Consider the following 135,802-nt stretch of genomic DNA (forward strand, 5'->3'; position numbering starts at 1 on the left):
ATGTCCATCTATCTCGCCTCTCCCCCTGTGTAAGTCTTTGTGTGTATAGCTTGTCTCTTTTCTCCCTCTCTCGGTATTTGTCTGTCTGTCTATGTCTGTTTGTCTCTCCTACCACCCTCTCTCTCTGTTATCCACTTTCCTTTTCAAATAGTGCATTTCTCTGTCATTCTCCCCTTCCATCATTCCCACATGCTTATTGTTGTCTCTTTCGCACCATTTTTCTCTGACTACCCCTGCAGTTGATACTCTCCCCTGAAGGCAAGCCTGTCGGCTCACTTTGAGCCCATAAAACCAATATCGTCAAACTCCTTTGTTTTCTTTACATAAATAATGTTTTATTAACAGGTGTTCATCTAAATATGTAATCAGAGCGTGTCCCGTATCACTTCCGGGAGGTAAGGGCAATCCCAATAACAAACCGACTCTTCCATTGGTTTTAAACTTTCCCCCATTCGCTTTGCAACCACCATTGAATGGTAACATAATGGAAAACACTGATTTTATTGTACAAACATTGAGTGTCACAAAAGGAAAACCTACGTCAAAAGCGCCGCCTACATTATCAAAATAACTGTCGCTCGCCAGTAGACGCACTCACAGTGTTTAATTATTTTAACGTTTTCTGCATTTTGGCGTGACCCCAAACTTTGAAAAGTCTACCCTAATATTGATCTAGAGAATGTGACCCAATACAAAGTCTCCAGGTATGTTTTCATTCCAAAGGAGAATACTACCAAAGCATGCAAAGAGTGTGCTCCGGGAATAAATTGTATGATACAATTGTCTGATGGAAACAAATGTTTATTTTGTCAGAATAAAAAGAAGTAACAATTGTCTGTAGGGTGGTCTTATTGTGCTCTACAATTCAATTACAACGACGGAACAAAAATAAACAAATTACAAAGTGGCTAGCATAAGAAAGAAACCATAGAACTTTGCAAATATTGTTTCTACCTTTTGACGTGACAGAAGTGATTTCGACTGTCGGTTTTATTCCGTCCATGGTTTGAAAGGAAAATATTGAACCAATCACTGCAAGTTACCCAATTCTTATTATCAGTTAGCAAAATATTTGCTGCAAAGGCGCCGTCTTGAAGACAAAAGAAACTTGAAGGTTGTATCAAGTCTTTGTCCTGCAGGCTTACATACACAGTTGACTTTCTTGACCCCCCCCCCCCCAGTATATTGACATTATTTGAACTTTGCACTGTCCGAATATACCCCTAGATCTGACGATAAACTTGCACTACCCCAATCCCCCCCACCCACAACAATGTCTCACTATCACTATACCCTAAGCTTGTCGATCTGACCATAAAGTGCATGACCCTAAACATAACCCTAACCCTAACTCTAGGCATCACTGTTAGGTTGCATTATCCATATACCACACATCCCTACCCCAAACAATAAAGATACTACTTTGGTACCCTTGATCTGACCACGTAGTTGCTGAGCTCCGTGATATACTTCCATTGGAGTGTGTCCATAAAGTTACACCACCCAATATAGCATACCCCAACTCCCACCACATCCTCACAAAGTCAGCAAGTATATAACGACTATGTTGTTCACTTTACAGTACGCAATAGCGAAAATTTTTTTACAAGGGTTAGATCTGCCTTGGCTTTGAAAGTTTTCAGTAAAATTTAGTCTTTGAACCAATCACTGAAAGGAGAAAAGTCTGTGGTCAGCTCCAGGGATATATTGGGGTATGCAAGATTGTGGTCAGATTATGGTCGATAATTACAGTGCTATCTGTTGTACATTTGTATTTTATTTATATTGTGTATTCGTGACGTCATTGACTGTATATTTGTCTTATGTTGTACTAATAATTTATTATTTTGCATTGTACGGGCCCCTAGGTAGATAGCTTGGTCTTAACAGAGTCACTCATTTACCTATGATTATGTTCTCTTCATTTAAGATGATAAAGGTCATTATTATCATTACTTTAAAAAAAAAAAAAAAAAAAAAAAAAAAAACTCACTGCCCACCACAAGACCAACACATTTCCACATTTCCCACCAATTCGACAGTAAAGTTCACAACTCCCACCCCTCCCGTCACCATCTCCAAATGAAAAGATGTTCTCCTGGGACGTAGCATTTGTTTCTCCCCCATAGACAAAAACCCTTCTTCGAAAGATTCACATTTTTGTTGCCCTCCCACGAAAAACTCGCTCTGAAAAATTGAACATATTGGGGTAGTGCGACCATGCAATTGGTATGGACACGGACTGAGTATGTCGAAGGAGCATTCAAACAGTTGGTGGCGCTGTTGCGATGAAACGTTAAAAAAACAAAATAAGTGTTGACATCCCAGGAACTGTTACTTAAGCTGCAAAATCGGATCAACAACCATATCAAATATGAGATTTTCTACAGTACTAGGGGCTCTTAATTCATAAAAGTATTGTTTCTGATGGGTTAATAAACGGAAAGGTTGAGGGGTCGTGTATGTCAGCTGACTTGGACTCGGAATGATAAAATTTGTTTATAAGTATTGTCTAAGATAGAGTGTTGTTATCTAGGTCAATGTACACATATCTCGACACCAGCCTATCGAGCAACATGTATCTTCGCCTTTCTCTGTTAGCGGTAATTTGCCTTGGTCTGGGTAAGATTTTTTGATATTACTATCGAACAATCTCGATTCTCGAACAAGCTCAATTCTCTACTATATTATCGACCACCCTCCTTTCTCAGCAAAAAAATATTTTTTTAAAACTAAGATATGACGTTCAACATCTGCCTATCAATATAGCAATGTCATTCTTCCCGATTTCGTCACAGCAGAACTTTTTTGACTGTCCGTTTGTGAATCTTTGTAGTCATAAAACGGTAATATTGAACACCTTATTTTTGATTGTCATCTCACGAATTTTATCCAAAAAACCAGCGCCGCAATACTAATTGTTTCGTTCAACTGTTTTGTTCTTAATACACGATATATACCTGTATTTGAACTATTGAGTTATCACGTCCTTTAGTTTATTTCGATTTTAGGGGAGAGGTGTATATTGATGCAGTTAAAAAAGATGTGTTTCAATGAATTTCATCGGTTTTGAAGATAACGGGTGATCGCTCGGTGGTCACAGGGTGTTGGCGACTACGGAGGATCTAGATAACAATCGAGATAGATAAGAACAGGTGAAAGGTCGATAACCCCAGACAACATTGTTTGACAGCAAAATTGATCGATAATCATCCAAAAAAATGTAGACGTGTACCACGTGATCAAAACGTATGTCGATGTCATGTCTTCAAAATCCAAAACCAAAACGGTCGCTCGATCGTACAAACCGGAGGTGCTGAGACATATCGAATGTTAAACTGAGTCTTGTAAAAAATACACTTTAAACCAAACCAAAAAACCTTCAAATTATCCACTTTCATAAATAAGGTACGATCCGTTTTGAATTGTAAATCTTCCTTGGTGATGAAAACAGCATAATATCTCTAGTTTTTTTTCCTTTTGTTACATGTCATCTTTATATCATGGCAGGTTTTCTAACAATGTGTTGTACATCAACACATTGTGACATACGATTGGAAGATAACTAGAGATAGTTATGAATGACAGTTAAAACAAAACCGTCTGTTCGTTTTATTCCCCCTCCCCTCCCCAATTTTTATCACGTGATACCGGATGTTAAAACCACAGACAATCGTCACCATGACGATTTCATAATGGAGGGATTTATTGATGTACTGGATGAATTCTAAACCCAAATTATTCAATCTCTTTCAGTAATTATTATCCGCCATATATCGAAATTATCTATAATTTATTCAATGATGAAACACATCACAGCTCTCGAGTGTCTGTGCGTCAAACTGTGTGTCAAAGTTGTTGTTTTTAACAACAGATGTGTGTCAAACTGTGTGCAAAAAGCCTTTGGAAAGGATCCAGAACACATTGTAATGGATTACATTTTTACAATTATACCCAAGAGATTTCTGTGTCTTTTCTTTTTGAAAGATTCGGCGATGCCTTACAAAGATTCGTAGAGTTGAACTCATCATCCATATTGTGTTCACGAAAACACCCATCTCATTTGGAGTTCACAACATGGCCGCCATTTTGAATTTAAAAAGTTGTTTTAAATTTGAGACTAAATTCGTTTTTGGTGCGAAGCCAAAAATAGGAATACCTAATCTCGATTTGATAGCTGTGTCCTTTGTATGCAAAAATGAAATTATTGAGGACATATCTATTTACCCGCAACATATTTTTAATACAAATTATATACAAAATATACAAGTAAAAACCGTTCACCGCATACAATAAATGTTTTTATTATACGTAGCAACATATTGGTATTCGTACAGTGATAGCAATATCAATATATTCAAACAACTAAGATTGCGACGTAGTGTTCCTTCATTGTCGTAAAAAATACTAGTCTCTTTTACGGCAACGTTAATCTACATTCCATCATCTACCATACTGTTGCGTCTACTTGCTCTGGCTTGCGAAAATGACGTCATTGTGTAACCAAACAGACAGTTTTACATCATGGCACTAGTCTAGTTCCTATACAGTATCGTTACTATTTTATACCTTGTGGTTAGAATTAGCCACAGTCTGGTCATCCAGACTACCATGGCACCTGATTTCTACAGGTTTATAACAAAAAGTTTATTTTCAAATAATTCCAGTATATTCTGTTTCTTTTCCAAAGCTACTTGAAAAGAAGGACATTCAACTTTTTCTCTTCATCATTCATTACTGGGATACTTAGTGCGGAATCTCGCCCCCCCCCCCTCCACCGAAATATTTTTCCGAATTTTTTAATTGAAGATAAATGAAGCTATAAAACACTGACATGCGCAGTGGCATTTAAAACTACTTGTATACACATACCTACGTCCAATATGATAGTCTTTGGCACACAACGGCTGAATCGTGCTTTGTTCGACGATTTAATACTTTCTGAGGTGATAATGATATCGGTGTGGTCCCGTCCACAGGCCAATCTCTAAATATGTAAACATGATAGGAATGAAATGTCTACTCAATAGGATCAAAACATTTCATTAGTAACTATGAACCCAGATCTCAAAGTCCATGAACATTCTTTCTCGTGTATGTAATTGTGTTCCTTTTGTGGCCTCCGAATGAACCTGTACCATGTGAAGTTTACACGGTTCTCCAATCATATGCGTCTATTAAGTTCAATTCACCATTGCACAGACTAGACATGACAGACACATCGATCAAATTAACCTCCTACTCGTGGTGACGTCCAAGGTCAACGAACTTTTTAAACTCAAATGACCTCGCGATGACCTTACCATAAATCATCAACAAGAACACAGATTTATCACGTGTGCACATTGCTCTGAACTCAGTCTAGGGGTGAGATCGATGATATTAAAAGGGGGATTTAAAGGAATTTTGACGTGTGTCAAGATCTTTCGGAAATGGACCCTGATAACCGTTTAACCCGTGTAGAGCAACCACCTGACATGTGCATCCCACGTGTTTCTCGACTTAACACCATTTTGTCCAAAATCCAAAATCGTATCTCCTCAGTTCTCAATTTGACACTATCTTGTCCAAAATCCAAGACCGTATCTCCTCAGTTCTCAATTTGACACTATCTTGTCCAAAATCCAAAATCGTATCTCCTCAGTTCTCAATTTGACACTATCTTGTCCAAAATCCAAAATCGTATCTCCTCAGTTCTCAATTTGACACTATCTTGTCCAAAATCCAAGATCGTATCATTTCATTGTTGTTTACACCGTTTATATATCTCTAAATTGTGTTAATACCCTGTTGTTTTATGAAATGTTGCCATGCCAACCATACAATTGCTAATAAACATGACGAATGGAAAACCTACATAAGGATTGAAAATAGAATTGCATCAGTAAATACGTACAAAAGTCGAAGGTTATGTAAATTAATATTTATAAATGCAATTTTGAAAAAAAAGCGCTATGGTATTCCCCATACAGGGGCGAAAAAATCAGATTTCGAAATTGAATAAATGTAATGAACAACTTGAAATAGACCACAGAAATTGAATACAGACGGGAAATATGCAGAACAGGGACAACGTGAAACGCTGCCAATCCTGATAGTTCGTTAACCCTTCCATCCAATTAGTTACAGTTAAAGTGTTATCCACTGGGTTGCGATGTTCTTTTGTTTCTTGTTTTATTAAAAAGCAACACATGGTGTACATGAAGCTTTTTTTTACTCTCATCACTGTACAGGAAGAAAATACTTGTGTATACAATGTACGTAAATATTAGCTAGTAACAAAATGGTTCACATACGTGTGTAACTGTCTTTAGACGATAAAATAATGAAGAAAAAACTATTCTGTACCATCGCCTCGCCATGAACTATCGTCACGTTTCTTCTACACACAAGCACCGTACAAGCTCAAGCTCTGTCTGTCTGTCTGCCTGCCTGCCTGCCTCTCTCTCTCTCTCTCTCTCTCTCTCTCTCTCTCTCTCTCTCTCTCTCTCTCTCTCTCTCTCTCTCTCTCTCTCTCTCTCTCTCTCTCTCCCTCTCTCTCTCCCTGCAACGTACCAGTGAATGTTCCTTGATTAACATTCATCCAACCGCCGATTTCGTCACGTAGTAATCGTTACACTTGGCCCTGGTACAACCTCTCGTCGAACCACTCTACATTTGACTTGTACCTTCTCATTTCGATTCTTGTGTTGTCTGACTGCCATGTCTGTAAATAAGTTGTAAAATACTTTGTGTTGTTCACATTTATTTGTTACCAATAAAACATGTCATATGTGAGTAACCATGCTTCAGTAAGTGGACAAGTCATAACTCTTCATTATTCCAACTTAATCATATCAAATCATGTCCAGCAATTTGTGAAACTTTCATATGAATTTTAATTTTAATTTAAATTTCACATTATGACATAAATTTAAGGGTACCATCTGTCTAAAAAACCCGAAGTCTGAGTGATCACCAATTCTCTTTTTACACATACTCGAGCACCTCAATCACGTATTACCAACTCTGATTTTGCCGCACTCAAAACAAGTATGTATGTACACAATACTTTTCGCCAAAAATTGGACCTCGCACATCATTGCGCATGCGGACTGTGGCACTTTAGATTTACAGAAATATGAATACAGTTTATCTATTTTTTCTTTTCTTTTTAATTCAAATAAATATGCTCCTCAGTAAAGAAACCTTTGTACACAACCTTGATTCAATATTGTTCTAAACTAATCTCTGTAAATAATAAATAATTTTAATCCTATTGTAGGCATAAGTGACTATCGAACATCATAAATATGACCTCGATTGAATCTAGTCACAGGACTTTGTTATTATGTAAAGAACAATTATTATTGTGACAATCACTATTTCATTTAGTCTAGAGGCTATCTGTAGCATCGAATCTCAAGAGATCTCTTCACTCCGTCTAGCTCAATGAGTAATTGTGAATCAAACAAAAAATGAGTAACTTTATACTCCCAACTGTTAGAATGAAGTGAACAAAATATTATTAGTGTCCTGATGTGACTGTGGGGATGGCTTCATTTGAATTCGAAACTTTACCTCATTGAACTAGATGTGACAAGAGGTTCGAAGCTAAGGATAGCCTCTAGACTATACAACCCACGAAAAAACACCGGTAGGTTTGCTTGGATGAAGTGAGTTAAAACAATATTTCAGGCAATGACAAAATGAGGTAAAAACAACACTACAACTGATACAAAAACAACAGCCTGTGCCTCTGATGTTGGGTCAGACGACGCTTTTATCACTTTGTGTATATCTGTGGAAGTTATAATGTAACAGTAATAGTCGTCACTAGTACTCGAGCTTTATCATATGTAGTATTCTATCAGTAAACAGAGTTATGGCGTCCTCTCACTCACACTCACTCACTCACTCACTCACTCACTCACTCACTCACTCACTCACTCACTCACTCACTCACTCACTCACTCACTCACGCACGCACGCACGCACGCACGCACGCACGCACGCACGCACTCACTCACTCACTCACTCACTCACTCACTCACTCACTCACTCACTCACTCAATCAATCAATCAATCAATCAATCAATCAATCAAGTTTGGAACTAGTCAAAATTAACAAGAATGTATATATACATTACAGTCAAATATGTGCATGGAAAAAATCGAACGTGGTAGACATATAGACACATAAAGACCATATGAAGTTGAAGGGGTGATTTGAACTTATTAATAAAATTGATATTGTTTTGTAAGTGAACAACAGAATTCAAAACCATCCCATGTGGTAGTCGTATCACAATGCACTATACTTAGCATGGTCATCGGACACGTTTCAACTTTCACCCGCAATGCATTTTGGGACACATTAACATATCGTACGTCATTGTTGATTGACATTTGGACTTGATCTTGACAAAATGATTGCCGAATAGAGAATACATACTAATTACAAGACAATATATGGCTTTCTGCCAGTCCACAGATGGAATGTGGTGTGTTTGGCCAGCGGTTATCTTGCGTACACAGAGAGCAAGAACGGTTTCTTATTGGCCAGACAATTTTGTTTGTCGATGAGTCAGAAAAGCACGAACAAGGTCCAAGGACTTCTTGTTTATTTCACCTTTAAATAAAACTTACAAAGAATAGTTGAACTAAAAGCTGTCTCACATCTTGAAGAGTTTGACCGGCTGTATTTGGTTACTGATAAATTCAAACCGGTTCGAACATAATTCGTATATGCCTTGTTTTGGTATATGTTTGTGTCTGATGTGCTACTACGAGGAAAGCATGTTCGATGCTGCATAACATGTATATAACGGATTCTGCTTTTCATACTGCGGCTACACTTTCCGTAGCTAAAACGTTTTATCGCATACCCAAAATCGCCATGGAAAGGCCGGTGAGATGAAGGGATTGTCACCAGACTTGAACAGTCGTGAATTTCACTGCTAGCAAGGACTCGATCCTGGGCAAATACCTATTGTAGGACTCCCACTGTTTTCAAAGTCTGAACATGCATAGGAGTCCATCTACGCATCGAGATGCACAACAGACTAGTTGACGATGGTTACTCCTCCGCCAGGCTCGCGATTCTGTCATTTCTAATCGACGATAGCGGTGGAAGATACTGTCCAAAGTTTGAGACATAACGACAGATCACGCTGATCAGACTGCCCATCGGTAGGCGGACGTATCATACGAAAGTTTTATACACAAAGGTACGCGCAAATGAATTCGAACACAGTCTAAATTCTATGTATATAGTTATACATGTAATCTCAGACAAGAAAATCAGCAGAACATTGGGTCGACATGTATGCGTTAATATTTATTGTACGGTCCGATAATGGCATCTAACATAGTTGTTAAATTCAAACGACGTCTCTGGGCTGGTTTATACTAAAATTTCATCGGCCTTGTTGTGTAAATTCTAGGGGTACATGTCGAGAGATGTGGCGATCAAACTGAAAACCAGCAGTTGTTGATATTTTAGAACAGTTTAGGTGGGCTGCGTATATATTAAGATAATACACCACTCCCCTAAGTTTTGGTCATTTCTATCTGTTCAACTCGTTGGTCGATGTAGTCATGTAAATCAAACTATTTGTTCTTCGTTTATTTAGCATCTGCTGGACCAGTGATTCCCGCCAAAGGTTCACCGGCATACAATAGTTTTATATGTGATACATGCCTACAGGTGACTCAACTAGTTTATGATGAGGCCACCAGTAACATGACCGAGGTAAGAGTCTCGTGTTTTCCATCGCTTGTGAACGAGGCTACATAGGTTTGGCATGGTGTTAGAACTGTGAAAGACGACTCCTGATTGGCTGAAGAAAGATAAACCTTGGGATTCTTTTGCGTATGAACGTGTTGTCTTTCAGTTCATATTTTCACGGGTTGGGTGTGACGGAAAAGTCGAAACCACCTGTTGATTCACAAATACGGAACTGCCATTTTTTCGACGGGAAGCTAACCATGTCGGGAGTGCCGTAAAAAAAAGCATTCCCTGTAATATGCAATTTTATTGCTGAAAGAGCAAGCAATGCTGAAGGTTGACAAAAATACTCCCTAACCATGTGTTTTGCTTTCTGCAGGACACTGTTCGCCAGGCTCTTGATTCAGCATGTGGCTTACTACCAGGTGCAAACCGTACAGAGAAATGCAGAGAATTCCTCGACCGATATGTCGACAAGATTTTCGCTTTTCTCAGAGAAGCTTTGGTAAGTATTGAAAACGTTACCACACTCAAGGTCGAACAAGTTTCCCTAGATCTGAAAAATTTGCACACTTACCCTGTGTGTGTGTGTGTGTGTGTGTGTGTGTGTGTGTGTGTGTGTGTGTGTGTGTGTGTGTGTGTGCATTATGATGGCCCTGACCTAAAAGTTCTTGGACACTCTTGAACAGTTATGACTTTGAGAACTAACATTTAAGTGTGTCTGGAGTCATTTGCTATTTTGGTAAAGATAGGTTACTGCAATTTTACTGATCACATTATTTAGTATTTGTCTAACTTTAACCATGTCCCAAATTGAACGAAGACTGTTTAGCCAGATCCTACTCCTGAATTTAACCATCTCATGAATGATACATTAAATTTGTCAAAAACCGATTTTTTCATTGTCGCGCTTCTATCTCTATTACATGATATATGTCCTAGAGCTTGTGAAATCTTATTTTTGTTTTTAATGAAATAGGGAATTGTTGATGCCATTCATCCCATTTCGTGGAGAATTTCTTACAAACAAGTATAGTCACAGACAAAATCACAGTAAAGTTTTCAGAGTCGATTATATATCTGATGCCCGCTAAAAATTGCTTTGTTGTAGGACCCCGAAACGTTCTGTTTCACACTCGGACTGTGCCGTGAAAAACTTGTCCGTGTGGAAGACGAGATTAAAAAACTGGACAATGAGATTTGGAAAGAGGATTACCAACCTGAGACGAAGGCTGTTGTCGATCTGAAATCTTTTTGGGCAGATATGATCACTACCATGGAAATTGTCAGCGAATTCGGCGATGATTCTAGTAAGAATTTAACATCATGTTTTATCTGTATTTAATTTTTCTTTCGTAATAATAAGTAACCAAAACTTGTGAAATATTTGAAATTTTACAAAATGGTCAAATTAAAACAGGTGAGTATTGCGTCGGTGGTATAATAGTAGGTTTCAAACACCGTCGTAAATCCAGACTGCACCACCACCACCACCACCACCACCACCACCACCACTAGTCCCGTGGACCACCAGCTTCAAAATTGACGAGATTCTAGTCAGAATTCACGATCGGTAATGAATTAGAAACTTTAAAACTACAAAGTTTTTGTGCCACTTGAATTGTAGAATTAGTGAGAGTGGATTGTCGATGATTGGTGATGGATTGTACGCTATGAATATCCTTGGCCGATATCATTGATTGATGACTTCAAAAAAGTCATCAATCAGTCTGCATGTCAATGTATAGTTGGTCTGTTTGTGTCAACGCTTTGCCTCAAGGACTAGAAACTTCACCTCGTACAGTACATACTATTTTAGTGCAACCTTAACAGTGGTATTTTCCTCTAATCGTCGTAAAAATTACCAGTCTCTTTTGCGGCAACGAGAGAACGTGTGATTCTACGAGAAGAATCGAGAATGTAACCTCTCATTGTGATTAAGCTAGTTCAAAGCCGACAAACTGAAAAACCATATTATCTCAAAACACGACTTATTTTATGTTTGGTGTACATCCGTAATATATAGTCGCGATACAGAAATATTCGGTTTAATTTTTCCAATGTGTTATTATTATACAGTAATAATTATTGTAGTTACTTTTTGTCGAGTCAAACGATGACATGTTGCAATGTCCATGGTGTTTTGTCCGGTCAGACGAACTTCTGTTTCAGGGTAACGATCATTATAGTTCACTCATCAAGTCATATCGTATAATTGTCCCCTTCTCAGCTGTCGATTGTATGATGTGTGACACTATCGTGGACGCCACCATCAAGACTAAGGGAGATGGAACCCCCATGTACGAGATTTTCACCAACGCATTGGGTGTGTGTGACATGATGAAGGGAAATCTGAGAGAAAAGTGTACTAATTTCGTCTACTTATACATGGATGCTATGATTGAAATGATCAAAGAAAAATCCGTAAGTGTGATTCTCCAAAGTCTGTGTTCAAATTATGAAAATATTAAACAAATGGATATTTCTCTGTCCTCTGATGTGGTAGTGCTACTGTACGTGAACGTATCTTACATCATGTTGACAACCGCATTTACAGCGCGTTGCGGGTTACCGTTCACTGGCTGTGTTTGATACAACCAATAAAGAAACTGCTCAATCTACAAAATCTTACTACATCTAGTCTGAATGAAATAAACCATTTGAAGTACTGCAACTAGATGCAGACACGTGAGCGCCAATATTTTGATGCTTGCATCTGATGTCAGCATGGATATACATTCCCATAGTTCACATACTTACCGCACTGTCGTGTCGGTTTTGCATTTGCGAAAGTGTTAATATACTTCTGTACTTATGTACTTAACGATAGCGTCGTAAATTGCATGCTTACCAGTATCTAATTTCTATGATTTTGTCGTGTCGCATATTGTATATTTATGTCATATGTGTATACTTACGACAATGTCGTAAATTGTATACTTACGACAGTGTCGTAAATTGTATACTTACGACAGTGTCGTAAATTGTATACTTACGACAATATCGTAAATTGTATACTTACGACTGTCGTAAATTGTATACTTACGACAATGTCGCAACTTGTATGCTTACGACAGTGTCGTAAATTGTATGCGTATGACAGTGTCGCAACTTGTATACTTACGACAGTGTCGTAAAATTTATATTTTTGGGCTTACGATAGTGTCATTATAACATGTGACGTAATTTCTATGTTTGCGACATTCGATAAGCTGCAATGATCTGTATTCTTCTATTTATGACGGCCTCTTTTACTGTTCACAGGATCTCTCCACTTTCTGCCCCGCCATGGGAATCTGCTATGATGACGAAACGATGTTCCAATATGATCCATTTTTCATGAAAGAAACTCTCCCATCATCAAGGAGATCCGACGACGCTGTCGAGTCCGCACCAAGGCTGCTTGTTCAGGATGTCATTGAAAATCTACAAGACTCGGTGCGTTCACGAATGTTTGAAGGCCGTATAAAAGTAAACTTTGTTCTAACGAATCTGTACTTGTGTTGGGGAAGCGTGCGATACATTGAACCGCAAGGCTATTGAAATCACCCTTTTAAATTTAAAATATGTTTATTTGCGAATGTATAAACGACGTGACGAATTACTCACTCGATATGATATCTCAGATTATAGATTTTAATAGAGTGATTCCTTACGTTATAAGTCCGTTGCAGTGGTTAATAGCTAAATACTCTCCAATGCTCAAATGGTATTGACACCGTGCAAACACCGTTTGAACGATTCCGGGACCTTGATTAGTGTACGTGACTGGTATATAACCGGTCTGACTGACCCCCGGGTTTGACCATAATGCTAAATGTTTCATGTAAGCTTACGCGTAGACCACTATTTTCTATCGAGATGTAAGTCAAGCTTACATGATAAGACTCTGAGATTTATCAATTTCGTTCTTACTTTTTTTTCTAAAGTCTGACACCCCCTGTTACATCTGTGAGTGGCTCGTGAACGAGGTTGAACGATGGGCCACAGAGAAAAAGACCGAGGATGAGATCAAACAATATCTTACAGAGACTTGTACATATCTACCTGAAGGATCGTACAGAGATAAGGTAAGGAGGGTGAAGTCTGCCTCCACTACTTCAGGTTTATGAGTTGAACGATTTTACCCATGGGGATACGTATTATTGCTTGGATTTTTATTTTCCGAAGGACAATATCATACGAATCCTGGTACTACAAATGTATCAATATACGCTCTATACTATAAGACAACTTTTCTGTTCTTTCCATAAAGGTAGGGGAAATGTATTCAAGTGAAAACGTTGTAATATTACGCGCCCCTATGATTTTACCTTTGATCTTATAGTGAGGGTCATAGTTCATCTTTGTTTGTTGTTTGGGGCCATTGAGTGATAAATGTGCTCATATGAAAAAAAAAACTCAGGTCATGTTTCACTATAAAAAATACGATATTTTCACATCAGTTCTTTTAGTTGATGAGTGATATGTTGCCATGACAACAAAGCGGAGTACGTAGACTTTGACAACAGCATTTTAGCTACGGCAGCATGTCAGATGTTTCAGTTGTTGGCAGGGTATGTTTCGCCGTAAATGTAGACTTTGACAATTTCGGCAAAATGTACTCTTGCAAACAACTGGGACACAATCTTCTGTCATTTCAAAGTGTTCTTTGTTTTTACGTCGTCGTAAAATCCATACCCTCTTTAGGGTAACGTTCGAGATGCACCGCAAAAAGGATTTCATTATGTCAGCGGAAAAAAATATGCGCTGGTTTGCGAGAATGTGTGTTTTTTTGTTGAATAATATTTTGTTTCATTGTTGTTTTGGTTTTCTATAATAACGATTTTCCGGTTCCAAGATGCATTGCGCCAGAGCACGTCGTTTATGTTGTTACATTTAGTCTTGTTTTGTCTATATTACGTTTGAAATAACATTTTCAAAAGGAAATGATGGAAAGACAGGTTGACCTCTTTGATTACAAGTGATTTTATAGAACAAAGACTAAACGCCATCAATGACAGAGAGGGTTTTACGTGTGAACACAGGGTACGGTGAGGTGACAACCACCCCAGCGCGTACACAATACATGGTATATTGTATGAAGAGACGCGCAGTGCATCTTGGTACCGGCAACGGGTCTATCAAGTTTATTCAGGGAGCGCCTTGACCACTCCCATTATATACTAGGCGCATGCGGAGAACTAAAAAAGTAGAATTTTATGAAATATATTATCGTACGTACTGAATTCATTTCATTACTAGATAATGTTATGTCAACCGACACCTACGTCTTAATTCTGACTGTACTGACGTTGAATGTGCAAAATTGCAAAACGACAAATTTCTGTTGTCAGTCATTTTGTTGGGAACTTTGTTACGGGATATATCTATACTTCGTCATCAAAACTTGGGGATCTCCTTCTACCTTAATTCTATTTCTAAAGTATGATCACTTAACCTAAATTTTGATAATTTCTGATATATCGTTGAAGTTAGCACATCGTTCTCTATAGTCCATGACAGCACAACCTGATGTTAACACGCTATCGTCAAATCAATCAGGATATGTAGACTTCTTTATTTGTGACAGCTTCGAATATTCCCACGAGTGAATTAATAGGAACTAGCAAACCCACCATGTTGAATGTTGCATCATGGGAAATGTGATTATAAATACTAATCAATTAGTTTTGTAAACAATCGTGATACATTGTTTGTAACCACAAATAATCAATTCATAGTTACCCTGACAAATGTGGGAGGTTAATTTTATCAGTAGCTCCAGATTAGGTATTACGATAACCACAGATAATCCCATAGTCCTTTGCGTCTGAGCATGCTCAGTCTGGATTGCAAGTTCCCTATTGTTTCATATCCCATGTCCTTTTCATAATAAACACTTGTTATGTATACATTTTATATCTTTATTTCATACATTGTCAGTGTGAAGCCCTGGTGAATGAATATGCTGATACTGTTATCGACCTGATTATCAACGAGGGTATGAAACCAGATGCTGTGTGCCAGAAAATTGGATATTGCAAGAGTGCTTGGTTCAAAAGTAAGACATCAAAATGATTTGAATTTTATAGATAAAAATCAACATGTACCACCTACTTTCTGTCTGTCTGCCACACACACACACACACACACACACACACACACACACACACACACACACACACACACACACACACACACACATCATAAACAATATGGCAACAACATTCCTCACAGGTTGATTAACTTTTAACTTTTTCTTTTCAGTTGCAGATGCCCTTCCCGTGAAGAAAGAGATGAAAGATGAACTGAAATACAAAATTGCACTCAAGGACAACATGGTATAGTGATTCTAGTCCTTGTTATTTAACTCTATTAAATCTGATAAATCAATGTAGTTCACAGTGACATATGTATTCAAAATGATGGCATATTAAGAAAGCTCTCTATCTGTCTGTCTGTCTGTCCCCATGATGCTCTGCTCCAGCAGCTACTTCTGTCACAGGTGAGTTGGAACATGGTTTTCCCAGACTCTCGTTTGGGGAGGTCTTGTAGGCAGAGCCCCCAGTGGTGAGAGTCTGGGTAACCGACACTATTTCCTGTGTGCAATCTGGAATGACCTATTGCCAATATTATGATTATTCATTTCAATCTCTATTCTTTTATTCCAGGGAGATGATGGTATCTTCTGTGAAATGTGTAAAGAGATGGCAGTGGAATTAAAGGAACTCTTTGATGCCAATAAGGTATGATGAAATGTCTAAATTATTCACCTGAGTCACAATTTTTAGTAAATGGATGACATCATATGCAAACATTTCACTGCGATCTTGCTATCTTAGTAGTGAAGAGTATTCTGAAGAGTTTCTTATTGGTTTCTGCATGGTTGTATGAAAAAGATCCGGTTAACAGTAACTTGAAATGGGCTGTTGATACTCTCTGAGGTAAAAGGCGACCTGTGTATATATTAAAATGGGGTGGGGGTGGGGTTGTTGTCATGTTACAGTTATTTACTAGTAACCCATTTACACTATTTTCATCAAACAGGACAAAATCCAGAAAATGCTTGAAGGTTTGTGTGATAGGATACCGGCTCCTTACGGAGAACAGGTAAGAACACTTAGTCGAAAAGTCTGGTACATGGGGAGTTGAGGGAGTAAGTAGGGCAGATTTTATGTTATCGGTTCATACAAGGGGTAAAATCCACTATCCTTAAAGGAGATGTCTGCCCAAACATATTTGTGTCTTTCAATCGTTTCATTTGATTTTTACTGTTGGTAAACATATGTGACAAAAAGATTTTTCACTGATTTCTTCAAAGATTGTTTTGACAGAGAATATCTTATGGACAGTGGTAAACTGAAACAGTTTCTTGCACTTTTTACAACCAGCGACAGACAAGCATTTACAAACAGAACTTGTTACAAAAGTAAATGAATGAATGAATTGGATTAAAAAACACTTGGCAGAGCATATTGGAACTATAGACTTGGATATATTTCATGGTTTGCTAATAAGTTTTATAGCTCACATTTACAAGCTAATTTCAAGTTCCTATGGAATTTCAGGTACATGTAAAAAGGCCATAAAACTGTTCATATGAAACACGGAAACGTAATGCAAGTCCCTGTAATTCCAAATTGCTGTGCCAAGTGTTATGAAAACGACTCCCTTTAACTTCAGTCATTTACAATGGTTTGTATCTACATAATTCATTCTCAGTGCCACAAAGAACTCGATGAGAATTTCCCAATGATAGTGATGCTGATTGATAATATGATATTGAATCCGGACACAATGTGTGATGCTATTGGTGCTTGCACTGCTACTGAAGACATCATTGTGGAAACCATCTTAGAAAAGGAACAATCCGGGGAAACCATCTTAGAAAAGGACCAACCCGTGGAAACCGTCACAGAAAAGGATCAACACATGGAAACCTTCATAGAAAGCGACTTGATGCTCGATATACTTTGCGCCATAGGGTTTTATTGCCATCACAAATAGAGACTGTGCATGTTGTTACTGTTTAGGCTTTAGCTCACTGAGAGGGTGCCCTCTATCATTAACTAACATTAAAAATCACGAAATAAAACCATTATAATCACTAAAAATGTTGTTATTGCCATGTTTTATGCAAGAAAGTTGATCCTCCATTCACTTCGGGTTAAAAAATCACCCAGGCATCAAACACCTTTGTATCTTATGCAAGCTTTCATATTTCTTTCCCTAAAATATTGGAGAATAACATAATTATACCAGTGTCAGTAATATCACAGACAAATTGGTGAAAGTAATGGCAATTTTGAACATTTTAACTCATATTTCAAACACAGCAGAACCAGTGACATAAGTATGTGTTGTCATGACAAAGATGTGCATTGTCATGATGTAAAACAACCACAATATAAATTCCATATTTTTTGTTTAACTTAGCTTGTGCATAGTATAGTATTGGTGATTTTAAATATATACTTATTCTGAAATAATTTCTGAATAAATGTGTTTCAGTGAAAATTAAATCAAGTTGTTATTTTGTGTGTCAATTTATCGATATAAAAAGCTACAAATCGTTTGTGTAAAGAAAGTAAATTTAGCTATGCTATGATGCTTGAAAACACAGATTTGATCGACTTGAGGTGTACAACTCCTGTGCTGCACAATAATTTGTCAAAAAGAATATCATAGTGGATTTACAATGTACAGTAGTCTGGGTGCCAACGTGGTTTCTAATTAAACCTCGTCTGGTCAAATCAGCACAAAAAGTTGTTCATCCAATCGGTGAACCACAACTGTTATAGTGACATAAACAGTGTATAAGTAGCATCCTGACCTGACAAATATACCATATTTGGACATTACATAATCAACATTCATTTTATGAGGGACTGTGTTATTGCACAGTCAAGTAAGAAGATTCTTACTTGTCTGTGGTTATTGGTTAGAATTTGTGATTGATTAACAATGACTTGATGTTAATGACTGTGTGGGTGGCTGTGGATGAATTTTAAATTGCATCTCATGCATCTCAGGACTTCTAGAGTAATGACTTTGACTATACTGTGAGTGGAGGTGTAAATGGTAACAATACTGTATAGGAACTAGACTAGATGTACAGGTACCAACTAATTTCAATAACTTGGGAGAACAGTTTACACGTTTTTTACTGATGGCACATTCTTTATTTACTAACTTGTGTACTCTATATTAACATGTTCTATGTACACACCCAGTTGTACATGCACACCTAAAGATCTGGCCAAATAAACAAGAAAACTAATACATGAGATCTTCGAACATCACAATTAAATAGAATACTTCAGAATAAACACTGCATAAACTCATGGAATACACATGGCTAGCTAGACACTGGACATGGTGCGATACCAACACTGACATCTAACTAGCATTACAGTTCCTGTACATTTTACACGAGATTGACTTGCAATTGTATACCGATTCATTGTCTATTTAAAGTAACACAACAGACAGGATTTTACTAACAGTGGATTTACAGTCCTAACGCGAGTTCCTTATGTTATGATGCAATATATGTGATGAGTTGGTATGATTCAGTATGGCACCGACATGTTCCCATGGATACAGATCGGTATTTCGTATTTATAAACACTCTACTGGCTAATTATCAAGCAAAATGATTTCTATGTTATAAAAAACAAGTTATACTACCTCGTGGGCCTTTTAGTTGGCACTCTAAATGAAATGTTGGCGACGACTTCCTTACTCCGTGTTCGTTACACAAATGGTGCTGCTTATTTACATGCACTATAGTACTTGTATTACTACACGACCTACACAGGCATTACACACTAAGTAATCACCATCTCAAACTCACCCTAACGAAGTGAAGAATGTCACTAGAAGTTAAAATCAAAGAGTACTTTACAATAATATAAACCATGCCATTCAATACATATTGTGAGGTACGGTTTCCAACAGCACTGATTCACATAATTCGTGGGACCAAAACAGACCAGCTGAGTGTCAATATCTAAATATGATGTTGGAATACTTTCCTCTATGACTACAAACTCTCTGTATTTTCAATGAACACAGTTTCTGATATCAACAACTGGTCAAATACCAACTTTTTGTAGAAATTATTACCACACGAAGAATGTCTAAGTCGTTGATTGAGGGCGCTGTTGACGAAAGTACTTCAAATGCCATGTGGACTGTATGTAGGATTCGTCTGACTCCAAAGAGCTGGTGACCAAGAGAACAAATGAGAGTGAATTTGGGTAAAATATTGTGTAAGCTTACCTGTTAATGTGACATTGGAGATTTGCAGGAATTCATGCGATTTTGGAATTGTCGAGCACACTTTTGGCGGCTCGAACTTCGACACACACGACAGGACCAACTCAACACCTTTGTTTTTATGCAAATAATATTACGAAACAAATCTACCAATCATGTAACTCCTCTCTAGTTTCCATCGAAAGCTTCCGGGTTATTTTGAATATGGCCGCCACGTTGAAATCACGGGTCGTCCGTACTAATCCTGGCACACATGTTGCGTGAATATATTTGTTAGTAAAGATTTGCCATGCACCAGCTGCAGTAAAGCAGAAATCTAGTCATAGTGAAGGAGGAGATAACGACCCTGTGTGCTTTGTCGACCTATCGCTGCTGTTCTGCCACGAATCGTCGTCCACGTAAAATAGTAAATCTATTCAACTTCCGGATTCCGAGCGTCACCAAGTCAGTCGTTAGATTGAAGACTTTCTTGCGAAGTCTACGTTAACTACTCAGCAAAAATGAGTGTGTCTGCAGCGTTGTTTTACGGTGTGTGTTCAGGGTCCATGGCCTTTATCAACAAACTAGTCGTTACCACGTACGACTTTCACTACCCCAATTTTATTATGCTCTCTCAAATGATATTCACAGCAGCGTTATTGGAGGTACTACGACGACGTGGCATGGTTAATGTTCCAGGGTATACGCTAGCACTCGGTAAAGACCTTCTTATCCCATCGGTGTGTTATGCTTTTCATTCAGTGTTCGCGTTGACTGCACTAAGTGACATAAATATCCCAATGTACAACGTCATCAAACGATGTGTTCCCTTGGTCAATCTCTTCATAGCGCCATTTATCCTCAAGAAAGGTCCTCCATCTGTTGCCATAGTTTCCTCGGTGTCTCTAATAACTATAGGATGTGTAATTGCAGGTTTGTATTTTAAACTCTTTTTTTTTTTTAAATTATTATAAATTATTTTCAACGAAAGATAGATATTACTGTTATGCAATATCTCATGGGATAATCTGTTATTATCATTTTATAAAAATATTAATTTCTGCCTATCATACTGTAGTAAGCGATCTGTCTTTCATCTTGTAGTAGACAAACTAGAGAATATTGTAAAAACCATATATCCCAAATCATCATATTCCAATATGTTACCATTTTCCTGGGTATGATTAATGTTTAATTATCTGAGTTCATATGCATGATATCTAATTTACATACAGGGCGAGGTCAGTAGTTCAGTGTAGGATAAAAAACTACTTTTTTTACTGGAGGGGGGGGGGGGTGGTTGTTGAGTCATTTTAGTTCTCATTCTACAAAACAATTTTACTTTAAATGAATCCCTAACTACAAATATTTCTAAAAGTCATCAAATTGAGAAATGGAAGAATTTTTGCTATAGTAAATGCATGGCACTAAAATAAGTAATGTGTCAACGAAAAAAACAATTTTTTCCCTCACTACATACTGGCTTTGTATTCATAGTACTACATACTACTACATACTGGCTTTGTATTCATAGCACTACATATTACTACATACTGACGCTGCATTCATAGCACTACATACTACTACATACTGATTTGAAATTGATTGTGCTGTCTGAAACATTTTCAATTTTGGCCAATTTAGTTAGAAGTGGGGGGGGGGGGGGTCTGAGGCCTAACTAAAAGAATTTAGTTTTTTATCGTACATTGAAACTATTGGTCTCGAACCTAACACGATTAAGGTATGTACATTTGTACGTAGGGATTGTATGTCTGTTTTATATTTTCAACTATGGAATGTGTTTCAATAATTTCATGTTTAGCAATGGCTGATTGACAATAGTGCATGCTATTTACAAAGTAACATCGTTAACTTTACATTACATAAGCTGAGTTAATAAGCTTTTTCACTTTCTAGTTCTTTACAACAAATCTGTATATAAAGCAATGATAAGACTGATGTTATATAATGTTACATGTCTATGCATGTCTTTGATGGCATTTAAAAATGATCTCAGTACGTTGCTATCACAGTTGGTAATACAGGGGAGGATTCTTAGTGTATTCTGTTTAGTGTATGTATACGAATTACATACAAAATACAATTTTGTATATATACGTATTACATACAAAATTCACTTTTTCATGTTTTGGCGCCACTTTATTTTGGCGAACAAATTTTGACTACTCATTGTTATGCTGATTATTTTGATGCAAAAAAAATTGTTTTCAGGTAAATATGATAAAATATGTTAAGAACCAAAATACAAATATTCGACAAAAGTGTACATGAGTCAGTAAGGATTAGGTTAAAGATCAAGGATCTGGTTAGACCCCCTAGGATAAACTTGGGTTTTTTTTGTACATAATTAACAGGATTCAATTTTTATTTCTTGACAGGAATGGGAGACATTGAATTCAACGTGTATGCCTACATCTATGGCGGTATTAGTGTATTATCACAAGCTTTGTATCTACTCTACATTCAGAAGACGGGAATAGATAAACAGATATCCGCCTTGGGAGTCCTTTTCATCAATAGTATTAACTGTATCCCATTACTCCTAGCCCATACATTAGTCACCTTTGAACTTCCAAAAGCCATCGCTTTCCTGCAGATAACAGATCCCATGTTTATCGCTGTGTTCCTTGTTGTTATCAGCATGGGATGTGTTCTCAATTATTCATTATTTTTGTGCACAACTTTAAATTCTGCGCTCACTACAAGTTTGGTCGGTGTTATTAAGGGTGTAATAACAACAGTCATTGGCATGGTAACATTTGGTGGGGTTCAACCTACTGTTATGATAATTACTGGAATTGTTATTAATACGATAGGTGGTGTTTGGTATACCTGGATTAAATATCAGGAGAGATTAGATAACGCAGGGCCTGTTGGAGTAACAAAATCTGAAGCGTAATTTCGACCATAAAATACATTAAAGGGACATGGACCAACTTGAAACACTAACCATGTCTAAATTTAAATGCCACGTAAAACTCTCTTTTATGTTAATTTTTGCCTTTAAAAGAGCACAAGATGTCTCTATAACATTGACAGTTTATGCATGTTTTCTCGAGGATCATGAGGTCAGTGATATTTTTGGGGTATGCCCAAAAAATATGATATTGAATAATTTATTCTGTTTGACTAACTGTTATCCTACAGATACCATGGTTATTTGTAATGAATAGACCTCTTTCAATAAGTACAATAACATGTATAAATTTTCAAATGAAATAAACATATCGCAGAAAAAAAATTTCAGATCTAGGCCATGCCCCTTTAAGTGTTTACGAAAAGAATATCTTGAATAGATACAATGTGTTATTCGAAACTAATGTAATTTATCAAGTATGATTATTTTAAATTTTTAGAAATTTTATGTATATTTAAGGACAGTGGTTACAAAGTAAGGACATGAAGGAAGGGGTTCGTTGTATTTATGTATAAATTTAGATAATAATATTATTGAAGGATTTATAGTTTTCACAGTTACAAGGTGAACAACTTATTGGTAACGTGGTGGAGTGTGATTTATTTTGAAAATTTTTGATAGGTTATCATGGTTATGGATAGTCTATAAAGTAAACTGTGAAAGGGCGCCCTCACATATCGATCAACCCCTTTCAGGATAAAGCAGTCCAGTGAGGGCAAAATGTCATGACGTATCGTACAATTCAGGTTGTGAATGGGCCAATGTGAAGCCCTCAGAAGAGTCTTGAATCTTATTTGTAATTCAGGCAACAGGTGATATTTTTTCCCCATTTTTTTCCTAACCCAAGAAAACGAATCATAGACAAATGTGAATGTCAGAATGAACCTTGTGTAGTGTTTGAAGATGTATCATAATTTGAATTCTCGTTTTAAGAAACAGTGCCATCTAGTGGCAAACCTTGCAATAACTGAAATGTGAATCTTATGTATGGTACTTTTTGTGTTGGCGACATTAAAATACTGGTAAGAATCCTGAAATCTGTCATTTATCTTCATTTTGTCGATCACGTTTCTCGAACAGACGTATCTCAGAAAGTGAACAATACACATGGCAATGTCTAAGCCATGAGCCTACATCAGAATTCAAGATGACTCGTAGAAGTGTTAATTTATTACAAGAAACACATGCGTGTACATCTGAATTCAAGGTGACCGATAAAAGTGTTCATTTGTTCCAAGGAACAGATAGAAAGTCCGAGACTGCATACTGTACAATATTTTACCCACAGCTCTCCATGTACATGTATTCATTAAATCTTGCTATCTTAAAGTGTAAAATGTGTAGTTTCTTATTGGTTTCTGTGTGGTTGTATGAAACAGAGCCGGTGAACAGTATCATAAAATGAGCTGTAATACCAGCAACAAATTAGATACCATCACGTACAAAGATTTACTCTAGCTGATGATTTATTCACCGATTCCAATTTTTACAATTTCAGTAAATTACACGACAAGATGTTCACACATACAGTAAAATTCATTGAAATGTAAATTTATGTAATTATCTAGTCCGAATACAACCTGCATGTTAGTCTGTCTGTAGGTATATTGGGGGACTTAGGGAGAAAACATTCATGTAGTCTGACTCCCTAGGTAGTAGAAGAGTTTGATGCACAACATGGTTTGACTCTCTAGGCAGAACAAGTCTGAAACAGAACATAGTTTGACTCTCTAGGCAGAACAAGTCTGAAACAGAACATGGTTTGACTCCCTAGGCAAAACATAGTCTGATGCAGAACATGTATTGTTTAACTCCCTAAGTAGTATGTAGTCCAAGGCTGAACATGAGTTTGACTCTCCAGGTAGAACATGGTCTCACTCCCTAGGCAGTGGGACATAGTCTGAAGCAGAATATGGTTTGCTTCTCTATGCAGAATGATATGGCGTCTGATGAAAGCCATGAACTGACTTTCTCGACAGAACGGAGTCTGATACAAGCCTTGGACTGATTCTCTCGGCAGAATGGCATCTGATGAAAGCCATGGACTGACTCCTTAGGCAGAACAGAGCATAGTCTAACTACATGTACATGGGCAGAACATGGTCAGACTTCTGAGTAATAGAACATAGCCTGATGCAGAACATGGTCTGACTTCCTAGGTGGAACATGGTGAGATCGACTCTGTCTGCAGTCTGAGACACAATGTTACAGAACATAGTCCAACATAGTCTGGCACAGACCATGATGTGACTGCAGAAAATAGTCTGACACTCTCAGCAGAACATGCTCTGATTCCCAAGGCAGAACAATAGTTTGACTCGGGGAATGAAATTACAGACAGGATAATACATGATCATAGTTAAAGTAAATACTATGAAACTGACTTCACAAAATATTCGGCCAACAAGTACTATAGGTAAAATTTATGTAAATAACTGAACACCTCTCTCCATTCTGACTCAAATGACAAATATATAACATTACCTGAAATTCAGGTGTCTTTACACCCGATGTAAGAATTTTAAATTTTAAAATTTCATGATTTCTTGATGAGTTAAAGTGGCCACATGGATGGCAAATCAGTATTTATTTTGGATTATTTTTCACAAAACCACTTTACTATATTTTCCTACTTAAAAGAAGAATGTGAAATAACATATACCAAGTCCATGTTTGTAACTCGATAAATTGCAAAAACTAGAAAGTGTCTGATAAGTTTGTTATTGTATGTACAATAACAAACATTTTGAACATTTTGATTTTTTTGGCAATTTATTGAGTTACAAGTATATGTTATGTTGTTTCACATTCTTTTGTCAAGTAGGAAAACAGTAGAGTTGCTTTATGAATAAAAAATCTAAAATAAATATCGATTCATCGTCCATGTGGCCACTTTAATTACCTACGCTTTTCCTATCATCAAGTGCATCTGACTACTTTTATTAACGGTTTTGTGATCATAAACACTTCATATTATACATTATTACATATGTACAAGAGATTACTTGCACTGGTGCATGCACATACTAGTGGTATTTGCACTGCAGTGCAATACCAAAACATTCTTGCATACCTGCATGCAAAATTACGCATGCAAATTGAAGCAAATGATATCGGACACGATCACTCTCTACATGTGATCACGCTGTATGATTTTTATGAAAATTTGCTGTCAGATAAACATGTAATAATAACAGAACCCCATGCCACATGAGTTTCAGTGTGGGTATTGGAGGGGGGGGGGTATTTGCATGAGTGCTTGCATTGTTTTCTGCTGCACTTTCACTCGCATAGGTGCAGAGAACACTGCAAGCATTTGTGTAAATACCCAGAGTACATTGTACACCACACTTGCACTCACATATCATGGCGTTCTATCATATTACTCTATTTAACAATAAAATACATTCATACCATAAAAATGTCATGAAAAAACTTAAAATGAATTTTTAGTACTGCATTAACTGATGTCATCAGTCACTCTAATATACCCAAAGTGTTTAAAACACAGAACGAGAGTAGATCTGAAGTGATTACTGTGACTTTGACATCTGTGGGTAAATAGTATAAATAAACGTATGGAACCATTACAGTTCTTTCAATCAATACTAACTATTGATAGAAATCTAAATATGAGCTCTTTAAAGCACAGGGGAGACTTGTATTGTACAGAAATGTTTCAAACATGCAGAAATACTCAAATATCAAACTATGTAATTATTGTATTTGTCATTTTATGCCAAAAACCCTAATGACACATACAGAATAATATTGAATGAGCTTAGATTTCCATTCATCTTACTCAGACATGACACATGATAGTAATAAAGTGTATTTATAATACACCCATTATCTTGAGAGCCCCATACACTAACAATTGTTACCCCTGGTATGGATCTATAATGGCACAACAGCCCTATACTTCCTCAACTCCCTGGGAAGCATACAATCCATTGCAGCCTCTGTAAGCATATACGATTAAAACATTCACATTGCAACCTCTATCCTACCAGGTCCCCAATTATACAGCTGGGTTGACTGGGACACAGTCATGGTTCAAACCTTGCCCAAGGACTTTAGCCATTCAGAAACAAAGCGACATGGCCCAAACATGCAACCTGCAGATTCCAAGCCATTCCACAATTGTGATAATACAGGGTCAGTGTCTCACTTTCACATCTCCATATCATGTCTGATTTGGCAATGCTAGCAAAATATTGAAAATTAGTGAGTACACATAAAAGGTTTCTCAACAGTTTTCATCGAAGTTGTTTTTGCTGACCCCTCAGCAAATCAAGGGGGAGAGGTGTTTGTGAACAACACTGATGAAAACGTACCAATAATTTATCTCTTTACTTAAATGTGACAATGAGACAGGACATATGATGCATTTTCTGAAATAATTAAATTCTGGTTAGGAGGTATCTGGGTTAGGAAACTATCTATTGTACAAAAAACAGATCCATTGTAAAAAAAATCCTTTTCTTCTTGAACTTCTCTAAATTTTTTTAGCCTACCATTTTCTTGAACAATTTGTTCTAGACATAGCTGAAGACAAAAAATTCACATCAAAGAAGATTTTAGTAACCACTGCAATAATAAAGGGCCTTTCCAATACAAGTGTGTGACAAATAGGTAGAATAAAAGATTGTTGAATACTTTCCTCCAGTACTAGAACAAATGAACCCCTTGGAAAGAAACAGATAGAAATAAGTTTGTGGTTACTTTACTCCACCTAATGTTATACATGTGACAAATAAACCAATTTGATAGAACAAGTTTGTGGTTACTTTACTCCAACTAATGTTATACATGTGATAAATAAACCACTTTGGTAGAAATAAGTTTGTGGTTACTTTACTCCATCTAACATTTTACAAAATGTGATAAACCACCCTGATAGAAATAAATTTGTGGTTACTTTACTGCATCTAACGTTTTATGTGTAATAAACCACCCTGATAGAAATAAGCTTGTTGTTACTTTACTCCACCTGGCGTTATGCGATTGAAAAATAAACCACTCTGTCAGAAATAAGTTTGCTGTTGCTTTACTTCACCTAATGTTATGTGATTGACATATAAACCACTTCAATAGAAACAAGTTTGTGGTTACATTACTCCACCTATAGATGTGATAAATAAACCACTTTGATAGAAACAAGATTGTCGTTACTTTACTTCACCAATACTAGATCACAAAAAGCTAGTTCAATAGACAAATGTTTGTGGTTAATTTACTCCACTAATACGTGTCACAAATAGACCACTTAATAAGAAATAGACAGAAGTGACGCTGAAAACAATGATGTAACCCAGACCAATTTCACAGTTGACATATTCAAATGAATCCAATAGGATACCACCTATGGGAGTAGCTAGGAGCTGAGGTAGTACTAATGCCTGGAAAGAGAGGAAAAAAAACTCATGATAATTTCTACATATTTATGTATTGTAATTTACAATATTGTAACATTGATCAGATGTATCACCCTAGTATTTAAGGTACACCATGATGGGGCGCCCTCACACATCAGTCAACACAACCCCTCTCGCTAGTTTGTAAGGTAAACCATGGAAAGTAATTACAATTTTGTATGTTTTAATATGACTCATATTTTGAACAGCAGAGTCAGTTACATAGACATGCGTTGACGTGACATAGATACACGTTATCGTGATGTAGAACGACCGGGGTATACATTGTATATTACATATTATATTTTATTCAACTTGGCTCATGCATGGTATAATTATCGAATATCAAATTTATATTATTCAAACTGACACAAAAATCATACAATTCTAAAAAACTTACTGTGGACCAGATTGCAATATCTTTGGCACTATCTTTCTGGTCTGGTAGAATGTCCAGAACAAGGGCGAAATCAACAGCTACAAATGACCCATAACCAATACCTGCAGTTAATGATTAACATATATTGAAATTGACAAGACATAAAACTGTGAAGGATAGACATATTGCTTTATATGCTAGTATTTTACGATCATAACATACTGTAAACCAACTTGAACAGTGATGAATGACAGTACCAACTACCAGAGATCGACAATCATCAGTTGCAGGCAACTAAACCATGTCATCTGCAACAGCGCCACCTAGTGGTAGGAAGTGGCCAAGGCATGATGTTCTACTTGAAAGCATTCGGTAATACTTTCATGTCTATAATAGTTGTGCCAAATTGGTGAAAACAGTTTTCAGAATGTATTTCAAACTTTAGAAATTAACTCTCAAGTCAGCATCTTGCCTAGTTTACCACAAAATATGTTGACATTTTAGAAGTTAAATGTGAAGTCTACAGTTACTTATAGAATTTTAATTTTCAAATCTACCGGTTGTCTAATTTATCAATGAAATCATATATAAAAGTTTTAGAATTCAAATCTTTTAAAAGTCTACTATGGGTAACACTAACAGCTAATGACGTTTTGAGTTCATCCAGTCTTTCCCATCAGTATGACTTACCAAATAGTAGAGATGTTGCTATGACTACATAGAAGGCGTACTCTCCTCGGATAACCGCAAACACTATACTTACAGAGGACATCAGCAAAGCTGTAATAACAAAAGTTGATACAGAACTATATATTTCAGCTTTTATATTGTATGCTGGATATATACTAAAACTTTAATCATACCTTAAAACTTACCAAGCGACAGTAGTTTCTATTACATACATGTGTATATAAATTACGAAATTACTACAAGGTGTTTTATTTGTAAATTGACTGGAAAGATCTGAATTAAACAAAACATTACATTGCTGGAACCTGGATGAAGTTACAGTTGGAGCCAATAAATAACTCATATGTAAATGAAGTTACAGTTGGAGCCAATAAATAACTCGTATGTAAATGAAGTCACAGTTGGAGTCAATAATTAACACATATGATGTCAATGAACTCTCATATGCATATTAAATGATAAATTCAGCAAATAAACCATTCCCATAACATCGACTGAATGGGGTAATGAGACACAAGAGACAAAATTTACTTCAATTTTATTAAAATTGAAGTTGTTAAAAACTTTTTGTATTATCCTCAGCAAAATATTCAGTGATATATCTTTCTGTCTTCCCTGTGAATCTGATAGTTGTCGTATTGCATAGCCATTTTGTTTGTGGCTTTCCTGATATTTTTTTGCCAAATCAAATCAGAAAGCAAACAGAATGGTAAGACTCACCTGCAACACAGACAAAACACTTCCTTTTGTTCAATTTATCTGATAGCCAACCAGCACCAGCAGAGCAGAGAGTAGCAGCAAATAACAGTGTTAATAAAACAATACCAATGGCCCTATGTGGTGCCATACAGTTTGGTAAAATTATCATATCACCTATCCAATACTCTAAAAACCTGTCAAAACAAATCAGATGTAATACATGTAGTAGCTGCAATTATAATATACCTAGTGATAATGCTGTGCCATGATTCGCTAGAATCAGTCACGTGATAGGAAAATAGAATGACTATTTCCCGAGGGAAATAGTTCCATCAACTTTTACATGGTCACGTGACCACCACGCATTCACAGCAGGTCAAAATGGCAGCTTCTGCCTTTGGCCTTGGGAAATAGCATGTGATTCTGGTAACTCACAGTCCCTCGGGTGTAATAAACGGGTGCTATAGCCCTCATGGCCAGGCAATATGTGTTCACTAGAACATAGTTTGTAACAACTTTGTTAGATATAACGTACGACTTACTCGTAATAGTAATACAGCGAATTTCACAATACCGTGTAGCTTTCCTGTTTGATACAACCAGGCCAATCAAGACAGAATTCTTGATAAAGATCATGATACACTTCCCATGAGTTGTTGTCATGTACAACATCACCAAGAAAGAAATCTCATATTTTTTGTTTGAATGTGTACATCTGTGTCTAATGAATGTCGCCTGCACCAGATAATGCAAACAGTACAGTAAACCTACCCTGTAACGGTAGCAATTCCTTGTTGCATGAGAAATCTAGTAAAAAATACCCATCTGAAATCACTCTGTCGAAATGGCTCTATATACTCAAAAATTGCTTCCTTCCAGCCTGAAAGATAAAATCAACACACAAGGTTTGTACTCTTTCTACAACATGGTTTCATTATTTTACCATCAACACAGTCACTTTGTCAAAATGGCTAATATATATACTCAAAAATGGCTTCCTTCCAGCCTGAAAAATATAATCAACATATTGTATTTGTATGCTTTCTACGACATTGTTTCATTACAACTAAAACACTGAGTGATTGCCGAGCGTATCATACACATTTTATGTTCCCTCAGAACAATTTAGATAGATAAACAGGCTTAATTCCCACAGACCACTCAATACAAATATAAACACCATCATCTGATCCCTACTGATACACAGACACAGAGACACACACACACACACACAGAGACACAGACACAGACACACAGACACACAGACACACACACACACACACACACACACACACACACACACACACACACATACATCGTCCTTGGAACAAACAAGCTATTGAAAGTCATCACATTGCAGGCTCAGATTTTGACACATACAAGTGTATTGATTCAAAGTGGCTAGTGATATGTGTGTGCACATACAGTGCCTGCTTGTCGGCAGGAGTGTGGTGTTGTTTATATTTGTAATGAGTGGACTGTGGGAAACCTGTTTCTTATCTATCTAAATTGTTCTTGGGGAACATAAACTGTGTATGATACACAGTCATTTGGCAATCCCTTGATGTTTTAGCTGTATTTTACCATCAACACCGAAATGTTGACTGTTCTGTCTATCAGCTGTTTTTGTGAATTATGACAGAAGAGATAGAATGCATGCACACTACTGCATTTTCTACTTCAAGAACTTTGTCATTCATTCATTCATTCATTCATTCATTGTAATTTCATATCATATCACATCAATTACAGCTAAGAAGGCTAAGCGCCTATGAGCTGCTCAAGAGCCAAATACCCCCCAAAAAATGCATTTTGCAACTATATAGTAACAACTTCATTACAGCATTATTTTTCACTGAATTTGTGACTGATTGTAACCAAGAAGGTTGCTATGGCAACCAATCAGACTGCATTAGGTGTACTTACTGATTGGTTTGTGTACCACAGAAGGCACATCTTCACTAATTGTAAATACTGTGATAAGTACTGCTATAAGTAATACCATTGTAACAATGGAGTAAGTACCTAGGACACCAATTTTCTACAGTGAAGAGATTAAAAAGAAGATAAAAAGAAGATAGTTATTTACACTTTCTGGATGGAATGCATTTCTTACAGTTGATAACAAAACATGATTTGGCTTACCCATTATATCAACAATGCAATATGACAGCTACGTCATTTGTTTTAGTACCATAAACAAATTGTCTGAATTATGTCCAGTTGTTAGTGTGTTTCTGTAACCATGCCACTCGCTTCCCCAAGGGCATTGGGGAGCTAATTACACAAGCGGAAACAACTGCAGGATCTTTCAGGCTACACAAACAAAGTTTCAACGTAACCCCACCCACACCCTCAGTTTTCATTACCAACAAATTAATTTAACTTTAAGGATATGGCAACAATGGCAAATATGACATCAATACCCTACAGAAAATGCCAATACTCATTATTGTGAGTTCAACTTACCCCAAAGTACTCCATGAGAAAATTGGAAACTGTAACATTAAGCCAAATAACATGCTAACAATTGCGAATGTGACTTACCCCAAAAAACATGCCAACAATGGCCCCTGAGATACAACCAAGTAAAATCATGCATCCCATTGTTCCTGATGTGGCACCTATAGCAATAACAGAGACACAATGATCATGATCACAAATAAAGTTGACAATTATACCATGTAACTGCTACTAAGCTATATACAAATGACATGGTTAGAATACTTGATAATGTCAAGTGATTCCTCCAGATCAAATGCTTTAAACTCTTGAATAGATAATATATAAGGTCTCATTTTCTTGGTGAACTTAGACATAAGAAACCAACGATAAATTCACTAACATTTGGTCAATTACTTATAAAAGTCACAATGTGTAATTCAGTTAGCTGTCAATATTATCGAAAGTTTCATTTTGAATCTGTCACCATGTTAAAACTGTACTAGTTGTAACTGAAGTATCATTTTTCGATTAGGCAACCACAGTTTATTAACTGAAAACTATTAAAATACCAATAATTAGACACTGTACATGTTAATCTGTGATCAATATTACCCATAAACAGTACAGAAACAGGTTGAAATCATGATCACCGCTGAGCATGAGTGCGCTGATTTTAGGGTGTGGACCCAAAAATGAATTTGATTTGATTTATTGTGTATACAGCTACAAAAATACCTTTACTCACATGTGATGCAATTACTGTTCACAGTGTACGATATTATGAGTAAGTTATTGTGCCTAACATTTTCAAAAAAAAATGTTCCAGTTGCAGCTGGTGCAGCTTAAACTACCAGAGATCAGGACCAATGAAATCACAATTCCTTACTTAACAGGTGACTGGTCCCTGCATACAATGAATAGCAACTAGTGGTTACATAGTTCAGTTTACTGCAAACTCAACCTCCAGTTTGAAAGTAAGTCACATGTATGTGATCATGGTTTCAGAAACTAGTTTCAATCATATGACTGATAACGTAAGCCATATAGGTATATGTATCTTACCTCTTTGTTGGGGAGGTGATTTATCTGCTATAAGTCCATTACAGGGTGCATGTAAGGCAGCTAAACTTGCCATGGATATCAAATAGAAACATGCAAACAGACCTGTAGAGATCGCATTGACAAGAAATAGATACAATTAATGAATGACTTAACAACCTTAACACATGGAATCAATTTAGAAACACATCATCTTTCCACATTGTTTCCAGGAGGAAGAACTCGAATACTCACATGCTGATATCAAATATAAGGTTGCTAATAAGTTCTCAACAAATAATATTGAATCTACAATCAATACCCTAAGTTGCTGGATATTCTATTTTATACGATTCTACCTAAGTTTTCTGACATTGTAAATCTGAATATTATCCCTTAATCAGTTCTCAAAACCAATATAATACCTATTAAAGTTCCCAAATATTTAATTCAAAATGAGCCCACTCAAGTTTTTTGATATCGCTATATTTGATTCGAAATGAGCCTACCTAAGTTCCCTGATATTGTTAATGCAAACCAATATAATACTTAATATGTTCCTCTCTATTTAATTCAAAATCAGCCCACCTAAGTTTCCTGACATATTTGATTCAAAATGAGCATACCTAAGTTCCCTGATAATTTTTCATGTAAAACTTCTAGAAGAACTGACTCTGAGACATCTCCAGCTGTGCCATTCTGATTGGCTGTCCCTGACAATGGGAACTGTGTTCCATTTTGATATGGACTGCAACGCTTTGCCAACAAGTCATCTTCATCACACTGTAGAGACAGACAAGATAAATATAAGAAAAGTATTCATTTGTAATTTTGATATCTTTACATTAAAGGTAGTATATGCACCTCAGAAATTAAAGTCTAAACTTTTAATGTTACTTTTTTCAAAAACCTCCAACCACTCTGTTAAATAAAAAAAAAAAAAAAAACAAAAAAAAAAAAACGGCTCATCATGCAACTTGTTTAAATAAAGGTCAAAATACTAACTAACAAAACTAAGTCACTTTACAAGAAATGAACTTGAGCTTGATACTGTGTTAACTCTATGGGAAATAACAGATAGTACATAGACTCTCTCACAGTCCTCACAGCTTCGCATAGCTAAAAATTGGGTTTTGTATGTACCAATATCCACTACATAATTGTACTCGAATATCCCTGTACTGTGCACCCTCTTTGATCACACAAGGCTAACCTTTCATGCTCGGGCTTCGTGACAACATGGAGCATCGCATTAACACATCAACAAAAGGTTAGCCCTATGTGATGGATGAGGGTGCACAGTACAGGGATATTCAAGTACAAATATATAAATTTGCATTTAAACAAGTCTATTTCATATTGACTCCATCAATGTATTCTAGAAAAAAATGTAGTCCATTATTCAACTATTAAAATCATACCATGAAATGCCACAAAAGTGAATAAATGACACTCTGTATTTATATATAATATAAGTATTCTCCCTGAATGATTGTTGTGGGTGCTAGGGAACTATATACTACAAGAGGCTTAAATTGGCACCGCTGTTTTCTGACACGTTTTGTGATAAGCTCAAGAATGACCACTAGAGGGCAGTTTGATGGTGCTGATGTGTGGACATTCAATTAAAGTGATAAGGATGCTTACTGTTGCATTGGTATTAGGTTCACTGGTGACAGCATTGAAATGGTGATGAGAAAAATAATGAAGATTTTAGTAACATAAATATTATTAGTGTTGATGAGATAGAAATGAATTTTTGTAAATACACTCAATATAATAAACTTATGATATTGTAAACCTGGAAATGTTCACTATGACTTGTTTTTGCTTATTCTTTTTTGCAGTTCTTGTACATGCACACAATGTACCAATCTGGTTATTAGTAAAAATTTGTCTTTGAGAATTAGCTGAAGACTGTAAAATCACAAAATTTTCTCGCAGCGAAAATATCTAGGTTTACTGTAATACTATAGCACTATACTGAAAACTTTGTTTTAAAATAAGTGGTGTTTATAACAAGCACATGAATGGAATTATTTCCTTATTTCCTTCAAAATTTCAAGTTAAGACTTTAACTCTAACCTTTGACCCCAATCTACAAAGACATTATGACATGGATTCATAACCCTCTACTGGTAAAGTTCTACATACCAAAAACTGATTCAGAAAATTGTTAAACTCCCCCCCCCCCACCCCTCTCCCCCACACTAACATTTTATTTTATTTTTATTTTTATTTTATAACAGATTGAATTCACTAGTTTGAAATGTAAAAAAAATTTGATAAATTTAGTGTTTCATACTTACAAATCAACACCTTGGCCACTCAATGCCATACCAAACAATCCAAAGCTGATGAAATATCAACAATAAAAGAATTATCAATCAGTTCCTATACTAAATGGAAGTTTTGACTCTAAACTGACAAAAGTCGCAAACCTGATAAACTGGTTTTGGGGCCTCATTTGTGACGCTCTCTTCCAATTCTTTTCTGTATTTTTATAATGTACAATTGCATATTTAGATATTATTCCCCAAAATTTTTCTTCGTTCAGCCAAGGAAAATACGAGTGACCTGAGGGGCCTTTGTCACTACTCATCTAGCAACAAGTAGTGACCTCCCTTATGTCATGAGTATTTTCAGGCTGAATGAAGAAAACTATTGGAGAATAACATAATTATACCAGCGCTAGTAATATCAATGAAAAAATGGGGAAAGTAATGGCAATTTTTGGAATGTTTTGGCTCATATTTGGAACACAGCAGAACCAGTGACGTAGAGATGCGTTGTCGTGACATAGACGCATGCTGTGCCCGTTGTCATGATGTAGAACGACCAGAGTATATGTCCCATATTTTTTTGTTCAACCTGGCTCATGAATGGTATAATGTAGTGAATAAAGCCAAGTGTATTTCTTAACTGAACTACTGTACTTACCACATGAAAGCTACAGAAACTAACATCATTGGTCTTCTTTTACCAAATCGTGTCACAGTTCGATCACTGAAATCAGAATTTAAAGTAAAAAGTGAAACCAAATATACATATTAGCCACATCATAGTTACTCATTATAAGGGCGACCTATAGTTAATTCTATGTTCTATATACCAGAGTATATATTCCATATTTTGTTCTAAATGGCTCATGTGTAGTGTATTTGTTATTAAGACTTGATAAATGATTACAACATGTCTGTACAGATGACTAATCATGGGATGAAAAGAGTTAGATGTGAGAAGACTAGAAAGTAACTGATCCATCAACTGTATATCTACCCTTAGGGGCTGTAGTATCTATCATAGAAACAAGTTTAGACTGTTAATGCCAATTTCATTTTATTTAGTTATCTAGAATTAAAAAATTTCTCAGTAAACTTTTTCAGATTTTTTTTGAATAAAAGCAAAATTTCTATCATAGAGACAAGTTTAGACTTTTAAAACTGATTTAATTATTTATTTTGATTATCTAGAATTTAAAAAATTCAGTGAACTTGAATGAAAATTTTTGAATTAAAAGCAAAATCTCTATCATAGGATAAGTGTGATATTTTAAGTAAATTTTCAAATAAAAGCAAACTGGAGAGTGATATGAAATATCTCATTGTGAATTATTGTGTTTGCACTATAATAAACAACTGAACGTCTGAAGACAGATTGTAAGAGGTGACTCATAAAGCCCACAATTTATTATGATAATTCCACGCTCATCCATCTATCCAGACTTTAAGATACATTGTGTTGCTTCACTCTCACTGGTCTCCTCTCTCTGTGAGAGGGGTTGACTGATGTCTGAGGGCGCCCCATCACGGTACTGGCATCTGGGTACTGGCACGAGTATCCAGTTAGGAATATTTATATGTCTATCACACAATTCAAAACAAATACCTAAACATTCCAAAAAGAGGTGCTAAGACCAATGTAAGCATAGCTCCTGCAGCTACAATACCACCTAACCAACGACCTTTAGCTGCCTGGCCAACCATTGACTGTATCTGGGCAGGAACAACTGAAATCAAGAAATAATAACTCTAATTTTAGAGACTTTAGCTGTCTGGGCAGGAACAACTGAAATTAAGAAATAACAACTCTAATTTTAGAGACTTTAGCTATGTGATGACGCTTGACTATGAGATGACTGTGGGATTTTTTTACCATAGGTCATCTATTGAGCATCAAATCTGAACACTTTCAAGAACAAACTGTAAACACATCTGTTCAAACAAGGATTTGATGTGAATTGACCCTTTTCATTAGCATAACATTTGGTTGAACAGGGCTGCATCGTTTTGGAGACTGGTGCAAATAAATTCTTTGCAATTGATGGATTGATTGATTGATTGATTGATTGATTGATTGATTGATTGATTGATTGATTGAACTTACCAACAACACACAATGATAAGTAGACTACATTGATACCATACCAAGGGATAGTTAATAGTAAGAGTGTAGGTGCGCTGAGATATTCAAAGTCATTTGGAGATTGAGTTCGAAAAGTGTTTTCACTGAAAGGAATAGAAACATGAGTCATATTAATGTCATGAACAATTAATGCATTAAATACTGCTTTCTATATAAAACTTATTAAAGGGGCACAAGCTGAGTTTGTACATTTTGAGGCGTAATTTTTTCTGCATATTTACATGTAAAAGGTACTCGCAGTATTCTACTGATTGAAATACACTTAACTATCACTTGCAATTGACTTCAAACTCAAACCTGGTATTCAGATATATTACTTATAAACACACCGATGATGTAATTGTGTTATCAAAACTACATGTCAAACTGTGCCCTCACAGTTGGATGTCCCTACACTGTGGAAAGAAACAGCAATGACACTCATAAAATTTATTTTAGCAAGTTCTGAACATTCAGAGTTTCCCAAATTTAAAGCTATAGAAACCTCTTGTAGTTTGAGTGTGGGCACAGGTTGGTTTGTATAACTTTTATTTATAGCTATTAATGCAAAATTGATTTTATGACCTTCCTTCAAACGTCATTATTACTCTCTTTTGAAAAAGTTATCTCCCAGATATTACAAATTCATTATTTATTCATTCCATTGGCCTCCAATGACCCATGACAGAAAATCATTTCCTCCTCCTTCAACCTTGGCTGACCTCCATTTCAAGTGATCCTACAAACATCCGTCACTGAACATCTTTGTTTCACTGTATGCATAATTAATGTATTATTCCCCTGTATTTGTCTTTGTTTAGCCAAGGAAAATATGAGTGACCTAAGGGGCCCTGTTGCTACGAGTCAAAGAAAAAGAGTGACAAAACCCTTAAGGTCAGTATTCTCTGACTAAATGAAGAAAAAATGTTTGAGAATAATATGATTACACCTAGTATGTAAGCTTAATTTTTGAAAAAAAATTCAGAGAATAGTGATTTTGAACATTTTGCATCATATTTTGAGCAAAGAACAATCAATGACATACATACATATTGTCATGGTGTAGAACAGGCTAGGTATAAATTCCATATTTTTTGTTCAAATGCATTCAACTTGGCTTGCATGAAATATGTATAATTCAATGGAGATGTCTGCACCTCTATTCTTCATGTGGGTAACTTGTTTACTTTTTCAATTATAGACTTTGTTATGTTTATAATTCATATTCCTGCTAAGTCATAAAACACTTAATCTGCACATGGCAAGTTTGTGATCATAAATTGTCAAATATTGATCCGCATTTAATCCCCTTTCCCATGTTAAAAGGGTAAATTGATATTCACAATGCACAAAAGTGACATCAGGAGAGAAAGCACATTCATTAAGAGTTGATGTGTGTTAAATAATTCAACTCATTCTTGATTGTTTAACAGTTAAGTGGTCCATAGTGGCCTCTGAGCTGTACACATTATGCCTCTTCACTATTTAGTCAAAAAATTATGATAATACAAACATCACACTTGTTCCTAATAATCTAACCTACTTTACTTCGAAAATCTCATGTTGTCTTTTTTTCTTTGCATTCTATTTTTTTGGCACACATTTTCATTTTATAAATAAATACTTATCTAATACCAGGATTTTTTTCTATGAATATACATAATTTATCTTCATGTCTTTCATAGTTATTTTCATATACCCCAATGGAATTGATGAACATCTTTGAAGCATGCACTGTGAAACAACACATTAATCATTTTCAGAGTAAAATGACACATGCATGTAAAACAATGCTGTTTTTAGAATGCATGCAGGTTTGTAATATTGTATTATACTGTACTGCACTGTACTGTACTGTACTGTACTGTACTGTACTGTACTGTACTACTACTGTTACATATTATTACTCTAGTTAATACATTTACTAGTTTGTCTTAGCACCAAACACTTATTGCAGAAAATCCAATGAAGAAATGTAGTTTTCTTAATAATGGATGCAATAAAGATTCTACATCTATTCTATATAGGGCACACTGGTGTGGAGCCTTGGTATGTGCCTATATACTTTCATGATATCCATTTGACATATACAATGTACCTGCTTGTCCTTTATACTGTTGTCAACACTCTGTACAATACATCCTACACACAACTTTGTATACTATGTATTTATAGAGAGGTGACACAGTTCCTCGACCTTGGATACACAAGCTAAATTTGTAACACATACAATTTACTGGTATATCTACATGACGTGTACCATATTTGCACACAGTGTTGGCTGGGGAAAGTAATACAGGAAGTATTAATATTGAATGTCAACAATACTTCATTTATAGAACTACTTCAGCTGTTTTTTTTTTAAATGAAAATATTTTGTTTATGAGTTTAAAACCTGTTTAAAACCTGGTCACATATCAAGTTGTTTTTAGACAATTTGTGTTTTTGTTATCATGTCCACTTTGTAAAAAATGATATAGATGTAATGTATTTACATATTAAAAGTGAATTCAAAATGGTTGCTTAAACCTTTGCTAGCTGCAATGGGGACATTTTCTTTCATCAAATTACTGAAGATTATTTGGATATTTGATAATGGGTTGTTGGTGGCCGAGTGGTTAAACCACTTGCCTCTTACCATTGAGGTCGGGGTTCAAACTCATTCAGAGTTTGATTAACTTTACCATGCTGAGAGTAAGAAGAGTGTCATTCAGTTTGACTATACCGAACAATGCAGGTTTTCCCTGGGTTCTCCAGTTTCCTCCTGCATTAACACTTAACCCATGAGGGATGGCCCTCACTGGACTTCTTGGGAGACAAGTGTTTATATACGTAAAGAACTATCCAGTATAAATAAAAATTATAATTATAAGGTGTGTTCACTAAAAATTGGTCGTTTTTATAAAAAGACATTGTATCTGTTAATTAGTGGTCAATATTATCTGTAGGTATTGTAGTGGTAAGTTTAAATCTTGAGCGAAAGCTTGGTTTTGAATATGTCACCATGTTAAAATGGTACTGGTGTAACAGCTGTGTATGATTTTTCCATCTTAAAATCACAATATGTTCACTAAAAATCATTAAAATACCAATAATTAGTCAGTGGTCGATATTCCAATAAGCAGTATGCAGAAACAGGTTGAAATCATGATTATCATTGACGGAGTTGATTTTTAGGTGTGGACCCAAAAATCAAATTTGATTTGATTTATCATGTATATAGCTACAAAAATGTGTTTATATGAATTAACAGTTACAGCACTATATTCATGCATCATACTGTAGCTCTAATAACACTTAAAAATAAACAAATTAGGAAAGCTGGTAAGTTTGAATTTAGAGTTCTGATTTTCAGCTACGTCATCCATCCAGAATGACAAATGAATTTGCTTAAAGAAACACATTAAAAAGCTACTAAAACTTGGGTTTGTCCTGATTTTCAGCCAATACCAGCAACACTTTGGTGTGTCACACAGAATAGAAGCTACAACAATTGCATTAAAAATACATTGAAAGGATATAAAAATTATGGGTTATTTCACATCCCACGTACGATATCATACAATCGGCTAAAAAGCTGTTACACTGACAATTACGGTTTGATAAAGACTGACACAACTTGTAAAGCTTGATGTGAATTTAAAGGCTGTCATTTTTCACACATTAGCCTCTCCAAACGTCATACACGCTGGACACTGTAACAACTGACCTTTACTTATACAGAAATGCATTGAAAAGCCGAGCGAAAATGAGGGATTATTGACGACATTTCTTGCACACTTATGATTGTGTACGTCATACAGGCTGGTTAAGCAGTGATAATTGGATAAAGAAAGAGCTTGAATAGCTAGAAGAGAACATAAATGTTTCTTCCTGACGTCTCTATATGTCCATTGACAACATGTAGTATGTGGAAGTTGTGACATTTGAATAAAGAAATAGTTAAGGTGTCATTACTGAAGTTTATTCAACACTATAAATCTCTATGTTATAATTATCTGTTGGATTTTACTACATCTGAACTTTGATATAAAAAAAAAACGTTTGAAAGGCTAAACTCATTAAAATATGTTGGAATGAAAGATAATAAATAGCATTAGATTTGCAGCATATGTTAATTATATATAGTGAACTTAAATGGAAAGTCAGGGCTTTTAATTTTCAATGAAACTCCGCATTGCAATTTGTGCTAAATCCAACTGGCGTGTAGAGGTAAACAGTGGCCCTATAACAACCCATAAGACTTGCATCAGGAAGCTAGAGTTTAGTCACAAAGTAAATAGTATACTAGTGATAATAATCATGTTAGTTTTTATATAATAGTACTTTTCCCAGCATAGTGCTCAAAGCACTTGTTTTAATTACAAGTATTATCCATAGCACGGACCTGCAATTGCACAATGACCATTTATACGTCTTCAACTCCCTGGCTAGCATATAATCCATTATACAGCCTCTATAATTTATAAATACATACGATTAAACTTAAAGCATTCAAATTGCAACCTTTATCCTCCCAGGTCCCCAATTATACAACTGAGTTGTCTTGGGCACATGTGGTTCAAATCTTGCCTCATGACTGTAGCCATTCATAAACAAAGAGCTGTGGGAATTTGGATCAAACCTGCACATTTCAAGCCAGCCATTCTAACTAACCACTTGACTATCATGACTGCTTAGTAGAATAACTAATAGGTGTGAGTTGAGGGGAGATCAATCTGTTGTGAACTTTGATTTTCCATACATGCACAACAACTATCACCATTTGAATGAAATGTCAATACGTATTGAATTATTTATGCTTAGCTGTGTTTTTTTTCGCGACTGCAATCCATTACTTGAGGGCTATTTTATAGTCTCTGTCCAGTCTTTAGTGTTGGAAATGTCAGCATGAACATGAACATTCAGGCTATGGTTTTAAATAATTCAAGACTTTGAAACTGCTGACTTTGATCATTTATTCCTGGCAAATGGCAACATAGTGGGGTGGATGGGTGGGGATGGTACATTGATAAAGCTCTGTGTTTGTATGCTGTACATTTGTTTTTGGGATTTACAAACAAGAGTAAATCTTGGTTTGAATGTTATGTTCTCTGTCACTTATTTACTTCTTTTTCTGTTCCTACTGCTTTAACATTTCCTTATTTTGTAACTCCTCTTTCTGTATCTTTTTGCTTAGTAAACATTTCGTTATGTGGAGACCCATGATGAGCACATGTGAGATGGACAATCTGCATTTAACTAAGATATTGTATGTCTTATCAGTCAGTTTACAGTTGAGTAAACTTCAAAGTACTGCATGATAAGGAGAGTTATAATGTCCAATAGGTCATGACAGCTTAAACTTAAAGTGCCGTCACATTGATCAGTGCAGAGGTTTCAGATGCCAAACGGAAGCATGATCAATATAGACGTCAAAAGGAGGACTACTGTCAGACTGATTAAACACCTTCAAAGGACTTTGTGAAGTGATTGTGTGAATATATGAATACACATTAGCATAGTTCCATATTATTACTATACTTTTCTTTAAAATATGTGCAAATTTTTTCAAATATATTTTTAAAACTATACAGCAGAAAACAATATGCATATGTGTATATACTGTATATACTGTATATATACAGTATAGAAGGAATTAAGAAACCAGATAACACACTGAATATTTAGGACTACTTATCTAAAGGTAATAAGCACTTAATAGGAATCATGAATATTCAGTGTGCATCTAATACATATGATTGTGTGCTAAGTCCCATGATGCAATGGTGGACCAGTGTGAGAATAATAGCGGTGAAGTAGAGTTTCACTTTGGTGTTTCTTGGCAACTGAGTAAACTTCATGTGATGTGAAAGCATGAAATGACTCTCCAGATCTGTATTTCCTGAAGTGGCATTCCCTAGGGCTTTTAAAGTTTGAGAACTGAAGAAACAAAACTGAAGTTTTACATATATCATGAATTTAGTGGGAATCTATTTAAACTCAGGTAAAACTCCTGGGGATCTCAGGTAGATGTTATCTATATACCAGCTGCCTTTAATGTGTCATTATATCTCTACCTAAGTACATTCACAATCCACCACACTATTATAAACTTTTTCTTGCACACCTATTTAAAGGTCATTTTTCAGCTTATCAGCTTACACTAATCTATCATATACCTCTGAATGACACATTTCATGTCTCCTTTGTATGAAATAGAGAAGCACTGGCATTACAACACAGTCTCCAGACAAAATATGTAGACACATGGGAATATCAAGAAAATAACGTGTTGGATACTTCCTCTTTCTGTTGTACTGGAGTGGGAGTTATGCATTAGCCAAGGTTTGCAACTCAACAATCAAATGATTCAAAGAACGTATTCATTCTATGTACTTTAGTTAATAAAAACAGGTTTTTAATATAAACAAATGCTGTAAACGGTTTCAATTTCAGATGAGTCTCACACCTGAGGACAGACGTTGAAATTTTAATGCAAAATAAAAGATCTAAATATTATATATAACATAATAGGGTATATGTAAATTCTGTATACTTTCTGTTAGTAATTATTATCCCGTTTTCACATGATGGGATATTCTTTAGCTTTCAGACACTTTATCATTGTGAAGTGAAAACAGATCATATCCAGAAACACACCTAAGCAGATTATGGAAATTAAGACTTCCTGCTTACAGCAAGGAGGAAAGATGCAAAATCTGTAAAAATTAAGATGAACAAAGACAGCACAAAGTTCAAAATGTGATGCAGTTGGTATCTTCACACATTGGTCATCCAAGATAAAGAAAAGGCTGAGAAACTGAAGCAGTCACTCAAGGTTTGACCATCAAGGAGCTGAGGTAAAGTGTCATTTTGGCAGAGATGAAAATAAGAAATTAGCTCAATAAACCACAAGACAGCTGGAAGGTTTGGATGTGTCTTTTTTGTACACTGTCACTGAACAACAAACTGACTATTCACATTATTATTACATGTATTTACATACAGTCACACCTTTTTGGATTATGGTTGATTTTCCAATTCCAAGTTGCATGACACAATATTCCTGATTTTGTTACATTTAGGCTTGTTTTATATTGCCTTTATTACATTTGAAATAACAGTTTCATCATGAAGCAATGGAAAGACATTAAACATTCAACATGTCATTCATTTGACTGAACAAAGACTTAATAAATGCCAACAATGACAGAGGAGGCTTTTTACTGGTGTCAGGTTACATCAAACATCCCCCAGAGTAGTAGTATGTGCAAACACTCCTGCATGTACAGAATACATGGCATTGTGTGGGGAGACGTACAATGCTTCAGGCAACAGTCTGGTCCTAAATAGCTGAACTAGTGAGGATTTTGCAAAAATTGTATTGATATTAATGGTTTTCTTCAAACAAATATCACCTATATCTCTATCTATCTATCTATCTATCTATCTATCTATCTATCTATCTATCTATCTATCTATCTATCTATCTATATATATATATATATATATATGTACATGTATATGTATATGTATATATATATATATATAATTATATATATATATATATATATATATATATATATATATATATATATATATATATATATATATATATATATATATATATATATATATATATATATATATATATATATATATATATAATATTATATATATATATATTATACACACACATGTATAATAATCATGTATGCATCATACTAGGATAACTGTAATATTATATGTACATGATGTGCAACTGGTAAAACTACTTACGGTTACAACATGATATAACTATGGGAAAATCCATGTTACACACAATATATATAGTTATAGTCAATATTGTATCCCTCCCTCTCTAGACTGAATAATTGACAGCATGCACCGTTAAGGGTCATTTAACTGGATAGTGCAATTTTTGGGTAATTATCTGTCTCAATGCCCACAACACTTCTGACAGGAAACAGATTGCAGAGATTCATGTAACAATTCATCTCCATGGAAACCCCATCCACTTCTCATCTCATCTCATCATTTCATCTCCCTAGGAAACCAAGGGAACCTGTTCCTGCAATTTACCAGTTTATGGACAGCAGTCACAGTATGGTCGATTTCCTTTGTGAGAAGCCTTATATGTGTATTATAGCTCTATTGCTAATGATGGTACCAAACAATGATGAATTCTTAGTGACAGTCAGGTGACTAAAATATTTACAGAGTTGAATTGAAATACCCTTTGTACGTATATTGTTAGACAGTGAAATATCGTCAATTTCGAAAAGTTTTATTTTGTCTACTATTATATAAAGTGCTACGTATACCTTGATCATTCAATGATGGCCTCAGAAAAAGTCTCTGAAACTGGATGATTCATTAGTTCTACCTGGAGAATTATTTTTTTATCAAATTATTAAAATACCAAAAGTTAGACATTGTACATTTCGGATTGATTTTGGTTAATTCTGTCTTCTTTTGCAATGCGTATTATTATAAAGCGGTGTGGATAATGTTTTCGTTGACATATCGCTATATAAACAAACTAATTCTAATTCTAATTAGAAGTCAATTTGATCTATAAGCAATGCAACAAAAGGTTGAAATTGTGATTGCATTGATTCGCCAATTTTATGGTGTGGACCCAAAAATTAATTTGATTGGATTCATTGTCCCATATTATGTGTACAGCTACATAAATAAATGTATGTTTTTTTTTTATTTATTTATTGCATCCCTTTTGCATAAGGGGCTCACTAAACATGTTAGGAGCAGCACTAACAGAAAATTAAAATACATACACTACTAAGCAATTAGAGAAGATATAACTAGTATAATCACATATACAAACAAACAAACAAACAAACAAACAAACAAACAAACAAACAAACAAAACAAAGGGAGGTAAGAAGAGTGAGAAAAGAAATTTACATTTCAAATGTTAGTAGTCAGAAGATCTATAACCTCTAAACTATTCCATATTAGTTTTAACAAAATCTTTTCTGTTTTCAATTGCATTAATAAGTATTGTTTGTTTATCTATTTGTTTACTTATAGACTCATTGTAATGTTTTGTACTTTCACCTATAAATAAACATATCAGTTCTTTCCCTTGTTTACAATTGTGAATCTTGTATGTTTGCCTAAAGCTGATTCAATACTGTACGATACTATGAATAGATCATTATATCTAATGAAACAGGTTTTTTTTTTTTTTAAATGGAATAAGTTGTAACAAGTACAGCTTTATTATTGTGTGATCAATGACCGTTCACAGTAGACAGATAAAATATTCACAATCATTTGAAATTTACTATTCCAAAGTGACTATACATCACTGTCTAATTGATTCATGGAATCGTGACACAACAATATATTTTCCACCTACATTATTTTTTATAACATATATATTGTTGAATACGAGTTGTTTATTTCTTAAATTTTCATTTTTTTTATATATAATACTATAGCAACTATAATAATAATAATAATAATGTTGGTTTCTTATATAGCGCTTTCCCACTCCGTGCTCAAAGCGCTTTACAATTATTACCCCTGGCTCGGATCAGAACAGCACAACGGTCCTTTCGTCTTCCTCAACTCCCCGGGGAGCATACAATCCATTGCAGCCATTTAAGCGCATAGGATTAAAGCCTTCACATTGCAACCTACATCCTACCAGGTCCCCAGTTATACAGCTGGGTTGACTGAGGCATAGTCGTGGTTCAAATCTTGCCCAAGGACTTTAGCCACTCAGAAACAAACAGCAGGCAGCGACGGGGCTCGAACCTGCAACCTGTAGATTCCAAGCCGGTCACGCTAACCATTCACCCATCATGACTCCACAATTACTTTTATTATAATACTATAGCAACTATATATTGTATAGTCTTGCAAAATATTCTGTTGGACTTAGTTTTGCTGTTTTTTTCTGGTCAGCATATAATCTAAAAAGAGTTGGAGTAGGTATATATATATAGGATTTATATATTTTATATTTTTTGTCAAAATTTGCCAACAACATTATCATCAAATTTTTTCCAAAATTTTAAAATATAAATCAAACTGATGCATTGGTATTGGTAGATTATCAAATATTCTATTAAATCTTGTAAAGATAACACACATGAATCAATTATCAACATCTGTTGTATAAAATATCTTGATTATCGCACACTTGTAACATGTTGAGTCATGATGGGTGAATGGTTTGAGAGGCTGGCTTGGAATGTACACAGATTTGCACCCATCACTGTCATTTGTTTCTGAATGGCTAAAGTCCTTGTGCAAGATTTGAACCATGATTGTGCTTCAGTCAACCCAGCTGTATAATTGGGGACCTGATAGGATAGAGGTTGCGATGTGAATGCTTTAATCCTATGCACTTATTGAGGCTGCAATGAATTGTACACTCCCCAGGGAGTTGCGGAAGTATAAAGGGCTGTTGTGTCACCACTGATCCGTGCCAGGGGTAATAATTGTGAGTGCCTTGAGCTCCCAGGAGAAAAAGCACATTATCATTATATCATCATCAATGTAACAAGTGTACATGTAGCAAAATATCTGCAGTATATGAACAATGAAAGTTAGTGACTCACTCAGATATAGAATTTTTCTTTATATCTGTGCCCCTCAGGACAGGTGTTTCTTCGTTTAAAGCATCTTTTTCATCCATATTTTGCAGTTAACTACCTGAAATGGGACATATATATTCAAAAAATAACTGCAGAACATGTAAAAAAGAACAGCTAATATATATCCAACATCTGACCTTTCAAAGAATTAATATAATGTTGATGAATCATACTGGTAGCAGCAAGTATATACATGTAATGATTTGCATGTACTTGATTCCAATGCCATCCTCCAAGGTCTCTGAATATGTAAATGAGGACTCTCCATGGCTATAACCATAATATACAGACAATTTGTCTATATCAGGTGGAAAAATTGGTAAAATAAAACTAAATGGCAACAAAAAAAAAACGCAATTTAAAAGCTGACGTTTCATGAATCATCCTCTCATAAGAGACATACTGTTAATTTAATGTGGGATATAGTATATGTAATTAGATATTATAAGGTGTCCATAGTCCAATCACAAGTACAAATTAAAAAGCTGATACTTCAGGACTCACCCTTCAGAGCAAAAAATCCTCAACTGTTAATTTCATACAGGATAGTATTTCTAGTGAGATACTGGAAATGTTCAAGGTCCAAAAAAACTACAAATTTAAAAGCTGATGTTTCAGGAATCAACATTCTCTCAGAGCTGAAAATCCTCAACTGTTAATTTCAATGTTGAATAGTTAATGTAAACAAATTGTCTACTGGGATATGGTTTCCCTAGAACATGAAAGAATACGAGCCAGGACTAATTTGTCTTAATAGAAATGTCCTGCCAATATAGATTTGCATAATAATTTGCATAATTGTCAGCTTACAAAATGCTTGTCTTCAACACTGAACATACTCTGACATGTTTATATTTAACACCACGGATGTATTAATACATCTATGTTAATACATACATATATGGACATTGGAATCAACCATTTCTCTTCATGTGAAAGTATGTATTCTATATATTGTCATTCAAAGATTAAAAAAAGCTCAAGGATGGTGGCTTTTGAAGCACAGCAGAAACCCATAAAAGTAGCTATATATCAGTACTGTCCTTAGAACCATAAACAATATATTCTCCACAGTCCTAGTTTTCAATATCATTGTCACTTACCTGTAAATCAAGTTAAATAAAGTACTTGAAAAATGTATAGAGATCGAGACAGTATGAAAGTAAAAAGCACTTGGCTAGCAGTAGATCGGCTGTATATAACACTGTCTGCTGTTCTTCCTTGTATTTACCCACATCTGTGATAAAAAGAACAAAACAAAAAAATTCAAATTCATTTTTTCAGAAATTCTTGTTCTACTTTATTCAATATAAAAATACATTTCGTTTATTGAACACAAACCGTTATGGACATTGCACAATAATAAACATTATGTTATCATTCTCCAAATTATATTATTCCACTTTCCAATATTTTTGATAACCATCTTTGACAAAATAATATAAATATGCCAAGCGCAAAAGGTGGTTTCTATGGAAACCAATGGTATTCGTTAAATGTCAAAAGCGATACATGTTTTCAAGTATTGCTTTACCCTCGAGCAATTTAAGCGATTTCCCAATGGGATTCCTGTAATCGAAAAACACGATTTTCCTTTCTTCACAGCCGTATTAATTTCTCTAAAAAACACGACAAGAATCTGATACAAGGTTAAACATATGTAAGTCAGCAACGAATGTATTGATTAAACACTCAAGGGTACCGTTATCTTATGATATTTTAATATCATGACATTTTGATAACTATGTATAAGGTCTTTCTAGAATCATAGCTTATTGTTGTGTGATTCGATCACCACAGTGGTGTACATGATATAGTCTGTTGCTGAGGCCTATCATGCTGACTGAGGAGCAATCAGATAACACAGTGTACATCAATATCACATACTCAAACTGGCAATCAATGTCTTGGATTTCCAACTACAACTATAAGTGTTGCTTGTGGTGGAAAATTACACAATGTGAATGATCGTAAGTGCCTCTGCTATAAGAATGTAACTTGAACCACAGTGTCGTCAAGATCGTGTAAACATTTGAAGACCCCCAAAAAATATATTCTGCATGCTCATCGAAGCCATCAAAAATGTCACCCTACTGTGAATACATCAATAAACCAACGTCAATAACTTGTATTAATATGTCACAACAACTTTTATTTCGTGTCTGTCTTAGTAAACTGATACCTTGATTGTCTGACAGTTTCTTTTTTTTGTGAAACATTTATATCTGAAGCATATATCAAATGTCATGTTCTGTGAATTTTTTCAAGAGATGTCATGGTTGCTATGGCAAAGCAACTCTATAGGGAATCAAAATAATCTGACAAATACTAAATTTATCATTTCAGTAATTGTTTATTTCTTATCAATGCAACACAATGCTATGAATCATAAATAACAAAACCATATCAGATGTATGTATAACAACAGCAGCAAATTTATAAAGACAATTTTTTTTATATTTGTATGCTATTAAATTACAAATTGCAGACAGTGCGTGTCCTCCCGAGCACTGTGGTTAATTTGCATTTGAATTGTATATTGTTATGCAAATGAGTTTCTTTTGTTTTCCAATATTTCAGACATGTTGTTTGACATATGCTGGAATTGCCCTGGGGAGAACAGTGAATTATGTTATGATGTACAAATTTGACAATTTAGCAACTATTGGTTATATCAACAGATAAAAGTCCCCAATTTTGTTTGCAATTTCATTTCATTCGGTCGGGGGTGGGGGGTGCTTATAATTATTCTCAAAAAAAAAAGAATTATGTATAAACAAAATCATTGGAATATAGACTTGAGTAATACTATATCTAGTACTGCACTCTAGTGTTAAAAAATTAAGAGTAATGGCTCTGACCTAATTAGGAACATTGATTGGTTTATGCTAACGAAATCATAGAATTTAATGAACTGTAATGTAATAAACACAGGAATGCATACTTGCAAGCACACTCACTTACTTACACATGTACACAAACATATGCAAATTAACAAACGCTCACACACACATACACATATACATACACATACACACATACATATATACACACATAAACATACACACATATGCATTAACATTCACACATACACATACACACACATATATACACAAACATTCACACATACGTACACATGCACTCACATACACACATATACTGCATACACTACACACACATACATACACATACATACATATACACACACACATATACATACATACATACATACACATACACATACACATACACATACACATACACATACATACACATACACACACACATACACATACACACATACACATACAAACAAGAAGGAAATACGAATACAATCTAGAGATTAAGACTGCATGTATTTACATAATGACGTTTTAAGGCTACACTGCGACTGGAACTTTTTTTAAAACTGTTTTGTTAGATAATTATAATAACTAATAATATCATACACCCTGAACAGTGAATCACCTATGACAGAGACAGAACAACTAGCTAAAAGAAATGCCGCTGCTGCACATGTGCAAACATACTGTTTAAGTGCGTGGGGTCATTCCTGAGGTCAAATTTGTGCATATTTGAAATGTTGCATTTCAGTTCTTTACACGACGCCAATTTCAAATATCTCCATTCCTGCCTGTTTACACAGACTCCGTATTTGAATGAAAGGGTCATTTTGAAAATGATCCATCTTTGGCAACATTTTCGAATTATTGCATTTTCATGTGCGTTTTTGGTGTATCCATAGAAAACAGCAGGTGTAAATGCAACAAATAAAGTTTGCATTTTCGTTTAAAAACAGCGTCATGTAAAACAGGGCATAGGTCATAGCTTCGTAAGCTACGTTATTTCTGGCATTATATCTACATATAGTGTATGTACTATGTTAAAGTTTAATTAATATACTGTCTAATTGACTTTAATTGATTAGACTACATTTTGTATTGATTGGAGCACTAAGTGAATTAATTGATGTTAAATGTACATGTATACATCAATATACAATGTATGAAGTAAGGGTAGATATACAGTTGATGGATCAATTAGTTTGTAGTCTTCTCACATCTATGATCTAACTTTTCATCCCATGATATAGTCAACTGTACAGACATGTCATACTCATTTGTCAAGTCTTAATAACAAATACACTATGCATGAGCCATTTTGAACAAAAAATATGGAATATATACTCTGGTCGTTCTAAGTATGTCACGACAACGCACGTCTATGTCACATCTATTACCATTTCAGAATCCAATATGGCCACCGAAGTAACGCTATGGAAAAATAGAAGATTAGGTTTCCTTGAAAACAAGATGGTAAATGGCAAAATTTCTTTTTATTATTCAAAAAGGACATGAACCAACTTCCATATGGCAAAGTTTGGAAAGATTTGAAGAACTATGATTCTCAGTAAAATTTGGTTTCTGAGGTACGTGCCATCTCTTAAATACGAACTATATTTTATGTAAGGCAGTGTTGATGCATTAACTTTGTGCCAAGTTTCATCTGCATTTATTTACACAGAACTACACAAACATTATTTAAAACATTTACTTTTTGTTGAATTCATTCAATATTTTATTCGATTTATTCTATTAATCACTTAGAAGTAGCACTTATCATTTATTTTCAATATTTCTGGAAGTACACTGTTCTTACTTTTCATGTAATTCACGTTCAACAAAGACTTCCATTTTGTTTTAGTGAATATTGAATCCTGTACTTATATAATCAGCAAAATTTGTGTTTGTTTTGAGCCACATTCTATCTGTCTGTTTGGTATTTAAAGTAGAGCAGACAAGCAAACTAAATAACTTGTGAGTGGTTTATGTTTGAGTAAATCCCACCAATGTAAACAGACCTCAGCATTTGTTGTGCATGTTTAGAGCATTTCATGTCCTCAGCTGTCCATCATGGGAAAACAATCATTTCGTACCCACTGTGAATCACAGCTTGCAGTGAATCATTTCATAAAATATCATTTTCTGTCAGCTGTTTGTATCATATGTTATCTATCCAAAGACATATTTGATTACTGTCCAGGCCTGCAGGGTTACGGCACAAAGTAATCTTTAATTCATTCTTTGTATCAAAACCAATTTTACTCGGTGAGCAGTGTTATACCTAATGGGTTTATACACTAGTACATTTTTGCTGTATAATAACTTGATATCTGTGTTTTCATTGGAAGGTGTGTGTGTGTGGGGGGGGTGGGGGTGGGGGGTGGTATATGCATATGTGTACACGGGTGTAATAACTGCATATTCTTGTGTAGGTGTGTACATATGTATGTCCATCATCATGCATATATCAGTGTGCACATGTGCATGCATGACGTACATAATTGTGCATGCATATGTGTACCGGTATGAATGTGCATGTTTTTAAATACCATCGTATAAGCTCAATTCAACCTGTTGCTAAAAAACGAAATAAGTATACAGTCTGTAAATAATAAGGAAAGACACTTGTATGATGTACATCACATAAGTCTTTTAATAGAGCCCAAATTCAAGAGAATGCTTTAGATTTATTTTGAAGACTATATATACGTTCCACGGTCAGCTAAATTATCATATATTAATTTGTAACTTAGGACTCCCCACACCTAACACCCTGTATGTACATATAATGTATTATAGTCATATTTATTTATTTATTTATTTATTTTATTTATTTAAACTTTATTTAAAGAGGGTTAAAATCATATAGATAACCTGGTTAGCTAAAAGCTAGTCTTCCCCAGGGCCCTCTAAAAGACAAACAAATTTTGTCAAGTTAAAAAAAAAACATTCAAAAGCATTCTGATAATTATCATTGTATTCCGATACCTATTTACAACCTTCCTGAAAGACATTAAAGACTGTAATGTCAGTTTTTTGTGTTTAACTTAGTAAAACCACTTTGTCACACACAAAAAAACATCCAAACAGCTAATTTTGGTAAGTGTATATTAAATGCACTCAATGTACTACCACGTCTATTTCCTGACAGACAATGACCGATTACTACCTACTTTAATTTTCATATTCTAAGCGCTTACTAAATAGAGGAAATAAAGTCATTAGCAGCTCTACCCACCAAGGACACCTAATAAAGTTGTTTCGTGTCAGCCATTAATTATGCTAATGATTTGGACATGTATGAGATATATGAACATTGCCATTAATTACTATGGAAACAAGGTAGATTTACAGAATCAATTACTTAGCACTGTTTTTTTACATCAACTTTCAAAACAAGACTTACATAATATTAACAAAACTTACACTACTACTCTGGCAAGCGAGGTCTCGGTTTACTAAGATAGACACAACCTAAATTCATCATTGTAACATATGATGTTCAGTTATGTATGTATGTATGAATGTATGTATGTATGTATGTATGTATGTATGTATGTATGTATGTATGTATGTATGTGTGTGTGTGTATGTATGTATGTATGCATGTATGTACAATGTATGTATGTATGTATATATGTATGTGTGTATGTATGTATGTGTGTATGTATGTATGTACGTATGTATGTATGTATGTATGTATGTATGTATGTATGTATGTATGTATGTATGTATGAAATAATAATGTATGTATGTATGTATGTATGTACGTATGTATGTATGTATGCATATATGCATATATACGTGTGTGTCTGTGTGTGTCTGTCTATGTGTCTGTCTGTGTATCTGTCTGTCTGTCTGTCTATTTCTCTGTCTGTGTGTGTATGTGCTATCAGTTTACTCTTAAACTACTGCAATTCAATTCAATGTGTAAATTAGCTTTAATAATGTTACACCACTTTTTCATTTCAGCTTTACCAATTTTTCAAAATGACCCATAGTACCATTGTACAGCCCTCCCAAATTAGTGTGTTTAGTAAACTTAAAATAATAATCCAAGCTTTTTAGGCAATTTAAATGATATCAAAACAGACTGCAAAATATCTCATCTTGGTATCTGACGTATACACATTACAGAAATGATCATACTCATTTGTGAAACATTTTGCTGAGATAATCCAATTTAGGTACAAATTGTATGCTTATAGACATGACGTACATTTTGAGTTAATACATACACAGAATTTAGTTACATTGCTTCAGATGAATTTAGTACTCAACACAATATGTGCACATTCTCACAGTAGATAATTGATGAGTTCTTTTGTTTTGTTTATTTATTGTTCTTTAAAATCTGTTACAGAAGACTGTTACATATGTGTCCGGATTATCTTGATTGATACACTATTATATACAAGAACAGTCAGGAATATCCCCCCCCCCCCATTGGGATAATTATCGGGATAATTATCAGGATAAACATTTAGTGCAGGAATATCCCAATCAAGATAAATTTTTGTATCTTTACAGGGATAAATGACCTTTGAAGCCTCTGGCATATGTAAGTTATGAAACACACACACACACACACACACACACACACACACACACACACACACACACACACACACACACACACACACACACACACACACACACACACACACACACACACACAAACAGGTATGTATGTTTGCTACTCTCAAAGACCTACATAGTACAACAAAACTATGGGTTTTACAATATTGTCCTGGGTTATTTTTTAGTACATGAGTTTGAAGAGTATTTTACCTGAAATAATTCTATCCGCTCATCCATAGAGGAATAAACCCAATGGTACCTGTCAACAATTATGTCCAAAATCTGCTTTTGTCGACCTCAATTACAATATATTCTAATTGCAATACCACCGCCCCCTCATTTACCTGTATGAGTGTGGCTGTTAAATTAAACATGACATGGCTAACAACTATCACGCTTGCTAGAAAACTACCATACATCATTGCTTCATATATACATTTTCTCCTAAACATCACTACATTAGCAAAATCAATGTTTGGCCTTTTTCATCTAAATTCTCATAGTTATGTAACAAATACGATAGGAATATTGAGTCCCCATGGATACAACAGAAACATCACATTTCATTTAGATTGCTGGTATTGATTATATTTGATATTCAATATTGTCATGGCTTCTGAACAAAAATGGGCAGATGTTGTGTATTGATCAAACCGCATATGTCCTAATAACTTATAAACAATACATGATGCAAACATTCATTCATAATTCCACACATATATATATATGAGGTATTCTCCAGTCAAGGCTATAAATAGAAAACTTCTACACTTTATCACAACTGTGAATATAAACTACATTGACGATACAGTACTTCTGTTCATAGTGGTACCCTGATAAATATACAGTTATAACCACATCATGTAAAGTAAAAAATGCAAATTATTTCCACGGTTCTTGTAGTAATTGGCTGCCCTCAAAAAATCATTGTTGAATTGACACAAACACTTAACTTTTTTATGGCCAACACACACACACAGAATATTATATTGCCAGGTTGAGTTGCCAGGGTCGCTACAAGACAGTTGACTCTCCATTTTAATGTGTGATGTTCAAATTTGTCAATTTCTTTGGCCTTTATTGACTGTTTGTAAAACTACTGTACTAAATAAAAATTTTTGTCAAGGATGTGTTTGGTTGAAATATCCTCCATCCAAACAAGTTGACAAAAAAGTTGACAAGTGGAATTAAGTCATCATTCAAAGCCTAAGTGCTTACACTTTCACCATAACTTCATTTCTCAAATGTATACAGAGTCTTAGCGGAGATTCAGTACAGTAGTGTTGGCTTTGTAAAGTTCAGCTGACAGCATTAAAAAGACATCCATCAGGTATGTATATATATATATATGTGTGATATCACACACTCTTAGCAGTTAATACACTAAATCTATATTTTTATCACTACTTGATGTTGCAGCATCCATTTCAATTGACATATTATTAGTTTATCAAATTCATTGGTCATATATATATCCACTTCAATATTGAATTTTAAAACACAATTGATTACATCTCTACGTGCACGAGTACCAAAGCAGTGTCATCACAGATCATGTATAAGCTGCACAAGCTGCAACTGAAATGTTTTTTTTTGCCAGCAAACTGACAGTTTGAGAAATCCTGTTGACCTGAACTTGTAGGTACTAATAACCCTTGGTCATGGTACAACAATATATTATTACTATTTTTAAAACTGTTTTGTTGGACTTTTGTAAAAACTGTATGCCCTGAACAGTATAGAATCCCCTGTAGGTAAATGTATTGGTGAAGCTATGTACACATAATATGGTACAATTAATCCAATCAAATTGAATTTGTGGTTTGTACCGTAACATTAGCACCCCAATGTGATCATGATTTCAACCTGTTACTGTGCTACTTACGGATAAACTCGTATAAAATGTGTAATTATTGATATTTTAACAGTTTTCACTGAATATATTGTTGGTTGTCTCATCGGAAAAATAATGCCCGAGTTACAGCTCGTGAGAATTGTGCAAAAAAAATTTCCCATAACGTTAAATAATATGAAAGATAAATTCTCTAAATCAATAGTTTTTGTTAATACTGTAATGCAAGATTCTTGCAGACAGGATTTATTTGTATGTGCTCAAAATATGATTTTATATTTTGGTGAAAAAAAACTAAATTTAATACAAATTCACTTTACTTTATCTTCCTTTGGACTCACAACATTTTTTTAAACAGAATGTCAATTAAATTCAAATCTAGAATTTACTCTCACTATATCAAATAAATAATTTTTCCAGTAATTTTTCTCCAAATTTGATTTTGGCATTTTTGTTAGATTTTCAACATTTTCACCGCAATTAAACTTTTAGTCTATGGTTTTGAAACCTAATAGCTGAGCAGAAAATATGGTGAAATTTAGAGTGTTTCTTTTATAGTAATAAAAAAATGCCTGGATAGAACTTAGAAGCCTGGGGAAAATCAGGTAGGTACTTGCACCACTGCTCTTTACAAAAACAGTACAATCTTTTTATACTCACTATATCAACAACTGTCATTTTATTTTTTTAAGATCAAATAAACCGAACCAAATTTCACTTGCACGCATCAATCCTCGGTTTTATAATCGTTACAAATGAAGTGATACCATACATAACAATGAGTTTATCCAACACAGTAGCCTTTTTTTTTCAATGTTGAACTTCACCAAATATTATGTGACACCCTATTTCTTTACTGACACCCAAGTTTTATGTTACAAAATAAAAACAATTTTTTGGTTCAAAATTTCATTAATTTGGCTGAAAATTATATTGTTGTGCTAAAAATTTTGTTTATGAGACAAAAAATTACATTGCATTTGAAATGTATCATATATTATTCAGTGATATTTTTTGCTCATGTCATGATATATTTAATATCACCTATAAATAGGTACTATCTTCGTCATTCGTGCGATAGTAGTTTTCATAAAAACAAGCAAACAGACAAGTGACTAACTAAAAACATAGTCGTAGACAGTGTCTACTAACACAGTGCTGATAAAATTCCACACAAAAATTAAGTTAATAGAAATAATTACATTACAAGAGTACAATGGAATATATGAATTTACTTGCCTCTGATTCAGCACAGGAAAAACCATCACTAACTATTTGAGCTTTCTGTGAGCTGGTAACATCTGTGAGGTAAATACCATATACAGACAATATTTAGTGAGAGTGAATTGCATTATAACTCATTGTATAAAAAGGTGGGACATACCAATAACATTAATAGGGGTGGGACAGTCTACAAGAGGGGCAGATTCAAATCCAGAACTTGTGGTGAAAGTGTATTGTATACATACACACTGTAACAATGAAATGGGAGGGGAGGGAGAAAGTCTTCAAGGGGGGGGGGGGGGGGGGGGGGGGAACATTCAAAAACCTGAAGTTGTAACGTCAATATGGTGAAAGTGACTAGAATTCACAAGTGTAAAATAGTGGGACATACCATTAAGCACAACTAGGGGCCAAGGTTTATACATGGGGCAGATCCTAAATCTGTACACAGTCAATGTAGTCATTTAAAATGAATAGAGAGCACAGCACTGAGCTCAATTCCCATTGCAAAATGTGAGACATACCATTTCACTCAATATAGGTGTCAGGGTTTAAAAGGAGAGAAATTTATTGTCTCACCAACAGAGGGCGACATAGAGCTCAGGTACATACATTGTATGCAGGTAACTCTGAGAAGCAAAGAGCTATAAGTATAACATACTGATAAATATCTGGTGATATGTCGCCTATAATTTCTGGGGATATGTCACCTATGATTTCTGGGGATATGTCACCCACGTTCCATATATATACCCATTTCTAAAGATTTTTCTGATCAAACATTACAGAGTTACATTACAGAAAAACATGCTAGAAACAATAAAACTCAATATCACTAAAACTCCATACATAGATTTTGATTCAATAGAAATCTTAGGCAAAAAAAATCATTTCTAGTCAGCACATCACTTTAAATACCCTTGCGTTGGTCTTTTTTTTCCGTGTTTGTCCAGCCCATGCAGTCTGTAGATCCAGGGGAAACACAAAAATAATCCTCCTTACTTCAGTGAAGACAACTGCAGAGTCAATCATGAACAAGCAAATGACATCTGCCCCACATACACACTTGTTCTAAAGTACTAAATAAAAAGAACAGTAACTGTCATAAATAGTAGATTGAGGGTTTGTTGAGAATAAAAAAGAAGAAATAGTGTCATTGCACAACTTTAGACAAAATGTCCTGACCAGAGTTTTTTGGGGTTTTTGGCCTTACCAAATGCTAGCAATTTTTGCATGTCAATATTTATCATGGTTATAAACCATAGACACAAGTACCCACATACCATCATATACAAGTTATTATGCATAAAAACCATCATATACAAGTTATTATGCATAAAAACCATCATATACAAGTTATTGTGCATACAAACCATCATATACAAGTTATTGTACATACAAACCATCACATACATTGTCAAGTTATTGTGCATACAAACCATCATATACAAGTTATTGTGCATACAATCCATCATTTACATTGTCAAGTTATTGTGCATACAAACCATCATATACAAGTTATTGTGCATACAAACCATCATATACAAGTTATTTTGCATACAAACCATCATATACAAGTTATTGTGCATACAATCCATCATTTACATTGTCAAGTTATTGTGCATACAAACCATCATATACAAGTTATTGTGCATACAAACCATCACATACATTGTCAAGTTATTGTGCATACAAACCACCATATACAAGTTATTGTGCATACAAACCATCATCCATACAAAAAAATGCAAGCTCTGGAATCATGTGACATCACTGAAGTCTTGATGCTGATTCCCTGTCCACTTCTGCGTACATCCATTGTTTTGTTGCTTGAGTGACTTTATCATGACTATGAAGAAAGGAGGGGATGCATAGAGAAAAACTAAGTAAAGTAAATGTCCTTGGTAAAAATAAGGTTGAGAAATAGCTGATGTTAAACATTTCTTGATGGATGTCCATTGATTGTATAGTGGTAGAAGATACTGCAAGTCCTTAGTTTACTATTATGTTTATTTATTTATTTTTCATATACAGACTTCATTTCAGTGCAGAGCACTATTTTCCCAATGAAACATGTTGCAAGATGTACAAATCAGCAAGCATTGCACAAAAACAAACACAAACAAACACAAACAAACAAACAAACAAACAAACAAACAAACAAACAACAACAACATACAAAACAAACTAAAACAATTGGACAAGTACAAAAAAGTTACGAAGGCAAAATATTATGGTATTTCAAAAAAGAAGTCCACAAAGTACATGTAAAAAGAACGTTTACATGTAATGTGCCCAAATTATATAAACATATATATATGGTCCTTAAAAACAAAAATAGCATAACTATTTCAACTAAATCAGAATAAATACTGTCCAGTTTTTTATTAAAAGCTAGGCTGGATTGCCCCAATGCCCCCCCCCCCCCGCCAATAGAAAAACATCCTTCTGAATAGCACCCCTATTGGCCAAACAATAAAATCTTTCTTTTTTCTGCGTTCCACTGGTCATACTACTATTACTACTGTTATGTAGCACATGTGTAGTCAGGCATTTTGTTCTTTTAAGATAAATTCTGCATTTTAACATTTTTATTTTGATAATCAAAGATCTACAGTTGTATAATTTATTATTTTCCTATATAAATTCAGATGATATCATATAATTTAAAAGAAGTTAGCTATGTCCATATAAAGAAGGCTGTATATTGTGTGCAAATTAAAATTAATTTGAAATTCACACGACTGGATGAGAAATGGATATTTATTTTGGATTTTAAATGAAGAAAATAACCTTACTATATATTTCTACTTGAAAAAAGCAATGATAATAAAGAACGTCTTTCCCAATTCCGTGTTTGTAAGTTATATGTAACTCGATATTATAATAAAATTGAAAGAAAAAAAAATTAATGTGTACCAAGTTCTTGCAGTCGTCCCTTTAGTCCTTCTTGCAGACGGAGTAAGTTGATCCTTCCTTCTCCGAGTAAAACATGTGAAACGCGTGCACCATGCATCAGTGCCAGCAGGATAACTTTTACAAGTTACAGCTGTATCATTTTATAGAAAATGATTTGTAAACAAATTTGTCACCTTATTTTCTAGTTTGTTGCATTTGTTGAATAACAAACATGGAAATTAACACATGTAGTATGTTTTTAAAATACAACTTGGCTACATCGCAATAAAACTATCTAATCAGTAACTTGGTTTAGCATTTACCTTCGTAACCCCTCGACCATGCACTGAGATACAGATATCGGGAAGCAGACGACGAATGCCAAATCCGAACCATGACCGAGGAGATCGAGACTACACATGCTGCATACAGTGCCGTGCAGACTTTGTGGCTTGACTGATTCTTTCTAGCCTGCCCATCATCAAATGTTTAGACTTGTAAGCGTGTCCTGACTACAGCTACAAGGCTAGGAGTTAGTGCTACTTCTTGAGACATATGTGAGTATGACCATTCTTAGCCATTTCCCGACGTATGACTATGAGGAGAATATAAGGGGAAGGATAAATATCTCGACGACTCGCCTGCATGATTTGCATATTTCGGTATTATTCGGCATGTTTCGTAGACATTCGGTTATTTCCGGCGTTAGGGGAGAGGTAATGTTACAATGCGTGTGTTTTAGTTGATAATTTTTCAACAATTATACTGTTTTTTCGCTTTATTTTGAAATATTGCTACATTCTATAGTCAAATATTGCTGTTTTTTATACTTAGGGCTGGAATATCGTCGTTTTTGATGCAAAGTAGACCGTTATTTCGAAGCCGACAGCTCATTGCGTCGCTTTGTTTGCAGCCATTTGCCCAGCGTGGTCTACGTCTGTTGTCCTCTAGCTCGTCAAGGGTGCGGTTTGATCAAAATTTAGCGTGGGGTGCTTCTAAAGCTGACAATAATCAACATAATTTTGTTACTAGGGTGAGTAAATGTTATTATGTGTAGTTTTTCGCTGAAGGTTTTGTGTACTTACAAACTTGTAACTGATAAACCCACGGGCACGTTTTCAAATTTGATGTGTTTTGTCCTTGAAATGGGGCCACGTAGTGCAAGTTGCAACACACAGTGTCGTTCGTCCACCGCGTCCTTTACTCGTCATGTTATCGACCTGGTTACTTATATAGTTCGTATTCAATTAACATAATACATTAGAAAGTTATTGACACGCTCATAATAATTATGTTTCGTTATTTTTCATACTCAGAGGTTTTTGAGTCTCAGCAGAGGGAGTTTCACGTCAAACGATTTCCCGCCACTGCCACCGTATCAACCAAATATGAACTCTGGAGACGAGATGGATGGTAACGTGGTTAGGGCACGTGGACTGCCCTGGTCAGCGACACCAAAAGAAGTTGGCGCGTTTTTCAAAGGTAAACAACCCACATTTATTCTTGTGTGTGTGAGTTACTCTGTACTTTTAGACAGGGTTTAGACATAGGCAGTGGAGTCTATAGTTTATAGATAAATATATGCCTTTTCAGGTACCATTGTTTTGAGAACAATGAAAGAGGGTACAAAAGGAATTCTCATAAATTGTATTGTTTATTCAGTTTAAATACTTACTGTTAAAAAATATATGGGGATTTTAAGTTTTCAGACTTTTGGTTTCTGAATTATTTGATAATAAGGTCGCTGGAAAGGTGTTCACAAGGAAGTCTGGATGTCAACTTACTTGGTCTCTAATTAAACCACAAAGGTGTCAATCTAACGATACCTTATTGGAACTAGACTAAGGAAGGCAGTACATCCAGAATCCTTCATCAGATCATAATTTAGTGTTTCACATCACAGATGCACCATGTTGAAAGCAAATTCCGCTTGCAAGTGAAGAAAACAAAACCAAAGCATATTTTGTAACATACAGTATGGTCAAATACAATCTTCGGCCATCAAGACGAAATGTAAACATGTATGACGAAGGTCAATTCAAGCAAAAATACCAGGGTAAAATAACAATTAGCCAACATCTACATCAGATTGGGTCAAGTACAAAATGTACTTTCTGAAGGCTCTATGTAGTTAGCTCTGAGATTTGTCTTGTCGAGTTCAAATCAATATCATTAGAGGCGAAGCTGAACACAAAGACTTAAGATTCTGGATGGCTTTAAGAGTGTAACCAAATTTTCTATTTTGTATTTTAGGTTGTAACATTGTTGGTGGTTTAGATGGAATCAAATTCACATTTACAAAAGAAGGCAGACCTAGTGGAGAGTGTTTTATAGAGTTTGAATCACAAGAAGATGTTAGCAAAGCTGTAGAAAGACACAACGATCATATGGGACACAGATATGTTGAAGGTATGTCAATTTTAGTCTCTACACACATTCTCCTTGAACCTTTAATAGTGTACATTTTGTAGCTGCTAGACCATCTTGTTTTTATTTGATGTTAGGCAACCTAAGATACTGTCACCCTCAGAGTGCAGATGTGAAGTCTTACTACAAGACCACAAGTTATTCCTAGATATTTATGTAAAGAATGGTCACCTTAAATCCTTTTGGTCCATATCAGAAATGTAAATCTGTTGGTTTGATTGCCAAATAAAGTATTGTGTTAGAGAAATTATCAAATTCTAGGTAATCATAGGACCTACATGTATCATTTCATTGTTATTGCAAGGGCTGTAACTGGAGCAGTTAAATCTACCTGAGTTTCTGAGCTATTTACTGGGGTTCCCATACCCACATAAAGTTCCCACTATGCATGTGAATTGACAATTTTACCCCTCACTGTTTCAGGAGTTCCCCAGCCTTAGAAGGAAAAAAAGGAGAATTCTAAATACACCAAATAAAAGTGTTGATTATCTGTGCAGTATCATTTTGTCTCGTTATTAGGGACTGAATTTTTCCCAAGAAGTCAAGTGTATTTTGAATTTTCCATAATAAAAAGTAATGGTAAAACAGAATAAACCAAAGTGGATAATTAATGGAGTTTCTTTCTTCAAATTTCGTTTACAGTGTTTTCTTCTAAGAAGACAGAAATGGAATATGTTATAAGTAAAAGTGGACCAAATGCCGTACAAGACAATGATGGTTGTGTGCGACTTCGAGGTCTACCATTTGGTTGCTCTAAAGAGGAAATTGCACAGTTTTTTGGTGGTAAGTTTTGTCTACCAAGATTTACACTTATTTTAGAAAGTTGAGAGAGGAATTTAAAAACTTCAACTGCTATGTATCGTTTACTACAATCCAATTGCATTAAATAACTTTCTGATCTTATTGCACATATCTGCTGTTGTTTATCAAATATTTTGCCATGTGAAGATCATTTACATGATTTGTCGCAATCTTGATCCAAATATGTTTTGTGTTTTGCAGAGTTCTTAGTTTGCTCAATGGCAGACTGTATTGGCCAGTTAAATATTATATCATATGACACATTCTCTAGGTTGAAGAAAACCAACAGTTCAGATCAAATTGTCATCCCCCTTCTGTATGTTCCCACTCCCATTGGGTTCCATTTGTAAGGGGCAGTATAGTCAGTTTGATAGAGAAAATTAACACTATTTAGATGTAACATTGCTTTTATATTGATGAAGATGTTTTGATAATAATGTCAGATGATATGTCACATAGTTTTCTATAGCACTTCTTTTTGTCAGACAGTTACCGTATTTGCTAACGATACAGGTGTTCAGAATGAACATGGTACAAGTTTTGGTAGTGGGCTCCAATATTTTTATATCACCGTGGCAATGGTTTTGATTAATGTTACATATTTCATTTAAGCACCATATATCCTTAACAAATTTGATGTTTTCTTTGAAATATTAATACATATCGTTTTCAATATCAAGTGTTCTTTTTTCCCCTAACAGCAGTTAATGCTCTGTGTGACTTCAAATGAAATAAACAAAAACAACAACAACAACAAAGCTCACTACAATGGATCAAAACATTTTTTATTAAAAATGCATAGTTTTGTTTCAGGTTTAGATATATATATTGATGTTCTTCTATGCTCAATGAGCTTCTGGCTAAATTCTGTAACAAAATGTTTGTCGTGTCACACATTTTGTATACTCTACTAAATGAAAACGTAACCTTTTCCCCCCAAGTGTTTCCAACATGATACATCCTGTTGAGCATATATAACAGGAGTTAACTACATTTGCGAAGTGCAGGATTTTGCTGCATTTTTCAAGCATCTCTTACAAAAGAGCCGAGTTGTCTTTGATATTGGCCCACTACCATGACTATAATTTTAATGTGTTGATGCATTGTATTTTTAACTGCCGTGTCAGTTTTGTGATGTTGATTGACAATTTGCATTCTTCTGGGTTGGTTACATCAAAGGGTATGAGATAAAGCCAAACGGGATTACACTACCTACAGACTACCACGGGCGGCAAACGGGGGAGGCCTATGTCCAATTTACAACTAAGGAAATCGCAGAGAAGGCATTGGGGAAACACAAGAAAAACATAGGGCACAGGTGGGAAAGTGGTAACCTTGGTGATACTTCCTTTATACTGTATATTGACCCAACTGGGGACTGTCTTTGTCAAGTTTCTTTCAAGAGTATCAACTTTACAGAGAGTTTATTTGTCATGAAGAAAATGCTCACTTGCTGTGATGTTTCTCTAAATTAGGATTGAGAAATAACAAACATTCTAGGGACTCATTTTTATCTCGATTGACAAATTCATGTGCTTGGCTATCCATCTGTTCACTACTGACTCACTTTTAGTACTACCATTTCACATGCTCACACTGACAGCAAGCTTGGCTCTAAAATTCCATTTTCTTTCACTCATGGCAAGTATTTTTAAGTACCAACCAATGTTTTTTTCTTTATCGGACAATGTTTTCATTCATTGATGAATTGGAGTGTATTGAAATCTGCTAAATTGTCTACAAAACACTGATTACAAAAAAAGTTTTGTTTTCAAAATGTCATGAATATTATTAGCTGGTATGATCACAGACATGAGCATGTGTACAACAGTACTGTAAACTTGCAATACAAGCTGCGATGGATTCATTTGGACAATCATTGGAAAACATGAGTCCTGATGAAGTGTTACTATAGCGTTTGGCTAATTGAAAAACGACAAATATAAACATCATAGCAAATGACCATTCCTTCTTAGTCTTCCAAAATGTTTTATACAAGTCAATATCAAGCGTTTATTGTGTTGTTTTTTACTTTATTACAAGCATTCATAAATAACAAAGGACATCAAAATATTATTTTATCGTGACTAACAGAGCAGTTTTTTTCATTCGTATTATTTGGTTGGCTAAAATGTTTTGTTCTGCATGCTAAATGTCAATGTAGCTCACCATCTCTAGATCCACCAACAATCAATTAATAATGGTCCTTCAGTGTCCATATTTTATAAAATGAAAATGGAGAACTTCATATTTTTATGGTTTTCATTTATGTCACCAAACTCTTGTAAGTTAAAACCGAATACATTTTCACAAATTTTGGTAGATATATGGATTTGTTTGGTGGATGTAGTCCTACCACGAACAAGTTCTCATGGTTTTATCGTAACATTTTACAGGTACATAGAAATCTTTAAAAGTAGCAAAGAAGAAATACAGAATGTAACTGGAATCAAGCCACGTCCGCTGATGAACAGCAGTAGACCTGGTCCATACGACCGTTATGGTGGTGGTGGTCCACGTGCCTATGCCCGAGGTGGGGGCTCAGGATATGATAGAAGATACAGGACTGGCTATGGAGGTGAGTTTTCATTATTTTTGATGCTAATTTTGGCAGGGACGTATCAGAAAAAAGCTACCGCAACCTCTGGTATACAATGTTCTTTGTTCATGGACTGTTAAAAGTTTTTGAATTTCAGTCGACTTTTTGGAAAAATTATTGTGTGAAATGCTTAGGTATCACTGTTGTAGGCTCAGTTCGGATTAGGATCAACATTTATTGTGAAAACGGGATAAAGGTGTCCAGAACAAAAGAATGGATGTGTGTAATCACTGATAAGCTTGCTCTAAGTCATACCCACATTATTCAAACACTCACTAGTTCCACTGTTCCTTTTGACAAGTATATGTTCAACAGAAAAAAAAACAACTTGTCAAACTTAATCATTTTACCATGTATGAATTATATTTTTAGGCTATGGTGGTGGTTATGAAGACGACTATGATGGTTATGATGACGACTTCTACAGTGGTCCTCCCAATTCTGGTGGTGGTGGCTCTATGGGTGGTGGTGGTTATGGACAAGGCGGAGGTGGTATGGGAGGTATGAGAAGAGGACGTGGTTTTGGAGGTGGACAAAGAGGAAGGGGTAAGTAACACTTCTGTCTTCTACTAATATATTTATCATTATATTCATATTTTCGGAAAAGGTTGTTGTGGAAAAGGGTTGTCAGTGGTTAAGTGGTTAGCCTGTATGCTTCTTACCGCTGTTGTCTGGGTTTGATTAAAATGTAACCAGGTCAATGTGTGTAAGACGGTAATAAATGTAATAAATATTCAAACAATTACTGTATAATCAGTAGGGGAGGATGGTGTATTTTGAAACCAGATCATTCTGATCATTCTGACATTTAGCACACCACGTACCAGTTCACAAAATTGGTTAAGCTGGTGACATGGGGTGAGTCAAGAGTGTTATTGCGATCTTTGTTTGACATAACAACGTTGTTCTTATTCAGGGCCTGGTGGCGACCGAGCCAAAGGTGGTTATGTTGGTACTACTGGTCATGTGGTCCATATGAGAGGTCTACCCTTCAGAGCATCAGAACAGGATATCAGACAAGTAAGTTGTCATTTTAATAGTGTAGTGTAGATGGAAAGATTTGTTGTTGAGTAAAATTCTTATCACTTGCTGACTTTTGCTCTCACAGCCTAAGTATAGTACAGCCCAGACTGTTCATCGTAGGTGTTATGCCAATTCTCTAAGTTATATACACTGTCATGCATTGGCTATGAGAACACCGGACAATATTGTTTTTAGTTTGCCCATCATGTTTTCAAACAAAGGGGTTGGGGGTGCCAGGCGTTTTGTCAAACTGGATACAAGACAGGAAAATAATGTGAGAAGTGACACTTTTTCTCTTAATTTCCATATAAATTATATTAGGAGTGGTCTTACATGACTTCATCTTGCACATTTCCACTGGTGTTTGTAAAGATTGATAGATAAATCACCTTAACCATTCCCACGATGGTCAAATAAATCCGAGCTTTCTCTTCTTTCAACCCACAAGCAGGTATTCAATAATGTCAATGCATTTTGTCAGTGGCCACACCAGGTGATTGACCAATCTTAGAATGAACAAAGTTGATAAAATTGACTTTTGTAAGGTTTACTGGATTTGCTGTAACACACTGCTTTTATACTTTTCACAGTTTTTCCAGCCGATTGTCCCGTTCAAAGTGCATATCCAGTATGAGCAGAATGGAAGGGTATCAGGAGAAGCTGATGTGGAGTTTGCTACCCATGATGATGCCGTAGCTGCCATGTCCAAAGACAAAGCCAACATGGGTCATCGTTACATTGAATTGTTCTTAAATTCTGTGCAAGGAGGTGGAAGTAGTGGTAGTGGCGGCGGTGGTTTTGGTAATAACCAAGGCGGCGGAGGCATGGGAATGAGTAGTGGTAAGTCACAGTTTACTTTCATTTCAATGTTGGCAACTTCAGGTTCTCTGAAAGTCATTTCTATACTTTCAGTGAATGGGCAAAATCTTTATCTTTCAGCTAAAAAGTGCTGACCATGTAACTCCAGTGTCACCTCAATGCATACATACTAATTATAGCGTTAGTACAGTGTTTTTGCTAAGGTTTGGGAACCCCGGTAACAGAAAGGGGGAAAGAGGTAAAACTGGTAGTGCTTCCCATGCAAATTATCATAGTTTAGGTGGGGAACCCCGGTAAAATGATGTGGGAACCCCGGTAGATTTTACCAACTTACCGCCCTTAAAATAAAACACTGTAGTATTAGTTTGATTAGCATTATCAGACATTGTGCCAAGTAAAGTTTAGAATTGCCAGATATTATGCAAGATAAAGTTAGTAATTTGATATAGTGTAGAATAGCCAGATAGATAGTGTGCAAGGGAAATTTTAGAATTCAATTTGCCAGATATTGTGCCAGGTAAAGTTTAGAATTGCCAGATATTATGCAAGATAAAGTTAGTAGTTTGACATAGTTTAGAATAGCCAGATATTGTGCAAGGTGAAGTTTAGAATTGCCAAATATTGTGCAAGGTGAAGTTTAGAATTGCCAAATATTGTGCAAGCTAAAGTTAGTAGTTTGATATAGTTTAGAATAGCCAGATATTGTGCAAGGGAAATTTTAGAATTGCCAAGTATTGTGCAAGCTAAAGTTAGTAGTTTGATAGTACAGATATTCCTATCCTACTTGACTTACTGTTGCCACTCAAAACAACAGCAAGTCCAGTAGGGTAGATTGTAATTACTTCATGCTTGTGAACCTTTATGGACAGATAGCATAGATTGGTTAGAATAGTTTGACATGTGTTTGTTTATAGGTCAGTCAGGAATGATAGGTCAAGACAACAGTCTGATGAATATGTGTATGGGAGTTAACAATGATGGTAATAGTTGTAGGAACTTTGGGAGTGGATTTAGTGGACAAGTTAGTTATAAAGGTGAGCTAGGCAAAAGTGTCACAATAGGAGTATTTTTTTTAGAAAGATAATGTGTTATTTAAGTCTTCCCAAGCATAAGGTAGTAGGGGCTGATAGAATACTGAAACAGAGCTAGTGATGAAGTCTAGATTTATGTCAACGCCAGGTTTGATTTTTTTATCAAGTCATAGTTGACGACAAATAAAAGATTGTGGATTGTTTTAAGGAGCATGTAAATGGGGATTTGTCATCCTGGAAATAGATTAAATGAAAGCAAATTATATTGTGCAAAATGCCTTCTCATTTCTCCAAAGAGAAATCATGTAATTACCATGGTTAGGATCATGAGATGTGTGCCCTCAGGTGATGACAAGTTCGAGAATTTCTTTTGTCTTTGAGTTTATATTTCCGTGTGCTGTGTAGCTGCAATAACAAGTCGTTTGTTTTCATGTTTCGCAGGTAACCAAGGAGGCATGGGTGGACAGACTGGATTTTATGGTGGTGGAGGCAGCAGTGGCAATCAGATGGGCTCATCAGGCAGTGGCATGGGTGGGGGCAGTGGTATGATGAATATGGGTGGGGGTATTGGAGGTGGTAACATGGGCATGGGCGGGAACATGGGTCAGATGGCGCAGATGGGTCAGAATTCAGGGTTTGGAGGAGGTTTCTAAGAATTATCAACTAAACAACAAAGAAAGGAAATATTTCTGTATCTAGAGACAAGTTAAAGTTATTTTCCGAAAAAGACATTAAATATTCTTAAGACTGATAGAGATTTGCATTGTGCTGTCAGTTTGTTCATTTTGATAAGTTTCTGCTTAGAGAAATGAAACCAGGTTATGGTCACTTTTCTGCAGTGTTTTTATCGATTTTGGAATTCGGTGACTGTCAAGGAAGTGTTTTATGCGTTTTCAAAAGGAGACTTCAAAAGGATTAGTTTCTGCTTTCCTGCACAAGTTTGTGTATTTTCTTAGATTTTCATTTAATAAAGGTCACTATTTGTGAGCATATATTGTATGAGCCAGTGCTGTTATTCTTTCAAAGACTTTTTTTTCAATCCTGAGTCAGTGTCTTGACACTTTCCAACTTATATCAAGCCAACATTTCCACTAATACAGTCCCCAAAATGCAACTCTTTTAAAAAAAAATAGTGATGGATTTCTTTCCTGTATATTCGTAATACCGTAGTCCAACATTTGGTGATAACAAATCTGTAATACTCTAAAAAGGAGTTTCATAGGCACGCTGTGTGTGTGCATTACACCAGCAAAGTCATCTAATATAATAGGGCGTTGTCTAAATCCGTCCCTATTTACAATGTATATGCAGATTGGGCCTTTAAACAATCAACAGGGATGTAGCTGGTTTTAAAAGTAGCCAGTAAAATCAAGGAACGAGACTCTTAAAAGAATTTTTAAACAACTTCCTGCAAGGTAGTTGGCTAAACACTGCAGAGTAGATGGTTGTATAGTCTGGCTACCAGCCATTATCTACATCTCTGTTCAATGTTGTAGACTTGACTATACTATCCCAATGAAGCCCAAAATATAATGAAATAAATTAATAATGGGGTGAAAAGCATTCACCCCGTGTTTCTTTAGCCCCATGTGATCACGTTTCAATGATAACTGGGCATCTTTACACTAGAAGGGAAATTGCCTGTCAAGTTTGCAGTTTTCATCCACGCTGGTCTGTTAGCAGGCTTTCCAGAAACTTGAACTATGAGAGACGAGGACTGATGAGATTTTGGTGGTGATTTCAATCTGGATTTTAGTGAAGCCATGGTGCCATTACTGAGTATCAGTTTCAACCCTTTTATACATAGTGACTTGAGAATAAAATAAGACTTACATTGATAGATGCTTTTTCTGACCGTAATATTATTTTATTTCTCTATATTGGTAGGGACAATCCAAAAAAATTGAATCGTAACTTGTACATAATTATGACATGCTGGTATAAAGTTTAAAAACGAAACAAAATGAGAATATACAAACTATTGATAAGAATGTTGTACCAAACAATTTCCAAAATGTCAAGTTTGAATATGTCAATGAAAACTACTGAATGATCCACATTTCTGCTGTTACATCACAATACTGTGTGTCTACATCATCAGTTCTGCTGTGGTACATCACAATACTGTGTGTCTACATCATCAGTTCTGCTGTGGTACATCACAATAGTGTGCCTACATCATCAGTTCTGCTGTGTTACATCACAATACTGTGTCTACATCATGTTCTGTGTTACATCACAATAGTGTCTATATACACCATCAGTTCTGCTATGTTGTTACATCACAAAATTGAGTGTCTACATGATGTGTTCTGATGTCTCATTACACAACTACACATCTCCATAATCAATTCTGCTGTTTTACATCAAAGCACTGTCAACATTACTAGTACATGTCCAGCTACACAGTGGCTGTAAAATCTAGAAACTTGAATGTGGCTGAACTTAATTCTGTTTTCCCCAACTTTGTGTGCAAAATACTGGTAGAAAGGGAATTAATGAATGATCAAACTTGACACATTGTTAAAGTGTTCTGAAACAAGTCACTTATCTATATTGCAATATCTCCTCCATTAGAGCTGTGTCTATTTAAATAATACATGTAACATGCAGCTCACATGGTTTCTTATATAAGTAAGTACCCAGGGGTCATAAGGTCATGGTACTAAGACTGTTGCACTGCTCCCATACGTTGTGGATCTTGTGATGGGTAGTGTACTGCTGGTCTTGGTTGTTGCTGTCCTTGTTGTGGGGGTGGTGGTGGTCTGCTAGTAGGGAAACCTGGAAGTCTCGGAGGTGGTGGTGGTCGTGGAAATCCTGACAATGGGGGAGGGGGTCCTCGAAAACCTAGATGAAACAATGTAAGGATATTAACATCTCATTGTTTATGTCCAAACATGGTATTTATTCTAGCATATTCACTTTGCTATCACAAGTAGCTGAACACAAGTTGGTAAAGACTTGACAAAGTATTGCTAACTGTACAATCATGAGCCAATGTAACTCGTCCTGTACAACAACACTACCATAACCCTTGTCAGCGTTTTCTAGCGATCACTGATCACAACATCATTTTATCAGTGGCATGGTGGAAGGTACATGAAAATCTTCTCCTTCACCCTTGTCACACATGAATTCTTTACATATAAACTTAAACCACTGCAGATCTAGACAGCAGGATGCAATTCATAAGAAAATACAATTATTTCAACCATCTGTTTAATAGTATAGAGTCAAAAGTGTATGTTGTTTGCCTCCGTGTTCTGGAGTCATGTTTCTGTGAGCAAATTTATGGTAGTTTGATAGTGATAAGGAGACAACATTTCACCTTTGAAGTCAGTTTTAACTTTGCACCACTGATAAAATGATCTGATGACTGATCTTGAGAACTTTGAAAAGGGATGTACATGTAGTATTGGAGTTGTCAGTGACAGAGTCATCAACCTCAATATCTCTTGCCAAGCCCGTCTAGGGTTTGATTACAATTGCCATGATGTCAGAAGAGTGTGGTTCAATTGACTCTAGCTACACTTTACAACCCAGGCTGGTGTTCTCCCTCCTGTACTTGGCCTTACAACAAGGCTTTCCAAGCCAATCTGGTTTCCTCGTGTACTAGGCCTTACACCCATGGCTTTCTCCAGCCAATCTGGTTTCCTTGTGTACTACTAACACTGAACCCATCTTACAAAAACCATAAATGTAATTGCTCCTGTTAGTTATTCTTCTTTTAACACATAATTATACATGTAGAAAAATGTGCATGGTCAAACAATGACAGTAACAAACCTGGAGGTGGTGGAATGCTACCCAATGGTGGAGGTGGAATTGGTGGTGGCATCAGTGGTGGTGGTTGCTGACTTAGATTGAAATAATTCCTACTACTACTACTGCTATCAATACTGCTATCTCCTGGTGGTGGTGGAAGTGCTGAAATGAAACAAATATTGACTCAGTTTTCAAAACAGTACAAAAATGTTCATACAGTAATGCTATAGAGTCTAGTCTGTAAAATACGACATTCATATGTTATCAGCTACCACTCATGTCTGTACTACTAGTCTGTAATTTGTAAGATATGACATTCATGCCACACTATCAGCTACCACTCATGTCTGTACTACTAGTCTGTAAGATATGACATTCATGCCATGCTATCAGCTATCACTCACATCTGTACTTCTAGTCTGTAAGATATAACATTCATACCACACTATCAGCTACCACTCACATATGTACTACTAGTCTGTAAGATATGACATTCATACCACATTATCAGCTACCACTCACATATGTACTACTAGTCTGTAAGATATGACATTCATACCACATTATCAGCTACCACTCACATCTGTACTACTAGTCTGTAAGATATGACATTCATGCCAGTCCGCTACCACTCATGTCTGTACTATTAGTCTGGTTTTGCTGTTGAAAAAGGTGCAACCTTCTCAATGTAAACTCCCAACATACTTTTTTAGCACATGAACACAAACACAACAACATAGACACACAAGCACACACACACACACACACACACACACACACATCCACTGACATACACACATTCACAGACATACATACCTCCAGGAAGACCAGGTACAGGTTCTAATGATACAATATCCTTGCCATCGGGATCCTTCTTATCTGAAATACCTTGCTGTGCTTGTGACCTTCCCCATTTAATATTCAACCTCCTCCCTTTAATAATCAATTTATTAAATGATCTCTCTGCTGCATCTTCTGCTGATGGGCGATTTGTGAACTGTACAAATGCACACTGTTGTCGGGAAACCACATTGATGCTACGTATCTCACCAAACTGGTAGAAATGATCCCTATTTTCAAAAAGGAGAAATGTCAATAGTTTGGTATTTCCCCTCTCCAGTAATGATATGGTAATTAGAAGGCATTGAGGCAACATACTTTTGCAAGTGCTGAGCAAGTCACCACATAAGCCATTTACATCATCCACAAACTAAGCATGGAGTCTTCAAATGCTAGTGCTGATTGCAAGTTATGCCATGGCTTACCTAACATTGCACTAAAGATCAGACTCAGAACCAGCTCTTCACCTAAATCAAATCAACCTGCCCTTGTTTCATAGGCAAACTTCCCACAAAGTTTCCTCAGAATACAGTAACCCTCTTTAGAGCTATCAACTCACTAGACCCCTATTTATAACAGCAAACAAAGTCCTTCCTTTCAAGATTTTACATTTGCATAACAATGCATAATTTACTGTGCAAAATTCTCAGTCTGTCTCATTCTTTGTTCAGTTAGAACACTACAATCTACATCATACCATAGACCCTACACAAATTTCGTGTAGGCTATGATCATACATGTATTCCATTGTATTCTTATGCTGGTAACTTCAGAACACATTCATGAACCTACCTCAAGTCCTGTTCAGTTACTTTCTCACCCAGCCCTCCTACATACAATGTTGTTATTGTCTTATCTTCTGGGGTGGCTAGTACAGGCATTGTAGCAGCCCGTCTCATTAACTTGCTAGCAACAGGATCATTAACACCGTAGAATCGGTCCTTGATATTCTGGTCTGCTAAGGGATCATCTGGGTCTGTTGGCTTCTCATGTCTGGAGAAAAGCAAAGTGTAAATGATGAAGGAGACATAAACTTTACTGCAACTGAATAATTTTGAAGATAGATGCCAACAGGGATTGAATTTGTAGAAAACAAAAGTACACATCAATTTGTAGGTTGAGGGCGTCCGACATGACAAAATTCAGAATATGCATAATTACTTGTTGGGCCCTCAATCTAGGATATACAAGTACATTTGTACATGCAAACTACAAATTTTAGATCTGTAACTGGATCTTGGAAACTAATCTATGAATTGCTGGATCTGGTGTACTTCATAATATACTATGTGGATACAACAATTACTGATACATATATCTGTACTTTCCTTTCCTCCGTAAAATGAATTACAATTTGAATGTTATCGAAATGTACATTCTTAACTTACCTATATGGGCATTCTTCTCCTCTCTTACACTCCCCCTTCACCCAGAATGAACAAATGTGAGGTCTATTCCTTTTATAGTATGGTGTTGTTCTGGCGAGTTTTAATAACAGATCACTGGGGGCCTGTGCCTTGCCAACTGACCCAACAGCGTCTGTGCCATCAGAGTTTGCAATCTGTGTGAAAATACAAATTTGTATCTCTTACTTTGTGTACATATTTGACATCTGTAAACAAGCACAACTTGATCGTTCCTGAATAATGATTGAAATAATTTCAGAGCATGTAATATTTCTTTGTATATTTCACATACTACCACTTGCCCAACTGAACTAGCAGTTTAGCAACAGAACAATTATCAACAACACACCATATTTCAGTTACTCAAGTTCTGACCATTTTGCAGGTGAGCATTGCATGAGGGCACCCCAGATATATATTTTATCATGGTCTCTGATCGCATGGCAATGCATAAAATAGTGAATGAATAATTGCTGCATTACTTCCACAAACATTACAGTAGTGGTTAGGCATGTGTTAATTACTGGGAGTTGCCTTAAAAAGTATTGTGGGAACATCACAGAAAATGACCAGTAAGTTTGTGTCTGCTGTCTTTATGCTACAATACTCTACTGAATTCAAGGGCGTGTTCAGTAGACACAAAACATTATTTGGCCAGGGCCACCTGGCCCTCTTCTTGACACTTCTTCATTTGCAATGGTCAATACAGATCTAATTATGACAAAACCAAACCAAGTGATAATTGAAGAGTCAAACATGAAAGAGAGTCATTGTTGTATAAACCAAAACTTTCCAGAAATAAAGGGGACTTTTATATACAGGTAACGGACTTACCTCCCTCTCCATATTCTGTGTATAATATTCCTTATTGACGTCAGATTTTGGCATGTCATCTTTAATACTTAATGCTGTATCTCTGACTTGTAAGGGTAAGCCTGGGATGAAAACACAACAGTGTAAAAGTAAACAAACTGGCTGATAATTAAAAACTGGAAGTGGAACTGAAGACTTTAATAATAATTCTGTACATCCTTGATGTAATATACATAGTATACATAAATTCAACTGGAAAACTGACTAAATCAATGAAAGTTTTATAAGATATTTGCATTTACTTAAAGTTGCACTGACTGCAACTGGGACATTTTTAGAAACTATTTTGGTATATATAATGACTTAATCATAATATTGTACATCCTGAACAGCATTGAATCAATTGAAATCTATGGTTAAACATATTTGTGTAGCACTACACATAGTATGGTGGAATAGATTATTGGGTCCGCACCTAAAAATTCAGCATCTCAATGAATAGTAATTTCAACTTTACTTCACTACTTATAGGTGAAATAGACCGCTAACTGACATGTACAGTGTCAAATTATTAGTATTTTAAATAATTTTCAGTAAATATAATATATTTATATTGTTGGTTGCCTGAAATAATACTCAATTTACAGCTAACACACGCTTGATGGGGTTACAAAATCTTAGCAAATCCACAACTTACATTAAAAATGAAAATTCAGAATACAAAGAAGAGTTTTAAAGACTGAATAACTTACCATATTCTAAATCCAGTAAACATGTCTGACAACAATTCTTCAATTTACTACACGTCTGACAAACTTCTGTTTTTTTAAATCGCATTCTGGCTCCTGGACACCATCTGAAGATTGTAAACGGTCTAGAACAGATCTTACACTCTTTACCATACTTCTCTTTGGTCTGATAAAAAATAAGAAAAAATTGAGTGAATAATTTATCTTAACTTTCAACTGGTTTTACACCTAAGAGGCTTCCTCAAGTAGTGCTCAACCATTATACATTGCCATTGTGTAATATTATACCCATCTAATGTCTGACATAGGTTACAACACACAACCACTTATGTTGTTTTTTTAGTGTTGAGAGCTTTGTATCTGTGTTGGTCAACGATCCTCATCAGAATGACAAATTCCATAGCTACATCTGACTGACAGCTGGTGGTATGATCACCCGATTGCAGATGTTAGATAGTTCAATGCCCCTATCTCTGTTGATCTTGGGATTGGAGCGTCGGATGTTGATATCCTCCCTGATCTTTCTTGTGAAATCATGTGGGGATGTGTCCATATTGGAAATAAAGTCCCACTTGATGTTATGATTGTAGCAATAGGAGTGTTGATCATACCGCCACCTAGTAGTCAGCTGTAACTATGAAATTCATCATTCTGATGATGATCGTTGACAGGACAGATAGAAAGCTCAATGCTAAAAAAATGAACTGCGTGTGTTATAAGTCATTTGATCTACAATGTACCAAACTGATAAACATCTTTGATCATTTAAAATTGGAGTCTGAATAGATCTGTGTAGTTATTGAGTGAACAAATAGCAATCATCATTCATGGAAAATTATGAAATATTCAAGATTGACTGACAAACAAGTTACAACTTGGAGACTTGGATTCTCCAGCCATGATTCAAACAAAAGAATGTTGTACCCATGGCAAGTTGACACATTTGAAACCATACAAAATGCAAAGATTAATTGAGGTTTCTAAAGGACCAAGCATATGAGTTACTTACCATTCTGACATAAGGGTTATCTCCTAAACATGTTTGACACAGAATCGGAAATTCCTGTAAATGATAAAGAGGGAGATATACCTTGTTATTCAATTTAAATGGCGTTCTATCTTTCTGAACCCTTTCACTGTTTCAGCTAGCTGTGTCATTCAAACGTTTTGCACACGAAATAATTCAATTAAAAGAAAGCCGAACAAATTGAAACCCTAAAATGCAGTGTTGGAGATAGAATGAAAGTCTTATAGCTGTGACATTCATTTTTGAAAACATCAGCGGTGATGCTTTTAATGCATTTAATTGTTTTACCCGGATGCCAGCGATCTTCTACGTTCAACTTCAAGCAGCATGGACAAGTTAACACCGGACGAACGGGAGCTTTGTTATACATAATCATTACGTTTGAATCCAATCTAACCAAGTGGCTCTGTTCTAGAACACTCATCCTTTGCGTTTCAATGGAAACAGTATTCTGAAAACAAGTACTTACCGCGTCTTCCCAATTTTGACGATTATAAGTGTTTGTGCTTTTACTCGCCGCCATTTTCGAAGCTATCAGTTACCTCTGACCCCAGCCTCGTTTGCAAATCTTTCACCAATAATGTTTTTTAAGACTACTATTTTTCGACTGTTTATCTCTAAATATTAATTTGTAGTTAAATACCAATTTTAAGCATAAACTTTACAAATTTAAGATATTTATATCGACGATTGCGAAACTGGCACGTTTCTAAATTAAAATTGCGCCCGAGGATGCAAATAACGCGTTTTCTCGAAAATTCTCGATGTCCGCTGCATGCATCTCACGAGATCAACACCTGAGGTCACCGTCGCCGTCCTGCTGAGCTCTCAGTCCAACACTGCGTTAGCGAGTACTCGGGATCGCCTGGCCATTACAAATCAACCAATACCTATATACAAAGAGATCAGAAACTCCTTCAGTAGCTGAGACACAACGGCGGAGAAATGAGCTTCCTTTTGTAAGTATAACGTTCACTGGATATGCTCGATGATCGCCATCTTGGAAATTTTGACAACATTCTTTAGCAATGAGTTGATATACGAAAGATCCTTGGGAGGGGTTTTCTGACCCATATAACTATCAATTTCATTTAGGACCGGTTAAGTTTCCAGTATTTTCGCAAACAGTATTTTGTTTTCTTTTATTTCGATATAGAAACTTTGGTAGTTTCACTTATGAAAATGATTCGGATAGGTCTGATATGAGATACAGCCTGTTGCACAAAAAATGTGTAACAATGTCTTGGAATAGATAAATATACTCACTGACACCGATTAACAACATCTAAATCTCAAAATTAGAATAGAAAATAGATATTTCAGGACACAGGGTTGTAAAATAATAGTGATTTATTTGGAATCATATACATTTGTAATACGAGTGCATTCAGTTAATTTTGTATCAGCTGTTACTATTTAGTATTTGGCTATTTGAAATAAAATAATGGTAAAATAATCTAGTATAGTTGAATGTCATAAACACAACGTCATTAATATTCTTTGCTAAAGTGTTATTGTATTCTAATGCCTTTGTTTCCATGGTTGTAACTTGTATAGAATAAAATTCAATATACTGGTAAGCCTGCAATGAAGCTCTGAAATATGCACTCTAGGAACTGTCTTCATCTGTCTCCTCTATAATATTGTTCATTCTATGGAGAAATGGTGAAACAACATATATTTCCTGTGTATGATTTTTGAGTAAAAAATGAAGATAAGAACAAAATACAACAGAATAGCAACAACTAGTTGTTTAAATCAGTTTTGTTTTAATATTTCTTATGAACATTGAAATGGCTCTGAGAGTTGGTTTTCTTTCACTCGAAAATCGTGTACAGTCTTGTCATATCCAAAAAGGAGGAACCACAGCAGTAGTGGAGGGGAGAGGGGGGTGAAGAAGAGTTTGATTTCCTTGAGCACATATTTGTAGTTAAATTTAGCCATGACAAGCCAGCACATTCTTTGTCTCTTTGTCTATAAAGTATCCTTGAAATCAGCCATATCTATCCCCTAAATCTTGACAACAGTGTTGGTTCTTTTGTTTTGTTTACAGTCTACCATAGACACAATCTCAGGAATCGTCATTTCCTCTGGAATTTAAAACATTTTAATATTTTATGTCTGTAAATATTTACGTAGAAAATACCTGGAATTACCTACCCTTGAGACTCTGTTTTCTAAAATTCAATAATTAAGTTTTTGTATTTTGGTAATAAAGTGGGCATGTTTGAAAATGTCATCTGTTCCTAAGCAAAATCTATTTGTAGGAGTCAGTATTGTTTTGAATCTACCATAAGCCAAATTATTTTTTTTTTTTTCAATTTGATATTTCACAAATCTTTGAAATTTCAAAATAATGATGTTTCAATTTTAATCAAAATGTCATATTTCCGGTAATAGCTAATAAATAGAAATTATTATTATTAATTTTTGGTAGATAGAAAGCAAAAGAAATCAAATAACACTAAGAATCTAAAATATATATGAGATCAGAATTTGACCCCCTAACCTGAAGTCAGTTGATATAATCATACATGTATGAATTTCAGTCTACATTTATGTATTTTCATAAAATTGGTTATGTCGCACAGTATGAAGGAGATAGGGTTTCCTACACAAAAATAGGGGACTTCCCCTAAAACGACTGTACAGTATTTATTGTATGGAAACATTACATCTCTTTAAGTTGGGACTTTGACTCATAATTATCCATTTGGATTACTGTAATTTATTGAGGTAACATAAAACTGACTATTCTGGAGGGTTGACATTGGATTGAACGTAGGTCAGTGTATATCGATATCCATAATCCCAGACTGAAATCAGATAACATCAAATGCTGCCATCAGTTCTTATTCAGGATGTAATCTAGATTAATATATACAAAGAAATGGAATCAGATTTCCTGGAAATGGATACAGCGTGGGTCAATAAAGGTACGGCTATGTAATGGCAATACATCGTAATAACCTTCTAGTTGTGTTCAGTATACACTGACTCGTATCAATTGTCAAATATTGATATTGCAGGGTCAGGAACATTCAGCTATATCAGATTCGTAATTTGATATTCTAAGTTAATGATAAAATTGTGAGTGTCTTTTTAAAGAGTGTAAATGTCAGTTTTTTTTCACTAATATTGTTTAGGGCTATATAATATGATACATGTATATAAAACTATGGATCTTCTCTCATATATTCATGTACACGTGTATGCATTATTGGTGATTTTTGGTAAGGTTTGAGAACCCTAGTAATACATGTAGAAGGGGGGATCTGGTAAAATGTGTACCCCATACTGTACATTGTACCATTATTTTGGTCGGGACAAGTGTGCCCTCTAATGATAGCCAAATTTTATTGTAGTGGGTCAGAGTGATAACAACTGGCATTTTTTGTGAGTCCCCACATAGAAATATGATATAGGAAATAAGAAATAGGGGAACACTAAAGTTTGGTGTGTCACTAGAAATTGTGTGGGTCAATGGCTCAAATTGGCTTAGAGGGCAGCTCAGGGCACACACACACACACACACGCACATACGTACGTACATACATACATACATACATACATACATACATACATACATACATACATACATACATACATACTTGACACACAAATAAAGTAGATAGATAGATACACAGACAGGCAGACAGACAGACATAGATTGATTGATTGATTGATAGATAGATATATTAAGATATATATATAGTTTAACTTTATACAATGTACATGTAGGTATGATGTATATGTTGATACACAAACTAGATTGAGTGTAATTCATATACATGTACCAACATGTAAGTTTAGTGTGGATCATTATTTTGCGACATAGCCAGAGACGATATCAGTATTGATATATTGAATTGTATAATACACACTGTCTAATGCCTATGATGAATTAATGATTTCTTTGTGGTTCTTAAATTGTCACCAGTGATATTTATTCACCAAAAAAATGTGCATTTAAATACTTTGGCAATGATATCAAGGTGACATATGTTTATGTAGAGTACATTTATAATACTGAAATAAAAGATAGCAGTAATACCCTGCCATATTTGTGTAGTCATGGTGGCAGCAGTACTATTTTTGTGGCTTATGTTATATTACAGGAATGACACACATATGGTGTTTGACAGCCAGCAGGCAATGTATGTGTACATACTAGCCAAGAAATTTTGCTATCTGGCTTGAAAATGTCAGTACACTGTCAAGCCAGTACAAGTGTGTCATAAATAGCAATGTGTCTTAGGCTATGCACATGTACATATCCTGGCCTGTATGGAGGTAGCATACATACATCATAACATGTACATACGTATACGTATGTATGCATATATGTGTGTGTGTGTGTGTGTGTGTGTGTGTGTGTGTGTGTGTGTGTGTGTGTGTGTGTGTGTGTGTGTGCACATACTATACTCGAGGGTAATGGGTATTTATAAATTTACTCATTCCATCATTTCAAATATTGTTACATAGAGCTACATGTGTATGCATTGATTTTTATAGTGTACACACTGACACAGGGTCCAGATGTATGCATACGCAATAATACACTGGAAAAAACAGTATAGTGAAACATTGTGATTGATCCCTAGCTTTACCAGGTTCCCAGCATCAATAATTAAACTACTTACATGTATGTATAGTTACTAGTAACCTTAAATTACATGATTTAAGTTTCCACTCTCTGTAACAGAAACTTTATCAACCCACCATAGCAAACAAAGTGTACAAACAAAAGTAGTTAATAGTATCGAATGATTTTTAAATACATTTGAAAAAAAGACCACCATGAAAATTGGAATTTTAGTGAATTTAGACCTTGAGTAGACAGAAAACAATGCAGACATTGTGAGTAAACACCCAGTTTTTATCTTAAAGGAAAATAGTCTATAATTTGTCAGTCATAAACTGTCACATATAATTTGTGATGATTCATTGATCTTCCCTACAAGGTCTTTTGATTCTGTAGTCAATCAATTGAAATGATCAGATAACAAGCCTGGTGTCAGGTCAAAGGTTAAACCAGTCATTGTTATAGGGCACTGTTGCTTGTTTTGAAAAACAAAAGGACCTTGTGATACTTTATTGTATAGAATTTTAAAGTTTGAATGAAACAGTGAAGCAGTACAAGTACATAGGTACTTCATACATGATATAAATAGATTTAATTCAGAGAAAATGTAACTTTCATTGTTTACTTCATCACATATAGGTACATGTACAATTTGTATATAGGTAAATTCTGATACTATGCTATTTCAAACATCATGTAAATTTTACAGCAGTGTTATACTGAGGATTTGTAACCGTAGTAACAAATATAAGAACAAATGTAGTCTAGATACAATGTTAGTAGTCACTGTCCTGGACTATTACTAATTTGGTAGTCTAGATACAATGTTTAGTAGTCTCTGTGTCCTGGACTACTGCTAATTTGGTAGGCTAGATACAATGTTTAGTAGTCTCTGTGTCCTGGACTACTGCTAATTTGGTAGTCCAGATATGTTTAGTAGTCTATGTACACTGGACTACTGCTAGTTTGGTAGTCTAGATACAATGTTTAGTAGTCTATGTGTCCTGGACTACTGCTAATTTGGTAGGCTAGATACAATGTTTAGTAGTCTCTGTGTCCTGGACTACTGCTAATTTGGTAGTCTAGATACAATGTTTAGTAGTCTATGTGTCCTGGACTACTGCTAATTTGGTAGTCTAGATACAATGTTTAGTAGTCTATGTGTCCTGGACTACTGCTAATTTGGTAGTCTAGATACAATGTTTAGTAGTCTATGTATCCTGGACTACTGCTAATTTGGTAGTCTAGATACAATGTTTAGTAGTCCATGTGTCCTGTACTACTGCTAATTTTGAGCCCTGGTAAATTTTACCTACCTACATATACTGTAATCCAACTGCTACAAAGTTAACCATAACAAAATATACCGGTAGGGGATAGAGTTATTTATATTGACCTGTACATTGTATAAGAAAAACATAACAGACAAAGACTGAGTTGAAAAATTATGTTAGGAGTCGAGCGTATTCAGCGATGTTGGTCAGGTCAAATCTGAATATTTTGACTTATGTTGAATACCACAGAACCATCGACATACATTTTGTAGACATACAGTTGTTGCAATGTAGAATGACCAGGGTATAAATTCCATAGTTTCTGCTCAAATGTGTCCAACTTCACTTGCACATATTATGTCCACTGTTGGTAACAGTGATTGGTGTATTTGTATATATATATATATATAAATATATATGGTCAATGATATGAAACTATGAAAGACTAGAATTGTGAAGTAGGTGACAGTGTCAGGATTGATGTCATGTCAAGTGGTCCCATGTATACACATGTTAGTAAGTTTAATAGCTAACCATGACCTCAGCATAGTATAGCAGCTATAGTATCCAACCATCCCTGTGTTGTGAAATAACCCAATAACAATGTCTCCTGGTTCTCATTTATCAACTAGTGCACTAGGGTTATTGAAACAAATTGATGAAATTACTTTTTGCAAATCATTAATTAAATTCACATAACTTGCTAATTATTGAATAATTGTGTGAACTAAAAATACATTATATAGGGCATACATGTATCTGTGTTTCATTGAATCTGTGTTTATTTCAACTTCAAGAGAAGTCTAATTTTGTCTTTAATACAGATAGATAGATAGACAGACAGATAGGTAACATGATTTTGATGCACCACAAATGTGGCTCTGCTAAGGTTTTGGGAACCCTGATAACAGAGGAGGGAAAGCTGGTAAAACTTGCATATATGTCTATACATTGTACCATAATTTTGGTGTATGTAACAAGCACTCACAAAAGAACAAACGACAGTAAAGCTAACAGCCAAAAAGAATTTGAGATGTGTACACTACATCAGGTTTTAATTAGATTGATGTGCATCTGTACAAACGACAGTAAAGGTAACAGCCAAAGGAATTCATGATGTGTACACTACATCAGATTTTCATCAGATTGATGTCCATCTGTACTTCTCCAAACCACCTGTTCTGGTATTGTATTGTACTTTAGTCATAGTGTAAATATGACCATACAATTTAAAACTGTTCAATCTATATAGTTTGTAGAGGTGTCAAAGCAAATCAACAGTTTTCACCATTACATGACATTAGTACTACCAGTGCTGCCCACACAACCATAACTTGGTGTGAAACAAGTATTTCTTCAGTGTTTAATAGTGAGTCAACAAAAACAGAAAACAAGATCATAGTGAAACAAAATTACAACTTTTCACGTTTGGTTTTCACCTGTTACATTATTGTAAATGCCAAAATCAGTTGTTTTTGCCAAAGGCAGTAATTAGCTAAAATCTACCTGAGTTCCCTAGTCAATTCATAGACCCTACTTCGTGTATGGTCTATGGTGACTCAATTCACCAAACAAAATCATTGTACAATGTACAATGTACAATGTATGGCAAATGCTGCACACTAATTGTAACCAAAGTCATTGAAATTATTGTGGTTTATTTTGCAATGAAATATGATAAAAACAATAACTCTTAGCTCCATAAAATTAGTGCTATTACAGCAATATATCATTTGTATTATCAGTATATTGACAGTGGAGGGGATTTATCTGAGTGCATTAGTATATATTGTAATTTAGAAATCATGCTGTCCTTAGTATCAGATTGTTGCCAGGCACATGTCAACTGCAGTCCACCGCTAGTGTCAAAATTCTTTGCTCATTCATCTATCAAAATGAATTGGCGCCAAACTCTGTCATTCTATTTCTAAAAATAGAAAATCGAGAGGCTATCTGTAGCTTTGCATCAGATGATTGTCAAGATAGATAGTCAAATACAAACAGACTCTTCATATTCATTCAATGTAGCAAAAATGGTGAGGAAAAGTCAAAACCGTCCCCCTTGTTCTTTTTTGTGGTCTCTGACAGCTTCATCATATCTGATAGTAGACACTCTCACAGTCCGGAGCTTCGCATTACTAAAATTAAAGCTAAGCTAATTCTTTTAGTAATGCAAAGCTCAGGACTGTGAGAGAGTCTAATCTGATAGGTCTGATAATACCAGTGATATAGTACCTACAATCTTTCATTATTTCTTGCCTGAGCAGTGTTCTCCCCATGATAGATTTCAAGGAGGCGACTCGTTTACATAATAACTTACATATCAATGACACGGTAATTTGCATAATGATCAGCATACAATGTGTATATCTTCAACATTAACATACTCTGACATGTTTATATTAAACACATACATGTACACACATCAATGTATTACTGAGAGTAATAATACATCCAAGCTTGACATGTACATTACTAGAAATAGCACAGCTCCAGTATGGGCATATTTTTTTTGTCTCCGGACCAACAGCGTATCCACCCTTGGGGCGATTAGGCATTTCACAAATGTAAAAGCCCATGTCCTGAGGTGATAGTGTTTGACAATAATTCTAGTGTAGTGAATGCAGCCATTGTAAACTCAACCAACTGTGGAAGCTTATTCCTGTGCTATCATTTGACAGTATCTTTTAGACAATTTTTCTGTTTGATTTCCATGTTTTGGATGTGTCAGTGAAATGCACAAAAACAAAGTAAATTGTAGAATCTGAATTATGTTAAATCGTGGACAAATTTGAGTGTGCTTAAACATAAAGATTTGTTCATTGATGTGGTGTAGTTATATTGATTATATTTAGAGTTGGCTCTTTTATTAGCCAGTAAGGTGTGGATGTTTTTTTTTGGATCACACTATCACTTCCTGCTAGACAAGGACAATATAGCCAAGACTCTAGGCTTGTTGTTGATTTTGGCTATGCCCTGTCTCAACTCAGTCTGAACATAGATCTATAATAATAGATCCATGGTCTGAAAGAGGTCAGAATCAAGGCTATGGGATGATTCTCACCATGATAATGTGTTCACAAGAGGGCTAAGATGATGAACCATTTGAGAGGCTTCTTGTTTGATTCACTCTTGAGAAATTATACTGCTCTCTTCTGCATGTAAGTTACAAGAATATGAACAGTGTCATACCTGCTGGATAGATTTAGTGTTATTATCACACTACATGCATTATGAAAAAGATACATCAATTCAAGGTTATATTTTTTAATGTGTCACAATCCATGTATATTTGATCATTCCGAAAATTATACATCTATCATGCAAATACCTCAATTAGCAGATTGGTTGTCAGTGCTACAAGAAAGTAATATCATTCATTCAAACAAAGCCATAACCAGCCACAGCAACAATAGACAGAGATAGAAAATAGAAAATATACTGTACATGTACATGTATACATATACAGCTGTCCATATGGATATGCTATAAATATAACACTTGTGTCAAAAATAATAATTTACTAACAGTAATTTATCTAATATATGCATCTTAGCAAGTATTTGCTAAATACAAACAGTATTTAAGTGTTCCCATGGTTACTATCAGTATCAACTCATTTATATGGTAATTAATAATGATGTATAGATAATTTATCTAGACATCTTTACTGAGACATTTGATATTATTCCACAAGTTTTCTTCATTCAGCCAAGAAATAGAAAAAAATGAGTGACATAAGGGGCCTTGTCACTACCAGTTGCTAGGCAAGACATGACAAAGCCTTAGGTCACGAGTATATTCCAGCTGAATGAAGTAAAATATTGGGGAATAATATAATTATACCTCCTCAAGCATAATTTATGAAAAATGGGGGAAAAAATGGTGACTTGGAATATTTTGACTCATATTTCAAATGTACTTTTGCTGACAACCTCTAACGAAACCACTGATACTGTCCTAATTACTCGTTATGGAGTTTGGGGTACATTTTTAAGTTTCTGTTAATTTGTACTTGTTGATTTCAATAAACAATATACACATGTAGTGTACTCATAATTGTAATTATTGTAATAATGGCATCATCATCATCATTATCATCATCATCATCAGCTGATTTTGTGATTTGAAACAGTAAATTTTTGAAAGATATTTGATGGATTGTTTTTAACAATTGTAAAGAATCTTTTTGTGTGGGTTTTGTTTTTGTTTTTTGCAATTTTTTGGTGTATGACTCGCTGGTACTCGAAATCAATTATTATTATATTATTATTATTATTATAATAACAAATATCATTATGAATAAAACAAGTTATATTAAATATCATTTAATTTTTGATGAATCATAATTCCTCATATGATAACTGTACCAGATCTATCAATCATTCCATACAAGGAAATGTTTATGAAAAGGTACGTTTATTATGTTGAAGTAGGAATGATGAAATGGATATATATGATGCGAGGGGAAAGGTTAAGTCAGGTTTTTACACAGTGGGATATTGTACATGTCAGTATACATCACAGGTCGTGAGAGCAGAACTTCTACTGTATACATACACTTTGTACCGGGTCACAAGGCATGTTAATGCTTTTGTACCAACTTAGCCTAGCTGTCAGTAATCATTGTCGAAAGCTGTCCTACAGAAGTGAATTATTAATCACCTAATGTTATACTGCACAACACAAAATGGACCGCAAATGGTTGAGGTATGTTCGTGCTTTAAGAAATGATCTGAAATGGCATACTATTTTAGATCCAGAGAGAGTTATTTTGGTCTTGGGGTGATCTCATTATGTTGATGCTGTGTGGTTTGTTTTCAGTGGGGGTAAATCAACTAGAACCTTTAAGCCGAAGAAAAACATCCCAGAAGGAACACACCAGTATGATTTGATGAAACATGCTGAAGCTACTCTAGGAAGTGGCAATTTGCGCCAAGCTGTTGTACTGCCAGAAGGAGAGGACCTCAATGAGTGGGTTGCTGTAAACAGTAAGTGCTTTACTTGTTAGATCATCCGACAAAAGAGAGAAAAAAGGCAGAGACACGATTGCCAGGAACAATAGAAACTTTAAAAAAACAGAAGGCCTTAAATTGTTATTGCACTTGATAATAGAGTATTGTTATAACAATGTAGGTACTTTTGAGATGCAGACAAAACGAACTTGACCTTCGGCTTGTATTGTTACTGCGTATTGCTGTGGTAAACACATGACCCACAATGACAAGTGAGCAGAGGTGGAGTCATATCACCCAGTGCACAATATGGCTGCATCTACTGTGTTAACACTGTTATTGTAGACTCAAAACTTATATGGCTGAATCAGCAAGCTGCATATTTTATACATATATCTTTGGTGAACTGGAAATCTGGGAATGATTAGATGAACTTTAGGGAAGGAGGGGACGTTGATTAGTTCAAGGAAAGTGTCAAATTATAAACTGGTAAAGGTGTGGTGGACACAGCATACTGTTGTTGCATGCTTTATCAGTATATTGAAGTGACCCTTGAGTTAATGGCGTCAACTTGTTCAGTAGAACCTATGGTATCAGGCCATATCACAGTTGTCAACATTAGCTGACTTTTTACAGGCGGCCACATGTTGCAACGATAATAAAAGTAAATTTGCAGTATTGGACTCATATCTTCACTTGCCAAGAGAGAATGTTAGTTTTAATTGCCAACATTGTAACTGTTACTATAGAAACTGTTAAGTTGTCCTATGTTCATATATAACAGGTCCGGATTTCATAGTGAGTGTTGTTGTTAATTTTTGATGACACCGACAATATCTTATCAGCCTAAAAGTAGACTATTTATTAATCCCAGACAGTCTATCTTCACCTGTGTACAAAGGAACTAGCTAACATGTACACAATAATAAATGCACACAGACATACCCACTTGCAACCTCTATCCTAGCAGGTACTCAATTAATTGAATGATATAGCTGGGTTGACTGAGGTGCAGTTCAAATCTTGCCTTAGGACTTAAGCCATTCACAAACAAACAGCTGTGATGACACTCAAACCAGCAACCTGCAGATTCCAAGCCAGTCACTCTAACCATTCAGCTGTCATGACTCCGCGGATGTTGCCAATAAAAAGTTTAGTATAGTATAGGAGGCCTAGATGGTTTGCCGTACCGACTCCACATTTGCACATAAAACTTATTTGTTGTGATGGGTCAAGTTCAGATTTCTGTTCTGGTGTGTCACCATTACAGAACAATCAAAGGATAACTTTATTCATTTGTTTATTTATTTATTTATCGATTGTTTGTTTGTTTATTTATTACAGCTGTAGACTTTTTCAATCAAATTAACATGCTATATGGTACGATAACAGAATTCTGTACGCCAGACACATGTCCAGTAATGTCCGCTGGACCAAAGTAAGTATAATGTTTGCATGTTTTAACCTATTTGTGATGTCAGGCTCATTTAATCATGTATAATCAGAATGTGACAAAACCTATCAACATCCTGTAAACAGGAAGCTGCAATAACAGCGCCCTCACTCAAATTGGGGGTATCATCACCTCATAGTACCATTTCTTAAGAGCTTTGTCATTGGTATTCTGTAGAAGTGTAAATCAGGGATGTTTTTTGTATTGTTCAGACATCAAGGAAAGCAGCAGTGCTCTATGATTAACCAAGTAACCTATACTATGTATATCCCAAGGTAAATACAGACAGGAAGTAGAGTGCAACCATGGCAAATTGTTGAAAGGCCAATTGGTCTTAGATTCAGATTCAGATGCCTCCAATCTGAGGCTAGTCTCATATTGAGACTTAGATTCATCTTCATCACTTATAATCAATAGTCATCAAACAAGAAATAACACCATTGAGACTACAGGAAATAGTGCCCCCCCCCCCCCTTCACACCCACTTGACAGAATAGGTAATACCTTGGCTTGTAAAACTTTTGTTTTGGCAATTGTCTGAAATAGAGATAAAAAGCTTGTCACCAAGATATTCATCATAGGTCAAAGTTCAGCAGATGTATGTTTGTGGGTTGGTTGGTAGGCACTTATTCCAATGATGTATCTGGGACATGGCCTTGTATTAAAGTTGTATAAAGATTTGAATCTTGTTTAAAAGTGTGCAGAGGTAACATTCTATGGTGGGTGTAAAGTGAGACCATTTCTTTGTAGTCTTAACATATTACTTCTTTGTAAAACTGATTTTGTTAGGTGTCATCGAATCCGAGGCTCAATATGAGACTAGACTCAGATTGGCCTCAGATCTGAATCTGAATCTGAGACCAACTGTATACATATGCATCTGTACTTCATTCATAAAGGAATATATTACAGTACAGCTAATCAAAACGAATTAACCATTAATGATTTCATGTCCTGTAAAGGTTTCATTTATACCTGTACTTAAACATGAAAAATTAATAGAAACTACAAGTTACAGCTGAATGTACTTGGGCTTTAATTTTTAAGTGATACATCTGTATTTTTACCCATCAGGTATGAATATCATTGGGCAGACGGTACTACAGTGAAGAAACCAATTAAATGTTCAGCTCCGAAATATATTGATTATTTAATGACATGGGTACAAGACCAGTTAGATGATGAAATGTTATTTCCCTCAAAAATAGGTAAGACTTTGTGTTAAATCTTTGGAATGAAATCACACATCCATTCATGGTGTTTGAAGCATAGGGTCATGTTACTATGGTACTACTCTTTGTGAATGATATTTGTGCCCCATAGTGGCTAAAACCATGCTACAATGTACTTAAAGGTTTGATTTGGTTCTTCTGTGGGTGCATATTTGACCCTTAGTGTTGCGAACTCTGGTTAAATAATAACTTAGGGGGAACTTAGGTAGAGTTTACAGTGTATGTAGTTATTAGACACAAAAATTTGTCATTGTGTACACGCTGTAAAACAGTTAAGAGGTGTTTAGCTAAACAGTATGGTTACAAAAGTGCAAACATTGACAAACCTTTCAGACTACCAAGTCACAATTGTTTAAACAGAAATAAATAAAAGGAAATGAGGGCAGACAGGCAGAGATATGGTTGAAACATTGTATGGTTACGTGTACATGGTGTAACCCTCAATTCAAAGGATATATATAGATATCACTGGCAAACCAAGTACTGGTGATAATCAGGTATTTCCACTATCATGAATGTTGAACAGTGGACTGATTTTACAAAAAGTACACATTGTAGTCAAGCTAGGGAGTTATATTTAGGTTCTATGAGTGATAGAAATAAGATTAGACTCCCTAGCATATACCTAATTTGCATCATCCACTTCACAAAAAGTACACATTGTAGTCAAGCTAGGGAGTTATATTTAGGTTCTATGAGTGATAGAAATAAGGTTAGACTCCCTAGCATATACCTAATTTGTATTATCCATCACAAATGACCACTGCTCTCATCTGCTCTCCACCCACTATGTTTCTATACCATTACCAACATGTGAAGAACTTAAAGTAGACACGCCAAACATACAACTGCCAACATCAGACCATGGATGAACAGAATCTGTTACAAACAAGGGAAGTAAACAAATGAATTTGATAAATAACACTTGGCTCAGGGTGTTGGAACTTGTATTACACACCATGGTTTGATAAGAACAGTTTTATGGCCTCTTTATGTGTAGATGAAATGCCAGGGGAACCAGAAATTTGTTTGTGAATGTCAACTATTATGTAAAGTGGCCATAAAACTGTTCTTATCAAATGATGAAATGTAATATAAGTCTCTGTACTTCCAACCTGCTGTGCCAAGTGTTATTAATCCAATTTAGTTGTTTACATTCCCTGTTTGTAACAGGTTTTGTTCCACCATGCTCTGATGTTAACAGTTGTACACAACAGCCATAGTACTAAATAAAGCATCCATTATTTGGTCATGACAAAATATTATGTCAGTGCTGGGTTTGGGTCAACAAAGTTATGAATACTAAGTCATTTGTTTTAAAAGTCACTATGACATGTTAATAATAATTTTAACAGACCAAACATAATCTTGCAAAAAAATTGAAAAACAGGAAATGATAGTCAAGTTTCACTACTGTTGAAACCTCTACCTTTCTAATCACCTAATGGGCTTCAAGTTCTAAATTGCTTTCCATATGTTATATTTGTATAATATTTTTCTAACCAAATAACGAAGTCAGTTTGATTATGAAATAGTATTTCTCAAATGATTTAAATAAGACTGAATAGCATGTAAGTGTTAAGTGTTGTAGTAAATCGTTATTGAATATAGTCATATTTAAACCCTGAGTAACTGGAGTATTTTTAGTCCGGATGTCAACTGTGGTTTCTAACAGTGAGTGAAGGTATAAATCATAACAATACTGTATAGGAACTAGACTAGGGTATTATTGTTTTGATCAGACAGCCAACAATATCTTCAGTGAAAATTGTGAAAATATTAATTGTAAATATTAATTATTAGACATTGTATGTGTTAATTATAGGTCTGTTTCATCTATAAGTAGAATAATCATAATTTGATATCGTGACTCGTGGGGGCGGGGCTGATGTTTGGGTTCAGACGTAAAATCAATTTGAATGGATTTATTACACCATATGACGTGTACAGCTTTACAAATAAGTTTACCCACATGTGATTCAGTACTGTGCGATACCATGCTTAAAGTTGTTATATGTAGCAAGTCATTTTCAATAATGTTACAGTTGCAACTAGTGCAACATTAAAAGGTGAAGATTTACAACAACCTCATCCCAGATAAAGCCTATTTAGGTGCCACTTTAGTCACTAAGTGCTTCAGTTGTTTTTTATGGAACTTTCACAGACAATACACATACATTTTACACAGTAAACAAGTGCATTCATAATCGGCTGTTTTATCTTTAGAGAATAGTTTAGCATTTATATTATAACAATGGTTTTGGTGTCAACATGTGTCATATGTCAGTTGAACAGACATACAATTTTACAATTACATTGAGGTTATTTGTACCCGTATACAATAGTATCCTTAAGGGTGTTGCCAGTTACACCCCAGTACATCTAAAGTTGAGTTCTGCTCAGTCTATTCATTCACAATTAGTCATGTGTTCAAACGAGGAAAAGCAATGAATTGTCTATTTTTAGTACAAGTGAACAAAACGTGTAGTGGAGCTAAAGGTATGACAGATTGCCTGTGTGTGTATTGTACATGTATGTTTACCAATGTCAGTTTGTGGCTGTGTTTTTGTGTCTGTTTTTCAGTGTGCATGTATTTGTGGGTGTTTGTGTATATATGTGTCACAGTGTGTATGTGTGTCACAGTGTGTGTGTGTGTGTGTGTGTGTGTGTGTGTGTGTGTGTGTGTGTGCATGCGTGTTTGTATGTATCAACATAATAGAATTGTCAAGTGATGATGTCATTGGTATATAGTCTGCATTGTTATTTGTAGAATGATACAGTCTATGCATGGTTGGACTGCTGTGGACAGACATAGAACATTACATCAATTCACTGATGTCAGAATAGACTTTCGACAGTCTAATGTCAGAATAAAACAATACTCTACCTTATTTTATACACCTAACTCTGCCAGCATATCTGTCTGTCTGTCAGTGTCATATGTAGGGACAGGTTGTGTCAAGCTAAAGTACATATTTGATAAGGCATGTCATACTCTCCAAATATATTTCCTGTGGTGGTGTGACACCAGTGGAGTAATGGTACTTTCATACCTTCCACTATGTAATTCAACAATATCAGTAAATGCTGCTGATAAGAACAGAACACTTATTTTTCTAGACTAGGAGATACACTTTTTTCATGACTTTTGCCATTTCAAAATGTAAAAAATGTATGTAGGCAGTTGCACTTATTGAAGCATGTATGATCAGATTGCCAGGAGACTGAATGATGCTGTGGTTGCATTGTTCTACCCTTTTCTGTCTTCTTGAGCAGGCCTGTGCATCAGGTTACCCCTACAGTGTATTTTACACTTACATTGAACAGACTACAAATCCTGGTGCTAACACCACACAATTTACCATAATTAAGGACCTTAAGCAAATTGGAGAAAACTTAGTTTGCAGTTACATTTCTGAATTTGATATCAGAATTACATCATTTAACAAAAAAATGAAGAAAAAAAAGATCGGCCTTTTCATGTACAAATGGTTGCTATGGAACACATGCATTGTCTGTGGATCACATAACTATGACTCAATACACATGGAGCACACATAACTACATGCAGCTATATACCTCTCCATTATCATTTGCATTTGTAGGTGTTCCATTTCCCAAGAACTTCCTTCCTGTGGCTAAGATTATCTTGAAGAGACTGTTCCGTGTTTACGCACATATTTATCACCAGCATTTCCAGGAAGTTATCTCGCTACAAGAAGAAGCGCATCTCAACACATCATTCAAACACTTCGTCTTCTTTGTACAGGAGTTCAATCTAATTGATCGGAAAGAGTTGGCACCACTTCAAGAACTAATTGACAGACTCACAAACAAATAAAAATCACCCCCCATATTTTCAGAGCTCCCCTAGATGTATATTGTTTTTATATTAAAAGAGAGACAGAGTTTTATAGTCACATTTGGCGGACTGAGAGAGAGGTTATAGCTTTAGGCCAATTTCTCATGGAATACTTCAGACTGAGAGATTCATTTTTTTTGAGAACACGCCCGTAAATTGCTCGCAGCAAGCTATAGATAAAGATTTGACATTGTAGGCAAGCGCGTTATCGCTCGCTGTAAGCTGAAAGATCCATTACTGTGAGCACTCCTATTATCGCTTGCTAGAAACTATAGACTGGAATTCGTTGGTATGGGTTTTTTCGTTAATCACAAGCCACAAACTATAAAATGAAGATACATCGCTGTGAGTACTCCATGAAGTGTTTCTACAGTGATAAGGGTACAGTGCTTGCAATGATGAATCTTTGAATCTTGGAATGCAACATTTGCTTTGAAAAGTAATGTGATAAAGTTGTTTGATGAGAACCACTTTTCCATTGCATCAACGGTTCATGTACTCGTAATGTATTTATTTGAACAATGTAAAACTTTGTGTATGTTGTACAGCAATAAGGTGGAATGTGATTTTTGTATATAATGCTACTAGAATTGATCTCCATGTCATGAAAAGGGAATGCATAATGTTATACTTTCTTCCATGTATAGAATCGTAGCTCTTTCAATCTGATGCACGTATTGATATTCATCCGATAAAAGTTGATATTAGCAAGTCAGCTATACTGATCTCAGTGTATTGCACCCTCAGTTGTGATGTATTTTAAGATACTTGTAAACTTGAATATTCAATTTTTGCTGATTGCAGGTTAACTATTCTAAATTGGAAATTGTTCTTCTGTGATCTATTTGACACACCGTCAAGTGTATACAGAAGTACTCCATTCAACAAGGACTGATGAATTCATCATTGTAGACACTTTCTAAATTATAAACCAAACGATTTGTCATTTTGGGCACTCCTGTAATTTCTGATTGAAAAATTCATTTTTGTGTCAATCACTCACTACAAATGCCAAGTGTGTGAGTGATTAATAGAAGTATCTACAACAACAAATCCTTTGTTTCCATATTTTGAGACAGCGAAATTCACTACTGTGTTCAACACTTACTTGGACATTGTATGTGAACGAGTGATTCACTGGATCATCCACAACATGAAACACTTCATTGATATTTACCACTTAGCCTGGAATCCTTGTGGATGGGAATTTGAAATGGTTCTCCCATCACGGCGAGATGGGAAACCAAAATTTAAATCCCCATCCACGTAGATTGGGAAAATCAAAATTTAAATCCACATCTGCATGGATTCCAGGCTATTTAGTACTACTACATTCTCAAAAACATCACCAAACATTACTTTTGAAATATAGAAAACAGTACTATAATACAATTATCATATCAGACCCTATATGACAGTACTGTTCTCCCCACACCTATATTTGAGTCTACCCTATTATTTCTCGAAAACAATAGAATCATATTTTACATACTGATCATTTCTTTTGTTATGCAAATTTTGAACAACATGAGTCTATTATCATTATCTGGGGAGAACATGCAGCAAATACCAGTGGAAGTTATGAATCGCTCACTTTGTTGTGTGGTTTACAGTATCTTACAGTCTAGTGTCACAGCTGATAATAGTGTTTGTTTGTGATTTAAAGATAAGTGAGTCCCACTTCAGTTTTATGACTGTCAGTCAACAGTTGTTTCAGGGGCTTCTATAATCTATGTCTGTGAAGTAAAGATTTTTGTAGCACCCCTAATGAGTATTGTTATGGTCTCTAGTATTTAGATATTATTTGAATGATGTATGTATTTGTTTGTTTTTATCATTGACAATCTCCGAGTAGAACTTAGCATAGTATGTGTATTGTTAAATTTAGTATATAGCCTTAGTAAGTATCTTATGTTGTATTTATTAGTCAGTAGTTCAATCCATGTCAATACTCAACTTGCATAATCAAATTCGTAGGACTCTCAATCCCATTCTGATTCTGATGCTGTCATCACTGAGATTCATCACAATGTAACATTGTAGCTAGAAAGTTTACATTTGTAGCCCAATTATTGGGCCTGTGCTCTGAAGAAAATTAGCTGTTGAAAAACTTTCTCATGAGCTTAAAACTTATCAAACCAATATCCAGACTACTTATGGAGGCAGTGTAAACAAAATGACCTCCCTTGGACTTTTAGGGGTCCTAAGCCAGACTTTAAAACACAAAACATCAAATCCTGTGAAGTTATGCAAGGAGAGAATTAGACACCCAGTGCACAATCTGAGGCAATTAATATTCATTTATGTTAATTGTATTCATGGATATGCAAATTTTATGATAATTAATAGCCACTTCATTGTCCTCTGATTGTGCACTGTATAGAATGTTACTTTATATTGTTTTATAAGTACCGGGTATATTTTGTTTTTCTGTTTGTAATCTGTAAAGATGGGGGAAGGGATACTAATTTCATATCAGATGTATTTTGTGTTTTCTACAATAACTTTATGTTGTTAAAAATGTGTTGATATTGTTTAACTTTTTTTTGACATGACCATAGGTTGTACGCTATTGTTACAGTCTTACCGTAAACATTACAGAAGTTTTGTTATGCAAGTGTCTGTCTTCTTGTAAAAGTTGAATGTTTGATTGATAGAATGGCAGTCATTGTACCATATGTGATATGTCGGATAAATGATAGCAACATACAAGTTTATGTTTTGTTCGCAATATGAATTTGCTGTAGGTGTATCGTTGTTGGATAGTAAGAGTCAACACCATTACCACAAGTCATATTTTTCCTCTGCATGTCTAGTACAGTTGTGACAAAAAGGTCTGTCATTTTCATAGCATAGAACCACAAACTCTGTTGCTTTATTGCGAATGCCACTCTTGGAAATGTAATCCTTAAAATGTTTGCTTATGGAGAGTCATTTCATAATTTTACATCACATACATAACATCCGTAGTGTTCTGCTATAATGCATGCCTGTTTACTCTCATGAGTCAATGCATGTCCATAACAAGGACTTCTACTGGACAATGAATGCAGAGCAAGTTTCAACTCAGTGTTTTGTGGCAGTTGCACGTAATGTAAGTGATGTAAGATCATGAAAGGTTTCTCCAGAACCCATAATTTATGAAAATGTCTTCATTTCCTGCAGTGGTGTTCCTCTTTTAGAAAATTATACTTGTGTACGTTTTTCAGTCAGTTGGGTAACCTTCAATGGCTTCCTAACAACCCTAATTAGTGGCATAGCTGAGTCATCAATGTATTCAAAATTAGTTTTTATATCAAATGGTTCCTCCTGTTCAAGTGTCTGACATGTGCTAGGAGGATTAGTTTGGATGTGTTGCCATGTTTAACATGTATTTGTCGTGTTAGACGATGTTTTACAAGAACCGATGTACAACCTGTGATGTCATGCAATGGAACAACAAAGACTAAACATGTAGCTAAATTATCATATTTATTGAAATCATAAAATAATTAGTAATATCAATAATAGTCCGAATCCTAGCCATAATATTGCTTTAATGGTGTGTTTCTTTTAACCTTAAGAAATAACATGATTTTATTGAGCGGAAATAACACAATTTTATTGAGCATAAAGTACAAACTTGTGAATTTTTATGATTGATATTTGACCCTACCAATGAAAAAAAATAGTGAGTTTCTATGAAATAAAATCCCAGAATACTTTGGGTGATAGTAAAGAATTTTAATAATAAATTGATGCGTTGCCCCATCTTGCTGGTAACAAATAATGAATATGTAAAGAACGGGAAACTAGTAACCTTGACACTGTACTATTAGTCTTACTTGATAATAATTATCATGTTGGCAGGATTGTATATTTTGCTATTTTTTCTAATAGAAACTCTTAAAAATTTGTAGAAAATTAATATGTCACTTTGTGAACATAGTATTGATGTGATTGTGTGGTGTAAGATGGGACATTATCACAGCATATTATAACAACACTGATACAATTATATAATGAACCATACAACATTACCAAACATGATGGAAACTCACCTGTGCAAATGTTCAGTCTAAATTCATGAATATAATGTCGCATCGCACCAATATTTTTTAAGTAGCTCATCAAAGCTTTCACCAGGTGTACACCCTGGCTTTGTTAATGTTTTCTGAAGTCATGACACATGTGTGACTTCAGACAATAGGTGAGGGATTAAGGAAGCGATTCATGTTTGGACTTTACAACCATCTATGAACCATAACGGGGACATTACCAACTTCTGAGATTTTGGGACAATTATCTGATGTGATGCATGCGTCGTGACTTCAGAAAACACTGATGAAGCCATTGTGGATACCTGGCAAAAGCGTTGGTGAGCTACTTGACAATTTTGGTGCAATACGAAGTTAAATTTTTATGAACTTAATTACCAAACATACTTCATGCATTTTAATCATTATATAGACTGAAAGACAGTTTTACACACGCATTCTACGTTTCGTACGTGCAGGATCTGATGTTTGGTTTATAGAAAATGACTTATTCTTGCATGAAATTGTTGTTATTGATGTTCATTGAATACTGTATTTTCTGATTTGTATAGCTTAAAATGATTGACACCTTGCCTGCTTCTTTAGTTTCTGTATTTTAAAAAAAGTACTATTCTTCAAGTCTTTCCAAAACATTGGATTGTAGTGAAGGGAAACTGCAATCTGAATTGCAGCATAGTTTTACATCATCTTGTGTTCAATAGAAACTAGTTATAGATCTAACAGAACGTATAAGCCTTGACAAATATCTTACTAACATTGCTACATTGTATTGCCTGGTTTGACAAATATTTTACTAAAATTGCTACATGGTATCATCTGGCTTGACAATATCTTACTAAAATTGCTACATTGTATCACCTGGCTTGACAATATCTTACTAACATTGCTACATTGTATCATCTGGCTTGACAAATATCTTACCTAAAATTGCTACATTGTATCATGTGTTTTTGATAAATATCTTACTAACATTGCTATATTGTATTGTCTGGCTTGAGCAAAACTGTTACATTTTAGTCCTTGCAAATCACCAAAAGGTAGCTCAAGCAAAGAAAATATAACAGTGTTGCTAAGTTTTTGTTGAGTCAGACAATTAAATGTAACATAGTTCATATTTGTCAAGTTATACAATATCCTGTTTTAGGTTAACTGGTTTCTATTGTAACTTTGCATTGCCTTGCTTATAATATTAATAGTTATGTTAAAATTGAGCTTCCAAAGAAATTATTCGCAATTACTGATTTTATCTGCAATGTTATAAAATATGATCTGTTTTTTTTATCAGTCATGTTATTAATATACGTGTCATGTATGACAGAAAGTTTGTGTATGAACCATGTCCATGTCACTATTTGTACAAAAAAAAATCATAGTTGATGAGTGGTAGATAGAATCAAAATTTACAAAAGTTTAACTTGTACACCCTATTTCTGACAAACAGTTGGTTTTGTCCTTCTATTTTATATGGAGGGTCAGCCCATTCCATTAGGAAATAGGTGTGAATAGGTTTGCAATATTTATATATATGCAATGGAAAATAAGTAGGACAAGTAAGTTACTGATCTGCTTAATTTACTCTCTTCAAAGATATGCTATGAATGTTGTGTGAATTGATCAACTTACCTTTTACTAGGCCGGAATCCACTATGTGGGACGAAATCGCAAGCTGGAACCCATAGTGTGGGAAGAACCACAGTTTGAACAAAGTCAGCCAAACACTGCATTCAAAAATATTCAGATTTATAAACCTATAGTGACAAAGGCTCTTACAGCGCCGGCAAGCTTAGTGTTGCAAAGGCTCTTTACAGCGCCGGCAAGATTAGCGTGGTGTTTGCTCTGTAGACTTTTAATAGCCAAATTTTGTGTCTACAGAAACAAAGCATCGCAGTTGCTTCATTGAGTGTTTGTTGATTGTCGGTGTTCTATGTCACTTTAAATTTCCCTCAAAATGGTAGAAGACGAATTTATGAAGAGTCAGAGCAATCAAAAGTGTTACATGTATTATTATGAAAAAATTATTTATGTTGAAAAAAAAGGATTAGATGGAATATGACAACTTGAGATTGACTTTGCAAGTAGAAATGTGTACATTTACTTGTATGTCTAATTTCAGCCAAGCCAAGACACTGGAAGTACCAATGAAAATTGATCAAGCTGTAACAATGGAATGGCCAAAACTGTGTTATTTAGCAACATATATAGTTGCTAGGAACCGCTCGACGTTCCTATAGTGTGTTGTTTCCAAAGTCAACAATCAAATCTAGAAGTGTTGTTTCAGTTGTATTTTTCAATCGTTTCCGTAGTGAGACACACTTTCAATTGTTTGTGGACTCTACTCAAAGTAGGAATTATTTTGATACAGAGTTCTTATCAACATCATGATCCTCTAAATCAGCCAGTTCTTGTTACAACATGATTGATTGTCATTGTAATATAGAGTCTCCTTGTTCACAGATGAAATCATTTTCAAAAAAGTCCCGTTGTTCAGTGTATGCTGAATGAATATGATTCGCAAGAAAGCAATGCTTTGCCAGTTAATTATTTGTTTTGTCTTGTAAATAAACATCAGGGACTGTATTTAGTATATTACTGGGGGTGTAGTATAGACAATATTTTAAGCAATAAATATATATGACAACATTCAATGCAGTGTCTGCAGTGTATCTTTTTAAAGAGGCACAAGCCGAGCTTGTAAGCATTTTACTCAAGTGAAAATACTTGCATAACACCACATTCCAGTATAATGTTAATGTTGATGCACGTCTTCTATAACATAATTTTCTTCTGGCATTGTCAGAACAGTTCATTCCATAGTAGGAGTTTCAAGAACAATTTTTGATACGTTTGATAAATGACGTTATCGGATCATTTCAGCGTTATATCCTAATAGTTCAGTCATTTGCAAGTGTTGGTTAAGTATGCTTCAGTAGGTACAATAATGCGAGTACCTTTTAAATATACAGCAAAGAATGTGCCAAAATATGTATAAACTCAGTTTTTGCCCCTTTAATGTGTATATGTACATTACATGGAGGAAGTGCTATGCTGAGTATGAGAAAAGTTGTACGTTCCAAAATAGAAATATGATATTGATATCAACTCTTGGAAGTTGCTTCACATTCATTGTCCAATTAACATAGACCGGATGATGAACAATAAATATTCATGACTCCTAAGTGCTTATTACCTTCAGATATATAAACATGAATATTCATTGTTCACCTAATGAACATGTATGTCTACTAACTCCCATGAGACGATGCTGGGACAATGAACTTTAATTTGGTATTTTTTACGTGAAATTTCTGTTACGTGAAATCATGAAATGTTTTAATATCTGTCTATCAGTAACAAATGAATTGATTTTCTTGACTGGGGACTTTTAAAATATCAGAGTTAAAAACAATGTCTACAAAGAAGCATAGCGTTATATAAATATGTTACTTCATCAAATAGGAAAGTACTAGTACACAGTGTTTGCATTGAAGTAAATATAACTGCGAAATTAAAACTTAGTATTACTTTACACCCTATGTTTCAAAAATACCTTTGTACCAACCATAGAGGGCGCCAGTTATATGTATGTGTACTGACCACCTGTTGGAATGTACAGAAAATCTACATTGCTATGTAATCATGCATACGTTGTCATATGTACACATTTATACATACGTATACGCATACATACATACATACATACATACATACATACATACATACATACATACACACACATACGTACATACATACATACATACATACATACATACATACATACATACACACACACACAAACATACATACACACATACATACATACATACATACATACATACATACATACATACATACACACATATATACATACACACATACATACATACATACATACATACATACATACATACATACATACATACATACATACATACATACATACATACATACATACATACATACATACATACATACATACATACATATAAAAGGCGTATATTAGTAATTATCTCTTTGAATATTGCACAATAATTCTAGTTTATTTTTTGTAATAAAATCCCATGTTCATAATATACATCTTGAATCAAAACAAAAGAACACTGGATTTGTAATCCACACATCCAATTTGTTGCTGAAATAAATCCTCTAAATAAGACACACTATATTTAAATAACTGTACCCATGGACCAACTTAATTGACTCACTGCACTAACCTAATATTAATATATATTTATGCACTCTCTATCTGGGATAGACTATTCTTTTGATATTGATGTGGCAAATTAAGAGGTCCGTGGATACAGCGATCTAAACTTGGTAAATTCATTTGATAGATGTGTGTGTGTGTCTGTGTAATATGTATCTATCTGTCTGTCTGTCTGTCTGTCTGTCTGTCTTTATGTATGTATGTATGTATGTATGTATGTATGTATGTATGTATGTATGTATGTCTGTCTCTGTCTGTCTGTCTGTCTGTCTGTCTGTCTGTCTGTCTGTCTGTCTGTCTGTCTGTCTGTCTGTGTGTTCGAAAGACTATATGTGTCTATACACGTATGAGTTCTTGTTTGTGAGTAAATGTCGACGGCTGTGACCAAACGTTGAACAGTAAGTTTACAAGCAATCTGTATTTGAGAGTGTTTTAGTAACATTTACCGTACTTCTTTGATTGAAATGTCAACTAATGTTGCTATATTCTGTCAATATGAGGCTAAACACAAAATGGGACCAATACTTAATATACACTGTAAATATATACTGTAAAATAAGAAAGAAGTTTTGAGAAAATGTAAGCGCCTCGTAAAAACATACCCACTTTGAATCTCCCCAAACTGGAATAACAAACTGGGTAAGATTACCTTTCACTATTTAAAAAAAATGACTGGAGATACTTAGGCAATAAAATTTACATGGAAATAGAAGCAAAGTCTCACTCCTTTTTTGAAAGTAAAAGTGTTTAGGGTCGGCGGCTTAAACATGGGTCGGTCGGGTTATCGGATACACACATTTTTATTTGACCTTTGAACTCAGACAGGGGTTCTTGATTGTTGGCATTTGTGTAAGTTGTACTCTTACTGCCATATATGGTAATACTTAATTGTTGGTCTAGATTGTGGTTACTCTTCGTTTTTGTTGTTCTGGTGGTTTAGCGGTAAAGTATAAATCTTTCGTCAACCTTGTTTCAATACATGGTATCTGTTTCTTCTCACTACTTGTATCGTCACCAGTGTTGGACTCAAACTTGTAGGCGACCTTTCTGCAAACACGCGTCATCATACGTAGCACGTCCATGGTGTCACCGTGGTTATCAATGACGTCACACAGAGACTGGATGAACCAAGAACCATTGCCAACATTTCTCCACGAATAGTACCCTGCAAATGATATTGATGTAAACAATGGTAGAAAAAAAACATTTTATAGATGTCAGTCAAATAACACACGTCATTTTTCAAAATTTACTGTTTGTGTATTCATGTAATTTGCATAAAATTCTGGACAAATATTTTGTAAATGACCGATAATGCACCGTTTTGCCCGTATTAACAGTTAGGAGATTCGCATTCCCTCTATCACAGATAGAAGAACTGCGCATGTCACGTGGTAGACTAAATATTCAAATTGTTACTCACCAGGTACGGTTGAATAGCAAATAAGGAAGTCAGCCTCTAAAGGAATACGTTGGATTCTTGGTGCTGCATCTGTTTCATCTTTCCCATTGTGCAAAACAGCCCCTTCGTCATATTTCTGTCCTCTGCAAGCCTATATGGTGACAATATATAACGACAAGTGTAATTTTTGGTGATTATGATCAACTATGCCTCAATAAAATATTCATAATCATATTATAATCATATTACCATGTAAATAAAACAAATATTTTGGGGCGTTGAGATGGTTTTCCAGGGCTATTCCAATAACCTAATACATGAATTAATTTAGTTATTAATGTTCGGTAGTTAATTATTAACTTCAGTGAAAGTATTCTATCAATATTTTGTAACATTTATTACCACTGACTAGTCCCTTTTGTTGTTTCAATATTCAAAGATGGAATGCCATGGTTCAGCTTGATTCAAAATACAAAATAATTGACATGTGACCTCAGCGTCTGATCTGTGTGTTGCCTTGGGGATAATGCTTTCCGGGAGGCGTGGCCGGGAGGGCGTGGCTGAATCTGATTGGTCAGATTAGCATAACGTGATCCGAATGGAAATTCCCCAACAGAAGACAGTCACACCCTCTTCAACCTGGCATGGCCACCTGAGCGGAATGGTGAACTCATCGTCGACATTTTTCCAGAGAATTCTATCCTAAGATCCTAACTGAGCTCAAAAGAATCATCTCAAGACGATTGAGGGAGCAAAGTCTACACTCGACGGAGGTTTGGCGAAAATTCAAGAAATTTGGGCAAAGTTATAGCCGACTTTGTTGTCATACAACTTGGCTGATATCGGGCGTATAAACAAAAGCACAATGTAGTTGTCGGTCACACTTTCGATGAGACTAAGACGACCCTAAGATTATTAGCCATCGAAATATTGCCTGGTGTTTGTCCTGTTGAGAGTATTATTCACATGTTTTTGTCATTTTTGCCAGCGTGGGATTTTCTGGCTTGTTTTGAGGTGGTGGAAGGTTGTGTCGTTTTCCTGCACGTATATCTCTGGGCACCGTACTCCTTACGGGGGTTGAGATTCAACTCAGATATACAACAGGAATGACAAATTCAAGGCTTTGGCTCTTGTCGGTCTGTTGTGTGTAAGTAGGGTGTGATTTTGCTAGCAATGGCATCTCTCTGTGCACTTAGGATAAACCCTTTGTTGAAAACTGAATCATCCATTTGCATTGGAGATGGTGGTGTGAGAGGTGTCGACATGACGGACCACTCTTTTTACATCCCGTAATGGAAGGTTATGTTATGCCTCTGTCTGTCTGTCTGTCTGTCTGTCTGTCTACCTACCTGTCTGTCTGTCTGTGGACACGGTATCTCAACTACTGCATCGATTCTAATGAAACTTGCCATCTGTCATATGGTACTAACAAGAACTGACTAGATTTTGGCAACCATCCAGTGAATATTAATTAGTCATTTGCATAATTAAATGTGAGTAATTAGGATAACTTAGCATACTCCAAATTCCAACAGCTTCCATGAATAAATTGCAGAAGCAATGATTTTCGGTAGTTAGGTTGTATCTTAAGAATGCATACTTCAATTTCAGTATTATTTAGTATATACATTAACCATAAGAAAGTGCATATGTCCGGATCATATAAAGTCTGTTGATGTAGCTTACTTACAGCTTTAATGAATAATTTGCATTAGCAATGATTTTCGGTAATTGGGCAATACCATAATTTTGTACATATATCAACCTTAATAATGCACACTTGTTGGTATGAAGTCTATTGATATAGCTTTTACTCCATTATTATTATTATTATTATTATCATCATCATCATTATTATTATTATTATTATTATACAGTACTTAGTAAAAGTACATACTTGTATGAAAAACAATTTGGGTTTCCCAATCAGAGTCTTGCATTTGTCACCTCGCAACTGTTCAATCAGTTCTTTGGTTGGTATGTAACCATCTGTTGCCGCCACTTCATCTTCATCGCCATGACTTAATATAGCTACTGCAATACAGTCTTTGTCTGTGTGGTCATCACATGCTTCTATTAACGAGAGAGTACAACATAAATAACAAGTCGGATATGAAATGAAAAATATACTATTTCAAGGAAAGCAGGGCATGAAACAAGGCATACAACTATCTGTTTATGGTGTTACAGCTATCCATATATGGTATTCAAGTCATAATCACGCTATCTACATATAGCATTACCAAATAAGGCATATAGCTCTCCATATATGGCATTCAAGTCCGAATGTTATCCAGTATATCATTACCAAACAAGGCATGCAGCTATCCATATATGGCATTAGCAAACAAGACGAAATGCTGTCTACATAAATATTATGGTATTGCAAACAAAGCATGCAGCTATATTTACTATTCAAGTACGGCATTAGACAGCAAGGTATACATACGGTCATCCATATATGGTATTGCAAAACAAGTCGTGCATCTATCCATATATGGCATTCCAAAACAAGTCATGCGTCTATCCATATATGGCATACCAAAACAAGGCATGCAGCTTTCAATGTATCCCAACATCTACCTACACCCCAACAGGCACACTCCACTAACCATAAGTATAATATGACAATTAAAATACCAAAACGTACGTATTTGCATGATGGCTTTCATCTTACGGATTGTCATATCTTTGTACATTTTGATCTCAAATCCAAGTTTGGTAAAACTATCAGCCAATCGTTGCGCATCGACGTCAGTGCCATTACGTGTACCCATCCTGGTACCTGGCTCGAACTCCTTGTTATTGATTATAATAGCGTAGCCTCTTTTGGGATGTGACATGTCATACTGATCTTCCAGACATTTTGAGAGAATGTCGTGTGTTGCAGTACCATCTTTATTTCTTAAAACAAATATACCAACAAACACAATGTAAATGATCGTGTGTGAGAGAGAAGGGGAGGAGTGGAACGTCAATGTTACAAATATTATTTGGTTTTAGATCAATCTGTTTGAATGAACACCTAAACGAGAGATGATAGGAGTGTATATTCAATTACTCTTTCTACAATGTGAATATTCGTTGAGTTAGGCAAAGTAACAATACTTACTTGCTTCGACCTTTCTCTGTAACTTTTCGCCTAGGATTTATCAAAAATAAAATAAAACAACGTTATTGGAAAGGAATTCATAGTGAGCGTGGGTAAAATATAGGATCCTTACAATGGATCCGAAACTGTTGTCCATCCGTCCATGGCATTATTTTTAGAATTAGTATTAGCAGAAATGCAAAATTCTTACCCAGATACTCTGGCATCTGTTTCATCTGCCAAATCGTCATGAAGTGCTTGTAATTCATTATTGTTGACTTCCTTGGTTAGTTCCACCTTTGACCCCATGTCATCTGCATTGTCGCCTCCATCTTCATTGACTGACTTTGGCGTGTCTTTCACATCAAGTTCTGCCATAACATCTTTAATATTAAACGCAGAACAGTAAACAGAAAAATATACAAAACATGTAAATCTACTTTTAAGTTATCTCACCCCACCCTTAATGAAGTTTTGACTGTAGTGTTTCAATTCAATGTCACATCTTAATGATTCATATTCCATCAGAAAAAATAACACAAAAGTGAGCACCTAACAATCGTATCAATCTTCAATAATATCCCAATACTATTAGGTCTTTGAGGCCAAATAAAATAAAGTATTTCCAATAACCCGACCTATCCTATAGTTTAAGCCCCTGACTCTAAACATTTTTTTGCATGCCAAATAGTAAAATGGTAACAATTTACTTCTATTTCCGTGTTATATTCATGCATTTGCCTCAACTGTGGTCGCTTTTTAAAAGAAAATCATATTCCAGAGAGAAAACAGGCCTTTATAGACTGCATAACGTGTTCGTCTAATTAATTTAATTCTTTTACACCTCATCAAACTCTCACAGAAGTATTTTGTGACCGACAAGTATATTATCTAGGGGGGGGGGGGTCGATATATATTTTTTTAAATTTAAAGTACAATCGCATAAAATTCCGACTATTTCCTGAAATAATAATAATTTCAGCTCTAATATTAGTTTCAGTATTTCGCAATCTTTCGGGAACATTGCCAAGATACGAGTCACTCCGATATCAGAATAATCATATAAGAGTTTAGTCACGTGAGAAAGAATCAACAGCGTATTTTTGCAGGGGGAGGGGGAGGGGTAAAAAATAGCGATATAAAGTAGTATTATTGTATGGAATTTATGAATTGTGAATATGTTGTTGACCCCAATGTATTGACCAATAGGGAGCTTTGTAACTCATTTGCTGCAATTGTCTATTTCCTGAAGGAAAAGTTTTACTGCGAAACCGTTGCATTTCAAACTATTCTGTTGGCCCCTGAGTCACAGTTTTGACACTGTCACTAATCAAACCAACCAATGTTGACTTCTCAAGGCCGTTTGTGTTCGATAATTAAATAAGAGATCTTTATGAATACTTCGCTTCTCACATATTTATCCATGAGGATGTGTCTTGTCGAACTCTAACCTATACAAATGGCGGCGCTAACAGGCTTTAGGAAATAGGTATTTTTGAAAAGTTTATTAAATAAAGGTATGTCATGGTGAAGTAGCGCTAAGCCTCATCTGTCTATTTCATCTTTCAATTTGTAATTTTTTATTGTTTCTGTACGGTTGTATCAAACAGAGCCAGTGAACACTAACATATGAAAGGTTCGGTACTACACTGGATACGTACATAATATTATGTATTTACCTTTGGTACGGTTGTCTTATCTCCAATTCGTAGTACCGGTGTCATCGTACGCAATTGACTCTCAAATATTTCTACGAATATTTGATGGCCTATCGATTTCAGTGTTCTGAATGTCTAAAGTACATAAGTGTGTTTGTTTTATGTGAATGTATTACCCAAAAAACATTTTTCGTTATGTATTTATATACATATGATGTATATCCGCAAATAAACAGAGTGGGCTCGTGGTACGCTCAGAAGCATTATCGATGACCCCCGTAGATAGAATTAAGTAATGTATTATATTTGCACCTGTTAAAATGACTATGCGGGTAGTTTTAAATTTGTTTATGTTATGAGAAAATGACAGACTTATGTTTGTTCACCCATAGACCCTATACACAGGAGGAAATGAAGATGAAATATTCACTGCGAAACATACCAAATTCATACCATATGAACAACGGTAACCGTTGTTATTTATTTTTGCCAAAACATTTCGCCAAGAACATTCAGCAAGGAATTTACAGCTATTTCCTAACACTAAACCCCGAATGTGCGACGAATATGAAAAAAATGTCGTAGTGTGGGCTTACTACACTTACTGACATGGACTACTTTAATTTCAAAAGCGGGTGTAGAGAACTTAACTTTGAATGTGTAATCGACGTATTAAACAAAACATTTCGACATAAAATGCTGAGACTGCGATGAATAGTTGTCAAATCTTTATCTAAACCCAGTATTTTTGCACACAAAAATTCACAGATGTAATGATTTTCAAACTAGCTGACTATACAAACATAAAGCTAAAGACTGTAATAACCATGACAACAAACATTTGAAAACAGATTTAAAAAAAAGAGCCAGCCAGCCATTAAAGAGAAATGGACATTAATATCGCAACATCGTGTTTGGCGTATTACTACTAGTCTGCAAGATCATGGAAGTCATAAAAAAATGTCACCCTACTGTGAGTACAACCATGGAAGTATAACATACTTCCACTGTACAACTAAACCAACGTCCATTCGATAGCTTATATCAGCATGACGCAGCCGTAGTCCCCTAGTTTAGATTGCGTCTAATCTTTTAAACTGAGACCCTGATTACCATTCGAGAGTAGTAGCATTCGTGTATTGACGATTATTCGTTAGTTTGTATTATGGCGGTAAAGTATCCATTAACTATACATGTAGTGATATCAATACATAAGATATGGTAATACAAATGTAGTATCTACGACACAGCTGTTGGTATCAATTAGTGGCATTTTAAAATCAATATCACTAATTCATAATATTGATTTTCACGGATACTCGGATATTTGCATCTAATTTTTCAATATAACGACTTTTGTGATGCTATACTTTAATGTGTAATATGAACTATAAACGATGATTCGTAGTCACATGATTGTCATACCTTCCAAATCTGCCATTGTGTTGCAATCTGTAGTCGTGGCCATGAACTCCGCCCTCTGTGTCGATAATTCGGCTCGATAAATCTATTCCATATACACCGGAATCCAGTAACTTTATGATCTCTTTGACGGCATAAGTTTTATAGTTCTGTGCTGTTATAAAACTTTATGAAACTGCTGCGCCAGTTTTGATCTGTGAGTGTAACGTCATTGTGTGGGACTCCCCTAGTGATTGGTGACATGGTTAATAATTAATACCATGCATGAATTGATAAGTGCATTGAACAAAGGAAAATGTCATCAAATTCTGACACTTCAACATCATACATGATTTGATATGTGAACAAAGGTAAACTAGTTCTAAATACAGGTCTGACAACATATTGTATGGTTTGACAGGTGAAAAAGGCAAAGAAAAAATATAACACAAATTAGAAAAAAAATCAGGTCACTTCTTGAGGAGGTCTGTCTCCCCCCCCCCCCCCCCCCGGGTACTTCCCAAATTTTCAGACTGGGGTGTGAGGTCCCAATTTCAAAACATCTACCTACATGTATGTATGTACAATCCAAAAAACCAGACCCATTGTAAGGGATTTCTAGTCGTTCAGTTACCTTTATTCTGATGATGTGAAGGTGTTTCTAAACCATGAAGACATTTCCCATGTTATCAAGCCCATGAATGCATGATTAGGGAATTTTTAGATGAAAAGCCGACCCTTGTTTAGGATTTGAGCATGGAATAGTGACCCATTTGATCTGCACATACCCGTTGCTTTTACATCCATGGGAGTTCAACACATTTGTGGGGGAGATAACACCAGTGAGTAAAAATAAGTAAATTAATGATAAAATCAGCGAAACACTATCAAAACGTTTTTAATGATTGCTATGTAGGATGACATTGTATACTTTGGCACTAAAACTTGTTTACGTCACGAGATTACTCACAAGAGCATGCGCACTACTGACATGCAAAGTATTTTGTCTAACTGAATTGTATCATTTGTAATACAGAAAAAATGAAATCACAGATTGGAATCCTGTCAGTAACTATAACAATACAGCTTGCTCGACTTTAATATCAGACTACAGTGAATGACTTTTCATGCAATAAACAGATAACGGTATTTCAAAGTTCTGATGATGAATGTCGGTTTGTGCCTGAAACAGTGTCTTACTATATGTGATTTTTGGTCATTCTGAAATATATATGAGTAATTTTATTTACAAAAAATAGACTCAATACAACAATAATGTTTTGTATCCGATTGGTAAAAAATACACAATTTCATTATTTCTGAACCATTCTCCTCGTCTTTTGTTTCGTGCAAGCCCATAAAGCTACTCTACCTGAATAGGACTCAGTACACACTTTGATTTGGAAGAAAATAACTAAATAAGTACATAACGTTTAAAGGTTAAGTCTACATACCGAATATTTAATATGATAGTAGAAACATTTCTCGAAACTTTAGCTAAGGACAGGTGATTGGCAACTTTGGTAACGACCTACATATGTCATGCAAATAAGTTCTATTCTGTAAATAAACGTATAGAGCTATCATAATGGTAACGGTTCTCTGTCAGACCGCTATAATCATGGTGGTGGTTTGCATATACTATTGGGGACTAAGAGTCTGACTATTTCAGTATGTGAGTGTTTTATATTAGACTTTCAGTTATTTCAGTTTTCACAGGAAACGTAATTTTTGTCTGTGGATCTAAGAAGAACTTTGTATTTAATAGCCTTCAATTTCGTGCTATCAGAAGTGAACATCAGCAACTTCTTGAGCCGATAGGTGATTACAGAAGAGCACAAGATTTCGACGTCGTTGAAACAGAAGATTGTGCCGGTCCCGCTTTCTGTTGTTTCTGACCCCGCTTTTGCTGTTGTTGCTTTTGTTGTTGTTGTTGTTGTTGTTGTTGTTGTTGTTGTTGTGGCTGTAAATTTGCGTGACCATGCTGCTTTCTCCATCTTTCCTGTAGGATGCCTTTGTCAACGTTGTTGACCTTGAAAAACAAGACTCTGTCATCAGCTGTGGTGATGAACACCCTGTTCTTCTTAGGGATGATATTGATGGACTCTATGGCTGAATAGCCATAGATGTTGACGACTTGGATTCCCAGTGCAACGCTCCATACTCGAATTGTCACCTCCTCTTTGGCGGCACTCAGAATAAACTGGTCGTCTGCTGTGATTTTGGCCATTGTGACGATATCGTCATGCCCCTTGAAGACATGTACTCTCTGAAGCGAAGCCCTATCCCATAGCCTGACCGTTTTATCACTTGATGACGTCACGAAGAATCTATCATTTGACGATAAATTGATATCGGAGACACCGTATTCATCTACATGATACTTGCTCTCCTTCACAGGATCATGGGCTTGCAGTCTGGCCATTGGGGTATCACTGGCAGCACTGACATCAAAGAACTTGATCACACCATCGGGATACGCTGCCAGTAGAACTCTCTCATCTTTCGTCAGTGCAGCACAGCTCATGTTATCGGTACCGTGTTCAAATTCTAACCGTCGAAATGCTATAACTTCTAGGGTCTTCGAGTGAAATATTACGTAGCTGGTTGCACAAGGTGCCAACACTTTCTCATCACGCAGAAAGAATATGTCACAAGGCCTGGTATCAGGACGATACTTTCCTCCATACCACTGTTTGGTGATGTCGTAGCCGTACATGTCACTAATGTAGCTGTCCCCACCCAAAAGTAGACTTGAGCTGCCATCAGGGGATATCCGAATGCCTGAACACCGTGTATCCAGCTCTTTGGGACCGTCTCCAATCATAGCCAGGGTCTTTGTGTCATATTCATTCAAAGATAAGGAGCCAACACCAATCAGTCGTCTGCCATCAGGTGTGGTATCGATGGCGGTCACAGGGTGTTTGTATTTAGCTTTCCACTCAGTTTTAGCCAGTTGCTTTCCATTATCAACATCATACATGATTAGGTTTTTACCAAGTCTGTCGACCATGACCACACGTTCTTCATCTCCGAGTAGGTTGACTCTGTATTCGCATCGACCTAAGTTACGATGTTTGATGTAGTAAGGTACAAACAGATCATCATCATATCCATCTCGTTCCTTTTTGTCTTTCTCTCGGATGCCATCTATGTTCCATACCTTGATAGTTTTATCATCCGATGCAGTGATCACCAATCGGTTCGACTGTTGCAGGACCATACATATATCTTGGACGTCCTTAGTGTGTTGAAGTCTTTCCACAAATTTGAGATAGTCGTCTCTTGCCCCATCCTCTGGTGGTTTCCAGACTACTCCATATTCATTACTCTCATTGATCGTTAACACCAGTTTCCTTCCCTCTGTAAAGAGAACCTTAAACGTCTTCCCGCCATGACCACCACCAATACTCATCTTCTTGACAGTCGTCATGGTTACGACATCATAGATTATAATACCAAAGTTATCAAGGATCATCAGTTGTGTATCGTTGTTCAGGAATCTTGCATCATAAGGGCTGTTATGGGATCGTTCATCGAAGTAACTAAACTCGCCAGTGTGGACATCCAGCAGTGCATGCTTCTCAAAATGCAGACCAACGTAATGGCCATCCGCTGTGACAGCTAGTTTGCTAGATGCAGTGGGTTGAAGTTTGCTGCGATCAAGGATCTCGTTTACCATCCTACCGGTCAATAAATCCCATATTTTAATGCTAGGGTCATCTTTTGCACCACACGTCACAATCAGGTGTCGTCCTTCTTGAGATTTTGCAATAACGAGATCATTGATGAATGCTACAAAATACAACAAAAGGTGAAAAGGTAAAAGATTGAACAATGAGTTGAGTGTTATTACAATATGAACATTGGTTTGATAACAGTCCCAAAACAATCAAAGAGGAGTGATGAATTTATATCAAAACTATTTCATAATATCTAATGAGGTATTTTCAATGTATGTCACTAATCATGTATCAAACATTTTCGAAAATGTACTTATATAGATTAAATTGATCTGTAGATGGGATTATGATACATACTCCTGTATTTGTCCTGTAGCAAAGGTTAAGAAAGCTTTGTGCATTACTGCAATGTGTTTCGAATTATTGTCTTTACAATGAAAAATCATCTACAACTGATGCAAGTCCTGGCTGTAAACATTATCTGTGCTGTCTTCTCCCATGTGGTTTCCCATTGCTAAAACAAGACAACTCCGTCTTTCACTCTCTTGATTAAATTATTAGGAAAGCAATAACAAAACAGGTTTTTACCTTTATGAGCTTGAACTGGGGGATATAGTTGACGACCGTTTTCGAGACTCCATACTACGAAGAAGAACTCTCTGACATAAGTACCACCTCCGCCATGTCCTGAACGATCGACTCTTTCTGAATACATTTCACTTACTGCAAACTTTGAATCTGATGTGAATTTTATAGTACAGTGACCTTTCCCGGTGTGACCCATCAGATTTAAGAAATGCTCGCCAGTTTCAACATTCCAGACATTAATCTGTTCATTACGTAATTCCTCTGTGAAAATAAAAATACAGTACACATTTTATCATTAGTTTCATATCGAAATGGTTGCTTGGTTACATTCAAAACAGCTTTATGTCACCTCTTGTATTTCTTCACAGACATCACAGAATCATATGTTCCTTGAAATTATATCAATATACTTCGTACAGAAATCATGCTTATTCTCTCAGTTCACAAAATTGGGTAAAGAACCGTTAGTCATAATGATGGCATTAACCAGGATGGTAGTTAGTGCGCAGTGTCTGTGCATTCACGTTTCCTTTCTTCCATATTTTTGATAATCAAAATGTCAAATTATGTTTTTTTTACCCACTGAAAACTTACCGTCACGATATTCCAGTCGTCTGTAACTGTAGGTGACAACAAGCATATTATCTGGCGTGATGGCAACCTCAAAGACTGGAGAATCATGGCGTTCTTTCAATGTGTGCAGAATGGTGCAGCTCTCCAGGTCCCAGATAATAGCTGTCTTGTCCTTAGAACCACTAACAAGAAGTCGACCATCTGAAGTTGTATCAAGACTCATTACTTCTGCAGTGTGTCCGACAAGTTGTGTTCGCAACAAACCACCAGCTTCAGGAAAACATTGGTTGTATGGTAGGATTGGTATGGTCTTACTAGCTGTTGACTTCTCTGCATCTGAGACCAACTTTGTGATGTTCTGGCCGTCGACATTGGTTAATCTTCCAATTAATTCATAGATGAGATTATCCGGTGCCTCCCTTAGTGCTGATGCACCAACGCGGATTACATCGCCAACGTCACGTATTTCATTATCATCCGGGTACTCTTGGAGAGCCACGTCGAAATCTTGAAGAACTTCTCCAAGACCCATGCCCTTTAACTTAGCCACCAGGAAATCAAAATTACATAGAGCATGTTTCTTTAGCTGGTCAGCATCTTTGGTGTAAATCAAATGGAATGGTAACTGCTCTAGCTTCCTGACATTAAAGCGACTATTTCCAAATTCTAGGGGTTGGGGACCAACTTTCCTGTCTTCCTCGTCTCTCTGTGGTTTTTGAAATTTCGACATTTGAAGGGAAGTGTACTGGAAAGGTTTTTTCGTTCCTCCGGACCACGTACCGATGTAATACTCGGATGACGTACCGTGTAAATTCTTCACAAGCAGGGGGTCTTGTAAATACCGTTCTCTGGCTGCTTCAATGAATTGGCGATGATACCAGTATATGACACGTGACCCCTCCGCATCTCTCTCAACTAGGTAGTCGTTGATTTCAGCTCGTATGCGTGTCCATAGCAGTGGTGGGATTCTTCTAGTTGGTGGTAACCAATAAGCGTAGACTTCATTGAGAACTTCATCATCCAATGAGAGCAAATCTTCAAGTTCTGCTTCAGCAACACCATTCTGAGAGATGGTCATGTAGGCTAGGGCACGTGATACCAGTGTTTTACCATGGTATTGCTCCAGTCGATCAAATATCAATGATATCATACCCTTCACTGATGGTTCAACTTTGATCTCAGATGTTGGAAGATACGACTGCCAACGTAAAGCTTGGTCAAACAGTAACTTCAGAAATAGTGGCAAACTGCACTTTTGTATTGCATTAGATATGATGGTCTTCTGTTCTGTTGTGACTGTTCGTTTTTCGGTCTGCAACCACGACTCGATGATCTTCGTACTTTCATCAACCGATAATTGCGTCACTTCAGCTTGGGGTGCTCCTGTTGGAAGGATTGACTTCAACCTCTCTAAAATACCGAATTCCATAGGGAGAGTTGATACCACGATTGCTGCATGTGGAGGTAGATACCTCGGTAACCAGGACATTCTGTGTGCGCCCTCAGCCGGTGATAACTGGTCAAGGGAATCGATGAAAATCACTAGCGGTTTGGCTTTGGTGGCGTATCTGAGAACTTGTGAAAACCAACGAACAACCCTGAAGTAGTCGTCAGGAACGACTCCTGGATCCTGGCCATATATGGCTAACACCTGTTGGCAGATTGATTTCAGTAACTGACGTACACCTGTACTTGCTGGCGTTGTACCAAGGAATCTCAGTATCACTGCAGCATTGCTTTTACCAAACCACTCTGATGCTGACTGGAACGCAGCTTTGGCCATCACCGATGTCTTCCCACTACCAGACTCGCCATACAGTACCATCGGGTATGCCCCAGCTGGATTACCATTGACTCTTTCCTGTATATACCCTCGAACTTTTGTCAGGAGTTCTACTCTGCCATGAAATGATTGACACTTCAATTTACAGAAAGTTAGATGTTGAAGGATCTCTTCATACATGGGTATACTGTTGAGGTTGTTTTCATCTTTCTTTGCAGCGAGATCGATGAGATTTACGACAGTCTTGTAAAACGTGTCAAGGAATTTGTCTAAATACCGTTTGTGTTCTGGAATATCTAGATCCACTCCTTTCTCGGACCACTTATCAAGTATAGATTCGATAACATTAGATTGCTTCAAAACTCCACGGACTCGTTTATCTCTTAAATCTGTTAGTAGCTGTTTGGCGTCTTCGTCAATTTTGTTGTCTTGCCAATTGATATCAATGAAGTTTTTCACTTCTTTTTCGCCCACGTGCTCAGTAAGGTCAGCAAACTTACGAACGAAACAGATACAGTGTTCTTCCTTGTTGCCTGTAGCGTCAAGAATACCACGTTTCACTTCATCATGGGTGACTGCAAAACATAACGTAATTGATAACGGTTCTAAATTGATAATTATAGTGAATTGCAGAGTTTTATACAGTCTGCCTTTGAGAGAGAGAGAGAGAGAGAGAGAGAGAGAGAGAGAGAGAGAGAGAGAGAGAGAGAGAGAGAGAGAGAGAGAGAGAGAGAGAGAGAGAGAGCTCGTACAGCTCAGCATAATACAATACCTTAAATGTTCAAGCACTAGGTACATACCTGATATTTTGTACTTAGATGCTTGGTTCTCATCAAATTTCCCTTTCTTCTGACCCATGATGGCAGCATATCTAAGTGACTCTTGTATATTCTCAAATACACTCCACCATTTATTGCGATCTTGGTCCATTTTGTCTGGATTCGCGTTATCATTGAAATGTACCAATATAGAACTAATTGGTTGTAGTACGTAAATAGGTGGGACTGAGTTGGTGTCTTTATGAAACCATTCATTGAGTGTTTCCACGGATTTTCCATCTTCTATCAAAACCTGTCTCATGGATTCAAATTCAGGAGCAGGAATCTTCGGTGGGAAAGGACGGTAACCGTATTTTTGACACAAAAATGTCTGGGAATATTAAAAAAAACATGAAATAAAACAAGCCGCCGGAATTTTGTATTACTGTACTATAACTGGCAATTGCTTATTCATGCGTAAATACATTGACAAAGTCATACATACATACATACATACACACATACATACATACATACATACATACATACATACATACATACATACATACATACATACATACATACATACATACATACATACATACACACACACACACACATACATACATACATACATACATACATACATACATACATACATACATACATACATACATACATACATACATACATACATACATACATACACACGCACTTTCTCATCTTTGTTATCCAGTGACTATCACAAAATGGAAGGTTAAAGAAACATTCATATATATTCAACCTACCACAAAATTTGGACCAGTGGAGACTTTCTGGCATTCTGCAATTTCTTTCATGCACAATTCTGACGTCATGTGATCATCTGTAGCTTCATCTCGTACACCCCATCTCATATCAACCACTTGAAATTCCAACCCATACTTTGATTTACAGTAATCTTTTAGTTTAGGATAGACATCTCTCATCAAGGCATTCCGTTCTACCGATGTGTCTGTAAATAAACAATATCAGGTGTACTGTAGAGGGCGCCAAACAAAAATGTAATTAATGATACACAATCATGAATGTTAACACTTTCATCTCCCTACGTGATCATTACGAACTTTTAACCGAATCTGATGACGGTAGCTCATTTCGCATGAGTCTGTAGTTCGACTAAAGAATGCGTAAGTGGCTATACTGAAGATGGTCGAGTTTGACAGTTTCGAACGTCACCCTCGGCTTTTATTCGGCACCTTCCGAGGGTAGATCCGAAGTCTTACTGCAAACGTAAGAGAACCTTTGAACTGACTATACATCACCATATTTCGTCGTCAAATTGTTTGTTCTGCGATTACACAAATATGCTAATGTACAAAGGAAAAAAAACTAGGCGTATAAGCTTACAAATAAAGTAAATAACCATTCTTTCTCATTTCAAAATCCCGAATGTCTATAAATTGTAAAACTGATACGAAAATGTTCTAAATATACCAAAGTTCGCTTTATTTATAAAACATATCTCTCTTGACGAGGTTGTCTACAGACGTTGTCATGTACTGTTTACCTACAGTGCCGTTGTCATGGGGCGACAACCATGTATATCGTAGCGATGCGGTGTATATTACACAGTAATGCACAATGTCCCGGCTCCCAAAATAAACACACTGAATGTTTGTCACATCCCAAGATATATTGGACGTCTTTTTTATGTTTACTTTGGTGTGAACTAAATTCTTCCAACGACTAAAATATTTCGAATAATAGCTAGCAAATGGTAGAGTTCTATTCAGGAATTGATCTACCGCATTATGTAAATTGCCACTATGACGTAATTATTTGGTTAACCAATAAATTCGGAAAACTATCTCGATACTGTTTTCCAAGTCACTTTGTACACATTTCACCACATCTATCATTCTTTGTTGACCTAGATTTGGTTCTAAATGAAATTCATTGTGCATTAAGTATGTGAATTGTGTACAAATTGACATAGTATTCTAACTACATACATACATACATACATACATACATACATACATACATACATACATACATACATACATACATACATACATACATACACATATACACACACACGTACGTACGTACATATGTACGTACCTATGCGCGCGCACACATGCACACACATATAAATAAATAATTAATATATATATATATATATATATATATATATATATATATATATATATAACTCGGTGAGTATCAATCTGCTAAGACAGTGCTCTATACCGCAGTGGCAGAGCGTAATAGTTTTGGTAGTACTGGAACTCTTTCTTGGGTGTAACTCGGAGTTTCACGCATATTGCGATCATCAGAGAGTGTCTGATGATCGCAATATGCGTGAAACTCCGAGTTACACCCAAGAAAGAGTTCCAGTACTACCAAATATATATATATATATATATATATATATATATATATATATATATATATATATATATATATATATATATATATATATATATATATATATATATATATATATATATATATATATATATATATAACACATCGGTAGGTCGTCTTATCTGACCTCACACTAGCTCTCTATATTACTTGTTATATAGCACGATCATCTCAGAATCAGATATACTCACCTGTGAACGTCGAGCTGGTGAATATACGTACCACGCGTGATCTTAATGGCGGTAGATTCCCATGACACTTGCCTAACAACAGCTGGGTTTTTGTATCGTCTGACATTGTATTTCAGAATAGCATATTACTCTCTCTTCAGGCCAATACGCTGTGTAATCAACAGTGATCACACACACACATTAGACGATGAAACTACCTTTACAACAGGTATGAATCCCGCAGATACCGATTCTAGATTTCAAATTTGCGTTACCGGCAACCTATATAAAGAAAGAGAAAGAATGAACAGCTGATCCAAGTGAGGTTCTATTGAACCACTACCCTGTTTCCAATGACAATGTTTGTACTCCAACACATGGAAAGTGTGACCTCATTTGACCTAAACGTTGTATAGAATTGTCTTGAATAGGTAGGCACATACAATAGAGTACAATACACACACACGTACACAGTCTTGAAATCGCTGTGTCATATTGCTTATTCGTAACTACTGTTGCTATGGTTATGATAAACAGATAAGGGTCATTTTTCATGTATGAAATTTGGGTCAGACACACAAAAGATCTTGGATTGTTGTATGATGTTCTAAATCATTTCTTTTACGAGTGTCAAATATGTCAAAGGATCGACATGGTCGTACCTGAAATATTGAGGGACATTGTGACGTCATCACAAGCATGTCACGTGGTGCTGTGTAAGATCATGTGACGGTAATTCTGTTTCCATATGCATTTACATACATTGATGATACAAATTACTATATTACCTACTGACTTTGTATATCCACAAAAACATCAGATACCAAACAACATCATGTATTGCATGTATAGATGACAGCATAGGACAGTGTCCTGCAAAGCTTGTTGATGTAGCTTTCAATTTTAAAGCTGCAGTACACAACTGGCATATTTTTAAAACTGTTATGTTATATATGATAAACCTACTCCTAATATCGTACACCCTGAACAGTTCTGAACCACCCTGGCGTAAAATATTAATGTAGCATGCGCAGTACACATGCGCAGTACACATGGTATGGTACAATATAACCATCCAAATTGATTTTTTTTCGGTCCGCACCAAAAATCAGAGCGCCAGATGAATCACGATTTTGACCTAAGGTTATGGATAAATTGTCCTCTAATTGACAAGTGCGATGTCTAACTATTGGTATTTTAACCATTTCAGTGAATATATATATATATAGTGTTGGTGTTCTGTAAAGTTTTATTTATCAAAATTCGAAACTTAATATCCATTTTCATCCACATGGACACTTCAAATACAAAACTTACCTGTGTATACGGCAGAACTAAGACTAGCACACAAGACTCTTAGTTTTATTCCCGGGGTTTTATTGCACAGCGTGTAGTCAGTGAGGCGACATCTAGTCCAAATATGGCCACCTCACCCAAGTCACAGATATCCTTATAAGTAGCCGCGTTTCGGTTACGAATGTTCGTCATTCAAAAATTCACAAAGTAGAACTAAAATAGAAATACCACGCCTTAACCCCAGGGTACTCGTACAGGTAGCACTATGTATTCTTTCTCGTTGAGGGCGCTCGATGAATCATCAAGATTTGAAGGAATTCGTACTTTAAACCGAAGTCTTACACCTGCCCCATTCTTCAGTCAGCTACCCATTCACTTTGCGACTGTATTCACATACTTTTTTCGTAAATTTTCAACAGCGCCCTCATTAACTGCAGATTTCTAATAATTGGAAAGTAAATTGTTAAACTTGAGGTATTAAATACTGATGTGTGCTTTTGAAAATGTAAATCTTGTACTTTCTAATTTGGGTCAGTTTTCTTCTTTTTTTCATCTCTTTATATTTTTTACAACTATTTGGTTATCAATGGTATTATGAGATTTGCCATTCATTTGGTTTCAGGCTCTAAGGACAAGAATCCCTGGGCCTACAAGTGTACACTTCTGGCGAGTATAACAAACCAGGACTACACCAACCTATGCATGATGATAAGTTAGTAATAAAATTCTGCAACTATTTGACTGTCTGGTCTGTTCTGTCGTTTGAGATTGATGTATTCGTTCATATGTTCTGTTTTTGACTAAATGGATGCATAAAGCCCTCAAATGCTATTAAATACCTTTCACCGGAAATGTGGTGTTTGAGACACACTGTGGTAACTTCTTGTAAGTGCTTTTCAGGGTTTTCTGTAGCAATACATTCTAAAATAGAACCCATCACGGGATGAATTAGTCTGCACACAATCTAAGCGACAAATCTGTTCAGATATTAACTTCTTCAAAGCGGCTCACCTTACGCATTTTAGACGTGTATGGGGTTTTAAGACACACATAAGTCTGGTCTATATCAGATTGACGTATTCTGTGATGTGTTCTGTTGAAGAGTACAATATTGCATGAACTCTCAAACGTTAAGCACTTTGTATATTTGACGTTGTGTGTCTTGGTGTTTCAAACATCCAAGTCGTAATTATACGTGACAAGGACTATAGGTTGAAATTCCCGTTGCTACCGTAGCTGTATCTATGCAGTGTGAAAACGAGGACACCGTACGTACATACATATCTTCCCTGGACAATATGACCGAATACTAGTATATCAAATTGGAAGAACTATACGATTGAGTAACAAAATTTAAAATCGACATCTTACCGTTGATAACTTAGTTATGGTTAATTATCTTTAGTCCATTAACTTTTCCATTTCCGTTAATTTATATCCACAGATGTCTCTTTCAAATATCATCGCCCTTAACATCAAAAGTGCCGCTAAGGTGAATACAAATCACTATTCCCTAGTCTTCACTTGTACGAGCACATGATTAAATTGAATGATATCTGTACATATTAGTCTTCATTGCCATGGAGCCAAACTAAACTCACAAATGTATGTATGTATGTATGTATGTATGTATGTATGTATGTATGTATGTATGTATAATATGTAGGTAGGTAGGTAGGTAGGTAGGTAGGTAGGTAGGTAGGTAGGGAGGTAGGTAGGTAGGTAGGTAGGTAGGTAGGTAGGTAGGTAGGTAGGTATGTATGTATGTATGTATGTATGTATGTATGTATGTATGTGTATGTATGTATGTATGTGTATGTATGTATGTGTGTGTGTGTATGTATATATGCATGTATATATGTATAATATAATATGTACATATATGTATATATATATGTATAACCCGTGAGTATGAATATTCAAAATACTAGAAAATGAGAGAGTAATATGATAACAGATAAGAGGCTGTCATATTTAGATGGCCGAAAGCGTCTTTTTTTTTAAGCCTCTTTCAAGATATAGAATGCGAACGTTAACCATGACGACTTTTACCTCGTGCAATGTTGTGCCAATTCTTGGATGACTATTATCAAAGTATAAAGTTTGAAGGCTTTTTGCATCGAAATATTATGATCGCTGATGCAATGAAACGGATGTATTTACATAGTAAGTGATTTTCCATACACCAAATGGTGAGCGATATTTGAAAGCAATTACATTACAATTTCATGAAGACTAAATGTCTTGATTTGTTTTTAAACCGTTTTATATTCAGTGGTTTTTCTGCACTTTGTTTCTGAGTCCAGCGGTTTCTCCCTCTTACTTTTCTATAGCCTTGAACAAGTCAACATGATGACAGAGCAAAAGACAGTAGGGTGTATCAGACACAATCGACGTAAACTCAAGATATTGAACGATGTTGCGAGGTAACATTTTCCCTGCCTTGATATTGATTAAGTCAACGCTATTTTTAATATCGACGATAAAAGTGCATTCAATATGTTTTATTTCATTATTTTTACGTAATAGAAATTAACTTCGAGAGAAACGCTCCTGGCATATAATAATACACCATAACATGTTGCAAGACAGTCACCTGCGAAACTCTAGAGAATTAATAGCAATATAGTCAACTTCGGTATTATAGAAGAAAACAATAGTTCCACAATAACTTGCCATATTGCGTGGATACAGTTGACACGAACGCCATCACCAAAACACTAAAAAAATAATTAAAAGATAAACATGACTAGATGAATGATAGATCTAGGCAGATAGAATATGGATATGGATGAATATACTAATCAAACGACTCTCCACCAAGATAGTCTATATTGAATCGAAGCTGCGATAAAAGAATCTCTCAAAGCGATTTTTAAATAATTTATGACGGCATGACAGTCCGTCAACTTTTCTCTCTCTTGATACCTATGTTGTCAGAAACTTCAAATATACAAAAAAGAAGCGAATGATATATCATATTTCATTTTATGAAAACAAACACTGCTCGAATAATGAAGGTGTTATACACAGGAAGTACAGCAAATAAACGAATTACGTATTAATAACGAAGTAATTATAATCTATCCTACTGTGCTTGCTGTTGTTTTGAATGACAACATTTTCACGTCCTATCCTGGACACTACTTCAGGCCAAATGATGATCTGATGACACTTGGTGACACCTGACGGAGTAGAATTGTCATGTGATGATGAAAATTGTCGGGAATTTTACTAATCATAGTATTGTACGCACTTGCCAAGCTTAAGTGATGACGTATTCACCCTCCCCTATCAAGAGAAGTCTCCTCTCGTTTGTTCATGAAACCGTGACGTTTGCCATTCAAAACAACAGCAGTCCAGTATGATAGATTGTGATTACTTTTGCATTCTTCCTTTTTTTTGCGAACAAGCATAAAAGAAGTGACGAAATCTTATCAATCGGGCTTAGGATTTACAGCCTGGGAGATTTTTTCAAAATCTTTGTAATTTGAACTCCTTGAAGTCTACAACGGCTAAAAAAAAGGCACATTATTTTCATATTTCGTTCATGACTTTTTCATGGGAAAGATTTCTAGTTCTCTGTTATATATACTAATCCTAGTAAAGCATTCAATTTAACTTTTGTTCGAAGCGCAACTTGAAAATTTTACCTGAAATGTTCGACCTCACACTTCAGTCTTTGTCAACAGATTTTCAAGTTTGTGTTTGGAACAAAAGTTAAATTCAATACTATAGTTTACCAACACGGATGAATTTCCTTTTGAAGATGTATCCTATAAGTTGAGCTCTATTGTACTAGTTCGAAAATAAAGTACCCACAAGTCATCATACTGTGTTTAGTTACCGTTAATTGATTATTCAAAGTACGTTCATTTTCGATTACACTTTCACATTGTCACCTCTAAGCACGGATGTCACATTTTTCGGTCTGACGGCAGTCGGTCACCCATTACGATTGTTAGCCCAAACTGAACTTCTAGAGTCTTCAGATTCGTTGCCATGGCATCAAACAGGAGTCTGCGAAACAGGAGTCTAAAAAAAATACACTATACTGATTGATTTGACAACCACTTCAATTTCATGGACTACCGGACACATTCCGGATACATGTGCAATAATAGGAAATATCTCCTAATGATGTAACCGCTTCTCTAGATGCTAGGGCAACCCACTGCACTGTATAATGTCTACGTGAGTCAGGAGGGCATCTTTTGTATGTGAAACCTACAGCCCGTTTCTTAGTGGTGTTTACTGATTATGTTTGATACAACCACGCAGAAACCGATAAGAAACCCGCGTCTCTGTGTTTAGTGGCAGTACGTATAAGCGGTTTATTTTATTTAGACACAATGTAGCAAGAAGTTGCAATCTTGCTATCTTGAAGTGCAGAATGTGCAGTTTTATTATTAAGGTTCCTGTGTGGTTTGTATCAAACTGAGCCAGTGACCACTAACATGAAACATGCTGTATATGCTCGCTGTCCAACTTACAACATGCTACTTGTGTACATGGATGACTGTTATCAATGTAATCAAATAACGATAACTTTTGTATCAGAAAAAAAATGGCATTGGCCTTGACCTTGACCATACGTTCAATCATGTTTTTAATATAATAACATTAATGATATAAATGTACTTATATGCTTTACCTCGAATTTTAATTAAATCTGCCTGACAGGGCTTACAGCTATGATAGATACAGTCTACTGATGTTTTCTTTATGACTGTCAACTAATCCACACAACTAAACAGAATACGCCTCAATTCAATAACAGGTTGTTAATGGCGGTGAACTTCTCCGATCAAGATAAATGTCAAGTTGATGTAGATTATTAGAATTCCGAGGAAACAAAAGATCGTTGATTGCCTCGAATCATTAAAAAGACGAGTTTTATACGACAGACTTGGTATAAAACAAATGTCTGTTAAAACAACAACATTTTAATTACTATTGACTTAATTAACGAGCTGTGTACAATAAAGTAATTAATGTATACCTTTTGTGTATCATACTGATATTGAACGACACGCCAAGAGTTATTTATTGTGCTAACAATGCTTGAATTATAAACTATATTAAGTAGAAATTAATATATCGAGCAAACTATACGTTCTTTGATTATGACAATCCTTCAGTTCCGTTACCTAGGTAACGCGATGCATCCAACCAATAAAATCAAAAATAGATATGCAAATTTATCTACGACGTATGAGCACATTGGTGAAACGTAACACACGGAGATGGAGAGCTGTGTTTATACGTAGTACCTAAAACCTCTGTCACTGGGAAGTCGAAAGCGACAGTGAAGTGACGAGTTTTTTCCAGGACTGACTGCATTTGAAGAGAAAGGTTGTTATCTTTTTAAATTTGCTTTACCACTCGGAGGTCTTCTGCAGGACAAAGAGGTGTACTTCTAAGCACTGAAAGCAGGCAAGTCTGAGTGTTTGGGTTGGGACTTTCTACATCATATTTCTGATATTGCATGCGCCTTATTTTTCTAATGTTATGTTTATTGTTATGTAACTAGTAACTCGTGGTTTGATTGCCTATAGAAGGACTGAAAAAATTGTGTTGTTTTGATTACACTCAATTCTAAATGGTCTCTGTGTTTTTGGTTTCTTCCCATCTAATGTACAGCCATTACATATTGGAGGAACATTTTTTTAGAGTTGATATCACTTTTTTACATATTCTGAGTTTAACTTTATATATATATATATATATATATATATATATATATATATATATATATATATATATATATATATATATATATATATATATATATATAGTTATTACGCTCTGCCACTGCGGTATAGAGCACTGTCTTAGCAGATTGATATTCACCGAGTTTTATATATATATATATATATATATATATATATATATATATATATATATATATATATATATATATATATATATATATATATATATATATATATATATATATATATATGCACATAGATATGCGTACTTGCATAAGTACCTTATCTCCCCAATGATTACCTAGTATTGTTTATCCGAAATTAACACAATCTAAAATACGATCATTCGCCACATGTAACAACAATACACTTGCAAGCGTTATGTATGCGCTACTACAGTCATTCCAATATCTAATTTAATTCTTTTGTTTGAATTTATTACCTACCCTGTTGTTTCTTTCAACACATTCAACAGTAACAAAAGTATGACATTTACACAAATTAAAGTAACTTGAAATTATTAGTACCTACATTCTTTGAAGCATAAATTGAATCAATCTAAATATTTCCCTGGACATAGCTAAGGCTTACTGATACGAATACAGGTTAACGAAGAGTACGAATGACATAAAGTATAAAAGTACTAGAATGCACTGCACATCTACAAAATCGATAATTGCAAACTGTATATCTTTATATATATATATATATATTATATATATATATATATATATATATATATATATATATATATATATATATATATATATATATATATATATATATATATATATATATATATATCTTTACTTATATATATAAGCAGTTTCATTTGAACATATACAATAAACAGGAAAGTGTTTCTGGCCAAGACGTTTCCCTGAGGCTTTGCTGAGCTGCCTCAGTAGGCCCAATCCATCTCATACTAATTATCGCGTATGTCCAGTCACGTCACCCGAAAGGGTAATCAGAATATATATATATATATATATGTATATATATATATATATATATATATATATATATATATATATATATATATATATATATATATATATATATATATATATATATATATATATATATATATATATATATATATATATATATATATCAAACAATGCACTGGACTGTGAGCACTGGACTCATCATAGTTCAGTAATCTGCCGTAAGTCTGTCTAGTATGTTCATCCAGGCAACTTGTCCATTCTACAGAAGAAAACTGATTCACTATTTTTTTCTAAGAAAAAATCAACCTTGACGCACTCATTTTTTGTTATTCTTTATTAAAGACATCTTCTGTTGACAAGCGCGACAGTAGTGGTAAATAGTTGACGGGGGTTACAGCCGTGTGTGTGTGAAGGTAGAGAGAATGACGACATCAAATGGTACAGAAGAAGATGGTGGAAGTACTTCAACGATGGAAGACTCAGCATACTTCACCTACTATTACACAGTGCTCATCATTTTGACATTGGTTAATGTCTGTGGAAATTCACTGGTGATCGCGGCTGTAGCTACATTTAGAAGTCTTCGCAATGTCAGTAATTACTTCATAACCAGTCTATCGTGTTCAGATATCCTATTGGGTATATTTTACACTCTCTACAATGTGAGTCATATGGAAGTTGCAGCAATGCACGGTATCGGAGGTAGGTGTATGGTTTTTAGTGTCTCTTGCAACCATGGTGATGCAAAAACTGTCAATAGTTTATGGGGGAAAATTTAGGAGACTATTAAATAAGGCACTAGCAATTAAATTCTTTGTTTGCCGTCTGCGTGCGGGTAGGTTTTTCGGTAGAGTTTGAAAAAACAAACACCTTTCGTTGTAGTCAAAATTTCCGAAACCTTTCAAATATCTTCAGAATAACTATACATAAATCGAAATGAATGTTTAAGACATCACATTTTGAACTTTGACATTTACATTTCACTAGTGTAGTAGATTTAGGTATAAACAGAAAACTAATCAACAGAAAAGTGAATTTTAGCATTGTGGTTTTTTTCTGGGTTTTTTTGCTGCTGTCTGCCTGGTAGGTTTTGGGGAAATTCAAGAACGGCAAACAAAGTATTAATTGCTGTAGCCTAAGCTACTAAAATCTTGGCTGCTCGGCTGAGCTGGGCTCTTGGGCGTGACCGTTGGGTTGGGCTCTTCTAAAATTATGAGAGATTTTGATATCTTTGGATAATTGGTCTCACTATCTTAATTAAGTTTAAATGGATTGTTTGCGTAGTTTGTAAGGTATAACGCATTGTACCACATCACTTCCATTAAGTTGACAAGTCCGATAGACCCGAACAAACTGGATGTATCTTGCCGTCTACTGAAAACTGCAACATGATTTATCACGAAATGCTCTAATAACTAACTAGCACGTTTTAGTACTTCGGAAGCACAGGGGTGTTGTAATTCCTTCAAAGGAATAAGTCTTTACGTATCTGATGTCCAATATTGTATGCTGTGATCATAAAATAGCTCGCAAAGTAAACGATACATGATACACGAAGCGATTTCTAATTTCTCTCAGCATGGAGAATGGTCATTGGAGTACACAGTGAAAGCTTTTCAACATGTGACCAAATGATTCGTGTTGTAGTGTGTAACCCGATATGTCCACATACCTGGCTTTAATAATCATATACCACGCTTTTGCAGAAATGTTTTATATTTTTAATTGGATGTTGTACTTATAAATAACCCTCTGATAATACTTGGATTAGCTTTACAAATACGACGGTATCTCCACTTTCTTACAGTATAAGTTTCGCTGTAAGGAGAGGGTAACGTTCAAATTGAACAATGGTCACAGTATGTCGTGAAAACGTAACAGAAACATCCTTGAAACTTACTATCAAAAGTGTTAGAACACATATAACTAGATAATTCGAACCTGTGTCATAAACAGATTGAGTTACCTTGTGTTCTCACTTTAATATAAGATTTTTATCTTTTTTTGCATTAGTTCCCAACTCATATGGTAAATAATGTATGTAGTATCTTTCGGCTAAGTCACTCAGCCATCTTCAGCTGTTATTGTATTCAATTAAATTATTTATCTCTGTGTTCCACTTTTGTTATCAATTTCAATTGAGAGTTGTTGGCTGTATTTCATCTGGTTTCATACATTTATGATGGTTGGTTGTTGTGAGATATGACTATTAAATTAAGTCTTTAAATTTAAGTTCACATGAAATAATACACCGCCGCCGCCGCCACCACCATCACCACCACCACCACCACCTACACCAGCGGGCTTCTATAACAACAACAACAACCACCACAAGTACTACTACTACTGCGGCTACCACTACAACCACCATCATCATCACCACTACCACCGCCACTGTTTTATACTGCTACCACTAATGCTGCACTGCAGATCAGAAGAGACAAATTATACACATACACATACACATACACATACACATACACATACACATACACATACACATACACATACACGTGTGAAATAAAGCTATATTTGATGCGTATAACATCAGCGTTTATAGCAGAGACATCGATTCAAAGATGGTCGGTCACCATTACAGCTTGCTCCGATTTTGAGACGAAGGAACGTAGGCTGTTGCCGACTGACTGTACTTCGTTAAACAACATCGCATACTAGCATTCACAGCAAGACTAATATGATTACCGTTGTCATGTACACGATGAGTACTTATCACTGCCAATCAAGTCAAACACACTGTTACCTATGACATTGTACAATCCGGGTATTCTCACAGGAGTGCTGCTCTTAACTAGTAGTATGTATTTAATGCACATTTCCTGTCAACATGGACAAACCTTCAGCTTAACTGAAGTTTGTGAATGACCCACCACCATTCACACTATGTGCTCAATATAGTATTGCTCGGCATATTAAATTGTAACAGCTTGCGATATCAATTCCCATGCGGTGAAATTACAACTGAATTCGGTAACTGAAAACGTGTCTAGCATCGGAAAAGTTAGTACGCACGTACAATCGCTTGTCAGTCGTCGTAAAACTGTTGCGATATACCGTCTGAGATATACCGCAATGAGGCCATGGTGGATTTCACGTCCGAATGCATTATTTATGATTAGCTTATTTGTCGTTACATCAGCTGAAAAATAAGACCTGGCTTGCGAGAATTTAGGATAATTGTATCGTTGGGAGTGCGGCACGACTTCTTTAGTACAACTGAAATCACATTGAGATAGTTATTACTAGATTGCCTCGAGTTTGATAGTATTGTTAGCTAAGAAAATTCATTAGCTATATACCTGTATTGCATGAAAGTAAAAAAATTAAATCCATAATATGTGAGTCCAAAATGATTCAACACACTCGTTTTATACTGACAAGAAAGCTTGCGGAAAGAGTTTCCCAAAGCTGTTCATTTAGGTAACACAAAGTGTTTTTTTTTTAAAATTCTATAATTAACGTAAATTACACCTGCTGTGAATTTCAGAAAAAATGGTCTAAGTATGAATAAACCTTTCCAAAGCAGTGCTCTTGGCGATGATCATTGAAGCATCACGTACAGCACTGTAAAGTTATCAAAATTAATATGATTGCAGACATTATGAAAGTAGCTTTTTATTTTATGAACAAAATTCATAAACTTGATCAAAGTAAGAATTTTGTAGATGGCTACGGATATCACATGTAAATGAAAGATGTTGAGCTGTGGCGTCGACACAATATTTCTCAAAGAATCAAGGCGCATGCTCAAAGTTTACAGCCATCTGATACTAACGACCGGTAGTGATTTTTGAAAGAAAAAAAATCTCAAAAGAGTTATGGAGGAAACGATGAAAGATGCTTTCAAATTGTGGAGAGAAGGCGAGATTTTCCCGATGTGATTTTTTAAAATAGAATTTCAGCCTTAAGGGATCATTATCTTTTTCCTTTTATGGTGAGCCTGAAAAATATTTTTTCTCGGTTGAGTGAGATTTGTTGTTTAGAGTTCCTATAAGAAGACGTCCATCAATTTCGTTTGCTCGTCAACATCGCTGTCAGTGCGATAACTCTCTATGCGGTAAAAGCTATTAATGACACTCCGTTGGCGTTACCCAAATGAAGTATATCTGTATACGTTTTATACACAATTTTTCTCTCACGAAAGGTGTTTTGCATGACGTGACGCCCGGTCCTCGTTCTGTCCGTCAATTACTTCATATGTAACAGGAACACATTAACAAACTCTGTAATCGTACGTATGTTTGAACTTCATCTTTACAAGCAAAGAAAAAAATCCTTGAATTATGAATGAACTCGTAGAAAATATACAATACTTATGGGAACTCATTCATATTGTAATAGTTTCCCCAGGGGATGAAATAAATCCGAACAACCTTGCAGCAAGGTCGTTAAAAAGTTAATGGATTTATATATACCCCCGACAGGTTAATATGCATTAAGCTGAAAATAATTCCTGTTTTTTAGACAAAGATACAAATAAAAGGACCAAGAAAACAAACAAACAAACATACATACATACATACATACATACATACATACATACATACATACATACATACATACATACATACATACATACATACATACACACGCACGCACGCACGCACGCACGCGCGCACACACACACACACACACACACACACACACACATACATACATACATACATACATACATACATACATACATACATACATACATACATACATACATACATACATACATACATACATACAAATAAACAAACAATTAAGATATAGCATGGCGATAACATTTGAAGACAAGAGTGCAAAAAAACCTAAATCAGGTCTGTATTTTTTTTTAAATTGTGGGGGGGGGGGGTTCACAAACAAACAGACCTTGAAGCAAACAACTAGAAAACATGCACGACTAAGCTTAGAGAGCATTAAAGATAGAATTGTTAAAGAAACATGGAAACTATCATCTAGAAAATTCAATTACACATTTATGTTCACGTGTCTTTTAACATGCAATACATCTATTTTCAGTGCAATGACTCTTGAAAGTAAAGTAAGGTAAAGTAATAGGTTTCCATAGTGATTTTTGTCGTATTTAAGACTAGAAATTGTTTTGCTGCATATGCAGAACCCGGATGAAGATTGTTGCAAATCGATCTTGTGAATTTGGATATCATATATATGCAAATAAAACGCTGGTTCCGAGCCATATATCGGGAAAGGATTAGCGAGTCAACGAACTCACATACAAATTAAAGCTGTCTTTGGTAATATATTCTGTACGAATGGGTCAAGGTAATTAAACATATCAGCTGACATGGCAGTAATTTGGGTGACAATGATTGTTAAATATAATGAAATGGAATATCGATCGCTTATGTCGATTTCAAGTAGTATGTGTGATTAACTATATGCAATATTGGTTGTGAAATTGATTAAGACGTGAACAGGTAGT

At 35.4% G+C, this 135,802-nt stretch overlaps 9 protein-coding genes across 12 annotated transcripts in view; 5 read left to right on the forward strand and 4 right to left on the reverse strand.

Annotated features, from left to right (window-relative positions):
• The first annotated feature begins 2,531 nt into the window (after window positions 1-2,531).
• Window positions 2,532-18,147, forward strand: LOC144452211 (prosaposin-like). The gene is made up of 12 exons (XM_078143261.1): window positions 2,532-2,622; window positions 9,615-9,733; window positions 10,089-10,214; window positions 10,821-11,019; window positions 11,940-12,133; window positions 12,974-13,147; window positions 13,639-13,779; window positions 15,635-15,752; window positions 15,959-16,032; window positions 16,363-16,437; window positions 16,739-16,801; window positions 17,414-18,147. Exons 1-12 carry the CDS (start codon window positions 2,541-2,543, stop codon window positions 17,696-17,698), a joined length of 1,650 nt encoding a protein of 549 aa, XP_077999387.1. The 5' UTR covers window positions 2,532-2,540; the 3' UTR covers window positions 17,699-18,147.
• A 2,244-nt stretch (window positions 18,148-20,391) lies between these two features.
• LOC144452494 (uncharacterized) lies at window positions 20,392-22,932 on the forward strand. The gene is made up of 2 exons (XM_078143594.1): window positions 20,392-20,884; window positions 22,351-22,932. The coding sequence occupies exons 1-2, from the start codon at window positions 20,473-20,475 to the stop codon at window positions 22,869-22,871; spliced, it is 933 nt and encodes a 310-aa protein (XP_077999720.1). The 5' UTR covers window positions 20,392-20,472; the 3' UTR covers window positions 22,872-22,932.
• A 4,833-nt stretch (window positions 22,933-27,765) lies between these two features.
• On the reverse strand, window positions 27,766-49,805 carry LOC144452481 (uncharacterized). The gene is made up of 16 exons (XM_078143578.1): window positions 49,678-49,805; window positions 48,539-48,632; window positions 37,944-38,065; window positions 37,446-37,566; window positions 36,498-36,563; window positions 35,867-35,911; window positions 35,205-35,226; window positions 34,184-34,340; window positions 33,582-33,683; window positions 32,622-32,698; window positions 32,001-32,115; window positions 30,846-30,954; window positions 30,096-30,268; window positions 29,376-29,465; window positions 28,707-28,807; window positions 27,766-28,291 (listed from the first exon to the last, which is right to left on the reverse strand). The coding sequence occupies exons 2-16, from the start codon at window positions 48,613-48,615 to the stop codon at window positions 28,121-28,123; spliced, it is 1,548 nt and encodes a 515-aa protein (XP_077999704.1). The 5' UTR covers window positions 48,616-48,632; window positions 49,678-49,805; the 3' UTR covers window positions 27,766-28,120.
• A 12,702-nt stretch (window positions 49,806-62,507) lies between these two features.
• LOC144451929 (heterogeneous nuclear ribonucleoprotein H2-like) lies at window positions 62,508-71,671 on the forward strand. 3 transcript variants are annotated; one of them, XM_078142837.1, is made up of 12 exons: window positions 62,508-62,529; window positions 62,807-63,005; window positions 63,289-63,454; window positions 64,226-64,381; window positions 65,042-65,182; window positions 66,380-66,518; window positions 67,597-67,778; window positions 68,172-68,345; window positions 68,716-68,819; window positions 69,413-69,662; window positions 70,556-70,675; window positions 71,114-71,671. In XM_078142837.1, coding segments are annotated over exons 1-12 (1,845 nt in total). In that variant the 5' UTR covers window positions 62,508-62,527; the 3' UTR covers window positions 71,326-71,671. The 3 variants fall into 3 exon arrangements, with proteins under 3 accessions (XP_077998963.1, XP_077998965.1, XP_077998964.1); XM_078142838.1 differs by lacking the exon at window positions 62,508-62,529 and adding an exon at window positions 62,671-62,688; XM_078142839.1 differs by lacking the exon at window positions 70,556-70,675 and having other exon boundaries at window positions 62,509-62,529.
• An 849-nt stretch (window positions 71,672-72,520) lies between these two features.
• LOC144451963 (pre-mRNA-splicing factor RBM22-like) lies at window positions 72,521-79,875 on the reverse strand. 2 transcript variants are annotated; one of them, XM_078142890.1, is made up of 9 exons: window positions 79,742-79,875; window positions 79,255-79,308; window positions 78,249-78,411; window positions 77,518-77,618; window positions 76,666-76,838; window positions 76,070-76,270; window positions 75,254-75,507; window positions 74,459-74,599; window positions 72,521-73,519 (listed from the first exon to the last, which is right to left on the reverse strand). In XM_078142890.1, the coding sequence occupies exons 1-9, from the start codon at window positions 79,793-79,795 to the stop codon at window positions 73,338-73,340; spliced, it is 1,323 nt and encodes a 440-aa protein (XP_077999016.1). In that variant the 5' UTR covers window positions 79,796-79,875; the 3' UTR covers window positions 72,521-73,337. The 2 variants fall into 2 exon arrangements, with proteins under 2 accessions (XP_077999016.1, XP_077999017.1); XM_078142891.1 differs by lacking the exon at window positions 79,742-79,875 and adding an exon at window positions 79,561-79,633.
• A 178-nt stretch (window positions 79,876-80,053) lies between these two features.
• On the forward strand, window positions 80,054-103,330 carry LOC144452243 (MOB kinase activator 1B). The gene is made up of 5 exons (XM_078143296.1): window positions 80,054-80,231; window positions 89,956-90,122; window positions 91,431-91,524; window positions 92,614-92,747; window positions 96,377-103,330. Exons 1-5 carry the CDS (start codon window positions 80,218-80,220, stop codon window positions 96,610-96,612), a joined length of 645 nt encoding a protein of 214 aa, XP_077999422.1. The 5' UTR covers window positions 80,054-80,217; the 3' UTR covers window positions 96,613-103,330.
• Window positions 103,331-105,770: 2,440 nt separating this feature from the next.
• LOC144452482 (caspase-7-like) lies at window positions 105,771-112,466 on the reverse strand. Its single transcript, XM_078143579.1, has 6 exons — window positions 112,451-112,466; window positions 109,579-109,750; window positions 108,927-109,180; window positions 108,174-108,349; window positions 106,298-106,427; window positions 105,771-106,039 (listed from the first exon to the last, which is right to left on the reverse strand). The coding sequence occupies exons 1-6, from the start codon at window positions 112,464-112,466 to the stop codon at window positions 105,771-105,773; spliced, it is 1,017 nt and encodes a 338-aa protein (XP_077999705.1).
• Window positions 112,467-114,251: 1,785 nt separating this feature from the next.
• Window positions 114,252-120,779, reverse strand: LOC144452483 (NACHT domain- and WD repeat-containing protein 1-like). The gene is made up of 5 exons (XM_078143581.1): window positions 120,600-120,779; window positions 119,854-120,202; window positions 117,292-119,628; window positions 116,698-116,958; window positions 114,252-116,221 (listed from the first exon to the last, which is right to left on the reverse strand). The coding sequence occupies exons 1-5, from the start codon at window positions 120,777-120,779 to the stop codon at window positions 114,252-114,254; spliced, it is 5,097 nt and encodes a 1,698-aa protein (XP_077999707.1).
• A 9,996-nt stretch (window positions 120,780-130,775) lies between these two features.
• LOC144452484 (trace amine-associated receptor 9-like) overlaps window positions 130,776-135,802 on the forward strand; it is a 12,014-nt gene continuing 6,987 nt past the window's right edge. The window contains exon 1 of the mRNA XM_078143582.1: window positions 130,776-131,055. Coding sequence (XP_077999708.1) covers window positions 130,776-131,055 — 280 coding nt within the window. The remainder of the gene's footprint in view (window positions 131,056-135,802) is intronic.

This window comes from Glandiceps talaboti, chromosome 22, assembly GCF_964340395.1.
Source record: "Glandiceps talaboti chromosome 22, keGlaTala1.1, whole genome shotgun sequence".
NCBI lineage: Eukaryota > Metazoa > Hemichordata > Enteropneusta > Spengelidae > Glandiceps > Glandiceps talaboti.

Excerpts from the sequence above, each read along its gene's own strand:
- LOC144452211 (XM_078143261.1), top strand. The coding sequence starts at position 2,541 with ATGTACACATATCTCGACACCAGCCTATCGAGCAACATGTATCTTCGC. Across the intron at positions 11,020-11,939 it reads CGAATTCGGCGATGATTCTA|CTGTCGATTGTATGATGTGT; the intron begins GTAAGAATTTAA and ends TCCCCTTCTCAG. Across the intron at positions 16,802-17,413 it reads CGGCTCCTTACGGAGAACAG|TGCCACAAAGAACTCGATGA; the intron begins GTAAGAACACTT and ends ATTCATTCTCAG.
- LOC144451963 (XM_078142890.1), bottom strand. The coding sequence starts at position 79,795 with ATGGCGGCGAGTAAAAGCACAAACACTTATAATCGTCAAAATTGGGAA. Across the intron at positions 76,839-77,517 it reads CACAGAATATGGAGAGGGAG|ATTGCAAACTCTGATGGCAC; the intron begins GTAAGTCCGTTA and ends ATTTTCACACAG. Across the intron at positions 75,508-76,069 it reads GTAACTGAACAGGACTTGAG|GGATCATTTCTACCAGTTTG; the intron begins GTAGGTTCATGA and ends TTTTGAAAATAG.
- LOC144452481 (XM_078143578.1), bottom strand. The coding sequence starts at position 48,615 with ATGGATGAAAAAGATGCTTTAAACGAAGAAACACCTGTCCTGAGGGGC. Across the intron at positions 36,564-37,445 it reads CCTCTTTTTGGAATGTTTAG|TGATCGAACTGTGACACGAT; the intron begins GTATTTGTTTTG and ends TTCTGATTTCAG. Across the intron at positions 35,912-36,497 it reads GTTTCTGTAGCTTTCATGTG|CTTTGGATTGTTTGGTATGG; the intron begins GTAAGTACAGTA and ends ATATTTCATCAG.
- LOC144452483 (XM_078143581.1), bottom strand. The coding sequence starts at position 120,779 with ATGAGAGATGTCTATCCTAAACTAAAAGATTACTGTAAATCAAAGTAT. Across the intron at positions 116,959-117,291 it reads ACGACTGGAATATCGTGACG|AGGAATTACGTAATGAACAG; the intron begins GTAAGTTTTCAG and ends TTATTTTCACAG. Across the intron at positions 116,222-116,697 it reads CCCAGTTCAAGCTCATAAAG|CATTCATCAATGATCTCGTT; the intron begins GTAAAAACCTGT and ends TGTATTTTGTAG.
- LOC144452243 (XM_078143296.1), top strand. Across the intron at positions 90,123-91,430 it reads TGAGTGGGTTGCTGTAAACA|CTGTAGACTTTTTCAATCAA; the intron begins GTAAGTGCTTTA and ends TATTTATTACAG. Across the intron at positions 91,525-92,613 it reads GTAATGTCCGCTGGACCAAA|GTATGAATATCATTGGGCAG; the intron begins GTAAGTATAATG and ends TTTACCCATCAG.
- LOC144451929 (XM_078142837.1), top strand. Across the intron at positions 66,519-67,596 it reads AAGAAAAACATAGGGCACAG|GTACATAGAAATCTTTAAAA; the intron begins GTGGGAAAGTGG and ends AACATTTTACAG. Across the intron at positions 67,779-68,171 it reads ATACAGGACTGGCTATGGAG|GCTATGGTGGTGGTTATGAA; the intron begins GTGAGTTTTCAT and ends TTATATTTTTAG.
- LOC144452482 (XM_078143579.1), bottom strand. Across the intron at positions 106,428-108,173 it reads CCAAATTGTTTTTCATACAA|GCTTGCAGAGGACAGAAATA; the intron begins GTATGTACTTTT and ends GTCACCATATAG. Across the intron at positions 106,040-106,297 it reads TTGCTATTCAACCGTACCTG|GGTACTATTCGTGGAGAAAT; the intron begins GTGAGTAACAAT and ends TATCATTTGCAG.
- LOC144452494 (XM_078143594.1), top strand. The coding sequence starts at position 20,473 with ATGAGTGTGTCTGCAGCGTTGTTTTACGGTGTGTGTTCAGGGTCCATG. Across the intron at positions 20,885-22,350 it reads TATAGGATGTGTAATTGCAG|GAATGGGAGACATTGAATTC; the intron begins GTTTGTATTTTA and ends ATTTCTTGACAG.